At 37.4% G+C, this 144,179-nt stretch overlaps 2 protein-coding genes across 2 annotated transcripts; both read left to right on the forward strand.

The window, feature by feature from the left end:
- The first annotated feature begins 6 nt into the window (after positions 1-6).
- LOC145676574 (E3 ubiquitin-protein ligase HERC2-like) lies at positions 7-62,272 on the forward strand. Its single transcript, XM_081747411.1, has 20 exons — positions 7-143; positions 276-431; positions 7,019-7,134; positions 11,241-11,452; positions 16,085-16,179; positions 16,580-16,686; positions 18,669-18,846; positions 18,964-19,113; positions 24,452-24,555; positions 26,876-26,982; positions 29,089-29,216; positions 33,794-34,102; positions 36,256-36,463; positions 39,247-39,441; positions 40,458-40,592; positions 40,921-41,089; positions 46,454-46,617; positions 50,425-50,579; positions 54,322-54,411; positions 61,181-62,272. The coding sequence occupies exons 1-20, from the start codon at positions 123-125 to the stop codon at positions 61,370-61,372; spliced, it is 2,991 nt and encodes a 996-aa protein (XP_081603537.1). The 5' UTR covers positions 7-122; the 3' UTR covers positions 61,373-62,272.
- A 14,019-nt stretch (positions 62,273-76,291) lies between these two features.
- LOC145676573 (uncharacterized) lies at positions 76,292-77,386 on the forward strand. Its single transcript, XM_081747410.1, has one exon. It carries the CDS (start codon positions 76,292-76,294, stop codon positions 77,384-77,386), a length of 1,095 nt encoding a protein of 364 aa, XP_081603536.1.
- The last annotated feature ends 66,793 nt before the right edge of the window (positions 77,387-144,179 follow it).

Raw genomic sequence — 144,179 nt, forward strand, 5'->3', positions numbered from 1 at the left:
CTCCAGAAATACCTCGTCCATATACAGATTCAGCCTTATCGGCACTTGTAAAAGGGTTACCAGAAGCTCTACTTAGACAATATGAATATGAAGACCCGATAGTAAGAGGTGGCAAGCATCTCATGCATAGTTCCTTTTTCAAGGTAAGATATTAAATCTCTAAACCTAAATGTGTAATTCAAACTGAACTGTTATTTGAAGAAATGATGCTATAGAAAATCGTAATTGTTGCGTATAAAGTTTTTTTTACAAATTATTTTATTTTGATATCCTAGGTACTCGTCGCTTTAGCCTGTGATTTGGGCTTAGACTCTTTACCATGCTGCGCAGAAAATCACAAATGGTCTTGGTTTAGACGTTATTGCATGGCTGCACGCGTCGCTGCTGCTTTGGTAAATCGAACTTCACTCCCGCATAATTTCATAGTTGAGGTACGTATTTGTAGTATTTCTATTGCATTTATTATTAATGAATAACATCTTAAGATATTTGAAAAAAATGAAATGAAATCTTTAAGTTTTACGTCCCACGCTTATGCCGGTTAGGCTAAAGGAGACGGTGATGATGAGAGATGAGTGAAATGGTGGAATGAAGAAAGTGGGAGGAAACGGGAGAGCCCCGAGAAAACCCACGAGCACGGTTAAGATATTTGAAAAACAAGAATAATAATATTATATCCGTCTGGAGCAGAATTTTTGCTTTGTTACGTAACAATTTATTTTATTTAATCGATTTTATCAAGATTACAAGAAAATTCAGGGTATCAGGTAAATAAGAAATAAATGTGCAGACCACTGTGTACAAAAACAAATTATGACTGCTATTTTAGATCTAGATAAACCACAACTAATTTGATTTACATATATCGAAAGATCAGTGGCGTATTTAAGAGGGAGCTTATCGGGTATCAAGCCTCCCCCCTCCCCGAAATAAATTTGTTAGTTCTTCACATTCCATATACAACAATAATCTTTCTTACCATTTCTAAGAATTTCATTGACTTTCCATTTTCTTACGCTCTTTGTTCAGAAACAATACTGTATTTGTCGAATTTTATTCCATGTAAGACAGGGCGTTCTTTTTTTTTTATCTTTGTTTCGTCCATTCTACTCTTCTGTTTCTTTTTTCTTAGTTACTTTCTTTCGTTTCTCCTCCTATCCTACTTTCGACCGTCGTTTGTTGTGATTCAAGTCGACAGTCGTCAGTAACATCAAAACAAAGAGGAGCTGATTATCGAAACTTGTGTTCCACACCAACTTGCACGGATATCAACATAACGGGACTTATAGCAAAGGAATATTTACATCGTTTTGTTGTAAAGAAAGGTAAATGTTTGAGTCAAAAGGAGAGAATAAGTAGCCCGGGAAATTCCTTTTTCTTGTATGAATAGAATAAAAGGTTATATTCACTGCTAAATTTTTGTGTGTATCATATCACATAAGATTCACCAGTCTGCAATTCTTGCCATTAAAACTTCAATTTATGCATAAATTAAAATATATTTAATTCTCAAACTCAGGTAGGCGATTGCCCCCTCCCTTCTTTCCCGTGTTGTGCATAGCCCCCCGAAACAGAATTCTAAATACGCCATTGGGAATGATAAATATACCTATTTCTTATCTTAGAAAAACTACAGCTCGATTTCGATATAATAAACATCAGACAAAAATGGAATAATTGCTTTTCTAGTCTACCACGTAATCTTATGTAAATGTTAGTTCTATTGCGGATAGTATATTTCTTAAAAACAAAAATATGTTATTATTGCGGCATCGACCCAGCATCGTTGGGGAGTGACAGTTTAGGAGCTGCTTGAAAAGAAGTAAAGAACTCCAGTGTAGAAGCCAACATTAATGCCCAGAGGAGCCAATATGGTGACCACACGTTACTCCAAAGGCATGAGTGTCATAAGCCGGCTGGTAGGCCATAACCCGTAAGTTTGTTGCGCCAGGAGTTGAAATAGGTATATTCCTACATAACGAACACTTTTTCGTATTAGCAAGTAAAAATAATAATTTCCATGTACAAGAAAGAATAATTTCTTGAATGAATTTGTAATGCAAAAGCATCAGATATAACATATAAACCAAATTAATATCGAAAACAACAACAATCTCAATTTCCGGTAGTAATACAAACTTACATTTTCCAAAACATTAACTTTCAATTTATTGTCCTATGAATTTATTGATTATGAATTGTTATTGTTAATTCTTATAAATTGTTAGTACTTATTACCTGCTATTAACAATCAATACGGACATTATTCTCATTTCATAATGAGAAATTAATATTGTAATACGTATATTCACTTTTTTTCTCACTTAGTTTGATATAGAAATAAGAGTTCTTTTAATAAAAAATGTTTTGCAGTTATTAAAACACACAGCGACCATAACATTCCCGAAAGAACGAAAATATCAATAAACTCCTACTATTTAGAAGAAAACTTTTTGTAATTTTCCGTTACGTACGTTAGATTAGAATTACATAGTTTTAGTATACAATTTAAAATTCACTAATCCCCCCTTACAGCAAACCCCCTTCTAACAATTAATATAGCAGAACTTGTCTGAACTTGTTCTCAGCAGAAATTGTGACAGTCTACAAACATCTTTTTCACAGCGTTCATAAACCTGGAACATCCAAGAAAAACTGTACATTTCTTAAAATCATTAATCACATCATACTTTTAAAGTACAACCCGGTAGAATATTGAAATCTAAGAAACAAATGAGCTTATTTAAATTATATTTGCTGCAAAATGAAATTCTCTTTGTCTTGTCCGTCTTCTCATGGAATGACTCATATTAAGGAAAGAATCCGAACGCAGTATAGAAAGTTTTCTTGTAACAATAACTTGGTTGAACTCCCTCGTAGCTGGGTTAGCGTACGCGCCTTCGGTATGCGAGAGTCGGGTTCGATTCCCAGTGGGAACTCGTGTGATTCGGATCTATAACGACTCACCAAGGGTAGTCGTCAACCTGGTTCGGCTTAGTAAGATATATAAATCTTAAGTGGTAGTATTTGTTTGCATGTAAAAATTATCTTTAATAATTATATACCATTATTCTCACCTTTTCTATTAGAATGATAACGTCGATGAACGTTGCTAAAATGGTTTATTAGCTGATATACTTTATAATATATTTTCCTTCAAACTGTCAAGCACACAAACTTGCTGACTAGGTATCCATAAACATTTACATAGCAATAACTATCCCATAATAATAATTTTACATATCTTAAAAACATTCTTCTTCTGTTATTATTAAATTAACATTCTATGAAGTATAGTGCATATGTATGAGCACTTTCTGCCCAAGGTACAGGTAATTATTAACCTATCCAAAGTGTTTTGTTATATAAAATGTCGCCCGACAAATGGACTGAATATAAAAGTCATAAGCGAGTTTGGCTTTTATGTTCAAGAACCACTGGTCCGTTTACAATACGGTTCTTACATTGCATATGTCCATCACATTTTGATCGCACCTCATATATATCTTCATTACATTTCATATATATATATATTTATAACAAATATTACACTTCATCAATACTTATTTTTAATTACATTCATTATATTATTATTATATTTTCTTATTAAAAATATCGTCGCTCATTTATTTAATCGTTGAAGGGTGCGAATTCAAAAATCGTAAGGGACAAACATGAGTTACAAATAGTCAGGGCGCATTATATGATAATCATTTTAGGTGATATTTTAAAATAAACATTAGATTAATAAGGCATCACAACATAGAAGAATCTCATTCAAGATAGTTGTCGAATATTTAGTTTTATAGAATAGATCTTCTTCTTAACATAATCTTTGACAGTTAAGTTTTTTTTTACACAAATCAATCTAATATAAATAACCTTTGCTTTTAATCATTTATGAATCGAATTATAATTCTTACATATATTAAAAACATTTGAGAATTATCATTGATTAATGAGAATTAAAGAGAATTAAATTGAATAAAAATAAAATAAATGTTCATGAAAATCTATAACGGATATGAATTTAACTTAATTTCATTAACGGTAATCAGGTTACATTCATACTTGCATATGAATTTAATAAAGTACATTGTACTGCACAATCATTATTATGTCCCGTATTATTGTTCTGTACAGGAATTACTTCAATACCTGGATCCGGATGTGAAGTGACATCTCTTGTCCTCCCATTACGTCTATCCACGTAGTTCGCTGTATTCCTGGAATTTCGCCATACATTCGGTCTATTTTTAAACCTATTTTGATTATATGGTCTAACATATGAATTGCTACGATTAATTAGGTTAGGCGGATTCCCTACATAACTTTGTCTATTTTGCTCATTTTGATTGCTAGAGTATACTCGGCTTGGGTTATGTTCCGTATTATTTACACTTCGGATATTTAAATTCCGAACAGGCACCAAATGATCTGAATTATTCTTATTTTTACCCATTCCTGCTTGTTGATTCATAGCATGGTATTGAGTTTCATAGCATTGGACAAGCATTAATAAATGGTTGAAACTCATACACTGTGTGGAAAATAAGATCTGTTGTAATTTAAATGGAAGCAAATTTCGAATTGATGCTATTATTCTCGATTCCGATTGCAATGGATTAACGACCTTTAATTCGTTGTATGTATTTACAACAAACTCTACAACAGATTTATGCAATCGAGGATTGAAGTGTTGATTTCTAATGGTAGCATCTCTATTCGCAAGCAAAAAGTCATTTTCATAATTGGCGATCAGTGCCGCTTTGAATTCTTCATATGTACTGATGTGATCACGTACTGCTTTAAACCATAATGAACAAGGTGGGAGTAATACATGAGGGATTAATTTCATATATTGTGATCTATCTATACACATTATACTGCATTCGTCCTGGAATTTCTCTAAGAAAGAAGTAGCATTCTCGTTACACTTACCACTGAATTTGCTCATAGCTCGAATTTCACTCATCTTAACACTTAGTTTTACCTTCCTTTTATCATTCCGTGTACTTATTGGGTGATAGTTCCTATCCATGACGTGATGTGTCGTTACACCATCTATGTTTCGCCCATCTGTACCCTTCGGATGTATTTCTTCCAATATAATATCCTCATCAGACACCGGCGAAGGCGAGTTCATCTCTGGTGAGTGGGGAAACTCCATGCGATCACTACACATGTTATTACGGTATGTGTTGTCCTTAACCTGTAGCATTCTAATTTCTTCCTGTAACGTAGCTATCGACTGCGTATTTGCTCGTATGTTGTTAGCATTATTGATGACCTGGATCTTTTGTTGTTGAACAGAAGATTCTGTTACTTCTAAATCCTTTTTTACATCACTGATTTCTTGTCTCAGGTGATTGTGATTACCCTGGCATTCCTCCGATATTCCTTTTAACTTTTCCTCGAACTGCGAGGTGATATCGCTCATCGTCTGGATAATTAATTGTTTCGTTTCATCCGACTTCTGTTCCATTTTCTGTTCTATCGTCTGCTTCAATTCTTCGTATTGCTTGTTAGATTCATCAGACTTCTGTTCTATTCGTCTACTTAATTCTTCATATTGCTTGTTAGATTCATCAGACTTCTGTTCTATTCGTCTACTTAATTCTTCAGAGTTATGCTTCATCGTCTGCTTTAACTCGGTAGACATTTGCATCAATTGCCGCTGTAAGACTAGCAAGATTCGGTCTTCTGATGTCAATCCTGATGTTACACTAGGTTCACCGTTGTCACTATTGGTGGATTCATTCTCCATTATTTCAGTGTCCATTTTCCTTATAATTATTCTACCACTTCTCAATATGGTGAAATTTGTACTCATTAACTTTATGACAAAAGTAAATTCAACCTTACTCTGCTTCGGGATATGAATTTACAACAAATCCCGGGTGAGGTAAACCAAAATTTTTAACTAATCCCGGTGTGAAGGCACCAAAATTTTTATAACGACTCACCAAGGGTAGTCGTCAACCTGGTTCGGCTTAGTAAGATATATAAATCTTAAGTGGTAGTATTTGTTTGCATGTAAAAATTATCTTTAATAATTATATACCATTATTCTCACCTTTTCTATTAGAATGATAACGTCGATGAACGTTGCTAAAATGGTTTATTAGCTGATATACTTTATAATATATTTTCCTTCAAACTGTCAAGCACACAAACTTGCTGACTAGGTATCCATAAACATTTACATAGCAATAACTATCCCATAATAATAATTTTACATATCTTAAAAACATTCTTCTTCTGTTATTATTAAATTAACATTCTATGAAGTATAGTGCATATGTATGAGCACTTTCTGCCCAAGGTACAGGTAATTATTAACCTATCCAAAGTGTTTTGTTATAGATCCCAAGTTAAGCTTTGGTGGGTTCACGTCTTATATGGTCTCGGTGCTGAACAGAAGAATAGTGAACTCCAAATCAACCAATAACTTAGTTGCAATACAAGCTTTTGCAGACCATATCGCACCTTGTCTTTAAAAAATAAAATAAAATAAATTTTACTTTAACGTCTCACGATCATACTCTTTAGGCTGAAGAAGATGAATGATTAGTAGAAGGGAATAATTGTGAAATTACAGTTTGTGCTCTCCCACCGGAAATCGAACCAGCGACTACGTGCAGATGTCTGACCGAATTTACCAAATTCTCAGTCATTCTTTTATTTTCTATGTTAAGCTAGAAACATTCCTCAGCGCAGAAAATATGGAATTAAATAAATATTTTTCGTTGCATTTAATAAATGTACCTTCTGTCGTTCAGATAGTAGTCTTAAATATTCGATGCGGTATTTTTGAAGATAAACATCGGAATAATAAGACATTTTCTTCATGTATGTAATAAACTGTGCTTTTCTATGGGAGTAGATTGTGGTATTTTAAAAAGTGAATTCTTCCTAACACAGAGTAAATATTGAACCGAATTGTATAAATTCCTTTAGTTTAATACCTGCCGGAAACAATGAATATGATATATTATATGAAGGAACTTACTTTCAGGTGAGAAAGAAGATAGCAGAGATGATTCCAGAAGATGAAGTTGTTACCTATGATCATGAAAGTCACGATCTCTTCAAACAGGAATTTGATGAGCAGTTATTGTTGTGGTTAAATAGGTAGGCGAAATCAAACTGTGAAGTAGATGTTGAATCTTACGATTTGTACCTTTGGCATGATTTTTACTTAGTTTTTAGTGAATAGATTAAGCTTCACTCTATGAAGCTACGTATTGATAATTTGTTGACTTGGTCCCGTAGTAGTCGTCGTCGAGAGGAAATGCTTCTAACACGTATGTTTACTCATTGCATCAATAATTGGTGTTTGATCGTATATGTATATATATAAAGTTTTAGTTTTATTTATTACTGATTAAGTTGTGATTTAACTTTAGATGTTTGACTTGTTCATTATTACAATGTAAATTACATACAGGTTATGTCTGGATATTTGCTAATAAATAACTACATCTGCCTCAGGCGTGCAATTGTCTGTGTATTTTCCCCAAATCATTACATCATATGCAATATAAAATTTTTCTGTCATTGTTCCTCTCTTAGTCTTCTAACTACGTTTTCCATAACAACGTTGAGTAGTGTAGTGTAGTAGACACACAATGTTTTTCAGACAATATTCACTTCGAAGCATTCGCTTTTTACATGGTTTGTTCTCACTCTGCACTACAATCTTCATAGAGTTATTTATACCATGCTAGAGCGAAACTAAACAAGAAAATAAAACGTTTATTATTATAGAGGAAACCTGTAGAATCTGGAAAAGACAGGAAATTCAGGTTACTCGTAAAAAGTTTTGGAAAAGTAAGGGAATTTTATTTTTTTAAAAAAACATTCGAATTTCACGCTATAATTGTAGTTAAGTTATCATTTAACAGGAGAACATAATTCGAATTATAACATTGATATATAATGAAATACCCTCTCTTTCTTTCTTTTGGGGGACGGTGGCTTAATCTCAGTCTGGTGCATGGGGTCCTGGTTCGATCACCGACTAAATGTGTTTATGGTGGACAACATCGTGTTCGTGGAATTTCTCGGATTACTCACATTCTCGTTTCACCAAGTATTCCATCATCATTCATTAACCTAAATCATCCGTCTCCATTAGCCTAAAGGGCATAATCGTGGGAGTTTAAACTGGATTTCATTTGTCTTTCTCCTAGTGCCTCCATCAGAAGTCTGGGGTGGCAACGGTCAGGGCTGTTGGTGGTAGTATATTAAGGCAAAGGCCGTACTACGTAAGGAGGACTAGCTCGTCAGTGTGCTGTGAGCTGACGGTGATAGTGTAAAATGGGCGACCTCTCTAATTTCCAAGTCCATGTGGTAAACTTAAAAATTTATTTACATTTGAGATGGGTTCCATGTGCTGACCATACGGATCACTCAATTAAAAGCAGTCTGGAAGGCCTAGAAAGTCTAGTAACGAACGCGTTGAGATCAATGTGCTGACTATACATTACTTAACTATTCTCGTGGACGTAAAAATTCAGAACACCCGCGTTGAGGGTTGGTGTGGTAGCCATACATAAATCAAGCTGTCTGTTATAGCTATAAATCCCTGTAGCAGTCGCGTTCGGGTCCATGTGCTGACCACATTATAAGCGTCTAAGTAAGACCAGATATCCAGTAACAATGTGCTGGCAACATCATTCAACTAAAAGCAGTCTGTTAGGCCTACAACCCCAGTAATGTTAACTACACATTACTCAACTGAACGCCGTTTTGTAGGCTTCGCAGTCTACTAACAACCACAATGGAGTCAATTTGCTGATCATACATCACTCAGCTGAAAATCGTTTGGTAAGACTAGTTCGGAGCTGCATTGTCAGGGAACTTCTTCTTCTTCTTCTTCTTCTTCTTCTTCTTATTATTATTATTATTATTATTATTATTATTATTATTATTATTATTATTATTATTATTATTATTATTATTATTATTATTATTATTATTATTACGATGGAAGTTCAAAGATTTCAAAGATGTGAGTTTGTCTTGTATATCTACAGCTGTTATCTTTAAACGATAGGCGTTATATTTTCTATATGATTTTTTTTTCATAATATTCTTTATGAAAGTTTCTTTATTGATGGCTTATTTTACGTAAGTACTCAGTGCCGTAACATTAGAAATTTTGTTCTTTTCGTTTCGAATGTTTCTACATTGAAATGTTCTGTTTATGAAACTGTAAATACTGCAAACAAATATTACTCTGTTCTAGATATTTTCCAGATTAACTTTGTTAAGTTCGTTCAGAACTTATTAAATTTCTAAAGGAGCCATAATGTTTACTTATTTAATTTAGTGAGGTGCCAATTGAAAGGTTTTAAAACGTTTTCCTTAAGTGTTGTTAGTTTGTATTTTAGTTATCTTTTTTTTTTTTTTTTTTTTTTTTTAATTTTTCTGTCATCTTTTCTTTTCTTCTAGGTTTAAGGTTTTATTTTTTTCGGATACGGATACTTTTTTTGTCGTAGTTACGAGTCTTTATTTACATGTCATATGTAATTTTTTAAATTTTTGTATGTTCATTTTATTATTGCTATTATTATTATTATTTTATTTATGATATCGATTGAATTAGCTTGTATTGCTGGTGTATTTTGCCTCCTCTTAAATATACAGTAGAGCGTCGATTATCCGAAGTAATTGGGGGACATGGGTGTTCGGAAAACTGGTTTGTTCGGATAATCGAACTGTACTGTACTGTACTGTACTGCACTGTACTGGACTGTACTTCTACAGCCAGTGCCAAACCGACAGAAGTGTGCTGATTGTTGAAACACAGCGACTGGCGGCTTGGCCGGTCAGCAGCGCCTTATGAAGGCCCCATTAGAAGCAATGTTCCGCCAGCGGTGGCTCAGTGCGGCGACTACTGTGGGAAATTTGGTTTGGGAGTGAGGGGGATGAACGGTAGGGTGGGAGAGTAACAGGTGCGAGCGAGTACACAGTTTGGTTAAGCGGTTGTTCGGTTGACCGACGTTCGGATAATCGACGCTCTACTGTAATTTAAGACTGCTGTATATGTAGGGTTGCATGTATCATGTGCCTGCTGTTCGGGCACTAGTGCCTATGTATGCTGTTAGCTGCCTAATAAACATTTAAACATTATATTATTATTATTATTATTATTATTATTATTATTATTATTATTATTAGTAGTAGTAGTAGTAGTAGTAGTAGTAGTAGTAGTAGTAGTAGTAGTAGTCGTAGTAGTAGTAGTAGTAGTAGTAGTAGTAAGAAGAAGAAGAAGAAGAACAAATAAAGTACAGAGTGATGGTTTTGATAAAGGAACAAAATCATTAGTCATAAAACTAAAATAGGCATTCTGTGATTTGTAAGCATGTACTTTGTACATGGTTCGGTCCTGAGGTATCAGGTCTACCTTATATAGCCTTGATGTTTATGAGAAACCAATATATTCATTCACCATTTTTTTAAATTTCTTAAATAATGTATCTGGTGTGTACATTTTCTTATAATGACTTCGTCCGACTGTGAACATTGGATTTTAAGTAATTCCTATTCTTGTAAAATTGTGGGCCGCGGTGGCTCAGTGGTAGAGCGTTCACCTCTGGTGCTTGGGGTCCCGGGTTCGATCCCAGCCCCCGCCAAGTGAACTTTGTGGTGGACAAACACCGTGTGCGTGGGTTTTCTCGGGGTTCTCCCGTTTCCTCCCACTTTCTTCATTCCACCATTCCATTAATTACTCATCATCACCGTTTCCTTTAACCTAACCGGCATAAGCGTGGGACGTAAAACTCAAAGATTTCATTTCATTTTTTTTTCTTTTGTAAAATTGTTGATACTTCTTGAGGGTAAATTTTTACATTTCCGAGTAAATTTGCTGAATTAACATTAGACATGGCTGTAACAGATAAAAATTGGTCATCTATATCCTTACTGTCATATCGGAGAAAACCAGTAGTACGCCTTCACAGCAAACATGTATAGGTTTAGATTACTAATTGGAAGAAGATAATCTGGAGGTAATTATAACAAGAAAAAAGTTCTTACTTATTTCTATCTATCCCTGTTGCTCTTTAATTCTTCACATTTTTTTTAATGTCCCTACAATGCTTTTGTAATTAAGGTAGACAAATCGGCGTGAAAATATACTTTTACACTTAAGGAGCGTCATCAAATTTCTAAATGAGTATTGGCCATCTCGCATGAAACCATAATTGTCTGGATTTCCATTTTACCTTTAGACGTCCTGAAGATTGGACCTTGTCCTGGGGTGGCAGTGGCACCATCTATGGCTGGGGACATAATCATCGAGGTCAGCTGGGTGGAGTTGAAGGAGCGAAAGTAAAATTACCGACTCCTTGCGAAGCACTATCAGCTTTGAGGCCTGTGCAATTGGTCGGTGGTGAACAAACGTTGATGGCAGTGACTGCAGATGGGAAAGTTTATGCAACAGGTAAGTCTTTGCATAAAAAATTCTGAAATTACATACTTGTATTATGTCCTTGGAATATTAAATATATATAGCCCCAGCCTGGAAAGAACGTTAAACTCACAAATTAACCAATCAGTTATTTGACTATAGGTATGATAAAATATGAAATTCAATTACAAATAAATTTATTTAAACCCGGAAAGACAAAATTGCAATTTCAAGGAACTTTTCAGACTCTAATCTGAGCCGCTTGAGAAGCAATATCTTATCAATAAACTCAAAAAGAACTCGCCTCATTAAAATCTTTTCTTACATATGTTGTGACAACACTGACAGCTGTCAGCAATAATTCGACGTTATTATCATGTTCATTTGAACTTAACTGTAATAGGATACAAAAAAGCAAGGTTGGTCTTCAAATTTATTGATTACGCTATGGAAGATACATATACTCAACAAGTTTCAGGTACGTACTACAGGTGTTAAATGTGTGCGCCATTGGTCATACGACACATCTCGAAGTGGTAATCCACTTGGTTCCGTATGTTAAATAGCATGTTCCTGTCAATGGTCGTCGCAGCAATATGATTTTGTTTTCATTTTTTGCGTTGTTTTTGGCATTGTAGTAGATAAACTGCTCTTTACATACCCCCGCAGGAAGAGTAGTAGTGAGATATAGAGACTTTGGACCATATGACCAGAAGCACATTATAGGTGGTCGCCCATTGCTTTTCCGCTTACCAAGGTAACCTGTATCGCAAAGTGACGATGCCAACACGAAATGTCTAGTGATCAGGTGCATCTTTCTTGTACTGGTGTACGGATTTACGGTGGACTATTGTAATCGATGAACACTTCAGATATTCTAACACACACACACACACACACACACACAAAAAAAAAAAAAAACTCTTCTCCCGTATTGTTGTCATTTTATAAACTGCCGTCATAAACCTGTCATTTAGCATGTCAACGCGCACCATTTAAACTTGATGAATGTAGGTATTTTTTCATACATCACCCATCTTTGCAGGTCTTTAATTTCTGTTTTATAATCCGATAAATTATTTATGCTAACCTAGTATTTATTAACTTACTGAATCTTAAATTATTTTATGTACAGAGTGAGTAAAAACTGAAGTGATCGACAAACTATGCGCATGAATCTTTCAGGTTAACATCCGATGATTATGCTTTGTAGGCAAAGAAAGACGGCTGATTGAGGCAAATAAATGACGATGCAAGAATCGGTAGAATGAAAATGGGGAGGAAACGGGAATACTCCGAGAAAACCCACGAATACAATGTGTCCACCACAAACTTCGCCGGGAATCGAATCAAGGACCCCTTGCACAAGAGGTAAGTGCTCTACTACAGAAACGCTGTACCAGCATGAGGGTGAGATGAATAGTGACTCCCGTTGGCGTTGAAGTCTAAGTTAAGTTCCTTCAGTATGGGGTGAAGGGTCGGAAGGGGGTGATATAAAAATAATCGAAAACAACCGATAATAGTGTCCAATCCATAGTTTTCGTTGCCTAGATGAATAGTGGCACTCGATGTCGTTCAAATTCAAGTTGAGTGGCATTGATATAGGGAGTGAAAATGAAAGGGGTTGTCATTTAAAAAGAATCGAAAACGACCGATATTAATATCCAATTCATAATTTTCGGGATCACTGAGATGAATAGTGACATCTTCGATGCCGTTCGATAAAATCCTTATTCATCTTCTTTCGTTGAGTTAAGTTGATTTCGAGTTTAACGTCCCGTTCAGCAGCGAGGCTATATGAGACGTGGACCTACTGATTAACGTGGAATCCGAACCACATGAGCTCCCGCCGGGAATCAAACCTGGGTCTCCCACGCCAAAGGCGCGTACGCTAACCGCTTAGCTACGAAGGAGCTCTCATCTCTCATCATCTTCATTTGTGTCCTAAGAAGGAGGGGTTCAAATACTTTCTATATACTTATTCTTCTATGTGAAAAATGGACATTTCAGGTAATGGAAAGCATAGATTTAGCGGGAACTACGCTTCATAGCCATTTTCGATCTGTCGAGCAGTTAAGAGCGTAGTAAATTTCATCAACTGGAACATTCCGCAGGTAGAGAACTCTTCGGCCCGTGAATATCTCTTTGATAACAGATCAGTGATTAACATATTTAAAGTGTACTACTGAATATCATTCTTTGCGAAAATTTACTGAAAAGTTTATAAATTTGTTAATTTCTGTCTTTATCCTCTTCGCCTCTCTTGATGCCTTACTTAGAAAAAAGGAAGTAAAGAAAGAAATCCTCATTGTTTCGCAGATTTCACATTTTATTAGTGTAATATATTTAAGAAATTTTATAGAAGAAAAATAATGATATATAGTTTTTTGTTTTGGAACTTGATAGTTGTAATAATTTAAAAATGTGAGCAAATTACTATAATAGGAGTAGTAACGATATGCCCGGAGCAAAAGCTATGTTATTTTAGCGCATTTGATTATAAGTTTTTGTAGTGATGTTTCATTACGAAGTTTTCAAATCAAATGATTTTTATTATGGATCAAGGTAAAAGTGAAGATAAAATATTACCTTATATGTAAGGAAATTCAATAAAAATTGTAAGAAAGTATACCTTTATAGGTAGTAGACAGTTGATATTCTCAAAATATACGATGTGGTGAAAATCATTACAGAACTTACGAGGGGCGTCCAATAAGTTATCTACCTAGGCAGGAAGGAATACAGATTAGGGATGGCCAGAACCGGTTCGTGGCGGAACCGGTTTTCGGCTCTGAACGGATCCAGTTCCGGAACAGTTTTTTCGGATCCAGGTCTAGAACCGGGCTTTCGGATCCAGGTCTTTAACCTGTTCCTAAGATCCGGTTCTGGAACCGGTTCCGGAACCGGTTCTAAAAATCGGATGTCCAAGAACCGGTTCTTGGAACCGGTTCCGCCGGAACTGAAATTTTTGGGCCATCCCTAATACAGATAGCCTCACCTGGTCACCACTGTTTTTCAATGTAGTTCCCATTGAGGTCTATGCACCGTCGCCACTTTGTGGGTAGCGAAGAAATCCCAGAGAAAAAATAGTGTTTGTCAAGGCCTGCAAACCACTAGGAAACAGCGTATTAGACCTCGTTGTCCAACGAAAAACGTTGTCCCTGGAGGTGTTTCTTCAGGTCTCGGAAGAGGAAATAGCCATTAGTGAGAAGCTTGATGATCGAGCGGTGCTCCAACTTCTGCAGATCCATTGTTCGCGGCGATCCAAAAACTGCTCACGGTCACTGCGTTGCTCCGACTGACCTTAAATTGCGCAGCGAGGTTCCCCACAATGGCCTTGGCGTGCGTGTCAGATGTCATTATGCTCCGCCTCTCCCTTTCTGTCCAGGTAGATAATTTATTGGACGTCCCTCGTATAAGCAAGCAGACAAGAAAACGCAATAAATTGAAACTTTTTTCTTCATGTGTCTGTCATGAATTCGGTTTTGTTCAAAATGTAACTTTCTTCCTTTCTTGCGCGAGATTAAAGTGTAGATTAGGATAAGGATTTATGTAACAAATTCGTAGTTACAGGGGAGGCTTTTACAAATTCTGTTCTGTTATTTGGTTTATGTGGATACAGGCTTACCCTTTTTGTGGAGAAAAAATTAAATATTTAATTTAATGTTTCACGGTTATGGCTTCCAGGCTAAAGAAGACGGATGATTAATGAAAGTGAATGATTGTTAAAATAGATGTTTAGTGCTCTCACACCGGGAGTTGAACTCGGAAGCACTTCACCACGCGCTAACCACTAGACCACCAGAGAATGATTATCCCTATTGAGTCACATACTTTAATAAACTTTGTGTGAATATATGTTGATATCCAAACGTAAATAATTTATGCAAGAAAAGTTAGTTTTGTGGTGGACAAACACCATATGCTTGGGTTTTCTCGGGGTTCTTCCGTTTCCTCTCTTTTTCTTCATTCCACCATTTCATTAATTTTTCATCATCACCGTCTCCTTTAGCCTAGCCGGCATAACCGTGGGGACTTAAACCTTAAAGATTTCATTTCATTTTCATTTATGCAAGAAAATGCATTTTGAAGAAAATGCTTCTTAAGACTATATCCAAATCAACCATTCAGTTGTCGCATAGAGGTAGATTGAAAGAACAAGACGTACAATTTAACTCCTACAAATCATAGAGCTCCTTCATGGCTAAGCAGTTAGCGTACGCGCCTTTGACGTGGGAGACCCGGGTTCGATTCCTGGCGGGAGTCATTGTGGTTCGGATACCACGTTAATCAGTAGGTCCCGCCTTATATAGCATCGCTGCTGAAAGGGACGTTAAACTCAAAATCAACACTCAACTCCTACAAATCATAGAATATTTTTTATTCATTTGTGCTTGTTTAACCAAAGTAAAAATAATTTTGTCATTTGCACTGAAATCTAATTTTGGTTGGTAACTAAACCCTTCCATTTCTTGAAATTTTCAGTGACTATTTTAAATTCAAATGTCAAATATTTGAAATGAATAAAACTAATAATCCTTCATATCTTCATACGAGGAAAGTAAGTTTTTTTTTTTTCTTTTCTGATAAAATAATTTGTAGTTTGTGATACAGAAAGAAAATTATATTCAAAGTGTGTTAAGTGTTTCAATATTATTTTAAAAGGCTATGGAGCTGGAGGAAGATTGGGAATAGGAGGAACAGAATCTGTATCAACTCCGACATTGCTGGAATCAATACAGCATGTTTTCATTAAAAAGGTAAGTTTAAGGAATTAGTATCAGTATTTTAAGAATTGGTATGGATAAAAATGATGGAATTTTAGTGAAAGTTAGAACTAGAATATCTCACTGTTTAATCAACAAAGTTCCTTTCAAAATGTAATTGTGTTCATTTTAATATAAAATATAATTAGTGTCATTAGTATTAATTATGATTTCTGCCGATTCTCACATTCAAGGCAATGCGCTCTTACTTTATTTGTAATACATGTTTTATTAGTATCTTAATCACATTTATTAACTTTTAGAATTTAGACAAATATTATAAGAAAACATGAAGTTAAGATTATGTAAAACGCTAAAGGTAAACTATTAAGTTCGGTACTGAATGCTTTAAATCGTGTGATAATACCAAGTGAGCATTGTGTTTTAATTTTAGGTGGCAGTTAATTCTGGGGGTAAGCATTGCCTTGCTCTGTCTGCTGAAGGGGAGGTATATTCGTGGGGCGAAGGAGACGACGGCAAACTAGGACATGGTAGCAGAAGGTTAGTATTGTTTAGTTTTTAATAATATCTAGATAAGATTAATTAAATTAATATATGGTAACAGATGATAAGGTAAATACTTGTATGTATTAGTTCTCACTAGATTTTTTAGGTAGCCTTCACACTAGGATCCTGTGAGCCGTTCACGTGAGCTGCAGCTGCTAGCTTTACATTGTTTTAAATATACGTCTTCACAGTGCGCTTCGGTGCAAGTGAGCCGCGGCTCTGAGCTGCTATGAAGATCACCCTGCCAGTAGATGGCTCGAGTGAGTTGTTGGCGGGGAAGAAAATTACACGCAGTCTTATCAGAGCCCTTCACACGTGAGCGTGAACTCAGTTTGGAATGGAGAAAAGTGTACATATATTTAATGTTGAAAATTGTCTCATTTTGGTGTTACTCTGATGAAATGCACACTTTATACTACTATACAGTTCGTCAAACGAAGATATAGACATTCTGAAGTAATTGCATTTTTTTTTCCATCTTCTCTCAGTTTAAGAAACAGACTAAAATGAATATTCTTCCAATCTTGATCGATTTATAGAATCAATCCACATTGTTCTATATCTTCTTTTTTCTTCTTGCAATTTATCGCCAAGATTAAAGCTACGGCTTCTTCTGGCTGTAGCATGGCTGCCATTTTGGTATCACGATCTTTTGAGCGGCTCAGAAGTATTCAGCGCCTTCACACTACAGGTTTACATGAGCGGCTCACAAGATCATAGTGTAAAGGCAGCCTTAGCCCGTCTGTTATCACAAATAATAGAGGTATAGTGGAAAAAGAGTGGACAATTTAAAAATAGTTCAAACTTAAGAATGCTGCATAATGACACACTGAGAGAAGAAATATTACTTGTTGGCAATAGAATTCTGAAATCGTACAAATCTATAAATTAAGTGTGTTTTGTTTTTTGAGTAGAAGTTAACAAAGTACTTTTATGTCTTTAATGTTTTCTCTTTACACAAAATGAATTACTATTCTTTTCAGCCTTATCCTTCAAGGTACGAAAGTCAAAGATTCCAAAATATATTATGATTACTGCGGATGGCAAAAGAAACCAACGTGATCGAGAATCGAACTTGGAATACATTCAGCACCCGTGCATTGACAGCTTTGCTAATGTCAACCTGAATGTATACAAAGCTATCTGTACACAAATGCTGTTTTCCCGCAAATTGTGATGCGATTTGAAGCAAACGAAGCTTTGTTCCAACCTCACCACAAACAACCGCAATAAACCAATATATTAGAAGTTATAGATTAAGCAATTACAGATAAAACATACTACGACGAACTATTACGCACATAACATGCACAGAGGAAAAATCCTGAATTTAATACACATATGACCCAATTTACTATACTTGTATTGTGTAGATTCTTAGCTTTCTACATAGTTACACAAAGGTTTAAAAAAATAAATAAAAAATAATAAAAATTGAACACAACAAACATGCACGTCTGTATATTATGCCACCATCTTTCAGAATAGAGTATCACTCTTTCCACTTTTCTAACGAAGCCCCGCCCATAAGTCTAGAACCCAGGCGTAAAATGAAGTACCAAGCCCCTCACAACATACGAATTTTTATTCATTTCGTCTGCAGATATACTTTCACTGGCTGGAGCATTATCATGACGTATAAGAAAGGTATGTGAGAAAACGTTATCAGAATAGTTCTCACGGGTGAAGTTCAAACATGAACAAAGAATGCATTATAATGTAAAAAGAAAATGCAGAAGTGAAACGAAATGCACTTCTTTAAGTCCAACGCATAAAATTAAATTAATATCGTCAAAATTAGTTCATAATAAAGATCACTATAAATATTTTAAATTATAACAGCTTGCTGATTGTGAAATTTGTTTCAATAAAATTACCAATATACTCTATGGCTAAACAATAAAATGTTCATTAATATTTTTACACAATTGTCTTCCAGTTGTTGAAATATTGCATTTTGAAATTGTTGTTTGCAGTTCGTGTGATCGTCCACGTGTGATTGAGGCATTGAGAGGAAAAGAAATTGTTGATATTGCGTGCGGAGGTGCACACAGCGCTGCCATCACATCAAATGGAGAAGTGTATACTTGGGGAAAAGGTCGTTACGGGAGACTAGGACATGGGGACAGTGAAGACCAAATGAAACCAAAATTGGTAAGTTTCGTCTTACTAGGTACCAAATAAAAATTATAGCGTGAATTATACTGCTGTAAGCGATTTATAAAAAAACGTTGATGTTACCAATATGTCTCGTCTACTTTTATTTTGCAGGTAGAAGCTCTATTAGGATATAGAGTATGTGATATTGCCTGTGGCAGCGGTGATGCTCAGACACTGTGTATTACTGATGACGACAATGTTTGGTCCTGGGGTGATGGTGATTATGGAAAATTGGGTAGAGGTGGTTCTGATGGCTGTAAGGTAATTATTCTTTTCTTTTGCATCGTTATCTTCATTAGACAAGTCTGATTTTATTTTATACCACTGTTCTGTTTCGAAAATCAAAATTGGAAAGAAATTATCGTAAAAAAGTTTAAAATAAGGTATTCTTAATATGTCGTAGTAGTAGTATTAGTAATGATATGAAATGTAGGAGGAGGAAGAAAATACTGTTTTGTGGGACCTTAAATAAAGAGTTGAGAAAAAGACTCGCTAAATGCTTCGTAAGGAGTATGGTGCTATATAGGTCAGAAACATAGACGTTACGCAAAAATGATGAAAAACGACTGGAAGCTTTTGAAATGTGGGTGTGGAGAGGAATGGAGAGAATTAGCTGGGTCGAGCGGAAAACGAATGAGAGGGTGTTAGAAATGGTGGGGGAGAAAAGAACAATTTTAGACATTATTAAGAAGAGAAAGAGTTGGGATATTGGCAAAGAAGAACTGTATCATGAGGGACGTTCTAGAGGATACGGTGGCAGGAAAGACAGGGAGGAGGCGAAGGAGATTACAATTAATGGACGATGTCGAAACAGAAAAGTCGTACATGAACACAAAGAGGTTAGCCGAAGATCGTGGAGCATGGAAGCTTCTCAGTTGCAGCAAGTGATCTGCCAATAATGGCAGAATACTTATGATGATGATGAATATATCATATTTAGTTTCTTGTTGAAACACCACGAAAGTTTTACAAGGAAGATGTCCCTACGTAAAACTAAAATCCGGGAATCAAACAGATCGAATGAATTCCCAGCGGGAGCTAATGTGGTTCAGATCCTACCTTAAGATGTAGGCACACATCTCATACAGCCATGGTGCTGAAAGGCACGTTAAGATCCAATCCAATCAAATCCTAATAGAAGAGCATTATGCGAAACGTAAATGTGTCAAAGTTGAATCGATTGACTAGTTGGTTGATATGAAGGTTAGGGTCCCTTTCAACTTCGAAGCTCTTTGAAACGTGAATATACAGCTTATTGTGGGGCCCTAACCACATGAGCTTCCACTGGGAATCTAACCTTGGTCTCGGGGGCACACACTAATCCTATAACCATGAGGGGGCTCAAAACTGAGTCGAAGGGGCACGTTGGCTCAGTAGTAGAGCGCTTATCTCTGATGCATGGGGTCCCTGGTTTGATCCCCGCCAAGTAAGTTTATGGTGGACAACGTCGTGCCCGTTTTTTTTTTTCGGGTACTTCCATTTCCCCCCACATTCTTATTCCATCGACTCTTCTATCATCATTCACTTGCCTTAATTATCGTCTGCCTTGGCCTAAAGGGCATAATCATGGGATGTTCAACTGAAAGATTTAATTTCATTTCATTTCAAAACTGAGTCAAATTCTAGGCTGTTTTTATAGATAGGGGTCAAAAGTATTAACAATTAAAGTCGTTTAATTCCAAATACTGCAATCTAGTTACAAGAGACGGTACAAGTGCATCATGGAACTGTATGAATGAATGTTCGTGAAAAAAAAAGATCGTTTGCGATGGACACAAATAATAAACGCACAAATGACGGAAGGACCTTACAAGAATCCCAGATAAAAACGTAGTTATTTCTCTGTAGAAATAATATTGGCCGGTTCTACCGTTATAGTTGGTGTTTCAGTGATTATACGTGACTAAAATGATGTATTATCGCTTACACATGACGATTAGAATAAACTGGAGTGGGTGTGCCAGTCGACTATATGGAAACAACTCATCAGGGTGGATGGAAACAAAGATGTGATAAACGAAAAAAAAAAAAATCCATTGTGTTTGGACAGACAAGAAACGAAATTGTCGGATTTGTTGATGTATCAAAACGGACCGTACAACATGTATAAACCGTGTGTGAACACAGAACGACTCAGAACTATGGTAGCAAAAATCTATTTATGCGGGGGGGGGGGGGGGGGACCGCCGACAAGTTAATTCTCAACAGAAATTGCTGCAGTCTATAAATGCAGGTCGATCCCAGTTTATTTCGGAAAGAAAGAAAGAAAATATTGCGGAAGAAACTTAAAGCAATGTAATTTAGAATCGAGTACCAAGAAAGGGGTCAATTTTACTACGGCGCATAAAGCTACGTCATCAATGGGCTCAAGAATTGAGACACTGGAGTGTAGCGGACAGGAAATGTGTAATGTGGTCTGGAAGCAACGATTTGTTAGATCAGACTGCACTGAAAGCCCAATAAAGCATTTTACTTGAAGTACAAGCAGGTGGTGGTTCTGTGAGATGTCATTGTCTTTTTTTTTTTTTTTTTTTTTTTTCGTACAGAGACTTGCGTACACTCATAAGAGGCAGGAGTGCCCAAGGCATGTTTAATGGTGCAGGTTATGTTCATGTAAAGTTCTATTTTTTCTTTTTTGGGAGGGGGGAGTTTTCATTGAAAATAATATAATCAAACTAGAGATTGTTAAATTTGGAGGGAGAAAGATATATTTGGGGTGCAGAATGATAAATTTGGGAGTGTTGCTCAGTCTTGAGGGGTGCGGGGTGAAGATAAGCACCACTGCGTACAGGTAAATGTGAATATGAACTGACTTGGGTACACTCACAGAGATGAATGTGAACATGGATCAGCGAGTTTATTTGGACATTCTCAGCGACCAGGTGTAGCATTTCCCCAACGTTTTCGTGATGAATATGCAGTATACATTCTCATCTAAGAATTTCCTTGTGACTATTTGGTTACCATATGCGCCTTCGGCGTGACGAATCCAGTTTTGATTCCCGATGGGAACTCACGTGGTTTGGATTCTACGTTAAGCCGTAGGTCTACGTCATATGAAACTTAGGTACTGGAAGGAATTTACTACAACCAACCAAATCTTTCATGACAACTGTCGTATTGTTAGTGCTTAAAGCGTTTGTACATGGTTTGAGGAACATTTAGCCACCTGGTTGTATCTGGTCTGACCTTCAAAATTCTCAGATTTAAATTAATTAGAAATCGTTGAGACTTTGGAGTAGCAAGTGAAACGCAGAAATAATCATCCCTTAATTTGCTGAAACTTCGGATCTATTGATAGATGAGAGATGTGAGGGATAATGCTTCTTCCAAACATAATTCATTGGACTATCAAGACCAGAAGCGATGTTGCGTGGTATTAGGTAAGTTCTATGGGAATCACTACCTTTTTGTATCAAATACGTGATAAACTGGAACAGAAAGAAGCAGATTCAGTGTAATCTTGTAGAACGCATAAAAAATAAACGCCTCGAAACCTTAAGGATAAAGTTACCGTAAAACCTTAAAATGTCAATGAATTAATTATTTTTAAGTAATTATGTATCAGTTTAATATATTATGTGAAATTAGAGAAAGTGAAATTTTTACAAGTTCGTTGGTTTTCTGTATGTTTCAGCTACTTATGCGTAGAGTTGTGAGCATGAAAAATTTCAATTTGAAATATTTCAAAATAAAATATTTCAAGGACTTCATTCTCCAAGATGCCTTCTGGGACAAAATAAGCAACTTTCATAGTTTAATTGTTCCAATAGCAAATTGGATCACTAAAATCGACCTCAGATAAGCAAAGCGTATGAAATATTTTCCGACCTGAGGAAGAAAATCCAAAACACAGTTTCAGGCGCTCCTGTTCTTAAAAGGGAAGAACAAAACATAATGTGGAGTTCTTCGAGGATCGTAAGCAGATGTGTCTGCGTCCTGTACGTTTGTTAGCGAATATTCTAGATCCAAATTACAGAAGCACCACCAAAGAACAATCGGACACTCTAGAATATTTGAGCAGATTTCAAGGCTTTATTCAGATACTGATGACACAGAAGTTCTGGCCCAATTTGCACAATACAGAGTGAAAGAAAACATCTGGTCCAAAGAATATCTGTGGTCTGCTGCGTCAAAAGTGTCTCTTCTAACTTGGTGGAATGAAATACACCCTTCCTGTGAGCTCACAAAATTTACAAGCAAAGTTCTTGGCCTTCCTGCCATATCTGCTCCTTGTGAAAGGATCTTCAGCACATATGGAAGCATCCATATGAAGAAACGCAACCGTTTAACAAATGAACGTGCTGCTAAAGTGACTTGTAAAGCATAACCTGAAGTACATATCACTATTTGAAAAAAGATCTGTTGGAGATGAAAAGTTATCTTCCCTTTCTAAGAGCAAATTAAATGAAATGAAATAAAATCTTTGAGTTTTACGTCCCTCGGTTATGCCGGTTGGGCTAAAGGAGACGGTGATGATGAGTAATGAATGAAAATGGTGGAATGAATAAAGTGGGAGGAAACGGGAGAACCCCGAGGAAACCCACGCACACGGTGTTTGTCCACCACAAAGTTCACTTGGCGGAGGCTGGGATCGAACCCGGGACCCCAAGCACCAGAGATGAACGCTCTACCACTGAGCCATCGTGGCCCCATCTTTTCTAAGAGGAGTTGATTAAGTCCGAATCGTAACCAAAATGAGCCTACAGCAGGTACAAGTAGATATTCAGTGAAGAAAAGGAAGAAGCAGATTCAAGGACGAATGGACACAATGTATGAAGAGGAAACAAACACTTCTACACCTACAGAATCTGATAGTGACATTGATGTCGATGTGTCATATGCAGAGACTGGTGGCTCTGATATCTCTGAGAAAAGTGGCAGTGCTTATTCTGATGTTTCTGATACAGAAACATATTAAAGTCAGTTAAACATGGGATTTGTCAAGACTCGTATACTCGTACAACAAAAGTCTTTCTTCATACTTCTTGCTTGGTAACTTAGCCTACTTTAATAAATAAAAGAGTGTATTCACTCTAATAGCTGCGATTTTTATTTCCACAATACCAGTGTCTTATATGTATTAAACAATCATAAAAGCGAAAAAAATATTTTTTTCTGAAATTTCAATGAAATATTTCAATTTTAAAAATGTTATGAAATTATCCATCATGCGTCAGTCACTTCCAAAAGCACGAAGGGAAACCATAGTGAAAACCATTAAAATTTAAAGATATTAGACATTTATACCAATATAAAAATGGAAATAATTTAAACGTAACCCATAGAAAGTAAAGTTAAAATACAAGTAGCTTTTCTGCATATGTTGCGTAGTTTCTCTTCTGTATTGATCTGATTGTATATACATTTTTCATACACCGTAAAACCCACATTTTTTTAAAAAACCTTTTCTTAAAACGAAAAGAACTACGACATAAATAATAAAAATATATTTAAAATAGAGTTTCCTCATTCCACGCAATTGCTAAGCATTTGATTTTTCTACTTTGATAATATATTTCTTTTACTCTTTCTCATGTAAATAAAATTTGAAAAATCGAAGTGTTATAACCTTATTTTGGTTTTGTTGCTTTTTCAGATTCCTATGAAAATAGAATCATTGGCTGGACTTGGAGTGGTCAAAGTGGAATGCGGATCCCAGTTTTCTGTAGCTCTTACCCGATCAGGGAGTGTTTACACTTGGTAAGCTTGTAGTTTGTATATTGTCTTATTCAGCATGCATTCAGTTATGTAAGATATATAATACATTACTTACCAGAAAATAGTGAAAACAGTCACACGCTCTAAAAAAGTACACTAAAATGGTTTATCAGCTAAGAGTCCTCACCTATGGTACGAAGGATCCCTGTTTCGACCCTAGGTGATATAAGTTTGTGGTGAACAATATCGTGTTTGACTGTGCATGGTATCGTACATAGAAGATTACGTCTCAGAGCCTACAAGTTGTAGCTTGTTCAAGAACTTTAGTTTAGTGACAAGCCTTGCAGATATGAATTCGTTGTTAAAATGCTATAGCACGTTGATGAGGACAATGATTTTCTTAAAAGAGTAGCTTTTTCTGACGAAGCCACCTTCCACAGTCAGCTAAGGTGCATAAGCATAACTGCAGGGTATGGGATGAGGAAAATCCACATCAGTTTGTGGAACGAATGAAACAGCCCGAAATTAAACGTGTGGTGTGCGTTGACTGAAAGTTCTGTAATACGCCCATTCTTCTTTGAAGAGGCTGGAGTTACAGAAGCAATGTAGCAGGTAATATTGGAAAATTATGTTGTACCTCACATGTCATAGAGATACATGTTCCAACAAGAAGGGGCTTCTTCCCGTTATGTTGTTGTGTGAGAGAATTATTGAATGACCATTTCCGGAATAATTGAATTGGGAGGGGAGGTCCCATTCAGTGGCCTCCGAGATCGTCCGACTTGACCTCCTAGACATTTTCTTTGGGATACATGAAGACTTTTGAGTATCAGACCCAACGAGTGTTATGCAACACTTGGAGGGAGGTTGAGTACCGCCATGATGTTTGCTAAGCAACAAAAGAGGCACACGTGAAGGTGTACTTAGTTGAGTTGAGTGATTTTGTGTGTGTGTGTATATATATACTGGATATAAAATTTTATTCTTTTTTCTTCCCGAAAAACGAAACCTGATGATTCTATTACTATTGGTCCTCGAGTTATTCAAATTTTTTATTGGTATATTTTCATCCAGACACACTGTATATTCCATCTCCAGACTAATCTCTCTCTAGTAAAACCAACAAACCAAACTCCTCTACGTGATGCACATGAGACACTGCTACTTCTTAAATTTTCATTAACTTCATAAGATAGGGAGGGAAAGAAATAGGGAGAACCGGCAAGAATAATGAAAGAGTAACCCTGACCGGAATGCTTTATAGCTCTCTTTATTTTGTTCCCTCGTTACCTTTTCCCTCCTTATCTAAAAAAAAAAGCGTTTTAGCGGTATCGTTTATAATATTTATGTTAAGGAACTCATTTTCTATTTTTGCGTCGGAACTCCCCCCCTCTCTCTCTCTTTCTCTTTGCTCATTATTCAGTAAAAAGCTTCTTCATGTAAGTGTGTTTCGTATTTTTCAATTTTTTATGTTTGTTATAAAGCGAATCTCTCGAACATTACTTAAACACTTCCATTACTTCTGTGTGCTCATAAATATTGTGTAGCCACTATTTATATTAAATTAATTACAAAATAGTGTGGTTTTATTCTGGAGCACAAGATAAAAAATACGAAGTTGTTTTCGAGTGATTTTTCAAAACATTTTTGCCAAATTGTATTTGTCAGTTCAACGGTCGTAAATTTGAAGATTCACATTTAACTCTTGTCTTGATTTTCTCATGATGTTATCATAATGTACCATAATTTCATTCAATAAGTTATTTAATTATAAAATGTATTGAATGTCTGGTTACCTTGTTATTATATATTCATCTATTTGACCGATTCCAATTGAGTAAACTTTGAAATACTAGTCTGTTTTGTATTAAATGCCTCGTACCTTATTGATAACGCGTTGTTCGCTATTACATTCCTTGTGGTTGTACATTTATTTATTTATTTTTTTTTAAATTTTATTTTGACACCCAATCGTGAGGCACTGTGTTCCATTTTGATTAATTGGAGTTTAATCTGACTGCTTAAATTGGAATCCAAGCGTTAGTCATTTTGCATAAAGATGGTATGTGAGACATTTAAGAAACTACTTAAATTCTGACATCTAATATAAGATATAATAGCCTTGAAAAGCAATGCTCTCACCACGCATCAGTCAATTAAACATGCGTCATTCAGCTGTTTTGAGCTAGTCGTGGGCATGTAGCACCAGGAATTAATTTTAATTTTTAAACTAGTATTAACGGGAATTCATTTGAGCTCGCATAAGATCTGTTCATATCGTAGATTGGATAAAAATATTTCGTAACGTTCTGTAATTAAAACGTGGAATATTTTTCAATACTTTGTGTGTTATTTTTTGAAGGGGGAAAGGCGACTATCATCGTTTGGGACATGGAACAGATGATCATGTAAGACGTCCTAGAAAAGTTGCAGCACTGCAAGGAAAGAAGGTTATTTGTATTGCTACAGGTTTGTATTAAATGTGTTTCTATTTTGAAATTATAATGAAATGAAGTAAAGGTTTTACTCTTTCATTCTTTCTTTCTCTCTCTCTCTTTCTTTTTTTTTATATTTTGAATTATTTATGATTTTTTTTTTATACGGACACGTAGGACCTAGGCTATAACTAATGCTGTATATAAGACGTTTTTTATTGCTGTAGTTGGTTTTGTCGGAATGCATTTTACCAATTGTTTGTAGAGGTGACGCTGAATGTGAAGACAAAATAGTGGATAATAATAATAATAATAATAATAATAATAATAATAATAATAATAATAATAATAATAATAATAATAATAATAATAATAGCACAGCGCCGGCTTAGGATCCATATGTTTCATGCAGGAAACTAATATTTGGCAAACAGTTGATATTACCTTGTTTTGTATGTAAGCAGAGATTTCATGTTAAAAGTTGACTCAAATTTAGATGTGTTGAATATGAAATTTATCTGATGAAAGGTGGGTCTACATATGAATGTCAGGATTGTATCAGGAATCATGATGATAATACAATGGCGACTCCAACTACTGAAGGGGCCACGGTGGCTCAGTGGTAGAGCGTTCACCTCTGGTGCTAGGGGTCCCGGGTTCGATCCCAGCCCCCGCCAAGTGAACTTTGTGGTGGACAAACACTGTGTGCGTGGGTTTTCTCGGGGTTCTCCCGTTTCCTCCCACTTTCTTCATTCCACCATTTCATTCATTACTCATCATCACCGTCTCCTTTAGCCTAACCGACATAAACGTGGGACGTAAAACTCAAAGATTTCATTTCATTTTTCCAACTACTGAATGGAATATTAAGGTATCAGATGTAGTAAACGATAGTTCTTTAATTGAATCGTGTAGTGAGGATTAATTGGAATATAGCTTAATTCATAAACCCAAAGCAGAAAATAAAAGTGAAAATTGCAGTAAGTGTTAAAGGGTCGCAGTGGCTCAGTGGTAGAGCGTTCACCTGTGGTGCGTGTTCGATCCCAACTCGCTCCAAGTGAACTGTAATGGACAAACACCGTGTACGTGGGTTTTCTTGGGTTCTACCGTTTCCTCCCACTTTCTTCATTTCATTCATCTCTCATCATCATCGTCTTCTTTAGCCTACCCGGCATAACCGTGGGACGTAAAACCTGAAGATTTCATTTTTGCAGTAAGCTTTTAGTATTATGTCGCGATACATGAAAGATGTGCTTTTACTGCTTTATAAACCGTCACTGAAAATTGTGAGTTACTAAAGGCTGAAATGATTTCTCTTAAACAAGAAAACTTAAAGTTAGTTCAGTTGTGAGAGGAAACCTCCCACGTAACATATTCAACATGTGCTGAAATAGTAAACAAGACTCCGCTGAACCTAACGCAGGTACAAGGGCTACAACAGGACAGCAACAGCAATAGTGTGCAGGTCAATGAAGTCAAGGTCAGTTCCGCGAGGCAAGACACAGACAGTGAATGGCAAATTGTTCAAAAATCGAAGGTTCATAATAGGAAGTATTTATTAACAAGAGACAACACAATATTACATGAAGCTAACAAAAGTAGGTTAACTTTGGTGCAAGGGAAAAAGGTGAGTCATAAATTAAAAAAACAAGAAAGTCCAAACAAAAGCAGTTTTTGTTACAAGACTTGATCCTACTGTTACATGTGAAGAATTAACAAGTTTTATTAAACTTTTACTTCCTCGAAAATAACGTGTAATTACTCTTAATACCACATTATAGAAGAAATCTTTATTTTGTATACGTATATCTTCATGTGTATTTCGGTACAAAATTTTCCCAATAATGAAAGGTGAATACCGATGTATTACAATTAAATTTTCCTAATAATGAAAAGCGAATACAGCTTTGCAATTAAACTAATGGTTTCAGGAATGTTAGTGCTTTTATTCCGAGAATAAGCTGATTTATAAATTAAGCGTTACGTATCTTACACAGTAGTAGTCATTCTTTAGTGTAATTTCAGGATACATTCTTTGAATAAAAGTATTTTTTGCATCAATAATATAAAATGTGTAGTTGAAGAGAGGCATACTTTTATTTTTTGGCATAGCTTACTCTTATGTTTTTATTTGTAACAGGTTCTTTGCATTGCGTAGCGTGTACCGACCAAGGGGAAGTGTACACGTGGGGAGACAATGACGAGGGGCAATTGGGAGACGGTTCAACTAACGCAATTCAGAGACCACGACTTGTAATGGCTTTACAGGTAAGTGTATATACTCGTCTGTTAATATTGCTTCCTTTCGGTGCACGTGTTTGCAGGTTCAAGTCCTGTTGTGAATAGATCTCAGATCGTCCTCTCTTTATATCTTGTATGTTGCGTAAGAAGCAAGAAAATCAGAGACTGCTGTAAATCCTTATTTAATTATATTTGTCCTTAATTATAAAATGTTTTTAACCCCTTTATTTGTAACCTTTTCTTAAGAAAATCTGAAAAGTCCATAGATGACATTTTCTCTGATTTTATAGGGTTCTTTAGAGTGTAGGGCCACCAGTTCGTTCCCAGGTCTCGCGATGTTGGCTTTGTGGCAGATAAACCTCATCTGCATGGATTTTCTCAGGGTACTACCGTTTGCACCACTTTCTTATTCTACTAGCTACCATAATTTGTTTGCATTTATAAGTTTTCTGTAGTGCAAACATTTCTAGCAGTTGCTTTTAATTTGGTCATTAGATCGGATATATCTACTGGTAGAGGCTATAAGACAAATATTCATTAAAAAAGTGACTTAATCTTGTGCCTCATTAAAGTGACAAACACAGAGGCACATGGTAAGAGGTCGTCCACATATTACGTAACGCGGCAAAGGGGCGGAATTGATTCAGCACTGCATTACGAAATGTGACAAGGGGGAAGAAGAGGGTTTACGTCTTCGTTACTAACACATGTTTTTGCTGTAATTTTTATTTTTATTCTCAAGTTTATATGCAATCTTGTAAACAAGTAATTTTATTCAGTCCTTTTCATTTATATAAATAGATAAATATCTCTATTGTTTTGAGAAATTGCGAACATATAGCCTATATAAATTGAATCATGCAGAAGGGATTCGAAGATGCTATTAGACACCAGCATGACAGGTGACGAACTCCGTGTGTATTACAATATAATAAAACTCCGTTTTGTGGCTATCGCAGCATTGCATTTACGACACACCCTTTTTTGGAGATACAGTAGTTGTTAGTGATTGCAACCATCGGTTGAAAATGCCCTCGCGTTCCGGCTTCTATCGCAATTTATGAGAATTTTGTTGAAAACTATTGATTTCAATCATTATCCACTCTATTCTTCTAAGGGGGTTTCACATGTGAAACTGAAGAAACTGTTTTTTGTGAAATAATATTTTCCGCGACGGAACAACCCTCGATTTGCAAAGCAAATTAAGATATTGAAAACCTAATTCGTCGGATATTCATCTCGTACTAAATTTTTTGAATTTTGGATTTGAATATTTCTGGAAAAATCGAATTTATTCCATTCTGATACTGATTTAGGACACGAAGAATTTGAAAAGCGGTAAAATGCAGTCTAAAGTCTAAAGAAGTTACTCGAGAGCTTGTCGACAAACGAGATGGCCCCTGCTCTTTCACGTGTGGAGCCACTACGAATCTGTGGTCGACGAGGAAGAGAACTACTTTGCATCGCGGACACTGGTGAACTTCAAATACACGAAGCATCACGGATCCTGGAAAAAAGGGTCGATGTCAGTTCTTTAGATCCTGTTTCACCTGCATCTTTCGACAGTATTCCCTCCTAGCCAGTCATCAGTGACCTAGAATGATGGGCGCGATCTCCTCGAGAAAACGACAATATGCAGTTTCGAAGAATTAAGACTGGTTAATTAAACCACCTTATGGAGTTAAAAATATTATTACGGTACTACAATTTTCTAATGCTTTAATTTGTTGGCGAGAAAAGACTACAAATATATTCAGAATATATATAAAGTTATCCATTAAATATAGTTTTTATTGTATTTATATTTTGTAATATAAAGTTCTACCATTAAATATATATATATATATATTTTTTTTTTATTGTAATAACCCCCAAAACAAGCAAAATTGGCGAAAAAACAAAAATCAACAAGTGTTACGTAACAAATGGGTGAGGGTGAGGGTTCGGCCTTGTGTTAGGAAGTGTGACAAGGGGGAGGGAAGGGGGAAATATTGGTTAAAAAAAAAACGTTACGTAATATGTGAACAGGCCCCTAAGCCACTTTTCTTAGAACTGACATAATTTGTGAAAAATATGACATCTGACAACTTATGAAAGTCCTTTCGAGTACAAAGGTTTTATATTAACGAGCTGAAACCACATCATTTTTTATCTAGGCTCACGGAAATAGTGTAAAATGGCATTACGCGAAATGAAAATACTTTTATGTGAGTTTTCTAGAGTTGCTAGTGAAGACGACAGAGATCGCGGAAACATTTTATTATAATTATAGGATACTAAAATAGATGCGATAATTCGTTATATTTTTTACAAATTATATAAATGTAGTCTCGCTAATCCGGCTGTTTCTTGCACAGAAGAGTGCCAAAGCTCAGACTGACGGATTATTGAGAGTGCTTAATTTTTTGTATTTGCAGTACATGTCGTTATTTAATTAAATTTAACACACATTGACACTGCACAGATGTCACGTATTAGTCACAAATGTCATCTATTATAACACAAGTACCTGTACAATGTTGAATTCTTTACCTAGTATAGGCGTTTTGAAACATATCACTCACAATGTTTTCTTTGTTTTAGTGAAGATACTCGCTCAAGCATGCTTTGTCATGCAATACGTATTTACATTCTGTAGCTTAGTGGTAACCACAGTGTAAAAGAGAGAAAAAAAAAAGTCTTGACGGTCACATAAGCAAGAATGTAGTGTATGCATCAAATCATATAATTAAATAAATAGAACTGATTAGATATTAACTATATGAAATCCTGATAATATCTTCAGTTCATGCATGAGTAGTAAATATAATAAACATGTATGAGTGGTAAAAATGTAATTTGCTTTGACGTAAAACGTTACACGACATTGAACTTTATGTAAGCTGTTTGAATTCTAATACTTGTCATGGGGCCGCGGTGGCTCTCAGTGGTAGAGCGTTCACCTCTGGTGCATGGGGTTGTTAATTCGATCCCAGCTCGCGCCAAGTAAGCTTTGTAGTGGACAAACACTGTGTGCGTGGGTTTTCTCGGGGTTCTCCCGTTTGCTCCCACTTTCTTCATTTTACCATTTCATTCATTTCTCATCATCACTGTCTTCTTTAGTCTAGCCGGTATAAGCATGGAGCGTAAAACTTAAAGATCTCATTTTCATTTCTAATACTACTCGTGTTCTAATCTGAATATGCTGAAAGCTAAGCAAGTGTCCTCAGTCACGTAACCTTCTCTTACAAAGTTTAACTGAAGTTCTAATTATAAAGGTAACCAAAAAAGTTCTATCGCTTTTTCACCCATCACATTCGAACATCGATATGTCTCCTAAAACGTACCTCGAAGATCAAAAATAGTCCCCATCAGCATCGACGACTTTTTGCCAACATTCTGGAAGGCTATGGATTCCATCGCGGTAGAACTTGGTGGATCGTGAAGCGAAGAAGGTATCAAGTACATTTTGCACCTCTACTAGGGATTTAAACTGGCGTCTTCTAAGGTTATTATCCAAGGAATGGAACAGGTGATAATCGGACGATGCAATGTCCGGGGAGTATGGCGGATGCAATAGTGTTTTCCATAAAAGGCGTAGAATAGTGTCCCGGGTCATCCTAGCCACGTGAGGTTTAGCGTTCTCTTATAACAGAAGGAGCCCTTTGCGATTTAGAAGTGCTGGCTCCAGAGATTTGAGTTTTTCTCTAACACGGCTCAACTACTGACAGCACACAGTTGCATTGATGCTCTGCCCAGCTGGTAGCAGTTCCCGATGCACGATACCGAGAGCAATTCACCAAACACACTGGAGAACCTTCTTCTGGTGCAGTGCTGGTTTCGGCTCGTTTCGAACCGGTTCATGGGATGCTAACCAATGATGATGACGCCGTGGAGCTTCGTACAGAACTCACTTTCAGTGCTGCTTCTTGTAACTTCAGACTGTTTGTAAAACAAAATTTTCGTTATCAGAACCGATAGAACTTCTCTACTTTAGTTTACTGACCTATATCCTCTTCTTGTAACATGTTCGAGAAAGATCCAGATAATACGCAGACAGCGTAGAACTAGATACCCAGTTGTATAAAATACAATTCTGAAGCTGGTAATTATCAGGAATCAACTTCCAGTATGACTGACGAAACTTGGCTTTCGTAACTTTCATCAGTGAATTTGACTTCGATTTCTCCCATATTTTCAGTTGAACAGGTTTCTTGCTACAAATCTTTAGATACATCACAAATGTTAATGTCTCAATCTGTCTACGAGCTTCGAACGGAAAGTTTTGAAACCTGTCTGTAGTCAAATGAGTATTTATTTGAAGTTCTACGTCCTTCCGTTCTGCCCTTAAAGAAGGCAATGAGAAATGAATGGTGAAAGGAAAATACTTAACCATATGCCCCGATTAGGATTCGAACCTGCGACAACCAGATTTCGTGAAACTACTGGACAACAAGTTATATTTTAAAACGCTACATGGGGTGTGTAAGACTTCCATTTTTATCTTGTTTTATGCTGACTATTAGACTTCAAACTCTGATAATGATAAGTAGATTAAGTTGTCAACGTACTTGACAAGTTTAAATCAAAGTAATTGTAATTGTTTTAAACTGTTTTTCTTTTAGGGTAAGAAAATCACCCGTGTCGCATGTGGCTCAGCACACACACTTGCCTGGAGTACTAATAAACCAGTTTCTGCTGGAAGACTTCCAAGTGTTGTTCCTCTGGAATATGATCTCCTGCGAGACATTCCATTGACTACCCTACGAAATAGACTGGTATTGTTACATCATTTTTCAGACCTATTTTGCCCAAGTGTATCTATGTTTCCTGTTGGAATGCATGCAGAGGAAGGCGAGGGACCATTAAAGGAAAATATTGACAAGTTGAGGGGAATATTGGTATCTTCTGCCAAAGAAACAACGTTTAGAAAGGTAATTTAAGTTCTCTTTAAAATTGTTTTTTGAAGCTTAACATAAACTTAGGAACAGGTTTTTACTGCGATTGACATAAGGTTGGGATTTGTTCCATAATTTATGATTTTGAGTTTACAATTACTTTTGTCAGTTTCATTAATTATCCATGTCTCCTCGAGATACTTTTCTTATAACTATGTAGTCAATCGCTAACAGATAATTATATTATGCATGAAAGCCATAACGTAATGAACGATTCTCCTTGTTGTTTAGGTAAATACTCAAAGCATGCCGAATATAATTCTTAACATAGTATTCCTTACAATATTGTCTAAATATTGCAAAACCATGCTCAGGAATTCTAACGATCATTCTATCTACAGATTTTTATAATTCCTGAATTTTTCGAGTTCCAAGCTTTCGACTGTCCCCTGGAGTCATGGTCGCGGAGATTAAAAACAGGAAGGAAAAGAATAGAAACATCAAGGAATAAAGAGGAAGGGACTTACTAAAGGAAGAGCTTTGTTGTACAAAAAACTTGTTGTGAAGTGCGTCAACGATCTCCAGAGGAGATGGATGCGAACTAAAATATGGCAGAGTCAATTTGTGCGCCTTTTCTATTTCTTGTTGAAAGATTGCCAACTCATGTTATTTAATTGATATAATCAGCTTAAAAGATATTCAAGTTCTGATAAACCTGAAGCCGACATAAAGGATAAAAAATGGATTAGATTGCTTATTTTTCTCAGATTAACAACTGCATTAAATAGAATCTATACACAATATGGTTTTCGTACAACCGTAAAACCCCCTCAAAACTTTAGAAAAACATCACCCAATTTAAGAGTTATTACATGAATCCCAATGAAAACTCGGGTATTTATGAAATAAGAGATTTCTGTAGACAAAACGAAAAGAAATTTAGAAGTCCGAGTAAAGGAACACATTAGAGATTCAAAAGCGGAAAATCCGATAGCAGGTTTATCGAAACATTTAAAAGAAACATAACAGGGTAGAAGGTTCGAAAATTTCATATGGAGTTAGAAATGAAGTAGAGAGACTGGTTTTAAAAAATGTATTTATTCATTAAAAGAAGAAAACACGAAATTAAATCTAGACAAGGGGTGGTTGAGTCACGAATGAGAGGTGCTGATTACAAAATTGTCACGACATTAGCATGACAATAACAATAAAACATGAGTTGGCCACCTTCCAACAAGGGATAGGAAAGGCGCGCAAATCGACTCTGCCATATTTTAGTTCGCTTCGCCTGATTTGGAGATCGCTGACGAACTGGACAACGTGTTTTTTGCACAACACGGCTCTTCCCTTGGTATATCCATTCCTTTTTATTCGTTGATGTTTCTGTTCTTCTTGTTTTTAACCTCCGTGACCAAGACTCCAGGGAAGAGGCGAAAGCTTAGAACTCTAAAAATTCAGGAATTTACAGGAAACTATTTTTTTTTTTTTTTTTAAAGAATAAAAGTTCCACCAAGTGATAAAATTTGCATTAGAGAGCACGAACGTTATGTAAAAACGAAATTCATAATATTAAAGAACGTTTTAGTTGCATCCTGACACTATTTTTGTACTTAGTGTCTTAAAAAATAATGTAATAGAATTACCATTGGTCTAAAGTAGTATTAGTGTTAATGTACTTGCTAGTGGTAGTTTTTTGTAAAATAATAATAAAAAAAAGTGTAATCAGGAATGTAGGAATGTGCTTTAAGACTGAAGGAGAAAGAATCAGGAATTTCCCATATCTAAAGGGGAAAAATGCTCACTGTCTAAATCAAAATACTAGCTAATTTTTATGGTGTAAGAATAATGAACAGGGTGCTATCAACCTGAGAAAATAATGGAAAATAAAATAGATTAAAGTACCTAAATTGACTGTTACAGACCAGAAGTTATAAATTTAGAGCAATATTGTATATTTATATTCAAAATTGCAAAATATTAACTATAACAATTAGATAGTTCAAACTAGTTATCGAGGCTGCTCCCTTTAACAACGAATCTACTTTGAATACATGAAACACAATAGTGTAATATACATAATTATCATATCGTATGTTTTTTCGTATGCATGTTTTGAACGAATTGAATGTTGACATTTTCATAGTGATTATTTGAATGCTGTGTAGAGTAATCGTACTGGATATTTGTAGGTGGTGCAAGCTACTATGATCCGAGACAGACAGCATGGCCCTGTCATTGAACTGAATCGCATTCAGGTGAAAAGATCTCGCAGTAAAGGAGGACTCGCTGGTCCTGATGGCATTAAATCTGTGTTTGGTCAGATGGTAACAAAAATGTCACTTCTGACACAGGAGTCCTTGTTCTTACCACATCGCATCTGGAAAGTGAAATTTGTTGGTGAGTCTCGGTTTTTTAAACAATTCCTTACTTATTGAATGAGAGGATACTCCTTTTATTCAGTCTACATTTGTAGACTAGGCTTAAAGGTAGTAGCTTGAGAAATGACTGTTCTCAACTGATGACATCGCTATTATCATTTATTAATTGTGGATTTCAAGTAAGAATTGATTTCCTGGTTGTTATGTATGAAGTTATAATAAGAGATTTAAGTTGTGATTTAATTAACGATTTTGCTCGAATATTTATTAATTTTCGCTAGATTTCTCACGTGATAAAACGTGTATAAATTATATTGTATATTTTGTTTGCCTGTGCTTATTCGTTACAGACTTAAAATTATACCAAGATGGCATTCTGACTTCTAAAGTTCTTCTTATCTCTTATCTTCTGCTCAGTTGTAAGGTACAATTGAAGGCTGAGTAAGTCAAGGCAAGAACTGATTGGTGTTTGAAGTGAGTCAGAAAAATTGGAATAACACTGCATGGCAATTGCTGTTTCCTTAAGGAAACAGTGTCTTGGAATTAATGTTTTCCTTATGGACCTACTTAAAAAAAAAAGTGAGGAATGCAAATTACAGTTATTTAAAAGTAGGGGACGCGTTCCTTCATGTTCCTGTCCCACGCTGATCACTGGGATTGGATATTTGTATTACATTAATAATTGTATTACAGAATACCAATTCTAGAAAAGTAGACAGTTAGTGGAAACTGCTCAGATTTCTGACATGTAATCCAGATTTCTTTGTATCTATTTGCGCTTGTTCACGATAACACGGAATGCTATACGTAACCAGTAGCTAACATACGTAATTTCTGTGTGCGTATTCCAGGGCACAACTCCCGAAAGATTGCTTGCCTCCAGGGCCGGCCCTAGGCAGTTTGCCGCCACGTGCAATGGCATCATTTTCCACTCCATCCCCTTTTCCAGAAAGAACAAATCTTTAAAGCCAGGGGAAGGAAAGTGCACTCGCACTCAGAAAGGCCTAAACACTACAAATACAATCTCGTTGTATCAGTTTTTTCTGTAAATAATAATCTATTATGTTAGTGAAAGATAAACACACCTGCAGAGGAAAGATGGTAATCCTTTTTATAGAATTTAGTATCGAGCCATTCCAGTGCAACTAACTCTTTTATCTTTATTTCTTAATTTTCTTTCTACATCTGTTATTTAAAAAAAAAAAAAAAGTTTCATCTTCAATGATAAGGAACTGTTTGTGACAAAGACAAGACTAGTTTTCGTACCAAACTGTAATAACTAACTAAATAGAACAGGTGTTCGCTACTGTTTGGGACGTGAGTTCTTGTCTTTGACAATAATCAAGCAATTCATGCTGGAATTTGTTTGACCATTTTCTTTAGCACTGCCCATGTGACCTAAACATGATTTATGAATATAGTATTCAAATAGGTAAATTTAACTATTATCATCATGAAGTCTGTTTCCAACAAAAAATATTTATTTTAAATAATTTAGTTGACAGATTTTGCCACCCCGAGCAAATGCACGTGTTGCGCATATGGTAGAGCCGGCTCTGCTTGCTTCGGATAAAGACTAGAGTAGTGGTTTGAAACCTGTTTTAAGCAGCAGATATCGTCACACACAGTTTCGATATTGAAAAAGAACGTTAAAATCCAATAAAAAATAAAATAACTAACGCTTCGCAAGTGAACTCGAAATATGAGATGTCATTAAATATTGGGAACTCCAGTGGACATTGTATTTGCCGTAATAGATTATAAAATTTTAAGACGCTATAATAAATACTTCATTGCTTAATGAAGTATTTTAAGCGGGATTTACCTATATGGTGACTTCCTTAGTTACTTTTAACGGGACCATTTGTAGATTGAGAATAATATTCAGAAAGATTATTTGGTAGTCCAACCTCAAGAATGAAGTTCGAAGTAACAAAGGACTGAAAGTTAAATACAATGCGTTTAGGACTCTTTAGAGCAGCGTTTCCCCACACCTTTTTCAACTTGCGGCACACTATAGGTGTAACTTGAATTCTCGCGGCACACTCATAGATATTATTTGTAAATATATATATAATGCCGTGGTATTTTTTTCTCTGATTACTGATCTTCTCACAGAGAAAAAAGCTCAATCACTGGTTCTTCCCCGTGGTAAATCATTATGCTTATTTTTCAATCATTCTAATTTAAATATAGAAAACAATTGCAATGAAATATTGGACTCAGGTTTTTAAAACTAAGCTTTCTTTTTCGAAAATTGTATCCAACCTTTCACTAAGAAGAAAGATCACTAAATAACGAACGAACAAACAAATCTCTTTTAATTTTAAAACACAAATGTAGGTAATTTGTATGCATGTTTGCTTTGTCGAAAGGATTGAATGATATTTTAAAATTTCAAGTTACGAACTAGTCTGCAGCAATAAAGAAGCAATAATAGTCGTAACAATGATAACAAATACTTTTTTCAACATTAAAAATGTACAGAAAAGTAACACGGTATGAAACTTAAAGTTGTAGATTCATAGCAGAGGTTAATAATAATGTGAAATACAAATATACATTTTTCCTTTGTCTTGCGATTTGGTTGCTATAGAATTAATAATTTGTTTCGATTTCCTCGCGGCACACCAGCGGCCCATTCACGGCACACCGGTTGGGAAACGCTGCTTTAGAGTTTACTTAGATATAATCTTAAGAGAGAGAGAGAGTTGAAGATTGAATGTATTTATTAATTCTTGTCAAAAAGACAAACAAATAAGTGGACTGCCAAGAACGGACTAAGCTTTTCCTTCCTTTCAGGTGAAAGTGTTGATGACTGTGGCGGTGGCTACAGTGAAAGTATAGCTGAGATGTGTGATGAATTACAAAATGGCTCCGTTCCGTTGCTGATAGTCACACCAAATGGAAGAGATGAAGCTGGCACCAACAGAGATTGCTTCCTTTTGAATCCCATGGCACGATCACCTCTTCACATGAATATGTTCAGGTTCCTAGGTACGTAGCGAAATATATTTTGTATGTATTCAGAATGAACTCATAGATTAGTGATCAATCATATGCTGTAGGTTCCGTTCTTACATAGTGTCAGTGCTGAAACCAAATGTTAAATTCCAAATCAACCAATCAAAAATAGTGACTAATTATTGTGAAATAATAAATATTGTGGATGTTCTTTTAACCTCCGATCAATACTTTTATATTAATTATGTAACATACGAGAGCTTCAGAACATACGAGGATCGTCGAATAAGTTATCTACCTAGACAGGAAAGAATGCAGATAGGATCACTTGGTCATCACTGTTTTTCGATGTAGTCCCCATGCATAGCCACTTTGAGGGCAGCGAAGAAATCCCAGAGAAAAAATAATCTTTGTCATGGCCTGCAAACCACTGGGAAACAGCCTGTTGGACCTCGTTGAGCCAGGAATTTGATTTGGTCCTCTGAGAAGTCCAGTAAGTCTGGGAAGAGCTGCATCCGAGAGGTGCTCCAACTTCTGCAAATCCATTGTTTGCGGCGTCACACAAACATGCGCTACACGGCGTAACACCAAAACTCTGTTTACGGCCAGTGCGTTGCTCCGACTAACCCCAAATTGCGCAGCGGGGATTCCCCACAGTGGCCTTGGGATGCGTATCAGGCGTAATTATGCCCCGCCCCTCCCTTTCTGTCTAGGTAGATAACTTATTGGACACCCCTCGTAGTTACAAATATAGGGTACAAGTTTAATGATACATTTTTCTTATCCATTACACGATTTGTCATTGATAACCTTTATTACTTGAATCATTTTTGTGGTATTTTTTTCATTATCTCAGTTTTGTTGCAGAAAATAATAAAATTAAGTACATTATACTTCGTTATTGAAGGAAACGACCGATTTTATATCTCACTAATTCTTCTATAAGCGTGAATTCAATGATATATAAAGAGAGAACTTATTTTGTATATCAAAAAGAGTTATACGGACTTATTTTGAGATTAATTTTATGCATTCCTTTTCTGTTGTAGGAATTTTGATGGGCATTGCTATTCGAACTGGAAGTCCTCTAAGCTTGAATCTTGCCGAACCAGTGTGGAAGCAGTTAGCGGGTATGCCATTGACTCCAGCAGATCTCACAGAAGTAGATAGAGATTACGTTCCAGGTATGTTCCTCGTGCAAACACAGGCAAAATTTCAATTAAGATTAATACATTAGGTGATATACAGGGTGGGTGGAATGAAGTAGTTACAAATAAATAAATAAATAAATAGAATGTTAATGAAATCATTGCCTGCAAAATAAAACTCATTTATTTAATTATAAACATATATATATCTGTTTTTAGGTATTGCATTCACATATAAATGTTCTTCCTGTAATATTTCCTTTTACAACAGAACATTTTATATATTACTGTTATTAGCAGTAGTAGTAGTATTTCCGTAACATTTGATAATTGTAATTAATTTTACGTTCGGTTTGTTTGATAGGATTGATGTGCATTCGAGATATGGAACCAGATGAGAAAGCATTCCAAACCTTAGAGATGCCATTTTCAACGCCCTCTGCTTTTGGTACTGAAGTTCCCCTCTCATCTCGTTATCGTCGTATTACTTTGGAAAATAGACACGAATATGTTCGGCTAGCCTTGAATTACAGGTACGTTAAATATCTGAATAAGACATTCCATCTCATGATTAGCTCTTACTTTTATACATGTGAGTGGGGCATCAAGAATTTTAAATGTTACTATGATAGTCACTATTTGGAATACAAAACTTTATCAACGACCATTTATTTCCATAGATTAAATAAGAAAAAACTGATTAGGCAAATCGAGTGTATATCTTGGTTTTTATTGTTTTTCTATTGTTGTGATGGTGTACGAAGCACGTACTGTGTTTATCAGTTGAAAGTTAGGAATGGATAGCATTATTTTACAGAACAATAAAATAGGAGAATATATATAAATTTTTACTTGATTGTCTGCTACGTAAACCGTTGTAAAATTACGTCGTTGCGCCTCGAAGAACCGCTATGTGACATTTTTGTCGAAAATGGGTTATATGGTGCAAATAAACCTGAAAGCTGTCAGGTAGCGTCCCTTATAATGTGATAAGTGAATATTCAATTGTTTCGCCACAACAATGAAAAAATAATAGATTGAAGTTAAAGGCTTTAGGTCCTCATCATGTACGTTTTGATTAATGTATACAAATCCTCTGTGTTTATAACAGGGTTGGCAAAAACTGTTTTTTATTGAAAAAAACAAAAAAACATTTTTTTGTTTAAACCCGTTTTTTTTGTGTGTGTGGGGTTTAAACGTTTTTTTTTTTTTTTTTTGGTTTAAATAATTTACTCTAGGGCCGCGGTGGCTCAGTGGTAGAGGGATCCCGGGTTGGATCCCAGCCCCCGCCAAGTGAACTTTGTAGTGGACAAACACCGTGTGCTTGGGTTTCCTCGGGGTTCTCCCGTTTCCTCCCACTTTCTTCATTCCATCATTTCATTTATTATTCATCATCACCGTCTCCTTTAGCCTCACCGGCATAATCGTGGGACGTAAAACTTAAAGATTTCATTTTTTAATTTACTCTATGTATTTATATTAGATATGGACAGAAATTAGTTTGTTTTACCTTGGTGTTGTGCAACTACAAAGTTATGCTGGAAAGGGTCACATAAGCTTAAAGCGGAATCCAAACCACTTCTCGACGTACTTTACATCCAAGAGAAATTGTTCATTTGGACACGAAACCGGGTCTAATTGGTCACAAATGCGATTGCTGACTCTTTCACGAAGGACTCCTGATAAAAATACTTTGTACTGATCTTTACATAGGCCTACTTGTTAATATAATTTACAACGGTTTATCGCTGTATTGTCATTATCATTGTCATATTGTCATTATCATTGTCAATCTATATTTGTTATTGTCAATCTGTACCTGTTTTTATGTAAAGGATCAGAGGCGTAATAGCGGAGCAGCTATGCGAAAAGGAAGATAAAAAAGAAATGTCTTGAGGTTGCTAGGTAGAAATAATAAATTGATATGTGTGAAGAAAGTAAGAAGTAGGTATCGATTATTGAATGTAATGTGGTGAGACTCCTTTTGGAAATAAAAAGGTAAAATCTAGTTACCCTCGAAAAGGATTGTGTTAATCTGCTAGTATAATAATTCTTCTGATTACTAGTTATCCATACGTATTGACTTGTCGTATTATGTTTATAAGCATATGTCCTTATAAATTGTCGAGAGTCATTTCAGAAGGACAAAAAGATAAACAGTTGCACAAGTAGAATTATATATAAATCGGGAAACTCCCACGTTAGCCATTGGGAAAATCCTGTTATTACTTCAAATGTATTTGTATGTAAAATTTTAAGTTCAACGTATCATAATCACTACGCTAAAACTGAGGTATTAAATTACAAATTTGGTGTGTAGATATCATTCAATAAAATTAAAACAAAGTCAAATCCAAGTTGATGTTGGAAGCTACGTAGGCAGTTGATAAATTTTGCCAATTTCTATCGATATATTTAAGCACGCTTGGCTTCTTTATAAAACAACAGGCATTCATTCAAGTAGAAATATATAATTTGGTTTCATTTCGTCTGTTTAGGCTTAACATCCTTATGAAATACCAAGGTTATCATGGAGAAGACTTTCGCTTAAAGGGACACTCGAAATGCTACTTGGTTTACACTTGAAAGATGGGTTGTGGTTCGACCGAGAATTGAACACGGGACCCCTTGATTAAAAGGTGAAAAGTAAATAAACGTAATGCGGATGGTTTGATATGTGGAAACGTCACCATAAAGTTCACACGATTTAAAGCATTTTTCGTTGTTTTTTTTTTTTTTTGTTTAAACCAGTTGCTTTAAAAAAAAAAAAAAAAAACAGCTGGCTTAAACCAAGGTTTAAACCACCTTAGTTTAAACCAGCCAACCCTGATTTATAAAGGCGCAATAGACACGAAAATAGTAATATAATATTGTTGAAGCAAGGTACAACAATGTCCAGTGCATAATATACACAGAACCAATTTTATTATATTTTTCAAGTATTACCGTGTATCTGGCAAAATTTTAAGAGTTTAGAGTGTTATTTGCTTCTCCTGAAAAGTTGTGGTTTTAACACATAGCGATTCTTCGAGGCGCAGCGATGATTAAATATTACACTTGCCAGTAAATTGTTAATAGATAAATCAATTTTCTTAGTTGAAACTGATCAGGATCTGAAACTGAACTCGTTATATTCAAAAAAAAAGGTAAGTGGTCAGAAGTTATTTGGTAAAAATGGTTGGATATATAAACGTGGCACAAAGTGCTTTCAAATGTGGCACATACTGTTACGGTAGTTTGAGATCGTTTATAGCATGTGAAACAAACGGATAGATTTATCAGACAAGATTACAAGAAAGATTGCAAATGTTTGTAGTAAGATTTAAGGTTGTAATGAAAGTTTATGTTAGTTACTTTATGGTGTACGATTGATTTGATGAACTGTGATTTTAGTGAAGGTGCAGATTAAGAATAAAAGATCAAACATCGTAATTGTGTTTTGGCTTCAAAAGGTTATCGAACGGAGCAAGTAATAACCTCAAATTGTGTTTTAATTTAGATTCTAATAGTGGCACAGTCGGTAGGATAATATTAAAATCTAAATTAAAACACAATTTGAGGTTATTTACTTGTTTCATCCGATAACCTCTTAAAGCCAAAAAAAGTTGACTTTTCAAAATATCAAGGTAATCTTACCTTTGTTTCCAATTGTGCATGTCATTTTAAATGTTCTTTTGAACGGACTTTGGCTGTATCTATTGGCGTGTAGTAAAACTTAACGAGACTTAAGAATGTCAGTTGCTTTCAATTCCCTATCATATAATAGGATTAGTACAGAAGTTAGTTAAAAATTCAAGAAATAGCAAAAACCAGGAAAAGTCCATAAAATATGTGGAAAGCCAGAGTAGGTATTTACTGCCATATTTCTGTTAGTTTGGTGCAAATGAGGTGTCCCTTTTACGTCTGGTGGGGAACTCACCTCAGCAGCACAACACAGGGATAGATTAGGGTCACGCGTCTAACGTCACAAACTCAGTACACATCCTGCAAATAGGCTGAGGTACCCAGACAGTCAGGAGGCAGTGCGTTGTCGAACAGGGTCGTGTGAAAGTACACCATGGAGAATACACATTTCTTTACGAATTCAAACTGGGACATTCTGTCCAGCAAACCTCAGAAAATACCAACAGTGGATTAGGAATAATGGTGAATGAACGCACCAAATGCTTGCCGGTGGTTTGTCAGATTGTTCTGGTGATACAGCATTGCAAAATGAGTCCTGTGGACATCCATCAACATGTTCGGATGAGGTCTTCAGGAACATCATGGAAGTATATTTCGGAAAAGTGTTCGTTCGTGAAGACAAGCTAAGCATATACCATACCACTGTCATTCCGTGCCATTGCTAAAGTTAAAAGAAATATATACATGAGTGTGCCACATTGTTTAGTTTATAAACGTTTATTGAAAGAAACACCTAGAAAGAAAGAGTTGTGTTAAAAGTAGGGAGAATAAGGAATGTCCAACAATTATTAAAACAATCCTTCGTTATTAAAAGCATGACTTCAGCCCGCCAGTCACGCTAGGCTAATATTTGTCGCTAGCTGCCTCCTTCTACCTGACGCCAAGAGATGTCGCTAACCTACAGGGAATTTGGAGACAAGTCGAAGTGTTAAAGAATGTTGGTTGGATTGGAAATTAGCGTCCCTTTCGGCAGCGAGAATATGTGAGACGAGGACCTACAACTTAACGTGGGATCCGAACCATATGAGCTCCCACCGAAAAACAAACCGAAGGTTTGGAGGAAATAACTAGTTATGTTAATCTTTCATTACCGATTATTTATCAACGGTCAAGGGATAAAAATGGAAAATACTCGAAGAAATAGAAGAAATCAAAAATATTGATTTCGTTTGTCCTGTGGGAAATTCTACAGTAAGAATTTTGAAGAAAAGTGTGATTCTGTCAAGAAAATTAACACGTTTTTTTTATTATACTTATTCCTGAGTTTGTAATTCTGTAAGTTGTTTGTACTCAAGTTTTCGAATATCCCGTGGCTATTCATTAAATATATATATATATAAAGCATGTCTGAGACGATAGTCGTTGAATTGCAATATTTATTAGTGAGTTCAAGATCTACTAAATCTAACGATTTTGAATGATCTTTTTACATATTTTGTTGACTATAAGTATACAGGATAATGCTGCAATAACAACCGGTTATGAAATGATACAGTTTTACGTCCCATGTTATGCCCTTTAGGCTAAAGTAAACGGATCATTAATCAAAGTGAACGATAATGAAAGAATTGGCGGAATGAGAATGTAGGAGAAAATAGGAAAACTCTGAGAAAAACCAACGACACGATTGTGTCAATCACAAAGTAATTTGGCCTGGGATCGGAGGTGAGCACACTACCACTGAACTACAGTGCTTCTCGGCAACTTTTTATGTTGTCCCTCAGGTTTTTTCTTCCTTTAAGTTTTAAGGTTATGATCGCGAAGTTGTCACTCAGTATAGAGCAGCCAATGATGATAATTCACTAAAACTAAATGGATAAATATATCGTTGGTTTTGATGCGTATACGTTTGTTTGATTTCTGCTGGAAAACCCCTTAATATATATATATATATATATATATATATATATATATATATATATATATATATATATATATATATATATATATATATGTAATTATTAACATACTTGTCTTTCATACTTGTCTAAACTTCATGCTCGGTAGAATCCAGCGTTCAATATTAAGAGGACACATTCGTAAACCATTAAACCATGATAAAGAAAAAGGGGCACGGCACCGTGGCTCAGTAGTAGAGCGTTCACTAGACACAATAGACACTCTTGGTTATTTACGTAAAAGATTACAAGCAAGTATCGGGTGACCAGAAGCAAAACAGCTCTAACTGGTTTGAACTCCTTTTATTTTCATAGATTACATGAATTTGACGAACAAGTAGCTGCTGTCAGAGAAGGCATGGCAAAAGTTATCCCCGTTCCACTTCTGTCTCTCTTCACTGGTTATGAACTGGAAACAATGGTGTGTGGATCTCCTGACATTCCTCTTCATCTACTAAAATCCGTGTCTACATATAAAGGTAAGTAATTTAGGATTTTTTTTACTTGTTTTTATTATCTATTATAATAATTATACTATTTTTGAAGAATATTAACATTTTCATTAAGAAGAGATTCCAACAATTTGTACTTCTTCATCAAGTGTAGCTTGTACTATTGAGAGAAAAGAGCTGTTTGATCACTTGGAAGTGATATTCTGATTTATTAAGATCGTCAAATATGTTTCTGGCCAAACGAATAAACTATCTTAATCAAATGATAAAAAAATGAATAGTTTCGAATTTTGCAGTTACAACTGTAATAAATTAAAGAATTCGTTAAAAACTTCCAATAGATTCTTACTATATTTTGTTTGATGATTCTTTATAGTGCTTGTGTTGAGGTGATGCAAGTAAGCATTGCATTTTTTGTCAACAATGAAGGAATCCAAATATTAATAGTTGTATCCTAAATACCCAATTTGGGTATATATATCTGGGTGTTTACCTGCTGAAATAAATACCCAGGTATTTTACATCACTAGATGCAACGAGAGCGTGTATACGCTATGGCATCAAATAATTGTTGGCTGTGTTCCTGAGGAATCATCTCTGATGCTATTTGTGTGTGAGTCCACAAGACATCAATAGCCTGCCGGAGGACTTTGACGAACAAGGTGCCGACCAACCATAACCTACACTTGTTCAATGGGTGTCATGTGAGGCGAGAGACTAGCCCAGGGAAGCAATGATACTAGTCGTGCTTCTTCTACATTCCGGTCGTGCATTATCCTGCTAAAATATGACACCCAGAATTGTCTGGAGGAAGAGTATTAGTCAATCCTAGAACTTCCGTAATGAGACTACCCTCAATGCGTAGCAGCCGAGATTGCGTGTTGTACGCAATTGAACTCTACCTCTGTCATTGAGTCGCTATCACACTCGAGAGATTGCTCTCAGCACGATAGCGTCTTAAGCATGCACCCGCCACTTTGCGATAGGTTGGAGAGATACTTGTCAAAAACCACGACCGTCTGTCAGCCAGTATAGCAACGGCGATGCTCGCCAGTTTGTTATAGCCTGATGAGGTGTTTGTAGTCCTGAGTCAATGTAGCTGGCAAAAAGACATGCATGCCGCAACACAGAAACCGAGCTCCGGCATCGAGCTAACAGTTTGGGCGACGCTGTACTGTCCACCACAGAAAAATGTACGTCATCCCACGATATAGTCACGTTGTGCTTTCCATTGTTCAGTGATTTCCTCCGTATAGTTGTCTTCTATCCATTTCTTTCACACGTGCATCACTATTGTGGCAGCAAGCTTTGTACGCAGAGATGCAAGGGCTCGGAGAAAGCTTAAAAAGAACGAGTTTTCCACGGCTGTTTTGACTGGGAAATCTTGAGCTTTTTAAAATCAATTTTAATGAAGAAATAACGATATGTTTCACAGTCTTTTTACATTATAACACACACAAAGAGAAAAAGAAAATGGTGTATTTAGAAGAGGAAGAAAAAAAACATGAAAAAATTCACGAAGTGAAGAAAATCAGTCATTCGATAGCAAAGAAAATAGCAGTTTAGTAAACATAGTGTTTTTTTCTAATGCCCACGAATTATTCATAGAGCTATTAAAGTAATGTTCAACGCCAAAAAGGAATTAATAAAAAGTCCATTTTCAGAACAGTGCTTGCAAAAACTATTCTAAAGATGTAATACGTTTCATGGAACAAAATTAACATTTACAATTTATGCAAAACTAAAACTTCAGTTAGTAACATATTTTAGGAGTTAGAAACATATTATACACAAGCATATAAAGATCTTTTACTACCGAGTTAAACTGATATCATGCAAAGAATAGCCGATTATAACAGTTTTGTAAGCTGATTTCAAATTAGATTCTAGTAAAATGTATGAAATTCATAATATAACGTTTCCCAAACATACGACAAATGGGAGCGAGACTCGTCCGAAAACACGACCGTCTGTCTCTCAGCATGGAAGCGATGGTTTTATATTTGTTTCTTGGATTATGATACTTTTTTTGTTTCTTTTCTCCCAGTTTGAATTTAGACGTAAAACATTTTTAGATACGTAATATTCAGGCGCTTCATAAGGCTGTTAGACAACCAAAACGACAGCCGTGACATGTTGAGTTGTATAACTTATACGTTTTGATAACCTATGCAATGCCAGTTTAAAAGCTTATCAAGTTTACCAGCTCCTGACGTTGCATAGAATTCAGAAGTATTGAATCTTGTAAAGGCTTTTTTTAAGTTGTAGAATCCACTACAGAAAAACAAATGTAGTGCTTGAATAAGGAAATCATAAAAAGAAAAGAATGAAAATTTCCGATTTTTCCCCCAAAGAAGTAGCTTTTTGTTAAGAAAATAAAACTCAGTCCCATTTTTTTATTTGTTCTTTCATCCACTTGTACGTGCACCAATTTCGCGGAAACCAGCTTTCTATAAACCGACCGTGTTCTTGCATTCGAATGCAGTCATTGCTGTCTCGTGTTCCTATTGCCTCTCTGGATGTTAACGAGGCATAGTGCTGCTTGCCCACAAAGTGCTGCTATATAAAATTACAAATAAAGAAATAAAAACAATAGAAATAAATTAAAAATATTATTGTTGGAAAACCCATTCCGTCTTTATCTGTTTAATCATTCTATCTGATGCACAGTTATTTACTGCGTGGTTTGAATCGTCCGTATTGCGAGGAATGTATAGTCTCGCTGAGTATTCGGCACATCCCTGTGGAATGTCCTGAATACTCATTTCTCAGAGAACGTCACGGATGCCGCTTATACTTGACCGTGCATTTTGGAATTCTCCAGATTTTGTTAAACGTGTACTTGCGTTTGTGCACGCTACCGACTTTGCTCACGTCCTTTGAGCTCTTTTTAGTCCTTTTGCTATTTTATTTCTGTTGCTGCACTTTTATCTTTTATTCTGCCCTTTTTCTGATTTTTTTTCTATTGTATTCTTTATTTCTATTTATTCTTTTAACTCTTGATTCTGACGTTTGCTCTTAATTTTAGCACTTGTTTTATTTCTTATATTTTACAGTGATTCTTTCCAAAGTTTATTTGCGGTAGTCTGAGCTTGACCAGTCTTGTTTGTCGTAGCGGGGGACACATAGCCTAGCTGCTGATGTCCCCATTACTTCCTTAACTCATCGATCCATCATTAACCATGCTGTGTACTGTCATCTTGCTAGCATTATATTGAAAACGTTGATAGGAGTAATCAGAATCAGTTACATCTAGGGATGGCCAAAATTTTGTGGAATGCGGATTTCGTAAAAAATTTGGAATTCGAAAAAAATCCGAAATTTGGAAAAAATCCCGAATTCAGAAAAAATTCCGAAATTTGGAAAAAATCGGAAGTTTTCCGAATTCCAGAATTTTACGAAATAGCATTTTTTTTAAATTCCGGAAATTTTCCGACAGATTTTTTCCGAAATCCGAAATTTTTACGAAATCGGAATTTTTCCGATTTTACTTTCCAGATTCCGAAAAGTAAAAATTCCGGAATTGGCCATTCCTAGTTTCATCGTAATAGGTGGCGCTGTTCTTGTATTGCATCAATTTTTACGTTTAAAAAAAAATCTCGATTTTCTCGAAAACTACACATAGGCTTTTATACTACCGTGTATAATTTTGTTCAGCTCAAGAATACCTACCGATTGGTATGTCTTGTCTTCGATTTTTTTCTTTTTGATCGTTACACGTTAATAATAATGAAGAATCAAGTTCTTCACTGCTCGCTTCATATTTAATTCATTGTATCAATTTAATTAACAATATTTCACCATTCTAATTATTATACTTTGATTTTATTACAGGTGTAGATTCTAAGTCATCTCTTGTTCAGTGGTTCTGGGAGGTAATGGAAGAATTTACCAATCAAGAGCGTTCGCTTTTCCTGCGTTTTGTGTGGGGTAGGACAAGACTTCCAAGAACAATCGCTGATTTTAGAGGAAGGGATTTTGTGTTGCAGGTATGCCTTAATCATTAGGAGAAAATGAAACAAAGGATTTTTATTGTTCATATGTGACATATTTGGTCTAGGAATTAATTCGTGCGGTTGGTACGCACACATTGAAGCTGTAGTACAAACACAAAATACATAAATACCTTAAGAAAAATATTGTCCATCGCTAGCCACCACTTTCGCCCATCTGTCAGGCAATGTACGGATTCCGTGGCGAAAGAAGTCCTCATCCTTGGAAGCGATCCAGTCAGAGACCCATGTTTCGATATCTTCTGAAGAAGTAAACCGCTGTCCATTCAAATCGTTGTTCATGCAATCGAACAAGTAGTAGTCCGAAGGAGCAATGTCTGGTGAATACGGCGGGTGGGGTAAAACTTCCCATCCGACATTTTCTAAATAGGTTTTGACCGGTTTTGCGACACGTGGGCGAGCGTTATCATGTTGAACAATAAGTTTATCATGTCTGTTCTCCCATTCTGGTCGTGTTCTGGCCAGAGCTTGCTTCAAACGCATTAATTGTCGTCGATAACGTTCTCCATTCATAGTTTCACCCGGTTGCAGCAGCTCATAGTACACCACACCTTTCATATCCCACCATATGCACAGCATAACCTTTGCACAGTGAATATCTCGTTTTGGTTGTGATGGACCTGGTTCACCTGGTTTCACCCAGGCCTTTTTTCGTTTAGGGTTCTCGTAATGGATCCACTTCTCATCACCCGTAATAATTCGATGCAGAAACCCCTTTCTGCTTTGTCGTTGAAGCAGCAATTCGCAAATGGTTTTTCGTCTTTCAACGTCTCTGTCTTTCAATTCATGTGGAACCCAATGTGACATCTTTTGAATCATTCCCATGGCTTTCAAGCGTTTGGAGACTGTTGTTTGATCAACGCCTAATGCTGCTGCAAGTTGTTCCTGCGTTTGACACGAATCCTGCTCGAGCAATGCTGTCAATTCTTCGTCTTGAAATTTTTTTGGCTGTCCAGCTCGCTCTTGGTCTGCCAAGCCGAAATCACCACTTCTAAACCGTGCAAACCAATTCTGACACGTTCGCTCAGCTAGAGCATGGTCACCATACACTTCCACCAAAATACGATGACTTTCAGTCGCACTTTTCTGCATGTTAAAGTAATGCAGCAGGACACCCCGCAAAAACACTTTATCAGGCACAAATTGCGCCATGTTCACTTAACTACAAACTGGTGTTGTTGACGCTTTAATCCACTGCCCTATACTACGAACGATACGCGATGACAGGGGTTTGCAACACATGTGTGGATACACGGAACTGTGGGACGCTCCGTTCGTTGCGCCATCTCTTGTCCACCCGCACGAATTATTTCCTAGACCAAATATATAAATATTATTTTGCCCATAAAAGAGAACTCACAAAATTAAATATGTGAGTTAATTGTCGTAATTTGGTAACGTGATAACACATATTTTATCCACGGAGTAGATGACACAAATACATGTTGACAGAGATATTCTATCAAATAGACAATAATGTACCTCTTTATTTTATATAATATTTTCTTATTAACCTGTGTTTCATGTTTGAGTGTTATCGGCGATCGATAATTTGTTAGTACTGATAAAAATTGGAAACTTGTAGAGGCTAAGCTGTACACAATTTGATTTTGTTTACTGTTTGGTGCCTTAGTAATTCCAAAATCATAGATCGTATTTAAGATCATAACGATGAAATTTTAGCAAGAAATTCTGGTTGGAACGGGACTGAATTCTTTCTTCATTTTAAAATCTCAGTAGTTAAATTATGAACTGTTCCTTAGTAATACTTGAGTTATATAGTAACTTGTCCGGTCTTGTAAGAGGGCTGCTACACTTTCCTTATCATATTGATAAAGCGCTACTTATGTGTAAATACATATTTAAGCTTTAATAGCAATATTTTCAACTTGTTAAAATATCTTCTTATAGAATGTAAGAAACATATTTTTAATATTAAAATAAATAAATAAATAAAATTAATTAAATAAATAAATAAAAATAAATAAATTCCCTAGTACTACTGTGTGAACAATATCTTTTCAACATAACTATTTCAGTTATTTAGATTATGTATCCTCCTTCAGGATCAAATACAGGCTTTTAACTATATTTTGCAACAAATTCTTCACGTGCTTGTTTTCAGCAACACAATGAAAGGTTATTGAAATTATATAACAAATTGTGCCAATACGAAGTAGTAATTACATACCTCTCAGTTAAAATGGAATTACATGACAACTTGATATTTATATAATTTCAATTATTTCTGCTATATAACGCAACTTGTTATACGAGATTTGTTGAAGAGTTTCTGCAATTAATATGAAACGAGACATATGAAATTCTAGAAATGGCTGCATTGTTTTCCGAAGTATTCACCTTCAACATCGATACACTTTTTCATATGCTTAAATCAATTTTAAAATCATTTTTCCCCACTTTTTTGCTACCTCAAAATTCTGCTGTTCGGAATGCGTCAACAGTTGCTTCAGGCAACACAAATCACGCATCTTAATTTTCATGTATGGTAACAAAAAGAAGCCATTAGGTGATAAATCAGATGAGGACGGACAATGAGTCATTAATTCGACATTTTTACTGGACAAAAGAGCAACTGTTTGGCGTGCTGAGTAGTAACCGGCGTTGTCGTGGTGAAGAATAATGGGACGATTTGGGTTTGTTTTATATAGTTCATTGATTATCTCTGACAAACAAATTGTTGTCTATTACTTAGCATTAACTGTCCTTCGATCTTCTAAAGCTATGGTTGCCACATGTCCAGTATAACCGAACAAACAAGCAATCATTTGCTTGGCAGTACTCCTTGAACAAACAACTATTGATGGTTTCAGATCAATTTGAAACACCCAGACAGTGAATTGCTGTGTAGTTTCGGGTTTGTATGAATAGATCCAAGTTTCCTCCCCTGTAACAAGGTAGTACACCAAATTTTACTTACCTTGTTGAATTTTTTAAACATTATTTTACACTAGTTGATGTGAACTTATCTTTGAGTTTTGGTTAGGTTGTGAGAGATTCAACGGCCTGAGAGCTTCCATACGTTCAGGTGACCATGCAAAATCGTGTGTATTGCTTCTATGTCAGTGTTTTCAGAGGAGTTCTGCTAGTTTAGTTGTTATTTCGAACACGAGCTTTCATGAGCCACCCTGCTCACTTCATCTCAAGATATGAAAAGGGAGAATTTCAAGGATTGTGTACAGAGGATGATGAAAAAATTACGAGTTTTGAAATGTAGAATATTGATCGCTTTCCTTCCCTGTTGCAGCAACAGTACTTTTGTGAAAATTTCTTTAGCAGCAGTACCTTCGTGAAAATTTCTTTTGTATATCACGATATAAAGTGTGCAGAGTAGTACTGTAAAAATTTCCAAACAAGAACGTGTTCTTGCAATACTTACAATGTGTTTTGTCATGGATTACCAGGTACTGTGGAAAAAGTATATTGTGGAAAGTATATGTACAGCAATTAAGAACTTCGTAAATGACATACAGAGAAGTTCGACGTCTTTTCGATTTTCTTACAGCAATGTCAAAGCGAATAACGAAACCAGTTTCGTTTTTATATAAAAATTTAGAAGATATGTAAATGCCACATTAGATTTCTGTTAAATATAGCATTCCTGTGTAGATAGATAAGTATTTGTTAAGTTTTTAAAATTATAATTTTTTTAGAAGTCTTCTATAAGTGATTAATGTTATAAATGTTATTCCTGTAGGTGCTTGACAAATACAACCCTCCAGACCATTTCTTACCAGAAAGTTACACATGCTTCTTTCTTCTTAAGATGCCAAATTATTCATGCAAGGTAAGTTGCTTAAAGTAATAAAATAAAATCAAATTCTATTTCTTTGTATTTAGTATTATCTCAAATAAAATGACTTATCACGTTCTTTGAAGTTTTACATCTTTGTATGTAACGATGAAATTTTAACACGTAACAAAAACGCGTACAAACATAAGAAAGCCTTAAACAAAGCGTGAACTAATAAATGGAAACAAGTGTGTACAGTAAAATCTGTTAACTTGGCCATCCTTTAAATTGGCTTTATTGTTGCGGAACTTGTGTTTTACCATAAGATATGCATTAGCTATTACTCTGTACGTTGGCGGCCGTTTATCTTGGAACGGGGCAGCATTACAGCAATGTTATTCTTATGCTGGTAATGTTAAATTTACCTCCGTATGTTGGACACGTGAACATTTGGCTATCGTCTCCATTGCTTACAAACTCTTGGAAATATCTTCTACTTTTACAAACCCTTGCAAACATGTTACGAAAATCTTTAAGTTTTACGTTTCACGATTATGTCGGCTAGGCTAAAGGAAACAGTGATGGTGAGAAATGAATGAAATTGTAAAATGAAGAAAGTGTGATGAAACGGGAGAACCCTGAGAAAAACCCCACACACGGTGTTTGTCCACCACAAAGCTCACTTGGCGTGAACTGGGATCGAAACAAGAACCCGATGCACCAGAGGTGAACACTCTACCACTGAGCCACCGCTGCCCTTCTTTACTGTTATGTTTGGGAAGGTCTATGAACCCAAGAGAGAAAGGGATTCCATCAAAAGTAACTTTTCCATAAATACAGGAGATGATGGTACTATTTACTGTTTCTAATGTCGGCGCGTGTATGATCGGAAAGGTCTCATTCATATTTCAGATTACTCCCGTCCACACGAAATTACTGAGCTATGGTGTACTGATAGATGCTATGGGGCGCAGCTTAAATTGATAAAATGACAAACCTGTGCATTCGTGATCCTTTTCTGTTAGTTTCTGGTGATATTTCGACTTGCTCTGGAGTCATGTTCGCAACCATTTGTTAACCTTTTGTAGACTGGAGCTCCTAGAATATCATTGTTACCTGCTTACGTAAATCCTGTGAAGAAAATGAACTCCGAATTTGGACTTCACTAGATTTTTTAAAATCTTATTCACTTTAACACTTCGTTTGCAATTATTTTCAGCTCACTGACATATAAAAATTGCTATTTTCAGTAACGATTTTGATATCAAATGTTATTTCTTGATGTTCATTTTAACTAGTCACAATGCACGTTCATTTTAGTGCATCCAATAAATCGAATACTCCTACTGGAAACTGTAAATGAAATCATAGTGATATCAGACTTAATACCTCAGGTAAAGTCGTATCACTATATAATTACATGGACGCATGGGGGGATATTCAAAATTAACAAAAAATTGGCTACTTACCAATGAATCCTCCCTAGAAAAATTTAAAGATTTTGACGTTTCGGAACTCTCAGCTGGTTCCTTCCTCAGTGGCAAGGTAAAAAGGATTAAAACGAAAAGGAGATAAAAGGAGTAAAACCAGGAATTCATACTACTATATAAAAGTAACGTACGAAAAAAGAGATCCTGAGATGAAAAGAGGAGAGTGAAAAAAGAATGAACTGAATAAAAAAGAACATGATATCTATGTTAGGCCACTATTGCGAGATCCAAAGTATGCATCAAAGGTAGGTACCCAAGCTCGATCAATGTTGCCAATATCAAGGTTCAATGCAGGTTTGTATTTATGAATAAAAAACGATTCTTTAATTTCCCGTTTTTTTTTTTGTTTTTTTTATTTATTTATTTATTTTGCTGAACCTATTACCCTAACCTGTTTTATATTATGTGAATGTTGTTTTAGATGAAGCGCCAAACCCGACATGCCTTCTTCTTGTGACTTTTTTGATTGTCTAACATGTTTCTTCACGCGCGTGTTAATATTACGTTTAGTTCGGCCAATGTATGAGGAATCACCGCAATGGACGCGGTAAATACCTGCCTTATTTAATGGATCGACAAAATAGTTTTTAAATTCAGTGAAATGTTTTTGTAAACTTTTGGGGGTAATACTTGAAGCAGATATGTTACGCTTTGCAAGAATATGTTGAATTTTTGTTGAAAGTTGTGGAAAATAAGGAATTCCAATCCAAGTTTTTGCTTCTTTGGAAGTTACAGTTTTGGGTACTTGCAGCGGTCTATGGTTTGATTAAACCATTTTTGTAAAATACACAGCTTATAACCGTTTTCTTGTCCTATTTTATATAAAAACTGTATTTCTTCATTGAGATCTTTTTGACGGTCATAAATTAATAATGCTCTACGAAAGAAGTTCTTCCAAATATTGGCCTTGTACATTGGCGGATGAGATCGAGCTTGGATACCTACCTTTGATGCATACTTTGGATCTGGAAACAGTGGCCTAACATAGACACCACGTTCTTTTCTATTCAGTTCATTCTTTTTTCACTCTGCTCTTTTCATCTCAGGATCTCTTTTTTTGTACGTTATTTTTATATAGTGGTATGTATTCCTTGTTTTACTCCTTTTATCTCCTTTCCGTTTTAATCCTTTTTACCTTGCCAGTGAGGAAGGAACCAGCTGAGGGTTCCGAAACGTCAAAAATTTTTAAATTTTTCAAGGGAGGATTCATTGGTAAGTAGCCAATATTTTGTTAATTTCGTATCATTATAATTTGTTTACATTTCGACCAGGTTAGAAGATCGAAACTAGAAGACATAAATTATCAAGCAGGTGGCTAGAAGACATCAGGGTTAATCGTCCGCTTTATTTAGTCTTACAGGCCATAACCATGGGACGTAAACCAAAAATTTCGTTTAATTTTTAATCTTAACACTATCCATCAACATTGTTCTGGTGCAGTTCCGAGCTTCCTTCTACAATTTACTGCAATTGATTATTTATTATTTGGTTTTGTTTTCTTTATCTGCGCGATTTCTCGATAGCTTCAACTGAGATTTACGTTCTTCTCATTAGACAGGCTTCCGATTTTCTACAGGAAAAACAGTGTGTATACTTTTATTTCTAACATATTGCCTTGTTAATACATGCATGTATCTGAGTGGCACTCGTCTCTCCTTCATAGATTCAGTCCGCTATCTGACTCTGGTCTTTGACCTTAGCTTATTGTGGCAAGTCACATTTGTAATCTGGATTCCATGACTTTTCGCTCTGAAATTTTCCTAATATTCTTTCCCTTCGGTCGGGGGCTGCGGTGGCTCAGTAGTACAGCGTTCATTTTTGTAACATGGGGTCTTTGGTTCGATCCCCGCTCATGCCAAGTGAACTTTGTGGTGAACAAACACCGTATGCGTGGATGTTCTCGTTGTTTTCCCGTTTCCTCCCACTTTCCTCATTCCACATTTTAATTCATTTTTTATCATCACCGTCTCCTTTAGCCTAGCCGGCATAAGTGTGGGACGTAAAACTTATCCCTTCCTTCGTCGTATTCCGTAATGTTTATATCGTAGTCTAGTACGTCCGAATTAGACTGTGATTGTTGTACTGCTCATTATTCTGCGCGCTCATCTTTATTAAAGCAATATAGCCTATTCATCACTGTAGCATCCTGCTAGCTATTGAAAGTTACTGCATGAATCTCGTTGCTAGAGTATCCCTTAAGCAGGGTGTGAAATCTTAAGGGCATGGAGAGAGCTTTTCCTCCTTAATATTTTTGGAATAAAGTTCTCCCTACTAATAAGGTACTGGAGGGTGAATAAAGTGACACTATTGCCGTAAGTTTGCAGATTAATGACAGTAATTCATATGTAATTAACTCGTATTTCAAATGTATTTAATGGGTAAACTAGTGGTTGCATCATCTCTAATTCCACATAGTTCAATAATTGTAGATGTTCAAATATGTGAACTCTCTGTATCGAAGCATTTCAGAGCGAAGAGTTTCTATTTTTAAACATTCATGTCCCCTCTTCCCCGCTACTTTGACTGTGATAATTTCTCACCCTGCCTGTAAAGTTTAATTTAAATTGTTTATTTAGTATAGGTCATACAGTGGCTTTTTTTTTTTTTTTTTTTTTTCACAGATGCAACCTTGAAAATAAATAGTAAATTCGTTGTTCCTTGAGTTTAGAGCTGAGTATTTTTGTGAATGTTGAGTACAATGCTATACTACATTAGCTGGATTTTTTACCTGCAGAGTGAATCACAAAATGGAAAATTTGAGTATATACTATCTATATGTATAAAAATGAAAGTGAATATGTTTGTAACTTAATAATTCTTGAATCACCCGACCAATCTCGATCAAATTTTCAACATAAATGAGATTTGGGACTAAGATGGTTTCTATCATTTCATTTTGAGGGTGCAGTTTAGGGGAGGGAGAAATATTTTAAAATAATAAAAATTGCCGACATTAGTGTCGAATCCATATTTTTGGGTTCACTGAGACATTTCCCGATGCCGTTTAAATCCAAATTCAGTCCCTAACTTGGGGGAGGTATATAAAAATAATCAAGAATGGCCGATATTAGTGTCGAATCTATAGTTTTCGGGTTCACGGAGATAAACAGTGACACTTTCAATGTCATTTAAATTCAAATTCAGCCCTTTATGTACAAAATGAAACGTATTCTCCCCGTGCGAAGAACGGATATTCTGCTAGTAGTAAATATGCATTATTGAATTTAGGCTTGATCCAACGTTGAAGATGATCCATGTTCTGGATGAACCCAGGAAACTGCATTGAAAAAGAAAATGAAATCAAATATTTCAGTTTAACGTCCCATGATTATGCCCTTTAGATAGGCTAAGAGAGACATGATTAAGGCAAGTGAATAATTATGCCCTTTAGATAGGCTAAGAGAGACATGATTAAGACAAGTGAATGTTTATGCCCTTTAGATAGGCTAAGAGAGACATTATTAAGGCAAGCCCTTTAGATAGGCTAAGAGAGACATGATTAAGGCAAGTGAATGATTATGCCCTTTAGATAGGCTAAGATAGACATGATTAAGGCAAGCCCTTTAGATAGGTTAAGAGAGACATGATTAAGGCAAGTGAATTATTATGCCCTTTAGATAGGCTAAGAGAGACATGATTAAGGCAAGTGAATGATTATGCCTTTTAGATAGGCTGAGAGAGACATGATTAAGGCAAGTGAATGATTATGTCCTTTAGGTAGGCTGAGAGAGACATGATTAAGGCAAGTGAATGATGATGGAAGAAGTGGTGGAATGAGCAAGTGGAAGGAAACGGGAGTACCCAGAGAAAGCTCACGGACACGATGTTGTTCACCACAAACTTACTTGGTCGGGGATCGATTTCAGTATGCAGTTTTTCACGAGTTTCTATTCTGTTTTAAATGATTCTTTATTTGTTTCATATTCTTGCTGCATTTTACAATAAGTATGGAAGTAAAAATACGTCTATAAAAAGAAATTCAAAAATATTCTTTAGAAATATATTTTTCCATTACTAGATTCTATTTATCTTCTCACCTACCTTCGTGACCCCCATGTTGAGAAACCTCATGATAAGGAGAAGAGCGTGAAATAAAAAGGATTAGTATGTCATATCTTAACTAAAATCTTACTTTTGATAAATATATGCAAGATGGATACTGTATTTGCTAACGAGTAATAAAAAGTTCACTCTAATCTATATTTATAAAAATGATAGTCACTATGTTTGTGACTTAAGTCTTGAACCACGAGCCCAATCTCTATCAAATTTGCCACATAGATGAGGTTCGGGAAGGGGATAGTTTTTATCATTTCACTTTGAGTACAACTTAGGGAAGGAGGAGGGAGAGATATTTAGAAATGATCGAAGATGACCGATTTAGTGTTGAATCCATAGTTTTTAGGTTCGCTTAGATGAACAGTGACACTTCTGATGCCGTTTAACTCCATTTCAGCGACGCAGCTTGGGGGAGGGGAGAGAGACATAAAAATGATCGAAAATGAGCGATATTAGTGTCGAATCCATAATTTTCGGGGTCACTGAGACGAACAGTGACGCTTCTGATGCAGTTTAAATCCCAAAACAGCCCCCATTAGTACTTATATCCAAAATGAAACGTATCCTCCCCGTGTGAAGAACTGATATTCTGCTAGTGAAAACATATAACACAATTTAATTTGTTGTAAGTTATACGTGCGGGCAGATATAATCACATTTTGTGCAGTGATTTGTAATTATATTTGAAACTGGACAAAGACTATTATGCAACAAAGAATGCAACGGCTGTTCCAGTAGCAGAAAATATAATTCATAATTTTGGGGGGTGAAGGTGATAAATGTATTGTATCATACTGACTTTTTATCTTCAAAAAGCTAAAATAATAATCGAAGAGCGTTTGATAATCCATAAATTGAAAGAATGTTGTTTTACCAATTGAGTGGACCCATACACAAGTTCGTTAAGCGATAAGTAAAATCAAAATTTGGAATACAAATCTGGAACTCATCCAGATGATTAACCAAATTTTGCAGACATTCTAGAAAGTCTACATAAGTTCAGGATAATAACTGAAATATTGCTCAAATAATTGTATTAATTCTAAGAAAAATTGTGTTTAAATATAAAATGATTTTAAATTGAAAAGACGTGCTCTTTCGTTGCCTGGGAGATAGATTCTTGGGCTCTCCACGTTAGTAAGGTTATCAAGAACTAGAAAGAAAGGAAAATTTTTAAATAATGTTAGTATTATAGAACTACGATAGTTGATTTACCCTAACATATATATGAAAAGCAACGCAAGACATGTTGATTTCTTTTTTTAATTTTGCAGGCTGTTTTGCGTGAGAAATTGAAGTACGCAATCCACTTTTGCAAATCCATTGATACCGATGAATATGCTCGTGTTGCCATGACAGGAAGCGCCGTGGACCCTGACTCTTCAAGTAACAGTGACAGCGACGATTTGGAGAGCATTGACAGTGATGAGCCTGTGATGGATTGTGTGTCAGTTTGTTCAGGATGACAATTAACGTATTATTTTTAGTTTGTAAAGGTTTTGGATACGTTTCACTCCTTTCTTATTATACTTATGTCATGTTACGAACTTTTTTTTCGTTTCCCTTCAGAAGAAAGTTCTCAGTTATTGTTACTGTTATTTTCAGAATCTATTCGTGTAATTGGAAGTTCTCTATTTAATTTAAATATAAGGTACAGTAACGGTATTGTATGACTGTATGTTCTGAGTTTCAATTTGTATTATAAGACTGTAAAAAAAAAGAAATGCACAGAGTATTGTATACATATATTGAGGGGGAAAAAATATGGGAGTAACAGAATATTTTACTGGAAAGAGAAGAAACGAAAGGGAGAGAGCGCGAGAAATCTATTAACAGTGTTTATAATTTTTTAATTAGTGTAAATATTTGCAAAGTGATAGGTCAATCAAGCGAGAATGATAAGAAAGAAGAATGTATTTGTATATTTCATTATTTATTTCTATATTTAAATCTTGCTTTCCGTTAAGAATTGCTTATAGAAATATTTAAAACGAGCCTGCAAATAAGTAAATAATTTATTACTGTTATATTGTAGAGTTGCACATCCATAAGGATGAGAAAGATCTTTATTATTATGTTCCGTAATGATAAGTTTCCTATGCAGTGAACGAACCACCGTACTGATAACTTAATATGCACATATTTGAAAAACATTTCTTTCTGATGGAATTATTTATAGTCTTTTGAAAACATAATAGTCAACATGTACTGTGCTATTCCATATATGCTATTGCAATTTGTATTGCTTGCCAAAGTTTCTTTTTCACTGCCAACATAAATATTGCTTTCATATGAATCTCATAAATAGGGAAAATAACTTTAAACAGCACGAAAGTATTTATATATGAATAAATATTGATGCTTTATTTTTGTCTTTTATTTCATAATAAATAATGAGTATGAGAGTTACAAGTAACTCCTTTTTATTGTATAATGTCTAATCTTTTAACACCTCTACAAGTTATTGCATTCATTTGAAAGTGAATATGTAACACTAGGACATTGTGTTTAGTTTATAATCACGAACCCAAAATTTGTTACGATGATTTATTACGCAAATAATCCTTATCATCAACACAAAGTGTCGTCAATCTGCACCATAATAAGTATTACTTCTCCTTTGGAGTGAAGTTTGCTGCATTATTAGAGCATTACCCCGATTTTAATGTGTTTTATACGGACGTATCTAAGAATGGGAATTCTGTTGGCTGTGCCTTTGTTAAGGATGAGGGCAGCTCAAAATTCAGTTTGTACCGTCTGTGTTTAATATATACTGCAGAATTAACTGCAATAAGCTTGCCCTCGACCATGCGCTTACACTTTCGTTACGCACCGATTTTCAGAGCGTAGTTATAAGCCTACAGAATGTCTTCAGTAAGCACGCTCTCGTTCAAAACATCCTTGTGAGATGCCATCAGGTACATCAACAAGGTTTTGTTGTTGTTGTTTGCTGAGTGCCGAGTCATGTCGGCATTCGGGGAAACGAACGTGCTGACACAGCTGCCAAGCACACCACCTTGGCCGAAGTTGCGTTGGAGTAGTCTTCCTCGCACCGGTCTCTATAGCTATTTCCATACCTTGATGCGCTCTCATTGGCAAGTAAACTGGGACCAGGCAAATGAAAACTTCACGCAGTTAAGCAAAACCTTGGGGAATGGCACACATCCGTTTGCTCTCGTCGGCGAGATGAAGTACTCCTAATGCGTTTACGTATCGGACACACTCATCTGACGCATAGTTATTTGTTGCGTGTTTTGAATCGCATATACTGTTAGGAATGTATTGTCCCACTGAGTATTCAACAATTCTTGTCGAATGTCCTGAATACTCAGAACTCAGAGAACGTAATGTCATTTACACTTGATTGTGCATTGTTCAGTGATATTGCTATTGTTGAGCGTGTCCTCTATTTTGCGCACGCTTCTAACATTGCTCACGTTCTCTGAGCTTTTTAAAAGCCTTTTCCTGGTATATTTAATGTTGCTGTACTTTAATTTTTATTCTTTTTTTCTTTTTTCGCTATTTATTGTTATATATTTTCTCTATTGTTACTATTATTAGTATTTATTGTTATTGCTGTATTTTAGTATTTTTATTGTTATATACATTTAGTATTTTTTGTTATATTTGTTATTTTGATATATTTGTTATTTTTTTCTCTTTTAGTTTTTTTACTTTTCTTTTTCAGCAGTATTAAAGTTTATTTACGTCAGTCGTTTTCATCGTGACGGTAACAAATGAAGGGTAAGGGGAAAAAACAAGGAATGTCCATATATGTGCTTTCTCGGGTGCTTTGTCCTATCTGTTGGTGCCTCTTGGTACTATTTGACTTTATATACCATGCATGCGTAGATGTAGAAATGTCCATGTATAAAGGGGCAAAAGTTTTCATTAACCAAAGTCTTTTTACGCGGTTTTCAATATTAAGACGCCGTTTTCTCGAAAATGCAGTTTTGCGACAATCCTTTTTTTCCCTTACCCTTCAAATGGCCTCGACGCTGACGTTCCTAAATCTGTCAATCCTTTGAGTATGTAGCTCAGGTTGGCGCAAGTTTTTCGCACGGATATATATATATATATATATATATATATATATATATATATATATATTTCATAAAATGCTGTATTTATAGCTATAACGGTTATGCTCTACTAATGGTAATCTGCATTGAGAAAAGCAAGGTAACCTATATGATTGAAAGTATTAAATTGTCAATTATGTTAAAATGCCCGGTATATGTAGTAAATTTCTATTGAGACCGCTATTATAAATCTACACCATCGGTATAAATCTGCATACAATGCCTTTTTGATATAATCAACTCAGTACCTTCAAAATGGTATTTTATAGCTGACGCTATGTTCCGGGTGGAAGTTAACTTTGGGAGAGCAGTAATCTTATGGCCGTACATTCAGCGTTATATAATATTCTTTCGAAAAACTCACAGCATTCTGTACTAGGTGATCATTGCACGTAAGATTTCTGTATATTCCTGTTGGTCCCCTCTTGATTTATTTTAAAACATTTTATTAAAATAATAATAATAATAATAATAATAATAATAATAATAATAATAATAATAATAATAATAATAATAATAATAATCGCTTGCTTCTGCAATGCACAGGATTACAAGTTATGTGCTTTGTTAATACAAAAGTACAATTTAGATATTTCTCTTAAGTTCACTTTAGTTTCTTTAAGAAAATACGAGATATAATGTAAAAAAAACAGCTAAGAGCGAGTAACAGACAGGAAGAATACAAATTTTTTAGCGAAATTTTTGCACAAATTTCTTGGTAATTTCTCGATATCATAGACAAAATGTAACAACTGACATTAAATAACAGCGGAAGCGTAGTACGCGAAATGCCGTAAAACACATCGTCGTTGATATGCAATATGTCGTATGTTAAAGAAAAAAGAAAGTCGTGCTCAGTTTTCGCCATTTTGTAATCAAAATTGCCGCCAACGGCTTCCTGAAAGATGTACCAATAACAAGAGAGCTATTTCTATACTGGCGATGCAGCCAATGTTAATGGACATCGGATTTGATTACAGCAACTTTTCCCCCTTTAAAACTTGACATATGATAAATATTACAGTATCAACGAAGACGACATATGAATTTAGAAAAGGCGAAGTCTGGAAGGATACAGAACAAGTGCCAAAATCCACGAATTCCAATTGAAGTTGTAAAGTTTAGGCAGACGTCTAAAAGCTAGCAAGTAACAATGAGATTGGCAACTCAGTGAGAAGTTACGAGGAAAATATGAGGCGTTCAGAGTACGAAAGAATCAAATCCTTTTACATAAATAGTGAGGAAAAGAGACATGAAGTTTGTACGGTACGCTTAAGTACATGGAAGAGTTACTTTTTTTCATTATAAGAGTTAATTACAATATCTGAAAATGAATCTTTTGGGGCACGGACATAAGCTCACCTATAGTAATATAAAAGTTGGCAAAAGCTAACCAGACATAACTTCACCATAAATAATAAAATTGTGTTATAAAATAATAACTAAGATAATAAAAAATGAAATAAATACGTAATGATTATTGCTAATTGCACTAAATAACCAGTGACAGCACTACAGAGGGGCTGAAGAACCTCCAAAAAATCCTCGTAGGTAAAATATCTCTGTATAAGCTGAATGAATCTCCCCCCGACGACTTTTGTAGATAACTCTGTAACACTTGAACATTTGGGGAACATGCCGTATATTTATACACACAACAGCATATTAAACAAATACACATTTTTTTCTGCACAATAATAGAAAGTACACAGTTTACACTATACTATTTACAATAATCATAATTACAGCATAGCTTTGCCGAAGTAGTACATAATACGGAATTTGAAATACATGAAATTGCAATACAATACATCATTTGAATTATACAATTTGCAATTTCAGTTCACAATATACTGTTTACATTAAACATTGAGATCCAAACAAACATTAGCTGTTTGCAACCAACAAACATCCAATTAGGAGAAAGAAACGGAAACATTAATTTAATAACAACAAAAAGTAGAACTGAGCAAATATGTAATTATATATAAAAATAATTATAAATAAAGTTATATATTTTATTTTTAAGTGATCTTATGTGCACAACCGGGGAACTTTTGTCCGTTCTTGTAACGTAAGACTGGCAATGAGTTTATGTCCGGTTGACTTTTTGCAGGTGAACTTATATCCTACACTCAAATCTTTTGTGCTCTGGAAAGAGCTTCAGATAGAGATTTTAAAGATAAAATATGTCCCAAATAAAAAAAAAAAAAAAAAAAAAAAAAGTGGATTTGATTCCCTTGTACATTGAACGCGCCATGTATTTTTTTAAGACGGCTTTGGTATGTGTATGAATGTCAATTGCAAGAGGATACGACAGTGAGTATTAATGAGTTTTTAGAATTGTCAAACAAGAGCCCACAAATTTTCAAAATTTTGGAAGAAATTCATTACTTGACTAAAAAATAATGGCATTTCATTGTAGTTTTGCAGGTTGATATTACTTAACGGTGCATGAGTTCTGGAAGGTTACACGAGAAGTGATCAGAAAATAAGGTTACAAAACCTGCAGTGAAACGTGTATATAATATTTCATCCAAGCAATACAGCAATACAGCCAATAGTACATACATTTGGTTATTTTTCGACATAATCTCCATATCGGTCGAGGCACTTGTCGCATCGTGGGATGAGTTTGAAGACTCCTGGTAACTGTTCTGTCCTTACGTGCTCTCACCTCCTCGTCTGAAGCCAGCGACGGCCTCCTAGGTTCTCCTTCAAGTGCGGGAACAGGTGAAAGTCGCTTGGAGTGAGCTCCGGACTGTAGGGAGTGTGGTCGATGATGTTGCAGCGAAACTACTGATTCCGTGCTGGGTCGGCCGCTGTGCTCCTCGTCGGTGACGTTTTCTCTACCAGCTGTAAACTTTCAACGCCATCTGCGACATGCTGATGAGACATTACAGTCTCTTCGTAAACCTCTACCAGCTACCGGTGAATTTCAGCCGCGGTTACATGTTTCGCCCACAGAAATCGAATAACTGAGTGGATTTCTTCGCGAGACCAGTTTTCCAAACGAGTCGCCAGTTGTGTTTACTTACAACTAGGTGGTTGAAACTACACAGTTGCTAACTTCATGTATTAAAATTACCGCACACTTCTCATTCCTCTAAAGCAGACGAAACTCCAGAAATGTCGGCCTTGTAAACTTAGTTTCTGATCCCCCCTCGTGCAATATTGTCTTCCCTTACTTTTTCATTAAATAATAGTAATAACAGTTTTTACATAGGCTTACCATTTGTACGTCTGAAGTTCTTTTTATATGTTATTATACTTCTGTGAATTTTTACTTTCGAGCAACAACAGGAGAGAAGAAAGTATGGTGATCGTAAAATTATCGAATTTGAGATTTCAACAGATTTATGTTTCATGACTACTAAGTGTCGAAAAAGTGATTTTTGAATATACATATGAATGTCTGTTTATCTGTTTGTTCGTTCGTCGCAAGGTATATACAGTCATCTAGAGGACATACCATTCAACGTAATTAGACTGACCTCCTCCATGTAGCGGACCGTCATCGTCTGGGAGGGGTGAAGCTGAGAGGGCGGCTTCATTCTTCATTTATCACCCCTCATCTTCGCATCATTGTACGCTCTCTCAACCGCGAATACCGCTACGGGACTCGCGGGTGGTTGGTGGGAGTCGGGAAGAGGCAGGTCTAGTGGACGTCTTTGGAGAGGACGTGCACCCACCCGGCCTACTGTTGTGTGCGTCCAGTGTTTGTGTTGTCCGGAGTGTTGAGTCTTTGAAAATATAAAAAAACAAAAAAATCTCAAAACTAAAAATAATTACAAAAAACGACAAAATTAAGAATCCAAAAAAATCCGCACCTTTTTGTTTAGTTTTATTATTTCTGGGCTGGTGGTGGTCTATCTTTTTGTTGGCCAGGTTTCTTTCCTTTTGTTTCCCTTCTTCCTTTTCCGGGGCCACGCGTTTTTGTTGACGGGAATGGTTTTCTTGCACTCCCATTTTCCTTGACCGTGTCGGCCCCACGCTGATCCTACGGTGCGGGCGTGCCAAGAGGATTGCCAGAGGTTAGCGTAAGTTACTCCTCGCTAACGCCCCGGTGTGACGTTCACACCCTTTTTCCCTTTCTAAATGTTTATCTAAAATCTTTATTCTATGGGTACTAAAACACTAAAAATTGATCCGGGCTTCCCCTCGCGCAAGAAGCCCAAACCAAGTGACAATGAGATAGTGGAAAAGACAAGTATTGCGATCCCTATTATCCGATATCTTGTAAATAAAGTTAAAAACGATAGTGCCAATTCTGATGCAAACCATCTGAGTGCTATTAAGGGCTTATCCCCTTTTGTTAGTTATAAAGTTATCACTTATAATGTCGGACAGGTTTAAGACATCAAGAAATTGCGTAATGGCACCTTATTGGTGGAAACGACAGACGAGAGGCAAACGGCGAACCTACTTAAGTTAACTGCTATTGGACCCGTGGGATCTCCACAATGCCACCGAGGAGGACAGTAAGTCTGATTTAGCGGACCAACACGTTATAGACGTAGCTTGCATAAAAAGTAACAAGTCAGGTGAACTCGTCGGTACCCAGTCACTGATTCTTACTTTTAGTTTGCCCACGCTTCTGGAGTACGTCAAGGCTGGATACTATAGTTTGAAAGTTCGGTCCTATATACCTAGTCCCTTGCGCTGCTTTAAATGTCAACATTTTGGCACACCAGCACGTCGTGTAATGCGAGTGTTGCTCTTTGTGCAGATTGTGGCCAAGATAGTCATGGTGCGGAACCCTGTAAAGGACCAAGCCCTTCTGTGTCAACTGTAACTGTGAGCATTCTGCTTGGTCTCGGGAATGTCCAGCCTTTCAGCGCGAGAAGCGTATCCGAGAACTCATGGTTGTTGAGAAGATTTCTGCTGCTGATGCTAAGCGTCGTTTGAAAGAAAGCCTTCCTTCCTCGTTTTCTGTCCCATTCGCTACTGTTGCAGCTAGTTCTCGGAAATCTATAGCAACCCAGATGTTTGACATTTCCACCCAAACAGACTTAGTCCCAGAGGATAGTAGTGACTCTAAGACCCCAGTTGCAACGACGAGCGAACTTCCCAAAAAAACCGTGTTTGTGTTAGTGGTGGCCTTCGGCGTACTCCAGCCCATCTCCGATCACCTTACATGGCTGGCCTAAAACTTAGCATATCCCCAGGCTGAACGACATGGTTCTCTCTCCGAAGAGAACGAAATCTACCCCTGTTAGTAAGCCCCCTGCCGTTTCTCCCAAGTCTGATATGATGGAGGACCTGTAATTGGACCTCGTGGGAAAGTTCGCCTTAAACGTTGATTTCAGCCAGTATGGCGCTTCTTCAGTGGAATCTCAATGGCTTCTGTAGTCAGCGTGGGAATTGACACAACTGGTCTCCGACCACTCGCCAGTTGTCTGCTTGCAAAAAAAAAAAAAAAAAAAAAAAAAAAATTAATCCTATCCAGTCCTTCCTACTTACTGGGTATACTATGTACAGATGTGATAAGTCAGATTCTGGTCACGCTGCTGGCGGCGTGACGAAATGTGTTTCCGATTCTGTTTATTCTTGGCAGACTGACCTTGTATCTCGACTGCAAGCAGTTGCGGTGCGAGTCTGCTTCCCTCGTCCGCTTACTATTTGTTCGTTATACATTCATCACTCGGAAGCCTTTTCAGCCGCAGACCTGCTTCAGCTTGAGCCGCCAGTTTTGCTGGTCGGAGACCTTAATGCATACCACCGCCTGTGGGGCTCTGCGTACAAATGATCGCGGTCGTCAGGTAACGGAATTTCTTGAGGAGAGCCGATTCCTCTTTCTTAACGATGGAAGCCCTACACATTTCTCCACTGCTCATGGTACCTATTCCTGTCTCGACCTCTCCATGTGCATTGCTGGTCTGTTGCCCTCATTGACATAGAGTACATCCTGATCTGTGGCAGTGATCATTCTCCTCTATTCCTCGACGTCTCCCTGTAGCACCACCTCTACCTCTCCGCCGCTTCAATCTGAAGCGTGTTGACTGGCGTAAATTTCGTGAGCTCAGTGAGTTCCACTGTCGTGATCTTCCTGCAAATGCTGTAGCAAAGGCTTTGGAGCAGACTGTTCTTGATGCTGCTCATGGTTCCATTCCAGAATGTGGCGGCGTCGTCTCCCGCCGGCGTATTCCATGGTGGTCTGCGGAGGCTATCCTGGCTCGTCGGCGCGCTCTTGCCACTTTTAATCGTCATCCCACTGACAAATCTCCAGCGCTTTCGCCTTCTACGTGCTCGAGCTAGACGTTTTATCAAACTCTCGAGGCGCCAAAGCTGGAAGAATTGCTTCGTCCATTAATAGTCGCATAGCGATGTCTACTGTGTGGCGTCGGGTCCTCTCTCTTACTGGAACTAATTCTTCTGTTGATGTCCCTGCTTTATCTGTCAATTGTGTACTAAAGGCATATCTGACATTTTGGGCCAGTATTTTGCATCTATCTCTGAGTCTGGACACTACCCTACTGAGTTCGCTCGTATTAGGACCCGGTTAGAGCGGAACCCGTTAAACTTCCGTAGCGCCAACAGCGAAGATTACAATGCCCCTCTCACGCTTGTTGAGTTCGATTCTGCTCTTCGTGAATCCTCCAATACTGCCCCAGACTTCTCCCTATTTCGTACGATAAGTTTCAAAGTGGATTTCGTCGTTTCCGTTCGACTACTGACAATCTCGCTTATCTCGAGAGTCATATTCAGGACGTCTTTCTCAACGGAGAACATCTTATATTTTTTTTACTCAGAAAAGGCATACGGCACCACTTTGCGTTACGGTATCTTAAAACAATTAAGTGACTGGGGTCTTCGTGGACGTATGGCACAATTTATTACGAATTTCCTTAACGAGTGACATTTTCGAGTGCGTGTGGGATCTAGTCTCTCAGAGCGCTTTGTGCAAGAGAATGGTGTTCCCCAAGGCAGTGTCCTTAGTGACACGTTGTTTGCTGTCGCCGTCAACAGTGTTCTTTCTCAGATCCAGGATCCTGTGTCTGGTCTGCTTTATGTTGACGATCTTGTCATTATCTGTCGCTCCCGCCACCTTCGCGGCGTTACTCGACAGCTTCAACTGACTCTCAATCGTCTTGTTCACTGGCCGAATGAGGCGGGATTTCACTTTTCTACCTAGAAATCCCAGTGTCTTCTATTCTGCCGACAGCGTATTTGCACTGTTGACCGGACTTGTATCTTGATGACACCCGTTTGTCATTTGTTGATACTGTCCGTTTCTTGGGTCTGGTGTTTGACCGTCGCTTGTCGTGGGCACCACATATTCGAAATCTTAAGTACTCTTGTCTTTGAGCTCTGAATCTCCTTCGTGTGTTGTCCCACCGCTGATCGGGTGCTGATCGTTCTGTTCTGCTTCATTTGTACCGTAATCTAATTCGGTCCAAGTTAGACTTGGCTGTATTGCCTATGGATCTGCTCGTGATTCTCTGTTGCGACAACTTGATACAGTGCATCACCTGGGTATTCGTATTGCTACTGCCGCTTACCGTCCTAGTCCCGTTGCCAGCCTGTGTGTTGACGCCAATGGACCCTGCTTAGCGTATCGTTGCAGGAGACTTCTTAATTATCCTGAGACCACCCTTTTAGACCATGTCTCCGTGGTGGTCGGATTTACGAGCGCTTTGCTGCACGTCCTCGGTCGACACGTCCATGGTACATTCGGGCGTGTGAGTTTCCTCGCTGACGATTCCGTGTGGCCCCCTCTTTCGTTGGTTCACTTTTGTGCTGTTTCACCATGGCTGCTTTGTCTACCTCGCCATGATTTAAGTTTGTTTGTACATTCTAAACTGGCTACTAGTTCCCAGGTGTACCAGCAGGAATTTGCCGCACTGTTAGATCACTACCCCGTTTTAATGTGTTCTTTGTCACCGATGAGGACAGCTCAGAATTCAATTTGCATCGCCTGTGTTCCGTATTTACTGCTGAATTAATTGCACTTAAACTTGCCTTGGACCATGCTCTCACGCTTTCTTTACGTCATGTGCTTGTTTGCACCGACTCCCAGAGCGTGGTTCTGAGTCTACAGAATGTGTTCAGTACCCACTCTATCGTGCAGGACGTTCTTGTTAGATGCCATCAATTGCAGCAACAGGGTTGTGTCGTCGTTGTCTGCTGAGTACCGGGTCATGTCGGCGTCCGGGGAAACGAACGTGCTGACGCAGCTGCCAAGAACGCCGCCTTGGCCGAGATTGCACCGGAGCATAGCCTTCCTTACTCCAATCTTCAAAACCATTTCTATACCTTGATTCGCTCTCATTGGCAAGCGAATTGGGACCAGGCACTTGAGAATAAACTGCACTTAGTTAACCCGCTCCTAGGAGAGTACGTCTTCTTGTTCCCGTCGTCGAGATTAAGTGCTCCTGGTGCGTCTGCATATCGGATATTCATCTGACGCATGACTACTTGTTGCGTGGCTTAGACTGTCCGTATTGTGAGGAGTGTATAGTCCCCCTGAGTATTCAGCACATTCTTTTTGAATATCCTGAATACTCAGATCTCAGAGAACGTTACGGACTGCCTTATCTCCTTACCCGTGCTTTGGGGGAGTATCGTGATGTTGTTAGCCAAGTACTTCTGTTCGTTTCGGATTCTGGAGTTCTTCACGTTTTATGAGCTGTTTTAGTCTGTTGTGATTGTTTTATTGTTGCTAATTTTATATATTTTCCCTGATCTTTTAAAGTTTTTCTGTATATTATTGTTATTATATATTTTACCTTATTTATTCTTTTATCTTCCACTTTTTCTTTTCATTTAGCAGCGCTTTCGTGTTCGTTTGAACTGTATTCGTTAGCCTGAAATTCTTTTAATCTTGCAGTCCTGAGCAACGTTGTTAGTCGTGACGGGGACATATAGCCTCGTTGCTGACGTCCCTATTAATTCCCCCTATTCATTCATTCCGATTTCGTACGATATGATGTGCAACCTCTCCCGCGATACTCAGTTTGCTTTATTGCAACTATATAATCGATCTGAGTAGAGGAGTCTTCTACCTGCTTGGCGTAAGGCTCTGGTTCTTCACATCTTAAAGCCTGGAAAAGCCGCAACTAGCCTCACTAGCTACAGACCCTTTGTTCTTATGAACTGATTCTGTAAGCTGTTTGAGCGCATGGTCACCAAGCGCATAGTCTCGTATTTGGAATCGAATTCACTTTTAGACAGGTTTCAAAGTGGAATTTGCTGTTTCCGATTCACTACCGAGAATTTCGCTTATCTTGAGGGTCAAATTGAAGACGCCTTTCTCAGCGGAGACCATCTTGTCGCTATATTTTTTCACTTAGAGATGGCGTATGATACACCATGGCGTTACGGCATCTTAAAACAATCATATGACTGGGTTCTTCGTGGGCATATGGCTCACTTCATTGTAAACTTTCTTCATGATCGCCATTTTAGAGTGCATGTGGGATCTACTCTTTCAGAGCGTTTTGTCCAAGAAAATGGTGTTCCACAAGGAAGTGTCCTTAGCGTTACGCTGTTTGCTGTTGCCGTCAACAACGTTCTTTCTCAGATCCAGGGTCCTGTGTCTGATCTGCTTTATGTTGTCGTTCATATCATTTTCTGTCGCTCCTGCCACCTCCACAGCATTACTCCCCAGTTTCAACTAACTCTCAATCGTCTTGTTCGCTGGTCGAGTGAGACAGAATTTCGATTTTCCACAGAGAAGTCTCAATATGTCCACTTCTGCTGCCAACGCTCTTGCATTGTTGACCCGGGTTTGTATCTTGATGGCACTCGTTTGTCATTCGTTGATTTTGTTCGTTTCTTGGGTCTACTGTTTGACCGTCGATTGTCAAATAGGGAAGGATAATACGGCTAGAGAGAGGGAGAGATCTCGAAAATAGGAGAGAGATTATTTAGAATGGGCACCCCGATTGTCGTGGGCACCATACATTCGCTCTCGTAAGTATTACTGTCTACACGCTCTAAATCTCCTTCGTGTCCTATCACATCGCACATGGGATGCTGATCGAACTGTTCTGCTTCGCTTATACCGTAGTCTAATCCGGTCCAAGTTAAGCTATGGCTGTATTGCGTATTCGTCTGCTCGCTCTTTGCTGCGGCAACTATACTGTTTTGGTGTTCCGGATCATAGTGGATCGGCTGTTCTCGGAAAACAACAACGAAATGAGCCGAGGAAGCATGCTTCTTTCAGCCAGTGTATCCAAATACTCTTATATGTACGGAAATGGTAGTGTAGTCGAATTGCTGAGGGAGTTTCACACTTTCATCTTTGCTTTTTCATCGGCCACCATGAATCTTCGAATTTTCAATAAAACATTTGTCGGTGTAGGCAACGGCTGACAAGCTAGTACGCGTCGATTCGCCGTCTGTGAAATTTAATTATTATGTATTGACAATGCCCAAATGTACCGAATTGAACGGCAGTATATTTTTTAAAAAAATGTAATCTTGCAATAAGGAAGTACAATTGTACGAATATCTATGAAATGTTGTTCTAATCCAAATGCACTTATCAACATACCCTCGTAATAGGATTGATTTATTGGGAAATTACACTTATACATTCACTGACATAATAATAATAATAATAATAATAATAATAATAATAATAATAATAAATAAATAAATAAATAAATAAAACATTGGTGGTTCAGCAGCCCTTGGGGCATTTGTCTACAATTGAACTGATATATCACGTGGTGACCTGCGGTGTCACGACTCCCTTCACTTTCTTGTACCCCTTATTCGACACATTAATTGCTTCCCTGTAGCCTCATCGCTAGAGCGCTCGCCTTGCGCGCGCGTGGTCGCGGATTCGTTTCCCGCAGTCACCTCAATAGTTGGGATTCAAAAACAGAAGTAGTTCGGATCCCAATTTAAACTCTGGGTCCCGTTTTTTCATAACTCCTAGCCCCTGAAAATGAAACTAAAAGATGAAGATTGACAGTCGGTCACTCTACCGACTGAGCTATATGGCAACCCATTATTATTATTATTATTATTATTATTATTATTATTATTATTATTATTATTATTATTATGTGACTTGAGAGCTTCTGGTTTTTAGGTAGCTTCTGATGGTCTCACAATTAACTCGCTTCACTCTCTAAATCTGGTTTATGCAGTGTGCGAACTAAGGGGCATTGTACTGGGGGAGATACACTGTACTTCAAAGAAGATAACATGGGGACATCCAAAACTTATCATCCAGCACAACAAGGGGAGAAATCCTCCTGATCCACCCGTTAATTCGCACACTGGGTTTATGTGAGCAAACTTCGCTACTATTTCCTTCACGTAGGCTTCGTATCTTTGGTGAAAAAGGTACCGAAACACTTCGCTTTGGTGCAAAAAATTAAATTGGTGTGCGTGTAACGTCCCTTTTTAGCAGCTCAGGCCATATCAGAGACAGGAGCACAGTGTTGCCCACCACAAACTCACATGGCGAGGCCGGGAAGTGAACCCGGGACCCTTGAACCAGAGTGAGTACCACTGAGCTACTGTGCCCCCTCGCTTTGGTGCAGAAATCGGGCCTAATTAAAATATCAAGTTCGGATAAATAAAGAGTATGTTTGTTATTTAAGCACAAGCTCAGTAATTAACTTTCTATTAAACCTATACAATTGTAATCTTTCATCAGTTCTGAAATTTTTTCTTAACTTCCCCTATGATATTTTCTCAACACATCCATTATACCATAAGGCCATGATACCTTCTTCAATGATCAAGCTACCTTCATGTTTGACACTTATTTCACAATGTTCTCTTAGATCTTGTCGGAAAAATGACATTTTTGCGTATTTCTTGTGGAATGCGATTTGGCTTTCCTTTTTGGGTAGCCACCCCACCCCCACACACACTCATTAACAAACAGAAGGAGGTTATTCACCTGACAGCACACTGTTTTGTTTTTAGGAGGTAGCAACACTTGCAGTGAAACTCGTGAGGGGTGTTGTGTTGCCAATTTTATACAAACAAACCCTTGGCTTTCTATTTTTCTTTTTGTTGTTATTTTGAAGTGTGGTGACATTTTGTTTGAGGTGCTGCTCTCGTCTCAACCATATTCCTCCTTTTTTTCTTGTGTTCTTTAAAAGATAATTCGTATGTAATTCACGTCATATACCTACGTAGATGAAAATCTGTGCGTTATGTATTCTTTTTAGTGATGCGTGTGCGTGTGCGTGTGAGTGTTGTGTAAATAGGTAAATAGAATTTTAGTTATAGAATTAATAGTACTATTTTCTAAGTGGTATATTTACAAGGTTATTACAACATTTATATTTAAACGCTGCTTTTAGTTCTGGGCTAACTTGATATAATATCAAAATGGAAAATCACAACAGACTTGTTTCTCCCCAGTGTTATAAGAAACAGTCTAAACATATTTTGACAAGTGGCGAAAGACAACTTGTTCTTAACGTATATTCTTATTTTCGGGATGGACCCAACAACCGCATTTCAGTTTCCGAGGCAGTAAGACGTACACACGATGCGACTGGTATTGCAATGTCGACTATTTATGACATAAGACAGGAATTTATTAAAGGGGGTGGTAAACTACAAACGCCGAGGAAAAAGCGTCCAAATGACACACGAAGAACCCGGCTACAAATTTATGACGACTTTACCAGAAGAGCTATCAGAAGACACGTTCATAGTTTTTTCAGAGAAAACGAACTACCCACTATTGCAAAAATTTGTGAACGATTAAATCAAGTTGGTGGACTTCCCAAAATCGAACCATGGACTTTGCGCAAGCTTCTGAAGGAGATGGGGTTTAAATTCATGAGACAAAAGAAGAACTCCTTGTTGATTGATAACAGAGACGATATTGTATCTTGGAGACACCGATATTTGAGGGCAATCAAGAAAGCCAGAGAAGACGGAAGGCCCATAATTTATACTGACGAGACATGGGCGAATTTGGGTCACACAAAATCCAAAAGATGGGTTGACACGACAATCAAATCAGCTTCTCAAGCGCAGCGCGAAGCACTTACTACAGGTCTAAAAGAACCACGGGGGAAGGGGGAAAGAATTATTCTGGTCCATGCAGGATCTGAAGATGGATTTGTGCCTGGAGCGCAGCTGTTGTTTCGGGGGAAGAAAAAGAGTGGGGATTACCATAAGGAAATGAACGCTGAAGTTTATGAAAAATATTTTAGAGAGCAGCTTTTACCGAACGTGCCCCCAAATTCAGTTTTGGTATTTGATAATGCAAGTTATCATTCACGCAAAGCTGAAAAAGTTCCTAGTAAAAGAAGCACCAAAAAGGAAATCCAGATTTGGTTAACAAACAAATCCATCTCTTGGGACCCTTCAATGACCAAAGTAGAGCTTCAACAAATTTTAGAAAAACACAAAGCAAAATATTGTGAAGACATGAAGTTGTACGTTTACCACCTTTTCACTGTGAGCTGAATCCCATAGAAATGGTTTAGGGTGCAGTGAAAGAACACATTGCCAGTGGAAACAAGAATTTTGGAGCGAATGAGGTGCTGCATCTCATGGAAGAAGGCATTCATAAAATAGGGAGGGAGCAATGAAAAACTGTGTTGAACACGTGGAAAGGTTAGAAAATTGCATGTGGGAGATTGAAGGATTAATTGATCATGATCATGATCCCGTTATCATTAACTTGGAAAGCGATAGTGACACCGATGAAAGTGGCGATTTAGGTGTGGGTGTGTTGGAAGATTCTCACAGTGACAGTGACACTGAAATGTTAGATGGAAATGACGATGTAGTATATTATTCTGCTAATTCGAAAAGTAGTAGTGAAACGGACACTGCAGATGAAACTGGTGAATTAGAAATAGGTACTTTGCAAAATCCCAGGGCCAATCAGGAAAGTAACAGCGACACGGACACTGCAGATGAAACGATTGAATTTGAAATGGGTGTTTTGCGAGATGCCTGAACTGGTGAGTACACTAATTTTACTTGCTTGCGTTATACTTAATTTTGAAGTTAGGTCTACTAAATTGCTCTCTGTCACCAATAACACCAATATTAAAAATAAAAGTAGACTGAGATCGGACCCTGTGGAACCCTGAGAGCATTATTATTATTATTATTATTATTATTATTATTATTATTATTATTATTATTATTATTATTATTATTATTATTATTATTTCATCAGTAGTTAGTTGTGGTTACACTACGAGAAAAAATAGGGAGGGAGACTGCAATGAATGACCATGTGGCAACGTTGCACTCTATCGCTGGATGAGCGGGAAACACGATTCAGAAGGGTCGTACAGTGCAGCCGGGTATAGACACAGTTCATTACCTGGGTATTCGACTAAGCTACTGGCGCTTTTCGTACTAGTCCTGTTGGCAGCCTTTTTGCTAAGGCCAACGAACTTTCGTTAACGTTCCGTCGTGAGATTTCTCCAAAGACCAAAATTATTCTCCACATGTGCGCTGTATCCCTGGCCATCCCTGTAGACCCTATCTCCGTAGTGGTCGGATTTACGAGCGCTATGCTTCACGTCCTCGTGCTACACGCTTATGGTACGTCCGGACGTGTGAGAGTCCTCTCACTGCCGATTTCATGTGGCCTTCTCTCTCGCTAGTCCAGGTTTGTGCTGTCGCGCCATGGATGCTTCGGCCCCTACGAATTGATTTACGCTTGTGTTCTTATTCGAAGCAAGATACCAGCTCCCAGGTCTACCAGCAGGAGTTCGCAGCATTACTCGAACAGTACCCCGATTTTAATGCGTTTCATACGGACGGTTCTAAAGATGGGAATTCTGTTGGCTGTGCCTTTGTTTCCGACGAAGGCAGCTCAGAGTTCAGTTTGCATCGCCTGTGTTCAGTGTATGCCGCTGAACTAACTGCCATCAAGCTTGCCCTTGACCATGTTTTCACCCTTTCGCTACGTCGCTTGCTGGTTTGCACCGACTCAGAGTGTTATCGTTAGTATATAGAATGTCTTTAGCCGAAATGCTTTTGTTCAAGACATTCTTTTGAGATGGCATCAGCTACAGGAAGAGGACTGTGTCGTCGTTGTCTGCTGGGTGTCGGGTCATGTCGACATTCGGGGAAACGAACGCGCAGACACAGCTGCCAAGAACGCCGCCTTGGCCGAGGTTGCCTTGGAGCACTGTCTCCCTAGCTCCGATCTCTGTAGCCATTTTAACACCTTGATGCGCTCTCACTGGCAAGCGGATTAGGACCAGGCCACTGAAATAAAACTTCACGTTATCAAGCCAGTTCTTGGAGATTGGCAGACGTCATCGCAGCCTAGGCGTCGAGATGAATTGCTCCTGACGCGTTTGCATATAGGCCATTCCCATCTGACGCATTGCTACTTGCTGCGGAGATTGAACCGTCCGCATTGTGAAGAGTGTATTGTCTCTCTGAGTATTCAGCACATTCTTGTTGAATGTCCTGAATACTCAGATCTCAGAGAACGTCTTGGACTGCCTTGTCTACTTACCCGTGCCTTGGGGGATCGTAGTGATGTTTGGCGGGTACTTAAGTTCATTTATGATTCTGGGTTTGTTCACGTTCTCCGAGCTGTTTTAGTTTGTAGTTATTGTTTTATTGCTGCTAAATTTTTATATATTCTCTCAGCTTTTACTGTTTTTACATATATTGTTATATACCGTATTTTATCCTATTTATTCTTTTATCTTCTACTTCAGCTTTTATTTTTTCTCCTTTTTCTTTAGCAGCGCCTTTGTTCATTCGAACACTATTCGTTTTAGCCTTTTCCTCTTTTACTCTTGCAGTTATGAGCAACCGCGTCAGTCGTGACGGTGTCTTATAGCCACGATGTTGACGTCCCCATTGCCCCCAAAATCAATCATTCATTCATTCAGTAATTAGAGCGAATTTTAAACTTAAGGTTTTTACAAGATTCCCTAGAGATGTTTTTCAAATTTTCTTCCTACTCCTAAATATAAGGGTATATTACTGAAGGGCAAAAATAGAAATTTGTGAGTTTTTGAAAACTGCTATAACCCATCCTCATACCCGCAGAGAAGGTTCTGGACATCCTCGTAGCACGGACGTGTGCTAAGATTAACGTATTGTTAGGGCAGCATTGGGAGACTGCATATCTACCACTTCCAACATTCGAGCAAATGTGGTCTTTAGAGAATCCACACGCACTATTGGGAACCGATTACTAACGGCAGAACTTCGAGTATACATACCAATTGCCTATCTGCTACTGATACCACAACATCGTCGTACACGGCTGGCCTGGTGCCAACAAAGAAGCATCTGGAGGAGGGAATGGCGTTCCGTTGTGTTCAGCGATGAAGGCCGATTCTGTCTGTATGCAAGTGATGGTAGACTGCGAGTGCGATGTCGACCAGGATCGTCTGCTCCCACAGTACGTACATGAAAGACATATTGGTCTCGCCCCATGTTTTATGATGTGGGTGTAACCAGCTACAACTTCGTTCGCCTTTGGTGTTCGTGATGGGGCATTGACAAGCACCTCTTACGTGCATTTTGTGATGGAACCTGTTGTACTGCCTTTCTTGCGACAGGAGGGTTATGTACTGTTCCAACAAGAGAATACCATGCCTTATACTCCCCGTGCAACATAACGTGCCTCAAGGTGTGTCACGAATTCCCTGGCCAGCATGCTCTTCAGACTTGCCTCGTATCGAACATGTATGGAACATCATGGTCGACAACTGCTCAACGTTAATCTACAACTGTTGTTCATATGCGCAACCAGGTCGAGCAGGCAAGGCATAATGTACCGCAAGACCGTATCTGTCATTTCGATGATCAAATGCATGCAGTCCATAGAGGCTATACACGGTACTAATGTGGGGGTGGCAGTGTAATGGTATACGTGTCGTTACCAAACTACTGTAGATATGGAGCTCATGTTGGAATCATTTTATGTCCTTACTATGTACTGTCTATGGAATAAGTGTGGTTCAGATTGGAGTACAATTTCATGCTGTTGCAATTTTATTTTCTAAGTATTTCTTTTAATTGGATATTTTTAATACACCATCTTGTGAGGAAGAACTCAACATTACATGTGTTTTATTATGCTGCATTGTGAGGAAGGCAAAGAGAAAACTAAATTGCACACAGAATTTTTGTCGCTTTACTGAAACGTTAACTTTGCATAAAAATTAAAACCAGCACAACTTGATTCGTGATGTATTAAATCTCGTCCACTTCTTGTTTCATGCACAAAATAATAAATAGTGGTTTTGGACATAACTATCCTCTCTCATTGCAAGATTATTTTTTTCTTTCATTTATTGACAAGATTTCAGATATAGCAACTGAAAAGGCATTTTACACTGAAACACTATCAACAAATAGGAAAGGGAATCTTGAAAGAATGTGCCATCCGAACGTAAACTTGGTGAGACTAAGGGAAAACCCCGGTAAGGATGACCGGCCTCAGGATTTGAACCTGAGATCCCTGATTGCGAAGCGCCCACTTTTACCACTAACCTTCACCTGCTTGCTGGGTGATATCTGAAATGTTTAAAAGGGATCTTCATGACTATCGTTGTTACTATTTTGGTCTTTAAAACTAGAGACTTATTTCCGACGAGCTTTTTCGTGTGGTTCGGGTCCTTATTAAGTCCATGTCTCTAGTGTTTCCCACGAGACAAGCTAAGACCGAATCTTCGTGACGAAATGTGAAATGAATAGACCTCTTTCAATAGAAACAGATACCTTTTCGAAACCAAACAGCTCTTTCACTACATTTTCTAGATGAGATAACCACAAATCTCGTCTCAACGGTAACATCACATATCCCTGTCTTGAAGACAATGTTCAACTCCAATTAAGCAACATGTAACACACACAAATTGAATGGCTTTATATGTACTATGAAAGTCATATACTAAAAAAAGTTTCTTAGAAGTATCGTTTTTTATTTGGTCTAGGAATTAATTCGTGCGGTTGGTACGCACACATTGAAGCTGTAGTACAAACACAAAATACATAAATACCTTAAGAAAAATATTGTCCATCGCTAGCCACCACTTTCGCCCATCTGTCAGGCAATGCACGGATTCCGTGGCGAAAGAAGTCCTCATCCTTGGAAGCGATCCAGTCAGAGACCCATGTTTCGATATCTTCTGAAGAAGTAAACCGCTGTCCAATCAAATCGTTGTTCATGCAATCATAGGCGCAAATCTGTCTTCAACATTGGGGGGGACGGGTAAGACGTTCCCATATATATAAAAGCGATGTTCAAAATATTTATGAAGTTGAAAAACAATGCTGTGAAGGATCAGGGGAGCAGAATTGTCTTCAGTGACGTATTTAGGAGGCTATCGGGCTCATTCTCCCCTCGAAATAATTTGTTAGTTTTACGCATTCCACGTACAACAATAATCCTTCTTACCATTTCTAAGAATGTCTTTGACTTTCCATTTTCTTATGCTTTTTGTTCAGAAATAATACTGCATTTGTCAAATTTCATTCCATGTAAGAACTGCGTCCTTAATTGTTCTTTCTGTCATCCTTTCTATTTTTCTGTTTCTTTTTCTTGACGTTACTACTTTCATTTCGCCTATCATATTTTATCGACCGTTGTCAGTTGTGATTCAAGTTGGCCGTCATCAGTAACACCTAAACTAAGGAGTTGATAAGCGTTCCACACCAACATGCGCGGATATCAACATGACAGGACTTTAGTTATTATAACAAAGGAACAATTATATCGTTTAGTTATTTTTAAAAGAAGGAAATGTTTGAATTAAAGAAAATCAAAACGGGGGGATAATTAGCCCGGGAAATTAGGACGGCCAAGAGGATGCTTTCTTTTTCTTGTATGAATAGAATAAAGGGTTAGATTCACTTCTAAATTTTTGTATCATATCATATAGGATTTATCGATCTGTAATTCTTGCCATTTAACTTCAATTTATGCATAAATTAAAATATATTTAATTCTCAAACTCAGGTGGGCAATTGCCCACTTCCTTCCTTGTGTTGGGCATAGCCCTCGAAAGAAAATCCTAAATACGCCATTAGTTGTCTTCAACATTGGAAGGTGGGCAGATTTGAGGCTTATTCTAGATAAGGGAGATGAAACTCATATTACGGTAGATGAATCTGATCAACTGTTGGAGAGTATATTATATATTAGGTGATGTAGATGAAGTAGTAGTACTTATCAGTATTACAAATCACTACCGTGAAAACATTCTGAAATCTGAATACATGCATATTTATAATTGGTATGTTTCTAATTAGGCATCCACAAAGATCCACGTTAAAATTGTTTTATAGTAATATAATAATATAAATGACGACTTCCCCAAAACTATGAAGAAAGAATATCAATTATGTATGACGCAACAATACTCTTTGAGCAAAATGATTATAATCTCAATAACATTACAGGAATCGTTTCAGAAATCTGACGCATGTCATACTCTTTACTTAACAGATGTAACCTTAAGATTATAGAGAAAAATATTCCAGCAATTGAATTCTTTTCTTTTCTTACGGAACATCCTCTCTCAAAAGCAAAATTGGGACACGCGGAAATACGTAGGAACAAACCATGGTTCGAACTAGCAGAGAACAGAAAACAGGCAAAATTACGTTGGCTACAAAATCCGAATGAAATAACTACACAAAATTTCGTAGACATCAGGCGAGTAACTTCCAAAACTTTCAGAACAAAGAAACGCGATATTTTGAAAGCTAAAATTTAGGAACTTGAAGATAATAGTAAAAATAAAAACATTCGGGACATGTATGAAGGGGTCAACGAATTTAAGAAAGGCTATCAACCTCGTTCTTATACATGAAAGATAGCTGATGGAACAGTTCTCACTGATACAGATAGCATTTTAAATACATGGAAAGATTTCTTTGACAATTTGCTTAACACGCAGCCAAAAACTAATGTGCGTGGAGAAAGGAAGATATACACCGCAGAACCATATATTCCAGAACCCAATGGAATAGAAGTAAAAATCGCTATAAAGAAATTAAAGAAACACAAATTTCGGATGTAAACGAAATTCCGGCTGAGTTAATTTTAGCTGGAGGCAAAAAATTGTGGAACAAGATACACAAACTCATTCTCCTTATCTACAACAAGGAAGAATTGCCACAAGAGTGGGAAGAATCAATCATTGTTCCAATCCACAAGAAAGGCGACAAAACTGATTGTAATAATTATCGAGGCATCTCTCTTCTGTTGTCATCCTATAAAATCCTTTCAAACATTCTATTAGCAAGATTGACCCCATACGCAGATGAAATTTTTGGAGATTATTAGTGTGGATTTAGACGAAATCGATCAACTATCGACCAAATATTTACCATTCGCCAAATACTCGAAAACAAGCGGGAATACAGTAGTCCGGTACATCAACTATTTATTGATTTTAGAAAGGCTTATAACTCGGTTAGGAGAGAAATGTTCTTACAGAATTTGGAATACCGAAAAAGCTAATTAGATCAATTAAGGCATGTTTAAATGAGTTGAGTTGATTTTAGTTTAGCGTCCCTTTCAGCAGCGAGGCTATATGAGACGTGGACCTACTGATTAACGTGGAATCCGAACCACATGAGCTCCCGCCGGGAATCGAACCCGGGTCTCCCACGCCAAAGGCGCGTACGCTAACCATGTTTAAATGAATCCCAAAGTAAAGTCCGGGTAGGAAAATTTTTGGCCACGAGCTTTCACGTTAAGAATGGCCTGAAACAAGAAGATGCGTTATCGCCATTATTATTCAGCTTTGTCCTGGAATGCGCTATAAGGAAAATCAAAGATAGCAACCAGGGCCTAGAGCTGAACGGTGTTCACCAGGTTATGCGTACGCTGATTATGTAAATTTAGTAGGGGATGATAGGAGAAAAATAGAAAGAAATGCAGAGGTCTTATTAGACGCGCTTGCATGGACATGGGTTTAGAAGTAACTGCAGAGAAAACTAAATACATGGAAGTGCGTCGGGATCGTAATACGGCAAATTATGTACCGTATGTGTTAAAATATTAAATAATACTGTTGATAAAGTGGATACTTTCAAACATCTAGAATCAATATTAACAGACGAAAATCATATTCACGAAGAAATTAAATGTCGACTAAAAACAGGGAATTCGTGTTATTATTCAGTTCAAAATCTCTTGTCGTCGCGAATTCTGTCGAGGGATTTGAAGCTTAAAATGTATAAAACGATAATCATAACTGTTGTTCTATATGGTTTCGAAACATGGTCACTTACTGAGTGCAGAGCATAGACTGAAGTATTTGAGAACAAGATCCCGAGAGAAATATTCGGACCAAGAGGAACGGGAATTGGGAATGGGGGAAACTTCATAATGACGAACTACGTAAATTATACGGCTTACCAAACATTGTTAAGGTCATCAAGTCTAGGAGCTTAGGTGGGCAGGACATGTAGCCAGGATGGAAGAAAGTAGGAACGCTTTCAAAGTGTTAGCGGTAAGACCAATCGGAAAACCACTATTAAGAAGACCTAGGCGCAGATGGGAAGACAATATTAAGATGGATCTCGCAGAGATAGGAATACAAAGTAGAAACTGAATCCAGTTGGCTAAGAATAGAAGTCAGTATAGAGCTTTTGTGAACGCGGCATTGAACCTCCGTGTTCCTTAGGCTATAGAGTTAGTTAGCTTACGAAGCATGAGTAGATGCCTAGGCTGATACTATAGTATACAAATACTATAGTATTTGTATACAAATAGATTAAATGCGCATTTACTGAAAAGATGGGTTCTACTGACATTGGATAGTCTATATACTTTTCGTGCGCTAGGGCCTAGGGGAGAGGAGGAGATAAGATTTCATATCAGGTTACGTCACGCACAGTCGCACGCCTTCATTTTCATTAAAAATGGAAAAGCCAAGAGAAACAAATTTCATCTCACTTTCCTTTGTGGCAGTCGGACACAACTCATCACAGTTATCTGCAAAAAGCACTTTTCAAATCGGATTATTGGGAGAGCCTCCAGTTCCAATGTTGGGGGGACATGTCTCCCCATTTCTCCGGAATTTGTGCCCGTACCTACAGCTGAGACAACTTTCCAGCATGAGGAGAGGGGTATATTCTCCTCTGGCATTTATTGCAATTTGTGCCCAAATAGCGGAAGTGGAATTAATACATATTGATGAGACTACTAAACTCACTACAGCACGAAGTTCAGTTTGAAATACTACAGAATACGATTCTTTTTTTAAAAAAAATGGAAAAGCCAAGAGAAATCAATTTCATCTTACATTCCTTTGGGGCAGTCGGACACAAATCATGACCTTATCCGAAAAAGCACTTTTTAAATCAGATTATTGGGGGGACAGTCCCCCCCAGGTCCAAGATTGGGGGGGACATGTCCCCCTCGTCCCCCCGGGATTTGCGCCAGTGCATGCAATCGAACAAGTAGTAGTCCGAAGGAGCAACGTCTGGTGAATACGGCCGGTGGGGTAAAACTTCCCATCCGACATTTTCTAAATAGGTCTTGACCGGTTTTGCGACATGTGGGCGAGCTTTATCATGTTGAACAATAAGTTTATCATGTCTGTTCTCCCATTCTGGTCGTGTTCTGGCCAGAGCTTGCTTCAAACGCATTAATTGTCGTCGATAACGTTCTCCATTCATAGTTTCACCCGGTTGCAGCAGCTCATAGTACACCACACCTTTCATATCCCACCATATGCACAGCATAACCTTTGCACAGTGAATATCTCGTTTTGGTTCTGATGGACCTGGTTCACCTGGTTTCACCCAGGCCTTTTTTCGTTTAGGGTTCTCGTAATGGATCCACTTCTCATCACCCGTAATAATTCGATGCAGAAACCCCTTTCTGCTCTGTCGTTGAAGCAGCAATTCGCAAATGGTTTTTCGTCTTTCAACGTCCCTGTCTTTCAATTCATGTGGAACCCAATGTGACATCTTTTGAATCATTCCCATGGCTTTCAAGCGTTTGGAGACTGTTGTTTGATCAACGCCTAATGCTGCTGCAAGTTGTTCCTGCGTTTGACACGAATCCTGCTCGAGCAATGCTGTCAATTCTTCGTCTTGAAATTTTTTTGGCTGTCCAGCTCGCTCTTGGTCTGCCAAGCCGAAATCACCACTTCTAAACCGTGCAAACCACTTCTGACACGTTCGCTCAGCTAGAGCATGGTCACCATACACTTCCACCAAAATACGATGACTTTCAGTCGCACTTTTCTGCATGTTAAAGTAATGCAGCAGGACACCCCGCAAAAACACTTTATCAGGCACAAATTGCGCCATGTTTACTTAACTACAAACTGGTGTTGTTGACGCTTTAATCCATTGCCCTATACTACGAACGATACGCGATGACAGGGGTTTGCAACACATGTGTGGATACACGGAACTGTGGGACGCTCCGTTCGTTGCGCCATCTCTTGTCCACCCGCACGAATTAATTCCTAGACCAAATATTATTGTACCTATTTATATATGACGTGTCCACTTCATTTGTACTTTAAACAGTTTATAATACATGAAAAATGTCATTATTAAAAATGAAATGAAATCTTTAAGTTTTACGTCCACGGTAATGCCTGCTAGTCTAAAGGAGACGCTAATGATGAGAAATGAATGAAGAAAGTAGGAGGAAACGGGAGAACCCCGAGAAAACCCACGCATACGATGTTTGCCCACCATAAAGTTCGCTTGGCGCGAGCTGGTATCGAACCAAGGAGCCCATGCACCGGAGGCGAACGGTCTATCACTGAGCCACTGCGGCCGTGTGACTTAAAAATATTAGAATACTATATTCCTTTATATCGTTCTTCCCCTTCTCAATTTCTGTTTTGAGCTCCCTCGTGGCTAAGAGGGTTAGCGTAGTACCCTTGGATCGGGAGACCCGGGTTCGATTCCCGGCGGCCCTTACGTGGTTTGGATTCAACGTTAAGCTGTGTTCCACGTCTCATATAGCCTCGCTATGAAAGGGACGCGAAACTGAAAATCAAACCAATTTCTGTTGCGGCGCAAAAGTGAGTAAGTAATAAATAAAATATCTGGGAAAAACAGTCCTCCGAAAAAAAAAAAGTGCAGCTACTTGTTTCTAAAGTGCAACAAAGCTATCCTTTGGCAAACTGGGAAATGAAAACCATTCAAGGTGTTTATGGTTGTAATATGCCATTACAGTCTAATGAGATTATGTTTTTAATAGGAGGGTGCCCGAAATTTTTTACACCGACTGTATCTGACGTTTAACAAAAAATTTCTGGCTGTTCATATAATTCGTAATATTGTTCGTTATTTTGTTTCAAATTAACATGGAAAAACTGTAAAAAATTCATTGGGAATTATAGTTTTGGGAATCAATATCTTTATTTATATTTTAAATTAGTTATAAGTCTTGTATATGGATGTGTAAATGGATTATTACAATTCTTACGGTGTCAGTGCTATCCGAAAATATAGATCCACTATTGGACGGAACTTTCCAGATCAAATAACCAATCTAAAATTCGACAGAATTTTCAGGACCACCCTTCACCTCTCTTTTAGATACCCAGATCCTTCTAAAAACTAGTTTAATCCAGATTTTACCAAATTTTATTCGTTTCAAAGCCCCACCGCCAAAAATGCTTCGTTTTGATTGGATGATAAACCCACGCTATGATATTAGGGCGCAATTATTCCATTCCATGCCTGAAAATTTTACTGACAACAGCCAAACTCAGATCTTCCAGCGCAGAAAGGTAAAAAGGAGCTAGAAAAGCTGCAGTAAAAGGTAAAATTAATATAATAGTTGAATAACTACCAAGCAGGAAGCTAAGGAGCCATAAATTTGCTAGATTTTCATAGTAAAAACCTAGACTGAAGAACTAAAATAGGAAGCATAACTCGGTAACGCCATGTTGTGCAGATATAGATAGTGATGGACAGGTTCTGCAAAGTGCATCAGTTTGCAAGTTGTTCTTAGAGATCCACAAACAGTTTCGGAAGAGTAGTGTTTCTCCCTTAAAATACTTTTATCCTTAAAATTATTCCTTTTCTAGTTACGTAAGACCTGTCCCACTGCCGTTTGTTTTCGTGTATGTAGTGGATGTGATTTCTTTTTGTATTTATTCATCAGTAACATGGCGGTATTTAATTTCGTTGTAGTTAAGATAGGTAGAATAATGCACGTGTAAATTTACAGTAAGGGCTCCTATCTGACTCCCAAATTGGGAGTACGGCTTCCAGCGGGATGAGTTGAACATGTAGTTTGTTCCGGGTTCCTGCCCCTTCAGGGCAGGGGTCCTATTGTTAGTCAACACTTTGATATGTCCCCTCGGGGGCATTGATTAAACAGTTAAGAATATGATTTAGTGAATATAAGGGCCAATTGGCCCTGTTCCTTTCTTTCCCTTTCCTTTCGAGCCGATTTAAAATGGTAAAATCTGAATGTTGTCTGTGTATATTTATTAGTATAACATGTATTAATGTAGTGTGTAGTATGGATGTGGCATGTATGTGTTCGTAATGTACCGTAGTAAACATTTCTTTAGTAGTAGTAATGGTGGTAGTTAAGTGATGAAAGAGTGTGTGAGATAATTAAATATGGACAGTGTAGTATTTACTATGCGATAATTCTTATTATTATTCCGTCATTAAATGAACTAACAAACAATATTTGAAAGTGAACGTAATATAGTACAATAATTCCGTGTAAAAGGTCACATTCAGTGGTTCAAGGGTTGATCATATCGTCGCTAGCCTCTAGTGTCGGAAGTCAGTACTAACCGTCATTCTCATGTCGATGTTCTTAGTGATTTAGTTTCCATGGAATTGACCTTTCTTTTCGAAATAAAACCTAGAAGGTATAATTCCCAGCCCATATGGATGTACAGTTAGGTTAAGTGACCCAAAATTAATATATTCTGAAAATTACAACATTCTGCTTAGTCTAGAAATCGAAATATTTAAGTAAATAAACAATACGTAATTTCTTAACAGAAGTCGGGCGATATGATGCTAGTTCTTCGCTTTGAAATTATATTAAATGTTCATTTTCTTCGTGGCTGCAGAATTTCATTGTTGCTGCAGAATTTTATAAACATTAAATATTATCGCAGATAATTCTGTTTTTCAGTGAACATACGTAGGATTTTTTTTTCTTAATAAAGCTACCAGGTATTACGAAGTATTGTGTGTGTGGTGAAAGAGTCTTGAGTTCGAGTGAGATTGTCGTGCAGTGATCGGAATGGGAAATGTTTGTAGTGATTATAGATTTTAAAGTGTTATGATGAAATGTGTATATGGGCTGGGCGTAGATAGAGGAGACAGAGTGTTTGTAAAATATAGCGTCGTAGTGAATGAAAAGAATGATGATATGAATATTATATGAATATTAATGTGAATATGAATATAAAGTATATGAATATTGTAGTAAATGAATATAGAAGATAGAACACCCATATAGTTAAATATATAGTAGCCCAGTGCATACTTCGCCACGTGTTGATATATATATATTGAATAGATACGTATAGCTACAAGCATCTCAGGTTCTGACCCCTGCACCGGAATATCACGCGGACAGGAGGGCGATATATAGTCGGACTATGGTAATACTTTGTAGTTTGATGTGTTATAGTAATGATCAACCATAGTAATACCATCTGATAGCATGGGTAGCATCATATAATCGCTGACTGGACATATTTAATAATCAATTATGCAAAAGACAATAGTATCTATAGAACGGGGCCGTAGCGAATTATATTTTCTGGTCGGTTTTAAAATAGAATATCCTGCTCCGTGAGATTTTTTTTCTTCACGTTACCTATTCGGGCTAGCTCACAATGTTCATGGAGGCGACAGCTCTGACAGGCTTACAGAATCAAAATAATTAGTTATTGAAATTTAATATTCCGTACCCGGGCATCGACCTCTCCCCCCTTGAATATTTTCGTTTTCTTTTCTTAGTTTCCAAACTAGATAGTGATGGAAATTAATCGATGCCTCAGAATTTAGCGCATTCTGCGAAGGGGAGCTATCGGTGAAGTTTGGCAATAGAAATCACCGATCCAAAATTCAGTTTATTTAATTTTTTTTTATTTTGGCGAATCATTAGTTAGGGATATCTTAGCTAATACTTTTACTCTAGTTTCATTACTGTCCTTGAACCTTCTTAGTTCTTCTAAGGGGTCGAATGTTTTTTTTTCTTACTTAGAGATTTCAAAATTGGGGACGCAGTTACCTGGTCCCTTCCCCCTCTCCCTTTATCCTGCTGGTCTGGGCCGGATACGGGGATCGGATTTCAATCTTACAAGCAAATTCTTGTGGGATTGGGATCTGATGGACACAGAACTTGCATCCTTGGCAGCAGGACCTCCCTCCTAGTTTACGTATTTAAGTAAACCACCCTCTTTCGGCATATGTGAATATTTTGGCTATGAGTTGTTATATATTTAAATTCGATCACTCTTCTGTGTAGTGAGTAGTACTTTAATCTTTCTCCTTTCGTTGGCTCCGCTTTCTCTCCCTTGTCTCTTCCTTCTTACTTCGAGATTTTTTTTAAATTTTCAACCTCCCCCCCCCGATTTTGAACTTGTCACTTACGATTTATTTAACGTACAACTCTGATCTGAAATTACCAGCTGAGATGTTGCAATACACAATTCATGGATAGAGTAGATAATGATTGGGTCCTCCATCACATTTTGACCTATCGCCGAAATGAACAAAGACTTCGTAGTTGACGACACTTCAATTATGTTCTTTCACCGTCGTCCCTCCTAAGTTTTTTTTAATCCGTTGGTCACTTTCCTTTCTGTTTTGGTTTTCGATTACCTTGTAGTTAATCTGGGCCCAGAAATTGTATTTTGATTTATCTAGTTATATCTTTAGAAATGCTCTGTGTCACGTGCCTGCCTCACAAAGTTTTTTTTTTCATTATTTAAGCACGAATTGATTATATAAAAGTTAAAAATTTATAGAGGCGCGGTATCAGATAAAAATTCAATTCTTTTCCAAATGTAATGTTGGAAGTCATTTGTTTTCTTGGACAATGTTGCAACCTTTTCAAAAATTATTGTTGGGGTGATTAATTCAAATGTGTGCGCATTTATTATAAATATATATATATATATATATATATATATATAGAGAGAGAGAGAGAGAAATGAATACGTCGATATGTGTATGTATTTAGTATGTGAATATGAATTTAAAGTAAAAGTATGATATTAAATGTATTATATAAATATATGTAAGAGCGCTCGTGTCTGTCCCCCTAAACGTGTATTGGTTGCTATAGTTTACCAGTAAGCTTTCCAACGTATATAAGAATGTAGATTTTGTCAAGAATACCGCCGTGCTATCAAGTAATTTTCCTTTTCTTTTGAATAAATGTAAACGATAACCTCTGTAATTATGTAATGGCATGTATTGAAAAGTAACGGCAGGTCTAAACGTAACCCACATCATAACGAATATTATCCCTGAACTACTAACCTAAAACCATTGTGGAAAGTGCACCTTGTATCCTTCTCACCTGCATATGTATCCTGTGACTTGACCAGTTTTTTTCTATCCTCCATTTGAACCATCATACTCCGTACACCTGTGGAAGATCGTTTTTTTTTTTTTAAATCCGAACCATGTATACATATATACCAAAGTGATCTAAAGGAAAGGCCTCATGACGTGTCCCAGTGTTGAATAAATAACTTAAAACTATCCAATTAATTAGTTTGGAAATGGACCGTCTAAGAGGAGAAACATCCTCTGGCGAAAGTGATTTTTTCGAAATCCCCAGATGGGTATAGACGTAGCAGTGTGCGATTGCAGATATAAACTGTTACCAGTTACAAACCAAATATAGTCGATGAATGGTTTTTGTAAACCACTAGATATATATATATATATATAGAGAGATATATATATACATAAACATAAACTAAGTTAAATGGAGCGAAATGTTTTGGACACTACGACTAGTGCGTGATTTGTGATTGGAACGCTCAAAATTATTAATATTTTATTGCCCAATGTGAGGTATAGACTCATATAAGTTCTAATACACCAAAAAGTTTTTTTTCTTTCCTCTTTGTCCAATTTTTTTTTTTTAAGTGAAATAAGTGTCTTATTTGCGTATGTCGCAAATCATAATTTGGCTTTAGCATGCCTAAGATATGATACATGTAATTATTTTTTTTTCTTTCCATTTGTCAATATGATTGAATATATAAAATTTACTAAAATATAACACTATGTACTCTATTAATATATAACCAAGAACTTGTGCTTTTAATATTTTCTTCATAATTATTTGTTTTGTCTTTTCTTTTCACTATGAATGTAATAAACTATTTGTACCCTTGTAGCTAGTTGATTTTCCTTTAAACATATATACACTGTCCTGAGTGAGTGAGCGTGTGAATGCATGATAGATTTAATTTAAGTAATTTTAGTGATATCATTTGTCATATTAACATCTGTAATATATGTGTCATGTTTTAATATATGTGTTAAGGTAAATAACCTAGGTCATGAAGGACCGCTACTAATGGTTTAAATCGGCTCTAGGAGTGAAACAAAAATAGCAGGATGAGCCTAAATCCGACATCTTTCTTCCAGGAAGTTGAAATTCTTATTGACACGATACATAAATTTATATTGAGTTTATAAGTTTGATTTTTTTTCTCTTGGCTAATTCATATGTGTGGTCGATCCTAGAGAACAGAGTTCAGATGCTGGATGGTTATCAATCACCGGTTGGAATAACAGTACAAAGAATGATTTCACTTTTCTCGTTTCCAGGTCTAGGTCTGGGCAACCCCACGATCGTGGTGCCTGGAGCTAGGTCTGGGTGGTATGAGGGAACATGTGTCTATTCCGAAGCGTTCCAAAATTGATTAGTCGTTAATAACATTTAGAATGATTCATCTTTCTACGACTTTCCCGACCTTTTACTATATTTCCGGAATTATCCAGTAATCTGTTTCTTATTAAAATACCCTATTTCTTTTCTTTCTCCTTTTCCCTACCTCCTTCTTTTACCCTTCTACTTTCTTCTCTTTCTTTTCTATTTCTGAATGAAAGAAAACGGAGTCATGACTGAGAGTAGTCGCTATTGGCACGGTCAGTAAGTTGTTTAGATGAGTTTTCTTCGGGAGTCCGATATGGAATAATTAACAATAACAAAATGTTTATTGGTATTTACTTTATTGGAAAATAATCTGGATTTCAATCAGTAGGTGATGTTTTGTAATCGTCCTGGTTAAAGAGAATTAATTTTAGCGACTCCTCTCCAGTACATTGCACTTTTGCACTATTTTTCTTCGTTTACATTTTTTTTCGTTTTCTTTCAATTGGCTAACCGTGACAGGATCTGTTGCCCTGGAAACGGCGGTTTCTATGGCAACGGACAGAAGTTTTCTTTCATGGTAGTGTGCTTGGGAAGCTGGAGACAAAGAAACGAAAACACAATGAAATATTTCAGTGTATCATCCCACAGTTACGCGCTTCAAGTTAAAGAATCTGATGATTAAGACAAATGAATGACGATGGAATGAAAACGTGGGAGGAAACAGGAGTACCCGAAAAATCCACAGACACGATATTGTCCACCATAAACTTATTTGGCCGGGAATCGAACAAGGGGCCCCACACACCGGAGGCAAACTCTCTACCACTGAGCCTCCGTGGCCCTTGAGACAAAGAACATGAAGGAAGTCAAATCAGTATTATATTTATAGCTGTATATTATATGTGTAAAAGAAAGCTACAAATATATATTCCATATCGGTCCAATTTTCCAATATTTAAGCGAAGGAATAAAGACAGTTGCATGCTCTAGCTTATGGTACCGTAAGGGGTTACTTTGCATACGATTTAAGGAATTTTTAAACAAAATCACATGTAACTTACAAACGTAATGATTTAGAACACTGTATTTTAAACATATAATAGCTAGATGTATGTGGAAAACATTCATGCAAGTTCGACGGTAAACATTCAGTATGACTTTATTGAAATATAAACTTTGGTGCAAAGTAACGCCAAAGTTGGGGATACTTTGCACAACATACAAAAAAGTAGGTTCAACATACGAACATAACGTTTCTGTGCAATATTTTCTCTTTGGTATTTATACATTTCACTTTCTACACATAACTGCATACAGTCTGCAAATATCGATGTTAGAAAGATGGTACTGGTATCGATACTTAATATGAATTACCAATATTTGTAAAGAAAATTATGTATTTTCTGGTACCGGCAGAGGAACCGCATTCTAATAGTTTAGCATATGTCCCACAGTAATACCAACTTATGAACAGAAAAAAATCCACGTGAACTGATTTGCCTTGGTTATTCCTTATGTCCAAGAATATCATCCCAACCGTAATTAGTGGAAGATTTACGGGGCTTGGGACTTTCAGGCTGAAGTCTTCCCAAATTCCATGATTTCTTTTTAAAAAATCTAATGTTAGTAATTCCTATGCGTATAAGCTTCAAGCCCCCAAAAGTCTAGTGATTTCTTAAAAAAAAAAAAGCCTTTGTGAGTAAAGCCCCTCTCAAACAATTGTTTTGGATCCGCCACTGTTCATAATTTATTGTCCAAGAAGAAATTCATTCCGTCATACACCTAACCCAGATAGCAAAAATGACTTGCAACAAACCTGCAGCAGATTTGCAATTGAAGTCTGGCAAACTTGCAGCAGACTTGTGATGCAACTCTGCAAGTTTGATGCAAGTTTAATGCAAACTTCCTAGTTGACACTCTTCGAACTTGCAGCACGCCTGCAGTGCAAGTGTATGGTAAGTTTGCAAAACAAGTTTCTGCAATGGGTTTACTTGCACAGCAAGCCTACTGCAAGTTTCCACTTGCACTGCCAGTACACAGCAAGTCGGCAGCAAGTTAGTGCAGGTTTAACGCAAGTCTCTGTCAGGATACCACTTGTACTGCAAGTCTACAGCAAGTTTGCAGTAAGTCTTCTGCAAGTATATGCTTGCATTGCAATTTTACAGCAGGTCTTCAGCAAGTGGGCGTAGTAAGTCTTCTGCAGGTATATACTTGCATTGCATTGTATGCCTTTTACAAACCGAACATTTACTGTATACGAACAATCACACAGTATATTTTTCTCAACAACTTTGTCAAACAATACACATTTAAAATATAAATTATCTCTACATACTGGATACTTACGTAATTATCTTAATTATCCACTTGTTTCAATGCTTCACACACTTCGCACCTACTACAAATGGCGGCCTGACGGGGAGATTTCTAAGATTAGACTTTTGCGCCACCTGTTGGTACAAACTAGAATTGACACACTTGCTACAATGTAGCAGCAAGCCTCCGAGGCAAGTAAAATCTAGCAAGTAAAATCAAATTACGACATTGGTGGGTAACTCTTTCAAAATACCTGCAGCAGGTGTATAGTGCACGAAAAGTCTAGCAAGTTAAAATCAAATATAGTGAAAGACTTGCTGGAAACCAACATGCTATTAGGGAAATAGGAAATTTACCTAAATTTAGAATTCTGGAGGTTCCAGCAATAATAATTTCCTATCTAAGAGACATTTCGGACCTGGTCAAAGTAACCCTGATTAGAGGTTGAAACCGCATTCGTTTTACTTTTTATATGGCTTTAAAACGTTTCACATTTCAATTTCAACTATTGCATCGAAGTCCCATTATACACAGTAGTATTCTACAAGAGGCCTCATCACTGCGAAATTAAAATACCGCTAAGTTTACAATAATTATGTGATATCTTCAAATAGATAAAAGATAATCGAAAAGTGGAATAAGACCTCCTAGACAATTTTATTTTGCGTGAGATACCGTTATCGTGACTCATTTATCTGCTTTCGATTTCCAGCCATTTAGAAAATGGGCATTTATTTTCGCGCTTCTAAATAACTGCAAACGGAAAGCTACTAGGTGACTCGTGATAACGGTACCTAATGCAAAATAACATCGTCTAGGGAGGTCTTGATCCACTTTTCGATTATCTTTTATCTATTTGAAGATAACACATAATTACTGTAAAATTAGCAGTATTTTAATTTCGCAGTGATAGGGACTCAACTTTGACGGAAATTCTTGTAGATGATATCTTTCAAATTTTTGCGGTCTTTACAGTGACTGCTTTCCATACCTCTACAACAACAAACCGTCCGGATAATTAGAAGTGATGTTAACCCCAACATTATAGCCAAAATAGAGTTAGATTTTCTATCTTACGGTGGCAGTTGAAACTTCCTCTTTACAGTTCATAGTTTTACCGACAGAGGACTGTGAAACTCTCTTTAGTCCAGTCCCTGTCCATAAGACCCGTAGGAATTTTGAGGTGGACTAAGTTTCTCTTCAGATCCAAGTAAGACACGTCTCAGTGATGGAAAAAATATTGGGTGATCATCTGGCAGCCCGGGCATAAGTTGGCAAATTGGAAATTCAATATGGCGGCCATGCGAAAATGCCATATTTACCTAAAACACGAATATCTCATCATTAAATGAAGCTAGAAACTTCATTCTTGTACCGAATTCAAGATAATGAACACTGTAATCAAGAAACATTCGTAACGTCGAAAAATAGTGCCGCCATTTTTAAATATGGCGGCAGGTTTTTCGAAATTTCGATTTGTTCGTACACTATTATCATTTATTCGAAGATAACAACGAAACTATAAGAGATACCATAAACATACCTGAAATAAACGGGATAGAGCATAATGAGGGCTTTCCAAGGGTACCAATATCTTTTCTCTATCTTTAAATTTGACGGAGTTATTGAAATTTTAGTAGCTTAAGGTGTTTGGCTTCAGATTAAGTTAAGAAAGGTTAAGCGCTAAAGCAAAACTATCCATGATTTTTCTGCACAAGTTTTAATGCTGATAAATTATAAAGTTAGTACACTAATACAAATAATAATAAAAGCACCATATTTATAATATAACAAAGCTTTATGAAATTACTTGATTTTGGTTTTCTTACAATCCTGTGATGAAATATTTTGATCGGTCTTGTTGAGGGCAACTAATTAAATGTTATTAATAAGTTCGTTGCATATTTTGTCTACATGGATTGAGTTACAGTTCGTAACGTTACCGATTATTACAAATCATTTTGCACTTACAGAAGGTCGTACAACTAACAATTTTTTTAGACATTTGCATCGTCTTGTAGAACAGCTCTTGCAAGTATGTTCGCACAACATCTTTTGGTAGCTCATTAATGCTAGTGTCCGGTGTGAGCGATGAATCACCTGCATTGTATGTCTATCCAAAATCCGTTGGATCTAATGGTTCTTCTGCGCCTAACACTGTAGAATACGAATATATCATGTAAAAGGATCTTTTCAGGTGACCCTGTAATGACGAACTGGTGGAAGGTAATTCCTGTAAGCTATGAAGACTACTTTGATTCATAATTTCAAATCGGAAAGTGTCAAATGTCTTAGATCTTGAGCCTGATTTTACAACCCTGACCAAATATTCTTCAGCAAGTTCCAAGCACTCAGCACTTGGAGGAAGACTTCGTCCAAATTTGCACAGATACTTTTCCGGTTCTGCCTTAAGAGCGGATATTTTGTTACCTATCTTACAGCAGACCCTGTAAGTAAGTGTGTTGCAAGAAGGGCATCTCTTGCTGCACCTATTTCGTTGACAAGTGTGTGAATTGGTATAATATCGGATCTCGATTTTCGCATCCATAATTCTGAAAGTCCATTTTCATGTAGGATCTTGTAAAAATGAATCAGTAAAGCAAACACATCTGTGTCATTTGAGAGCACTACAACGCGTTGCCTCCCATGCTTAACCGCATGGAAAACGTGAGGGATAATGCGTATGTCAGCCTCCTCAACAGCTACTTTGAGAGTTCCTGATATTTTCGTGAATCTCTTATCTTTGATTGATATAGCTGGAGTAGGACCACCGTCAAGCAAGACGCCACTGAGAATAGTTTCCCAAACTCGATTTATTGTAACTGTCTTCAAAAATTCAGCCAGAGCAGCCTGAATCAAAACTTTGTTCTCAGATGATGCTCAAAATCTGTCCATCTGTACAGGAAGTGTTGTGGTAGTGCTTATTGATGTCAATGGTAGTGGCTGTACAAAAGATCTTCTTTCCCTCTCAGCACTTTTGATTGATGTTGGAGCTATCAAACACATAGTCGACATGGCTGAATTTGCAGGCATTATTTACAATGGTGTCAAGTGATGTGAACAAGTCTTTAAATGTGACATTTCCTTTAACTTTCAGTCTTCGAAACTGGTTCTTTACATCAACTACAACACAGGTTTCGAGAGAATCATTTTTCTGGAAATTTATGGCCGTGGTATCTAATCTTTTTATCAAAATATTCGTAAGCTGAGACTTTGAGGGTTTCGTAGTGGCGCCGTTCTCATCTAGTAAGGGTGAAGGTGAAATATCATAACTAAGAATTTCTGCCATCGACAATCCTCTCTCCTTGGCAATTTCTACTTTTCTTTGAACCAGTAATTGATCCTTAATAACGCTTCTCACAGTTTTCTTTTTCATCTGCATGCTAGGTTGTGTTATACTTCGAAATGTGGGAAGATTTTGCCTGTGAATGGGTGCCATCAGTGATTTCGAGCGAGATATAAACCTTTCCTGTCGGAATGTGGCAAAAGCTTCTTCGGCAGTCATCAAAAATTGTAAAAGTTTCTTAGCACTCGATTCCGGGACACACTCATTGGTTGTGAAGCTTCACTTTGCCATTCACAATATATGGATTTTTTCTGCTCTCAATGTACTGGAACATGTTTTGGATGCTTTCTTCCATTTTATTTCTGAGCCTTCCCGTTAATTCATGATGCATTTTTAACTCATAATCACACGGTATAACGTTAAGTCCCCTCCCCTTAATCTTTTATATCTTGATGTTGACGAATCTTCCATGACGTCTTCCTTTGGTTCTACTTGCAGATTGGCTTCGTTCTCTCGCTTCTTCTTCAGCAAACGATTTTTATGAGTATAGTTTTTGTAACACTCATTTGAACAATGATATTTGAACTCAAAATCTCGTCCAAGGACACTGATTCGCTGGAAGGTCTCATCTTGCCATATTTCAGCTGCATCCAAGACTTTTTGTCTTCCTTCTATTGTAGTTGTGGTTTTCTCTTTATTCTTATGCTTTTGGCATATGATGCATTTGGAACCATCCACTTCTGTTCGGCTTCCGCTTCTACGGCCTAATTGTAGGCCAACAGGATGTTCATCATCATTCATTTCAATAAATGGATCAGCTGAGTACTGAGAAAAAAGAAACAAAATGTCAATGCCTACATTTAACGTGTAGGTGGGTTAAAAACACTTGAACACTACACCAAAATCACGCGTTTAAAAATTACTTGGTAGGTGAAAATTCAAGGAATATTTTAATTAAGATGCGGATTTAATTACAATAATGTCCCTATTGAATAGTGATAAAATTATTGAAGAAGTTCCTTAGTTAGTAATATAAACCAAGATTTTGCAACACTGCTTGTTGCAAACATTGGGACAAAGTCTTTGGAGTAAGAACAACAACAATCATCCATGTAATCAAAACGAAACTTGATTACTTTCATTTGAAAAACTTATTTCTTTTACAACACGCAGAAAATATATCAAAAAAACCATTCCACTGATTTAAATAAACTACCTGTTCCACTCGAAATTTATAGATTTAAAGTATTTACCCACTTTGTACACACATTTAGCAGATAAACACTCTTTGCACTATCATCCTCGTGTAAACATTACTCACCAATGTTTGCAACCCTCAGGACAAAATGTTACTAACTTTTACAGAGCATCATTTTGTGAGAGTTCATAATATTACCCCCCACACACACACACACAGATTCGAAACCACAGGAGGGTTGAAATGGATTTTTCCCCCACTTGAGGTCAAGAAAAAGTGAAATTTACTTAAATTCCCTTTATTTCCATTTGAAAAGTAAGTTTTTCTCCTCATTTCTCCGCACATTTCGCACCCTGCGCACACACACACACACACACCTCCTTAAAATGTTATATAATAACGTAAACCCCATTCACTACTACCAAACCAGTGTTACTTCCAACGAAACCATAAATTTTAAAAGGGAGTGTCAAAAAATAACGAAGAATGTTCTTACCTTTTTGAGGTGATGTGAGGTGATTTTAGTTTAGCATCCCTTTTCAGCAGCGAGGCTATATGAGACGTGGACTTACTGATTAACGTGGAATCCGAACCACATCAGCTCCCGCCGGGAATCGAACCCGGATCTCCCACGAAAAAGGCGCGTACGCTAACCGCTTAGACACGAGAGAGCTCTCTTACATTTTTGAATCTGAACTACAAAAATGGTGTCTCGCAATGCATATGAAGGTTACAGTAGATCTTAGTCGTACTTTTCTGGCACAGTCTACATAAAAATAAGGCGATGATTATTTTTAGTTATTACTTTGGATGAAAATCATGAGGAGATTGGCTTCACCTTACTAAATTTAATCTGAAGCCAAACACCTTGAGCTACTAAAATTTCAATAACTCCGTCAAATTTAAAGATAGAGAAAAGATATTGGTACCTTGGAAAGCTCTCATTATGCTCTATCCCGTTTATTTGAGGTATGTTTATGATATCTCTTATAGTTTCGTAGTTATCTTCGAATAAATGATAATAGTGTACGAAAAAAAATCGAAATTTCGAAAAACCTGCCGCCATATTTAAAAATGGCGGCACTATGTTTTGACGTTACGGATGTTTCTTGATTACAGTGTTCATTATCTTGAATTCGGTACAAGAATGAAGTTTCTAGCTTCATTTAATGATGAGATATTCATGTTTTAGATAAATATGGCATTTTCGCATGGCCGCCGTATACAATTTCCAATTTGCCAACTTATGCCCGGGTTGCCAGATGATCACCCAATATTTTTTCCATCACTGAGATGTGTCTTACTTGGATCTGAAGAGAAACTTAGTCCACCTCAAAATTCCTACGGGTCTTATGGACAGGGACTGTATTACTTCATATTTTGTGCAACAAAGTATCCCCGTTTTACGGTACTTGAACTTTTGCTTACCATAATGAAAATACTGCGATACATGACTGGAAATTATCGCATAAATATCGTAACTACTGTATTCCAACTGCTTTCCTACATCATTACTTTTAAAGTGTAGGCTATATAATTGAAGCAGCGATACAGCCATGGAGGAAGTCACCCCTATGAACAAGATTCTGCTTCTCCAGAAAATAAAATAATCACAACGCGAGGTATGTGTAACGTAACATACAGAAACAGAAAAGTTAAAAATAAGGACGCCCCTCGGGAAAGCCCGCGCCCTGACAGAGAGTAAGGCATCAACCATCTATCTACATGCCTCTCCTCACATGCAATTAGTATCCTAAAGCTGGTGTCGGTGGGTGTGTCTCGCGGCTTCTATCTTTAACGAAAGACATTTACACGCGTATCTGTTGTTAAAGTGTAAATAGAAAGAAAGAAGGGTAAAATAGAAGACAGGAAAGCGCGAAAGAAGATTTTATTGTGTTGATAGAGGGATAAAAAACCTGGAAACCAGGAAAAAACCCCCTTTATCGGTCATGCTGCATGCAATAGTATTTACATGGCAAAACCACTTGAGAAGGGTGGTGAAAATCCATGTAAAAGTGTCTGTATTATTAAATTAATAAGTTATATTTTAAATTTAAATTACTAAAACCTATCTGTATGTGTTAAGCTATCTGTGTTGTCTGTATTTGGGAGGTGTTTTGTTAGTAGGGAAGACTGTTATTTTTTAACATGCAATTTGGCCGTCTTCTTGATCCTTTGGTCGGTGCTTGTGTCGTCATCTGTCTGCAGAATTTTTTTTTTTGTTATTCTGCGTTGGCTCCATTGATGCGTTGCAGGGAAGGAACGTATAGCTGTCCATCTGTTGTTAGAATGAGGTTGAAGGATTGCTGGTAGATCTTCTTTGTTGCTTCTTTTATTGCTCTGGTGAGTCGATGGTGGTTTGCCGGTTCTATTGTGAAAGTTAAGACTGAGGTAATCCATTTGATGATTCTGTTGGTGACTGTATGCATGGCGTCATCAATAAGTGTTTGCAGGATTTTAGCAATTTCTTCTTGTTCCTTGGTAGCTCTGGGTGGTTCTTCTTGTTTCTCCCTTTCTTCTTCTTTTTGGGTGGTCTGGTCCTTATTAGGGCCATCGTCTATATCTTGTTGTTTTGCAGTTTCTTCTTTTTGTGCAAGCTGGTCTTCTGTTAAGATTTTCATAGCTATGGTGTGAGTTAGACGTGGTCTTCTTGGGCAATTGCTATTTCCTGTTCTGTGGCCTGTTGTTCGACAGGTTGCACAGAAGTTGTTGTTAATTGGGTTATTACAGGTGTCTTCGTGTTCCTTTCCGCAACGATGGCACACTCTTCTGTTTTTGCACAAAGCTCTCTGGTGCCCATATTGATAGCATTTGTAACATGGCATCGGCCGTGGCGGCGCTCTAGATGTTTCTACTTTGTGATGTGCCGTCCCTATGGAGATTCCATGTGTTATCAATTTATTTATTTGAACGGGATCTTCTGAGAACAATCTGAGTAAGGGTGCTGGTCCTTTCTGGGTTTGTATCCTCACTGCGTTGGTGAAATTGACTCTCAGTTTCCTTAACTCAGATTTGAAGGTTTCAACATCTGTGGTGACTGGTACGTTTTTGATAACACACGTAAATATTGGTCGCTTTTGGTGGGATCTCTTGTCGCCTTCATTCTTCTTGGTTCGTGGGTCTTCTTGCTGTGTTGGCGAGTCTTCTTTCTTCTTCTTGGTGCGTTTGCCTTTCACTACTGTGAACTCTTCTTCGACAGCTGGTTCATTGACTTCATTGTCTACTCTAGGGTGTGGTGACTTCTGGTCCTTGAAAGGGCCGGATGCCTCAGATGTCCCATCTTCTGGTGTGGCGGTTTCGGTTGTTTCTTGTCCTCTGGCTTGGATCAATATTGCTCTGTCACCGAAGTGTTTGGCTTTGAAGATGCGCAGAAAAACATCTCGTACTACTGGTGTGGCGAAGTCAATCCTGAACCTCTTGTATCCTCTATATGTGACGCGTACTTCTGAGGTGTCCATCTTTTCAGCTATGATGTTAATGACTTCCTCGGTTGTGTAAGTGACCTCATAGAGTTTCACTTGCGGAACTGCCTCTTGTTGTGCCGATGGTGTGTCTGGCTGTTGCTGGTCGTCTCTTCTTTCTTCATTTGCTTCTCTCCTGCTGGGAGTTTCTCGTCCCTTTTCTTCTTCCTGGGTGGGTTCTCTTGTCGTGTTCTTAATTTGGTTTGTGGTCGTCTTCTTCTTTCTTGAGTCTTCGCTGCAGTCTCTGCGGGCCTGGGATGGCTCCCTTCCCGGTCTTCTGGTGGGTGACTTCTTCTTCTGGCGTGGCATGGCGTATGTGGGCCTGATAAGGGCCGGTCACTAATTGAGGGAAAGTCTCTCTAGTTTTGTGTAGGTGCTTCACTAATGCTATCCCAGAGAGATAACAAAGCGTTCCCGTCAGCCGACTGTCGGCAAAGCCTGTTCAGCCTATATGGCCAGCGCGAAGCTTGACGCACAATAGGGGGTCAAGCCGACGGAAAGCAATGATTATTTCCCCAGGAAGCGGTGTGTGTAAGTGTGTGTTAAAGCAATGTTCTTTATTTACACAACAGTCTCTTCTCTTTTAAAGCAGGATTATCTCAAAAGACTATCCTGATAACACTTGTAATGAGTCTCTTCTTCTTGCGGCGTCTAACTGCTTCAATCTTCAATCTTCTTTCTACTTAGCGCTGCAGCATTGCGAGCTTCTCGATGAGTAGCGACTGCTTAGTTGTCACCGTTAGGTATCCACAGTCTTTAGAAGGTACCTGACGTCAGCTCCAACATCTCTCCAGATATGTCGCCAGATCAATTCGCCTGTGTAACGTAACATAAACTTTGTTTCTAGCCAATATCTACGACTGTATTTTACTACTTGCGAGTAGTTTAAGTTTCTGTCTTGATATGTAAAAGTACAGTGAAATGTGTAAACTTTAAACATCAAGTTGAAATAGAACATATTGTGAGCTGAAATCTTAGCTTTTCTTTTTTCAAATTCCTAAAAAACAGTTATGTGTTCGTTAATGAGATACGTAGTTTCGAATCTGCTGCCATCTATTTTTACATTTGTGTATCATCAAATTTCCAAACACAATGAAAGTAACTATTCTTCGCAAGTAGTATTAATATCAGCGTTAGTAAAAGACAAACAATAATCTCTATCTGCTCAAGAAACATTTGAAGGAGACCATGTTGTCAGGCCGTAAGTATTTCACTAACGAGGAAGGTCCATAAACCGTGAGAGTTGAATATTGATGAAAATTTGTAATAAGATTCAGTTCGAGTTGCTAAGTAACGTAGTAATAGTCACTCGATGCGCAAATGTTTCGTTGAGCTGCTACACCGACGCTATCTTGAAATCCAGTAGGCAATGTCCAAGAATACCCTTTTAGCACAAAAATGAAAAGCTTTTGATAGATCTGACTTCAGTATTGTAAACCAATGTAGAGCATCTATATGTGGGAGTACTTTCAGTGCATGGTCGCCATTTTGAAAGGCGCCATATTGAATCGCCGTTAAATATGACAAAAAGGCAAGGGGGTCATGTGGGGTATCAAATAGTACTGGAATTTACTCCTAAATCCATTTCCGTAACCAAAGTTTACATATCTGTTTTCACTTCAGAGTTAAGAGCTCTCTTACCCACAGGAACATATAAAAACTGTGTGAATGAGACTTGTGTTATGAAACACGATCGTGCGAGCACTTGCAGGGTTTTAACTAATGCAGTAGTAGTCACTTGATCTGTAATAGCCACGATACCAAACAAATCTTGAGACTATAAGATAAATCGTTAATTAAATTGAAATGCCTGTAGTGAAAATGGAATAGCAGCATGCTACAAGTTATACCTAGTGCGATGGAATAGACTGCTCGTCGATGAAATACATGCCTAATAGTACTGACGAGCAGAGAATACCAAAGGGAAGTTCGGATATATATATATATATATATATATATATATATATATATATATATATATATATAAGAAAAATTATATAAACTGCTGAATATTCGTTGAACGACCAAAATGGCTTGGATTCCGCTATAATCAGTAGGTCCACGTCTCCTTTAGCGTAGCAGTCATAAATGTGGGGCGTTGGGCTGAATCAAACCAAAAATCTATTTTAGGCAATTTTATGTGGTCCGTTATAATGTGTTAAGTTTTCTTCTCCAATCTTGAAACCTTAGGCAAAGACCATCATTGTTGCAGAATATTGCGTTCTTTTCCAATACTCATACTTGACAACCTATAATTTACCGGGCATATTACGAAGTTAAAATACTGTAATGTATTTATTGCCAGTTTGTCTAAATACAATCGATTTATCGCTGACTCATTGAACAATCAAGGTTATTCAAAATATAAGTTCACAACATATTCTTACAAGAAGATACACCTGGAAACTTAGAATTCACTTTTCTTGTGTCTGTTCTGCTATTAGTGATAAGAGAATGCATACACACTTGCTAAGAATAGATGGCAATAAAGATTATTATAAGATTCAATACCAAGTTACAATCCATAAAACAAACCTCTTTCTTGCTTTTTCCTTCAATATTAAATAATTAAATATCTGCAACTTTCCACCTTTACGATAAAACACTTGCTTATAATAAGGGCAAGACTAGTTTTCATATCAAAACTGTGATAAATAAGTAATTGCAGCAGGTGTTCACTTGTTCGGTGTACAAGTTGTATGGCCCGAGTAACATTCAACGGTAACACAACAGAACCAAGGACTGCAAGGGCAGGAGTACCTCAAGGATCCTGCATATCTCCTCTCCTGTACGCAGTATACACAGCCGATATCCCCACATCACCAAACACAACGATCGCCACATTTGCCGACGACACTGCAGTATTCGCCAGTCACTCCAATCTCAGGTATGCAACGGTGTATCTCCAGCGACACATCGACTACCTGGAAACCTGGACACGTAACTGGCGAATCAGGACCAACGCGAGGAAAACAGCTGTGGTGGACTTCACCCGTAACAGGAAGCGAAGAGAAGTAAATCTCACGATGGGAGGGACGGCACTCACAGTGACAGATACGGCGAAATATCTGGGAATCCACTTGGATAGACGCCTAACATTTGCCACTCACCTGCAGAACACCACCAAGAAGGCACTACAGCGCTTCATGGCTCTACTTCCAATGCTACTCGCAGCGTCCCTGTCTCAAAACATCAAGCGGCACATCTACAAGATGTCCATTAGACCGATACTACTATACGGGCACAATGCCTGGCAGCATACGTATAGAACACATCTACGTCCACTGCAGGTGTTGCAAAACAAGGTGATTAGGACCATAACCGGCCACTCCAGGGACACGCGAGTAGCACAACTGCACGAAGACCTGGACCTCCCGTTGCTTGAGGAAGTTAGACGACATCAATCCACCAAATTCTGGAGAAAGAAAGAACTCTCAACCAACCCCACAATAAGAGCAATAAGAAATGCAAACCCACGAAGAAGACTTCACAGAATGCCACAACCCCCGTGAGAGAATCGTAAACCAACAAACCAGCCACAGGGAAAAACACAGGAGGGCGCGACAGTAGCGACTCCACCACCACATATACGTCAGAAAACAAAGCCAAGGAAGACACAGGGGCAATAGCCCGACACTTCAACAAATCAAAACCCGCGAAGACAAGACTGAGACTGAGACTGAGACTCATAATGAAAATGCATTCTGTTGTGTATAATCGATTTTGTGCGCCAGTCCTAAAGGACATGCTTGCATATGCATTTCAGAAATGTGGGTACGCCACAGGAGCAATAGTTGGTTCATTTACAAATGTTCTGGAGCAGTGCCGGATTTACGTATAAGCTAAACAAGCTATAGCTTAGGGCCCAAAAAATTCAAGAAAAAAATTGAATGTACATTTTCAAAATATAAGGAAAACAATAAGTAAAGTAACATCTACATATAGCAACAGTGCTTCGTTTGTGTAGGCCCCTATGATGTAAATAATGGGGACCCTTCTGCTAGTCTGCTTCGTAAAATACGACTGGTTTCTTCATTTCTGTATGTAGGGTCCTACGTTCATCTGGACACATAAGGGCCCCATTATCTTCAGTAGCTTAGGGCCCCGCCAAATCTAAATCCAGCTCTGTTCTGGAGACTAGTAGAAAATAGTGTCTGTGGTCATGAAGATTGTGACGTGTTTGTACTGCTCCACGATACTGTGTGGTAATTACTTCGTTTTGGATCTCTATCATCACAACTGAAAAGCAAAAGGTTAGTAGGTTAATATTTGCTTATGTGCATCAGTTTATATTATTTTTCTAATAATTTTTCCATTAATTTTCTAATAACTTCAAGACATATTCTTGTAAGGGAAAGGGAAGGAAGAAAGCGGCCTGGGACCTATAAGTTAGGTACCACCCCGGCATTTGCCTGGTGTGAATGAGGAAAACCTCATTCAGGATGGCTGGCTTGAAAAAGCTCTTGCACTTTTTCGACCGAGTGCCCCTACCGAGAATCGAAACCGGGACAGCTCACACCGAATACAAGAGCTTTACCGACTACGCTACGCGAGACCACTGCTGAGTGAAGTATTGTGAGGTCACACGGATAACAAGAAGTTACATTGATCAATTGTCCAGTTTCCATTGACTCCAATGGAACCATGTTTTTTTTTTTTTTTTTTTCAATATTTGGTGAATGAGTTACGTATTATTATTACTTTCGAAAGAAATGTTCCATTTTAATTCAAAGTTCAGTACATTGGACAAACTTGCTGTTATTAATCTACGTAGTTGACATGTAGCCTTACTAGTAATTATATCAAATATTTCCTTCATTCTTGATTAGGAAGAAGAAAAAAAGAGAAAAGGTTAAAAGAGTGTGAGATAAACAGTTTGCGCTGTTGTTTGTAATCTTGAGATCTTGGATTCAAATCCCATGCCCATACACTCTGATTAGACCACCTAATTTTCTCAATGTTATCAGATTAAGGAAAGATGGTACTTTCAATGTATATTTTCAAGGTTGTACTTTCCTAGTCGGCTTTCTTCCAAATTTTATTTTACTTGTTAATCTTTCAGAGCGAAATGACTTTCTGGTTGTACCTGGAACTGAAAGTAAATAAGTTTGCTTAAGTACTTTAGACATTGTACTTGAAAGAAAAACATTATTCCTGCTGTAATAATTGCTTCTCTCCTCAGTAATTTCAAGCACACTTGAAACTGTGACTGTGGGGAACTTAACAGTTGTCTCATACCCCAAAACAAGTTCTATAATACTTATAATTATTTATTTAAAATTATTCTTAATATTAGAAAACATGAGAAATTTTAATGAGATTAACAGTTTCCTTTTAAGAGTCATTGAAATAAATAATTTCCTTCTAGAAATCAACGTGATAAACAATTTCCTTTTTAAAGCCATTCGGCGTAGAATTATGTCATTCTTCAATTTTCTAAATAAATGTAAAATACATAAAAGGCATTGTTAAGCTTTATGTTGTAGAACATAATAATCTAAAACATGAGAAGCAATAAGAAATAGAATAGTAGGAGTTTTGATACGTTATTTTTAGGTGCTAAGAATGACATGATAAGTTTATGACATCATAACATTACTATCCAATATTTCTCAAATAAAAATACCATGTCCTAAATCACATCACTAGTGCCGAATTCCTAATTTCTGCAACTCTTGGTTTAGTTAAAATATTGCGTCCCTGGGTTGGAATAGAAAGACCTAAGACCAAGGGCGCCCATCAGGGGGGGGGCAAGGTGGGGCGGTCGCCCCACCCTTAGACGAAATTGTACTTGGGAATATCGAAAATAGAATAGAATTTTTACATTAGTTACAGCAAAATTTGAAATTATATTGGAAACGTCGCTTATACTTGGCCCCCCTTGGAAACCACAACATGGGCGCCCTTGCCTAAGACTAATAAGTAGGGATGCACACGAGACGAGTCGAGGCAGAATTTTTCTGACAAAATTCGAGTCGAGACAAAGCTCTTCCAATAGAGAAATATACAATTTTCGAGTCGAGACATCGCTTTTACAGCACATTTTCGAGACGAGACAGCCTCAAATCTTGTCTCGTGCGCATCCCTACTAATAAGAAATTTTATATGAACCAACAAGTAAGTGTTAGAATAGGGGAGGAAGTGGCAGAGGAATGTACAATTGGAAGGGGAGCTCGACAAGGATGCTGTCTCTCGCCAACAATATTTAATATCTATCTAGAAGAGATAGTGAAAAAAGAGTTTATATAATGAAGACGGCATTTTAGTAGGAGGTAGAATAATGAGATATATACGGTTTGCAGATGATATGGTGCTTGTTGCGGAATCTGAAGAGAGAAATCAATAAGATGTTACAAAACTTGAGGAAGGGCTGCGAACAATATTTGATGAAAATAAGTGTTAGAAAGTCAAAAGCCATGGACATTGGAACGAAGCGGTCGGTGTCGAATATAGAAATAGGAGGGAAGAAATTAAAGCAAGTGACTAGTTTTCGATACCTGGGTAGTATTATCAGTGATGATATGAAATGTGAACGCGAAATAAAAGCAAGGATAGGAATGGAGAAAGAAGACTTTAGGAGAAAGAAAATACTATTTTGTGAGACCTTGAATAAATAGTTGAGAAAAAGACTCATAAAATGCTTCGTCTGGAGTATTATATTGTATGAGTCAAAACCATGGACATTACGCAAAAATGATGAAAACCGACTGGAAGCTTTCGAAATGTGAGTGTGGAGAAGAATTGAGAATTAGGTGAGTCGAGCGAAAAACGAATGAGAGGGTGTTAGAAATGGTGGGGGAGAAAAGAACAATTTTAGATGTTATTAAGAAGAGAAAAAACTGGTTGGTACATTGGCTAAGAAGGAACTGTATCTTGAGAGATGTAGTAAGGGGTATGGTGGCAGGAAAAACAGGGAGGGGGCGAAGGAGATTACAATTATAATGTACGATATCAAAACAAAAAAAATCGTAAGTAAAAATGAAGAGATTAGCGATAAACTGTGGAGCATGGAAGCTTCATAGTTGCGACAAGTGACCTGCCAATAATGGCAGAATACCTATGATGATGAATGATGACCTTTCGAAATTCAATAAAGCATTATACATAGAATACATTTGTATTATGTACTCTAATTAAGAATTAGCTATCATTAAAAGCAAATCATTTTAAATATATAATGATGAATAATTTATGATTCACATTTTGTTGACCAGAGTTTGAGAAGCCATCTAATAAGCTAAATTGTGATTTGGAGTAATAAGTCCCATACATTTGATGCAATTATTGATGAACTCATGCAAAGCTAAATGCATGGCTTTGCTAAGTTTTGAGTTGAGCGTGTTTTTGACCATCAAAATAAATAATAGTATGCCGCTCTAGGTGAGGGTGCATAAGGCTTAAGGTTGGTTTAAAGTAGGGTGACCAACCGTCCCGTAAAAACGGGAATGTCCCGTTTTTTTACTGCCATTCCCGGTGTCCCAAAAACTTCTCCCGGAACATCAAAATGTCCCGTATTTACGTACACTGGGTACAAAAAACCTTTCGAATCGCTAAAATTTCCTAATTTATATTATTTTTTTCTAAGCTATGTCATTATATTGGAATACGTCTAATTACTGAGCATCGTCATTACGACGTTTGCAATATTGGAGGTGGTGGCTGCACTGTTTTCTCTCCTAGGCCTCCCCACTCCGCAGTCGACAGTGCAAGGGGCTGAAAGTGTTATGGAGAACAAATGTAACCTGTTTCTACTCTCTGTCTCGGGAGGTGGAAGATTGAGGAGCTGTCATCAGTACAGTACAGTGTTTCCGTGATTTTGACTAAGATGTAACATACTTCCATTTACGAAAGGTGACCAGAAGTATAGAACTATAAAAGTGAAAGTGAAAAGAAAAACTAGCTGTAAATGAAATAATGTTTTAAAGTAAGAAAATGCAAATAAAAGGAGTTGGAATCCGATGGTGAGAGTAATTATAAATCCTGTCGGGGATAGATTTGAGCGCTCATATATTTTTAGTAATATTTTCAAATATTTCATTTTTTGTTAACTGCTGATACAGGGTGCGGCACGTAAAACCGGCCCGTCGTAATATTCTGGTATATTGTGTTTTTGGCAACACTTAAATAATCTACCTTCCTACCAAGAGATGGCGTGTCGAGGTCGGGTCGACTTACGTGACCTGCAGCAGTCACGTGCAGCCGCAGCCAGTGAAACTTGTCGAAACCAGTTGAGAAAAAGGCCTCGTAGTGTTAAGCCGGGTGAGTGTCAGTGTGTGATAATGCCGTATTCGATACCCGAGCGTGTTGCCATTGTTGAAGGGTTCATTCTCACTGGATCTTTTGTGAAAACAAAGAATTTGTTTCGGGAGAAATTTCCAGGACGTTCTGTGCCAGCAAAAAGCACCATTCAGGAAATGATTGAAAAATGGCAGCGTACAGGAACGGTTCAAAATGCTCCCAGGAACAGACGACCATCTGTCTGCACACCTGAATTAAACATGCAGGTGGAGGAGATAATGACAAGAAGTCCTCGAAAGTCAACCAGGAGATTGAGTCAACAGATTCATGCGAGTGAGAGAAGTTGCAGACGTGTTTTAAGGGGACTGAAGTTAAAACCGTACCGGATACGTGTTGTGCAAGAACTGAAGGAGCCTGACCTGCAGAAGAGGGTGCATTTCTGTTCATGGCTGTTGAGCAATGTTGCCAGTGGTTTCTTGGATCCACTAATGCTCATCATGAGTGACGAGGCGTGTTTTCACCTGTCTGGGTACGTAAATTCCCAAAACAACCGGTATTGGTCGACAGAAAATCCACACGCAATCCACCAGGTACCCTTGCATGATGAGAAGATTGGTGTTTGGTGTGCCATTTCCGCCACACACGTTATTGGGCCCATATTCTTTGAGACGACAGTGAACAGTGAGGTGTATATGGGAATCCTGGAGAAAGTTTATACACACTTGACCGAAGAGGAGCGTCAGTTAGGTTAATTTTAGCAGGACGGTGCAACATGCCACACATCAGCTGCATCATTGTCCCTTGTGCATGAGATGTTTACACCAGAGAGGACAATCAGCAAAGGCTTGTGGCCTCCTCGGTCACCAGACTTGTCCACGTGTGACTTTTACTTATGGGGACTGTTAAAGGGAAGAGTATACGAAACAAATCCACACACAATTGAAGAACTCAAGACCAGGATCCAGGATGTCACCAATAGCATTACAACACAAGAACTGACAAGGGTATATATGAATCTCCTCAATTGTGCTCCCATGTGTGTTGAAGTGGGCGGAGGACACTTTCAGCACCTGCTGTGAAGGCTGCTGTGAAGGTGAGTAGTCATATTCAATACATTACATTTCATTTATGTGTTGTAGTTAATCATATTCAATGCATAACATTTCATTTTATGTGTTCTTTTTCGGGCCGGTTTTACGTGCCGCACCCTGTAGTTACTTATTATCTAATTAATTCCACAACCTATTTAAAAGGTTTTAAAACGAAAAAAGTGTAAATTTGCTCTTTTTTGTGAGACATTCTAAAAGAGAGAGAGAGAACGGAGAAGCTAAAAAATATATTTAGGGGAGCAACCTATCCAGAAATAACAGGTGTCCCGTTTTTTATAGTTGACGATTTGGTCACCCTAGTTTAAAGGGACAAGGGTTGCCGTTAGATGTTACTGCCAGTCTTCGTATCTCTCTTATGTACTTTTTACATTTTACAAAAATTCACGATTGCTCTTACAAATTTCAACCTAGAAACTTCAAATGTTTAGCGAAGGAACCTCATAACCTATCGAAGGCAACAATCTGTGCCGATTTTTTTATTTAGAATTTCCTTCATTGTTGAAATGGCTTGATTGTTGAAATGGATATCCAAACCTTTAACAATATACGAGGGCAAGTCAAAAAAGACTTGGACTGATTTTTTTCCCGGCAGTTCTGTTAACGCTGGAGCTTCATAGTTTGGCATACAAGTAGGGTGGGTCTTGCTGTGCATATATATAAAATGTTGTTAAGGAATCATTGCATGTTTGGTAACCACGACTTTTTATTGCAGGTGATGTTCTGCGCCGCCTCTAGAAGTCGCCTGTAGAAGAAATGGAGTCATTACGAGATGAACAATTTGCAGCTATACGGTTCTGCTATCGCCTGGGGAAAAGTGCAACAGAAATTCTAGGAATGTTGAGAGCAGCCTACAAAGATGACGCTCTGCCACGAAGTACTGTGTTCTGGTGGTTCAAAGAGTTTAAAGAGGGCCGAATGACAATCACGAAAGCTGGTGGACCAGGTGTATCAGCGTCAGCTGTTACTGAGGTGAACATTAACACGGCAGCAGTCATTGTTAGAGAAGATCGCCGCATCAGTATCGACGATCTGGCAGCCGCACTACGCATATCTCATGGCAGTGTCTTCAAAATTTTGCATGACCACCTCCGAGTGTGTGCGCGATGGATTCCGCGACTCCTGACATTAGAGCAGAAGGCCGTTCAAGTGGAGACTTGCAGGGAGCTGTTGCAAAGCTTTGAGGATGGTTTAGACGCCTACCGCACCATGCGACTTTTTTCTATTCCCTGCCCTAAAATCCAGACTGCGTGGACGCCGCTTCTCCGATAATTCCGAGGTTCTGAAGGCATCGGAGGCGGTTTTGAAGGACCTCTCAAAGAATGGCCTGCGACACGTGTTTGAGGACTGGAAGACTCGAATGAAAAAGTGCATTCAAATGGGCGGGGACTACTTTGAAAAGGATCATGTGCCTGTTGCTGAGTAATAATAAATTGCCTAGAAAAAAAATCAGTCCAAGTCTTTCTTGACTAGCCCTCGTAACTATTTCAACAATGAAGGAAATTCTAAATAAAAAATCGGCACAGATTGTTGCCTTCGATAAGGTTATGAAATTCCTTCTCTAAAAATTTGAAGTCTCTAGGTTGAAATTTGTTAGATAAATCGTGAATTTTCGTAAAATGTAAACAATACATAAGAGAGATACGAAGACTGTAGTGACATCTATCGGCAAAGCTTGTCCGTTTACATCAATCTTAAGTCTAAATTACGGTTTTGAAACTAATCTCTTTCGTAATACTTGAAGGCACGATGGCTCAGTGGTAGAGCGTTTACTTCTGTTGCGTGGGGTCTCCTGGTCTGATCTCCATTCAAGTAAGTTTATGGTGGACAACATCATGTTTGTGGGTTGTTGGGGTACTTCCATTTTCTCCCACTTTCTCATTCCACCAATTCTTCTATTATCACTCACTTGCCTTAATCATCGACTCTCTTAGCCTAAAGGGCACAAGTGTGGGACGTTAAACTGAAAGATTATTTCGCAATACTTGCACTCTAAACCAGTATTTCCCAATCTGTGGTCCGCGAACCCTCGGGAAGCCGCAAAACAGTGAAAGGGGGTGTCTACATAATATTGTGTTTTGATTAGAAATAAACTTTATCTTTTAATGTTCTTACACTTGAAGTATTTGTAATATACAGGCAGAAACAAATTTAAGTATAGGTTGAAGCTATCATTTCTTATACCTTCCACCTATACTTAATATTGTTTTTGACTGTACAATAAGTACTTTTAGGTAAAACTTTCGATTTGATTTTGCTTCGTACTTCCTTCAATTGTGTTGCCAATCTCTTGCAGATGACCCCCCCCCCTCAAAAAGAAATGTTAAGTTCTCTCCCCAATTATAGTCTTGAATACTAATTTGAAAAAAAAAATGAAATGAAATCTTTGAGTTTTACGTCCCACGCTTATGCCGGGTAGGCTAAAGGAGACGGTGATGATGAGTAATGAATGAAATGGTGGAATGAAGAAAGTGGGAGGAAACGGGAGAACCCGAGAAAACCCACGCTCACGGTGTTTGTCCACCACAAAGTTCACTTGGCGGGGGCTGGGATCGAACCCGGGACCCCAAGCACCAGAGGTGAATACTAATTTGAGTCATCTGTCATTGTGTTTTCTGTGTAAGACAATATAGGAGCATCCCGGTTTCGATTCCCGGCGGGAGCTCATGTGGTTCGGATTCCAGTTAATCAGTAGGTCCACGTCTCATATAGCCTCGCTGCTGAAAGGGACGCTAAACTAAAATCAACTCAACTCAACTCAATATAGGAGCAATATACTTCTCTTTGATCCGGGTTTGATTCCCGTCGGGAGCCATGTGGTTGGTATCACACGTTACGCTGTTGGTCCACGTCTGATATAGCCTGGCTGTTCAAAGGTACGCTAAACTCTAATCTAAGATGAGGGAAATAGTCAAGAAATTAAATTTGAGATACAACTGTTTGGAGAAAGAAAAATACAATTTCTCTTACATACTGAGAGATTTCATTGATTTCACTGTACAATCCCTTTGTAGGGATGTCATTGAATATGTGATTCAAAATAAAATAGTTGGTATATTTTCTCATTTGTCCTGAAAAAAAAATCATTGGATGGAAACTCCGTTTTTAGACTCGGAACATGAACTTCCTATTCCCGAAAAAGAACATATCGATAGGTCTTTCTGATTCAACATTCAAAATGTTGTTTCCTTCTTCAACGTTACCGGATTTTACTTTTCAGTCTAAAGTTGCTTATCCTGAAATTTCCAAGTACTGTAAGATATTTATTGTCATTTACCCAGTGGTCGAAGTGAGACGGTATGCGGTGGTATGCCATACCGCCTCTAGTTTTTCAGTGATGAAGACATACCACCTCTGATTTTTCAGTGATCAAGACATACCGTCACTGAAGAGCAGATGCTAAATACCTTTAATAAATGCATTTTTATACGCAGTAATTGACGAATAGATTTGTACGTAAAAAGGATTTTATTTCTTATGTAGATATGATTTCTAAGTTGACGTCATCGAATTTTTTAAATATTTTTCCTCCTTTTTGTTTTTAAAATGAAATGTCTTCAAAGAAGTTAATCTAGTTTATATTTTCATGTGCCATATTGAATTATTTCTTTCTTATGTATGCCGTAATGCAATTTTTATAGAGGTAGTCAGTGAGTACTTGCAGATTATATGCCCGTAACTAAACTGCCTCTAAAAATTGTTGTGGGAGTACCTTAGGATTCTGAAACATGTATTTTTGGATAAAGCACATATTAGTTCCTAAGTAGTCTTGACCCGACTGCGGTAGGTCCCATAGTTTTGGAGCTATGGACATTTAAAGTTCATTTTTTCCATGTCTTCGGCAGCCTATAACTCCGAAAGGAAGCATTTGTGCACCCAGGTTGGTCTATACTTTTCGTCTTATTTTGGTGTCAGAAATCACTTCCCAAACGTTGTCGGTGTTGTTTTGAAACACCCTGTATATGCATAACACTTATTTCACACCATTTGAGATATAGCTAAACATAGTTAAATAGTCCTAATATTGAGTATTGCTTACATCACTCACACTGTTTATTCTTATTTTACTGTTTCAAGTAAAAAGTGGGTTCTAATATTGCAGTTTAATAGTGGTGAACTTAAGAATGTTCATCTTTAATTTGATATTACTATTGCTAATAAGGATTAAGTGCTGCATCTCCGAACCAATTTTAGGGAATTTACCGAGTCAGTTGCAGAATTTATTTTGGTTTGTGAGGGAGAGTGAGTGAAAGTCAGGTGAGGGGAACAGTTGAAGTTAAGAAAATGGTTGTTATTGCTAGTTATTTTTGATGTGCAAGCGGCACTGTATGTGGAGGTGGAAAGGTCTATTTGGTGGAGAGGTACACTTGTTATGATTTAGTCACGGACAAGGCAGTGTGGAAATTCCACTTATATTTCTGCACGATTATACACTATTTTCTACTCGAAATTGGAAAAGTTTACACGCTTCTCTTTTGAAGAACTAACCTAATATAACCTAATTTAGTACATTTTGGCACTTTTTAAAGAAAGGTGTTTAGTATCTCCCCAAAATCCACACATAAGGACTTTTATACCATATATGATACTATGTTTTGCGTTATCCTCGTTTATTTATATACCAACCGCCTACGGACGCATACCGTCACTACCGCTCGGCCCCCTGCTGCGTTCCTGCCCTGACTCGGTTAGATAGCATTCGTGCTTTTTAATGACACCTAGCACAAAGTTGGTTAGTGTATTTTGCACAATAGTTCTTATCGCGTACGTACACTGATGTCTCTCTAAAATTAATGTGCACAGAGGAACGGAAGTCCATACCCCATCGACGCCTCCGAAGCCAGTACTTGAGCCAGAGCCACAACCAAGTGATTTGGGGGATAAACTAATTAATACTTTTTTTTCGATTTCTTGGAAATGTTTGCATGTCTCTTATTTTGAAGGTCTAATCCAGTGCTATTCAACCTTTTTTTCTCGCGTGCCTCTAGACACAGTTTTCCATCCAGTTATGTACCCCTGAAGCCGTTTAAAAGAAATTAAATCGGAAGGAACTTTTTAAACTTAATACACATGTTCCGTTGATTAAAAAGGGGGACAAATAGAGACCCAACAAATGAACAATCAATGTGCCAATCAAAAGACTGCTTACAGGGGGATAAAATGAACAATCGAAAATATTAACGGGAAATTTCAAAATTTTCTTCAACTATGATCATTAGGATTACGATCCCCAAAAATATCTTCGCTTACCCCCAGGGATACGCTTACCCCCGGTTGAATAGCACTGGTCTAACCTAATATAACCTAATTCAGTGCATTTCTTACCTAATTTAGTACATTTTGGAACCTTTTTTCGAATTTTCGGGAGGTCCGGCGATACCGCACTAATGTCGATATTAATAAAGAATTAATGTATTAATGTATTATGCTGGGGAAATAGACACTGCCTCCAACTTCTTACCCTGAGGGAAACTGAACCTCCTACGCCCTGTATCTTCGCCTATATATATATATATATATATATATATATATATATATATATATATATATATATATATATATATATATATATATATATATATATATGTGTGTGTGTGTGTGTGTGTGTATGTGGTGTGTGTGTGAAACAATATATCACCTACTGATCGATTTCAATATTTAGTATGACTTAGGAGAGTGACTATTTCAGAAAATTTCAGGAGTACTGTGAAAAATAGTAGGAATCTACGTTGAGGACTACAGAATATATGTTCCAGGGGGGATTTTCATCACTGGTTAGAGCTCCCTCGTAGCTAAGCGGTTAGCGTACGCGTCTTTGGAGTGAGAGACCCGGGTTCGATTCCCGGCGGAAGCTCATGTGGTTCGTACTCCACATTAATCAGTAGGTCCACGTCTTATATAGCCTCGCTGCTGAAAGAGACGCTAAACTAAAATCAACTCAATTCATCACTGGTTAGTAACAAGGAAGTAATTTGCTGAATAATCATTGAACATACAAAGAACCAACAATCAGCATAGACTAAACCGCAACTTCCTTCCTCCTCAGCTCAGATAAGAAAACAATGAAAAAGCAACCAGAAGCTATATTTTCTGATGGGGCAGTAAAGAAGGTTGCTCAGTGTGTGTGCTGCAATATTCTTATTTTCGTGGTTTTGTATTCGTCAAAGGATCACAAAGCATTTTAATAAACTAACGTCTTCGTTTCACGCATGCATCATAAGGTGGGTGACCTCTAGTACCTTTTATTTCTTGTAATAATATCATGCATTTTATTTGTTTATTTATGTATGTAAAGACAACAAAGTTGCTGGAAATGATAAAGTTTGAATTAAAAGTGTTCGAATTTTTTAAATCGGACCAGCAGATTTGGCTCTACATTGGTAGTGGCCCCAATGGTAATTGAAAAAGCGACATTGCCAGTCATAGTTCACCTTATGCAGAGTCGTTTGGATATATGATTAGCGTCATACTAAAAGCATGGCTACTACAGGAAAGATATGTTAGTAGAACACTTTAGTATGATACTAATCGATCGTCAGAACGACTCTGCATAAGGCCCAGTGTTACTGTAGAAACAGTTCATCCAATAATTAAACGGAAAGCAAGCAAAATTATGTAGTAGGAAAGAAACAAGAATGCTGCGGATCTCGGTTGCAATCATTAGTAGCGTGGGGTGCAGGGCCGGGCGGGGATAGAGAAATAAACTTCGTAACAAGCTGAAAATTTGTTCGAAAAAAAAGTATCCATGATGTCGGGAAAGGAAACGCAACCATTGCTATATATTACTACAACTACTACCTCGTCTTGCTACGTACTATTACTAGTGGTATTGTTTTAACTAATACTAACATTAAAAGTGTCGTACCCAGGGGTGCACCTACGGGGGTCCACCAGATCTGGACCCCTCCCCCATAAACTCCCTAACTCGATATACATTTGTACACTTTCTCAATAAAACTATACTGGCCGTATGCAGAGTCGTTATGACAAGTGATTAGTGCAATACTAAAGAGTTCGACTAACATAATGTTTCCTGCAGTAGTCAAGCCTTTAGTATGACGCTAATCATAATTCAAAGCGACTCTGCATAAGGCGGCACTTGTTTAACAGGGAAGGATAGATGTAAGATGAAAATTTGATTTTACATTTCATCTGTACTCTTTCTCTTATAGAAACAAGCAAGTACTATCATTTATTCTGAAAATGTAGGTGGAAGTATTTTACAATTACTTATCGCCTTTTCGGATGCAGAATAATAACCATTCAATACTGCAAAGACGTAGTGGCTTGAGGTATTGGGCTTCCCCACAAAAGCTTGGACTCCTCCTAACAAAAATTTCTGGGTACGCGCCTGCTCTATACTCGTACACAGTCACTTTAACAAGAGAAAGCTTCCTCTGATCATTCATATTTTTAATAACAATTACGGAACATTTTGTATTTGCTCAAAAACGGGACTTTTAGGAATCCCGTTTTGTATGAGAGTGAAAACGAGATAACGGATGGAAAAAGGGACTCACAACGTGCTTTTATTGCTCATGCGTACGCTTGGAATATGCTACTCATGCATTTAAATGTAGATGGCTAATCACAATGCACTGCGAACGCAAAAGCAATAAATACGCGCAGAAGACGTCGGCTCGAGCGTATTTGGTGCGTTTCGGAACAATAGAACCACCTGCTGTTTAAAAGATGTCTAAAGGAAGGAAAAAAAGGAAAGACGTGTTGCCAGGTAAGGGGATTTTAGCAAGAAACAGCTGCTTGGAAGATGCTTTGTGCAGAGTATTGGAATTCTGCTATTATAGACCTGGACCTGGAAACCCTGACTGGCTCAAAGTATGATTTATAACTCGACCGAAAGTAAAATTACCGAATAGCCGCCTAGGTCGCGTTCACTGCGGGGGGTAACGCATCCGAAACGCATCTTCGAATAGCCACGCACTAATGGGAGTAAGTATCGGATTGTATCTATTGTTGTCTGCTCCTAAAAGTAACTCGTGTTTTGCTTATAGGGGTAGGCTCATAGACTGTCGTAAACTGTGTCAAGATGGTCTTATTCAACAACACTGTGCCATATTCAGCAATGTATGGTGGCGAGCTAGGATGTTTCCCAAACTCTTACAGATGATTCACGTACATTTTATGTAAGAAAGATTCATTTCAACGTATCAGAACTGCCTACCATTCAGTATTGAGCGAAGCAAACCTCTTTTAATCGATCAAATAACGCTCACAGTACAACAAATATATTTTCTTATTGCATTAATAGCGTGTTAGACTTTATTATTACTAGGATTGTGGTGGTATTCACATGTAACGGATGTGTGAACTGTTTCATTGTCTTCATGAAATAACACTTTCTCCTTCACAAAATGCGGCCGTTTTTCTCGTTTTCATCACTCAAAACGCTGTAATAAGTTTGCATAATATTCACTGTTGATTGTTTTTCCTTTTTGAAGATTATCAATGAAAATTATTCCTCCACCCCCCAAAAAAACCTGACATGACTTTGCCAGGAGATGAAGTCTTCGGCTTATTTGGCGCCGATTCTCTCCTTTAAGTCCATTGTTTTTATTGTTCCTTCGTCTCAGCGTGAGGTGATGGACCCGGCACTCCATTGTGTGCAAACGCGGCACTCATCTCGCGCACAGCTTTCTTATGTCCAAATTTTCATTCAATATGCCATGTACAGCACTTTTTGAAATACTTACGTACCTCGGCTGCTAGCTCATAGGATGTAGGTAGAAAACAAGAAATATCATAAAATGAGCTTATTGAGAAAATCGAGCTTTTAATTCCTTAATAGCCTACTGTTTAGCCAACAAATATGTAGGCCTAATATTATTTACTGTGGTCATTTATTAGTTTTAATTAGAGATGCAAGGCCTCGGAAAATAAGCGGCTTTTTTGGAAAAAACTCGTTTTTTTCTGCTTCGCTTTTTTGCTTGGGAAATGTTGGGCTTTTTTCAAAATTCTGCTTTAAATTGATAAACGAGATTTTGTTTCGCTTCTCTATAACACAAAAAGTCATTTAATTAGTGGTTGATGTCGATAATAATATAAAACCTCGAAAATAAACCATGAATTTCGAAAAGATATTTCAAACAGTTTTACTTCTCAACATATTTACATTATGAATTCCAAAGGATTAACCAATGTATATAATAAGATTTTTTTTAACCTCCTACATACAAAAGTAAGCTGGGTTGGCAAGAACCGTGCTTGTTTTTGAAAATGGCAAAACCCATTTTTTTTGGGGGGGGGGGTTAAACTAGGTTTTTTTTTGGTTTAAACCAGGCTTTTTTGGGTTTAGATATTTTACTTTATGTATTTATTATGCAACAATGGGGTTGTGCTGGAAGAGGTCACATAAGCTTAAATAAGTCCGGTCAGTAAATTTCTTAAATTGAGAAACTCCCGCCCTAGGCATCGGGAAAATCTCGTCATTACTCTAAATGTAAAACAATAACGGAAAAATCCTGTTATTGCTTTGCATGTAAAATTTAAAGGTCAACATATCATAATCAGTATGCTAAAACTGAGGTATTAAATTACAAATTTAGTACGTACATATCATTGAAAGTCCAATCTAAGCTAATGTTGGAAGCTACGTAGGCAATCGATAAATTTTGCCAATTTCTATCAATATATTTAAGTAACCTTGGCTTCTTTATAAAACAACAGGCATTCAGGCATGCAGAAATATACAATTTGGTTTCGTTTCGTATGTTCAGGCTTAACATCCTTACGTAATACCGAGGTTATCAAGAAGAAGACTTTCGCTTAAAGTGACATCCAAACCGCTACTTTATTTACGCATGAAAGAAGGGTTGTGGTTCGACCGAGAATTGAACATGGGACACCTTGATTAACCCTTTATTTACGACATTATGAACCAATGAAGCTAGACATGATCTCCTTAGTGCTTTTTGCTTGAATTGGAGTAAAATAAAATATTTTTGCGCAACAATTGAAAAAAAATATTTCCTGAATTTTTGGCGGTCCCTTTGACTCAAAAGTACCGTCAGGTCAGAAATGTCATTTTTCACATAATGCACAGTATACAAGAAAATGTTTTAACTCTTTGTTTTGTGATTTTTTAAATAAAATATGACATTGTAAGTGAACAACTGACCTTTATTACCACTCAGAAATAAATGTAGACATTTACTATAGATATACCACATTGAGTTGACACCTAGTCTTCTGTTCTGAGCGCTGCTGTCGACTGAAGAAATTCCACTCCCTTTCGCTAATTCTCTCCCGTTTAGCAACATCTGAACACTTATTGGCTCAACGCGTGGGTGTGTTGAGGGTGAGCTTTAGTTCGCATTTTTGCCACGGCTCAAGACATTTTGGCAACACTATAACCACAGTTGAATACAAGGTAGCCTAAGTACCAACAGAAATAACGTCGAAATTAGTATACACATTAATACTAATTTCGATCTATTTCTATTGAGCCTAGACTATTTTGGCATGATTGGAACGCATAAATCTATATCACTGCACCAATAGTCTTTGATTTTCGGAAGTCTGTGATACCCAAAGAGAAACTGTAAACCAAGAAACCCATAAATCTCTTCCACACTTATTGGCTGTATCTTCCTTTGTTTTTGCACGGAATACAAATTGGATTGGCAGACGATGTTATTAATGATATTATTTTCAAAAAATGTCAGGAAATAATCAGTAGCGGTTTCCAATGAATAGAATATTTCTGTAATGGGACCTTTCTTTAGTGTGAAAAACGGGATTAGTTGTGCTTGCATACTTCTTCCGCCATTTTCTTGCGATTGGAATATTCGATGGAAGCGAACTTTCTTCATCTTGAACAGCAACTTTTGGTTCCATATCTTCGGGTAATGGCGATTCTCTGGAACAAGAACTTGCCTGTTGACCAGAACTCGGATTTTCATTGTTTTCGTCGCTCGAAACCTCAGGCGTTACAACATTGTGGTCCATCTCTTCCAAGCAAAAACGGATTTCGTCTGAGGGGAGCAGGCGTCTATGTTCAGCCATCTAAAAATGTTAGTATCGTAGGAGAATTACATAAATATCGTACAAATAAGTTAATTTTAGAGCCCTATTTACTCAAATGTGCCTAGCCTGTAGCTCAGTCGGTAGGGTGGCCGACTGCCAATCCATCGACTACGGTTCAATTTCCGGTGGGTGTAGTAGAAGAACCGTTCACCTCAGGCCTTAAGTCCCAGAGTAGTGCTCTCAAACGGGTCGGATCAGGTCAGAGCAGCTCGAGTCACTTGTCTTGTCAAGTTAGAGCTAGTCGGGTCCCAGGTTGGGTTGGGTTGTACTTGACCCGTCCCGTTGAGAGCACTATCCCAGAGGTTCACCCCATCCTCTGAAAATGAGTGCCGACGAAACCGGAATCAAACCAGTGGAGAAGTTTACTCAAAGCGGCTGGGAATAGCGGCACACTGACTACGTGCACCCCGCAGACAAGCCGCTTAGCTGGCCCTGGTCCTAACAGGCTGTTGCGCCTTATGTTCATTTTATTTACACTAATGTTACTGCGGAATCTAGTAGAAACTTACAAATTTACTAGCACAACCGGAAGTGTGATTGCTCATCAAATTGAATCCCAAACTCTCCCCATGGGTACTTTGCTGGTCGCACCAATGAAACATCTGAATGTATTAGTGGGTGCATTATTGGCGCGACCAGCATGGGAAGATTGATCATCAGATGCTTTCCCGAACATTCCCTATTTACTTTGACTTGATTACGGTATCCATTTTTCAGATTATTTCCAAATATACATTATGTTATATAAAAAAATTCATGGTGACGAATGCCCCCTAAACCCCTGTCCACATACGCCACTGCTTGCATCTAAGTCAGATAAATCTATGCTTCATTCATTCAAAGAAGTTGCAAACACATTTCACATTACATGGAGAAGTTTACTCAATTCTCCCATAAAAATAACAAAAACAAGTAAAATGAGCCAATGATCTATCTTTCCAGCCCGGACGGTACTTCAAAGGCAAAAAACAACAATTGGCTTTCTCGCACACAACAATCAAAAGATTCCGAAACTAAACAATGAATACATGAATACCGAGTACGTTGATAAAAATAAAAAATATGTGAGCACCTATCTGTTTTAGTTAACTCTCCAGGACCTTTCAAATCCTTAGTAGTGAAAACTTCGTGGCACCCTTTCTGAATTGCTGAAACAAAATGGCTTTGGTGGGAAAAATATTTCTTCTATATCGTGCAGCCAGCTGTTGGTCGTTTTGCAAAACAGAGTGAAGCGTTACCAAGAAGTACCGTTCGAACACAACGTACGAATGATTTTCTATAACGTTTTCTTTCTGCATGTACTTAAAAGTACCGTCAGTAAATAAAGGGTTAAAAGGTGAAAAGGAAATAAAACTAATGCAAATGGTTTGATGTGGGGAAACGTCACCATGAAGTTCACACGATTCGCATTTTTCGTTCTTTTTATTTTTTTGGTTTAAACCAGTTGTTTATTTAAAAAAAGAAAAAACAGCTGGTGTAAACCAGCCAACCCTAAAAGTAAATACTTATTTTTTTAAAAATACACAAATAACTAGCAAAATTCTATGTAGTATTTTTACTTCAAAATATTCCATACTCTCTTTATGGAACAAAATAAAATTAAAATAAAACATAAGAAAAATACTTAGATTTATATGATACACTTAAAGGCTGCACATCTAGAGCTTTTGGTTTTGTATATTCTTGAAATTCTACACTTTTATATAACCACCATCACGGTTTACTCAGTCCTTAAGTTTTCTGAATTTTTAACAAGAGGGATTCAACATATGAAGGGTATGAGGCAAGAATATGGTAACCCACAATTTTACTATTTTAAGAAATTAGAAATTTTCTGCTGCACAATCCATTTTGAAAGTCGGAAAGCTAATTTTTCACATAAGACTATACATGAAGGATTAAACGAAGCGGTATGCGTTGCTGTCTATCTGGTGCTGCATATCTCAGCAATTGAAAATTTGTTAGTTATCATGTTCTTGGCTCATACCCTTCATATCATTATGGAACTCTCCTCACCCCCCCCCCAAAAAAAAGGACTACGGAATATATTTAACTTAAGATAAATATAACTGCACAACAAACATGACTCAGTGGAGCTTTTGCGCTTCTATCGGGAAGTCCGGGATTCAACTCAGCATTCGATCATTCTGACAAAGCTTTTCTTCATTCCATCTGTGAAGTAGAAATAGTGCGTGTACTGTGAGTTGGCCGACTTCCTTTCTTATTGTTTTTAAATCGTCATTATTACTAATTACCAGCAGTGACGGTTTTGCGAAGGTTAGGGAGGCGGTCTTTCGGACTGAAGTCTGTTTCCCAAAGTTACGGAATGTCTAAAACAAACGAAATATCCATTAGTTATGCCTTTACTCATAAACTGCTGCCGTCAAATAAAAATTACGAATGTTTAGAAAAACTAAACATTAGTCAGAAAAAAGACTCCCAAAATACTTTTCTAAATCCGCCACTTATTCTCAGTATAAAATGATCTTCAGCGAGGTTGTATCCGGAAGATTATCGCTAAATATATAAACGAAACGAAATATTAGTTATGCCTGTACTCATAAACTTCAAGCTGCTCCCAAATAAAATTAGGGCATTTTAGAAAACGAAACAATCAGAGAAATTCCCCCGAAAGTACTTTTCTAAATTCGCTACTGATTATTTGTATAAATTAGTATTCAAGATTGTATCCGGAAAATTATTGCTAAATCGTTGCACAGCTACAGTATAACAGAAATGTGGAAGTACGGTTTGACGGATATATTGAAAAACGTACGCTTTGACGGATATATAGAAAAACGAAGTTTAACTTTTGCGCTAGAAGCTAGAGTACTAAGGTCTTAGAAATGAAACACGAATGATAAACTGAAATGATCCCGAGAAGAAAAAAATGTCGATAACTCAAAAGTTAAAATAAAGTTAAATAGCCTCTAAAATTGCCCTCAAATACTACATTCTTCACGTTAGCTTTAATTCGTAAAACATGTGCTCTATCCATCGTGCTGGTGAATTTTAGAGCGAAATATGGCATTTAGGTCATGGAATTCTTATCTAACTATAGAATATACTATAAGAAAGCTATTTAGATAGAAAAATCATGAAAATGAAAAAAGCCAAAATTTCCAAAATTCTCGTTTTTTCCCCCAAAAGCCGGTTTTTTATGTGAAAAAAACCATCGATTCAAAAAAAGCCGGCTTTTTTGCATCTCTAGTTTTAATCCTTCGTTTTTTTTTTTTGACACTTTTGTACTTCCTATTTTCCCCAATAGAATTAACTATAAGTTAAGCACAAAATCTATAGAAATGGATCTGTTTCCTTCCGACATACTTAACAGTGAAATTTTCATACATTGCCAAATTTTCATGAGATTATTTTTTCTCCCCCAAATGCAATTATGAGAAAAGAAGAAAAGGAGAAAAGTACCATAATCTGTTTCACGTAACCTGTTAGGAAAAAGAAGTTTTTTTTTCTTCCAGCACACTCAAGTACAGGTGAATGTTGGTGTTCCGTCTTCCACCATCAGCCCCCGCACATGGATCTATAGAGTGTATCTAAATATGTCTAAATAATAAATTATTTTTTTCATAATAACACTACGTATTTTAAAACGCTTAATTATATTTGTCTGTATTAGTGAGGTAAGTAACACGTGTTATTATGATTAAAAATTTTATGGAACAGATGTATTATTTATTTTCTTTCTTCTTCGCAATCGGGCTTGTGACATAATGTTGGAAAGGCAAGGGATGGCAGGGTTGGTAATTGAATGGGTATTTACTTATTGATACAATAATTTCATAATATAAAATCGAAAACCGAAAATGAAATCTTTATAAGTTTTACGTCCCACGATTACGTCGGCTACGCAAAAGGAGACGGTGATGATGAGAAATGAATGAAATGATGAAACGAAGAAAGTGGGAGGAAACGGGAGAACCCCGAGGAAACCCATGCTCGCGGTGTTTGTCCACTACAAAGTTTACTTGGCGCGAGCTGGGATCGAACCAGGAACCCTATGCATCACAGGTGAAAGTTCCACCGCGATCCCAGGCGTGCAGCATAGTCTAATGTTGTAACAAGAGTTGATTATTCTATAAGAAAGAAATAACGATAAGTACAAGTTCGTTCAATTATACAAAAATAACGAAAGCTTTCGCTTAACGAGCTCAAAGGCTCATCGTAGCAGAAGCAAGCTATTCCATTAGATTTTAACTTAGGTAAAGTCAATGTACAGTACCATGTTTGTTATCAACCATGCTTCAAAGATCCTGCTTCAGATTGTCCGGAAGCCTTCTCTTTCGTCCAGCAAATAGTCTCCTTCTCCTATGCTTTTGGAATAGGACTTGGTGACTTGGTGCCTATTTCCCATACAAGCGACGTGTCATGCTTATCTCATAGGTATTAACTTTCCTATTTCTATAATACTCAGTGACCTGTAGTTTTTGTTAAATAAAAGCTTGTATAGTGTTTCAATTCACCTGAATGTATGCCTCTTTTGCTCCAAATATTTTTATCAATATTTTATTTTCGAAACTCGCAGTTCCTGTTCTTGTATTCGTCTTAGGGATCAACTTCCACATTCATACAAAATTGGGCAAATTGAGCTCTTATTGATTTTAATGTTTTTGATATTTGTTAAGACAATAAAATGTTTGACAGTAGGTTAAACTTTAGTAAAATAAATAATATGCATTACCTTTCTACGAGACAAAAATTAAAAACAGTAATTGTTTGTTACTCGGAGTTAATAGCTAAAAGGAACAGCAGTGATTTCTCAACATCAGATGCGAGCGAATTGACGTACGAATTTAGAGCTTACATGATTCTGTTTATTAGAAAAGCCTTCTTCCCTGTAAAGGTCAACGAGTCAATTTCCCCTTCTGCAGTGGTAAATGGTGGGAGGTAGGGGAGTTTCCTATCAACTTGCCTGGAACAGATTTTAGATTTGTTGGTCAATGTACTAGAACACTAAAATATTATAAAAGGTACTAGATCTAGTACGAAAGTGCTAGTGGTGGTCACACTGGGTGTACAGACGATGTAAGAAAGATGTGGAAGGAAGTACCACAACAATATACGTATCAGCTGGTGTTCAAATAACTGGGTTTGCCTGATTACAGCCTATATTTGCGTTGTTAAAAATATCCAAGTGATAGGAACTAGTGGTGTTAAAACTGTTCAAATACTTTTTCTACGGTCATTCGAATATTCGTTTTCGAAATTCGAATTATTATTATTATAATTATCCGAATAATTGTTCTAATAAGTATTCATTATCCGAATTACTGTTCGAATAACAAAAGATTATTCTTTAAAGAAGTTCAAAATAATGAAGAATACTCCATAGAACTATTTAGCTGGAATCTTATGTAGGAATAAATATAGAGCTTCTTCCATCAAATATGCTTTTGAACATTACTACAATACTTATTTTGTTATGTATATTAGATTCTTAATAAATAAATAAATAAAAAGACCCTCCTAACATTGGCATCGCAAACGGTACATGTAAGGAGAATGCATTTTGAGTTGAGTTTGAGGTTAATGTCCCGTTCAGCAGCGAGCATATATGAGACGTGGCCCTACTTATTAACGTGGAATCCGAACCACATGAGCTCCTACCGGGAATCGAACCCGGGTTTCCCACACCAAAGGCACGTACGCTAACCGCTTAGCCACAAAGGAGCTCTGAGACAGCATTTTGGATAAAAACTATCTAAGGTGGGGGGGGAGGTTGCCTTAGGACGGAAATGAAATCTTGAAGTTTTACGTTCCACGATTATGCCGGCTAGGCTAAAGGAGAAGGCGATGATGAAAAAATGAATGAAATGGTGGAATGAAGAAAGTGGAAGGAAACGGGAGAACCCCTAGGAAACCCACAGACACGATGTTTGTCAACCACAAAGACCTTAGGATGGGTCAAACCCTATGGTTATTCCACTGGGGTCAAGAGGTCAATTTCAGAAAAAAATATTATATTCTTGACTTTCAAAATAATAACAAATAGGCTGAAATCATTCACTTACCAGAGAAATCTCACTACGTGCTAATAGTTTCCGATTTAGTCTCGAAGCTCCTCAATAATTCCAGTTTGTTTCACTGATTTACGTTTTTTTTATGTGTGTAAACTAGAAACGTCCCACCTTCCTCTACTTGATTGGTTACAATTTGGAAACTAAGATTCATTTCTCATTGCAGGTAACAGGAACCAGAGGACTATGGAAACCAAAGCAAAATGACTACTAGCAGGGGATCACAGCGAATCTCCAATATAATATGTACCGCAAAAATGTTGTACTTACTTTATATTCTATATTGTGGAACTGCATTATGTGCTAGAGTAACGTTGGCGAATTTACATGCATGTGAAGACTTAAAAAGAAGTATTTTTGAAACAGTGGAACTTCAAGGTTGTAATATTGTCAACAAAACTGAAGTACAATGTTTAGTTTACTCATTTGCAAAGAAATCCGAGCTGGATGTTAGTATATCGCAAGGCGTTAAGTTTAATCTTACGTTCGATTTTATTAAACAATATAGTGTTGACAACTGGAGTGACACCATCCAGTGGTGCATGGGGATAAAAAGTGCTGTTATTACTAAAGTCCTAGGGGTACCTGACAAACGATTTCGGACCAATGTTATCGAAACTTCTTTGACACGACTGATAGCTCTAATCACCCGTGATTCAATTTTGGATATCAGGTTTAGTGGAGATATTCCATTAGCAACGTTGACTTTAAGTAAAACGTGTTGGGGAAACAAAAGGAGGTAAGTTGTATTTAAAGATAACATCATTTCTAGATTATATTTCGGACTATTTATTTATTTTACCTTCAATACATAACAATATTGTACAATCTTGTTCAGAAAAAAAAAAACTGTTAGTACACAAAAGTCATACCCTTCCCTTGGTTTAATAGTAAGCGGTTATTTATTACCGCTTTTGATACCTTCGCTGTATAACTAGAAGCTTCAACTTACATTAAATCGTCTAGTTCTCAGTTCGAATGAGACAGAATTTCGATTTTCTATCCACAAATCTCAGCGTGTACAGTGGGCCACAGAAATTCTTCATGTACAAAGTCCGCGAGATAGGCAACCCAACTAACGCCTGCTCCAAGATTAATCACGCCTGGTAGTAGCTAGCACAGCAGCATGAAGTTTCCCCAACTGTTAAAAGCACAAATCGTAAAGAATGCTTTTGTGCAGAAGCGGAGCGAAACGCTGGCTGACGAAATGATAAGGGAGTCTTTGGATACTTGTACTCACAGTACTTCTTGTTTCTATGATACACACGTAAAACTATATACAACCACTTGAAAAAATATACGGATAACAGAGGCGCTAATGAGAAGATAACAGTGGGGGGGGGACTTAGTTAATCTTATAATTAACTCAAATGAGGATTATATAAACAAGTTTACTTAGTTCAAATAAGTATACATATCCGTGTATCAAATAATATACGGATAGATTATACAGTACATATGGTAGTTTTTTTTTTTTTTTTTTTTTTTTTAGCTAACTCAAAGCTTTGCGCTGAGTTTTAAAACTATTAACAATAGTCCTACTTGCAAATCAATTAAAAGTATGGATGGATCATTTGGGGGGAAGAACCCAACCCCCAATGAAAATTTTGGGGATCTAACAGGGCGTGAACTCCTAGGTTCCGGCGCTACTGATTCATACGTAATACTACTTCGAAAAAAGAAATTGTTGATTGCATTATTCGTTAAATAATTTTTGAAAATACTAACTATTGGTAATTTATTTGTAATAGAGAACTTATCCGTATTAAAGTAGGCCTATTTCCCGTTAACTTGCAAATATAACTTAGGGTTCATGATTTGTATAATATTTGTAAAATTTTACACATTGAGGCACAAAGAGAAAAGGGGAGAATATAGTGTCAATAAACAACTTAAAAATGCACGAAATTAACGGATAATATCAAATATAGATCTAGTGATAAAATTAACTCTGCAACCCGTTTCCTCCATTCATTTTTCATGCTTTATTGTTTCATGCGAAACGAACTGAGAAAAGGAAGTTGAGGTATAGGGATACTCCTTAAGTATTAATAACGCGTTCGTTTCGCCGATAACGGACCATGGTAGAACATAGATATTTACATAGATCGCATACTAGTTCCTTTGTAATTCCTTAAATCGCTTGGGATCGGTCCTGTAGTTTCTAAGGCAAAGCGTTACGAAACGTGAATGTTCGAATTTTCGACGGATCATAACTCTGAAAGGAGACGTTTTTTGACCTATGTTTATAAGAACTTTTTCTTTCATTTCATATAAGGAATCCCCCTCCCAAAAGTTTGTCGGTGGAGTTACCTACCACCCTGTATATATATATATATATATATATCGGGTGTTGCAAAATAAGTGTTACAACTCTTGGGAGGTGACTCCTGCCACTGAGACAAGAAAAAAAGTTCTCTTCAACTTTCTGCTATCGGACATAGTTTCAGATCTACAAGGTGCCGAAAGCGTGGGAAAATGACTTTCGGACGCCAATAGTTCCGAAACTATCCAACATAAAGAGAGCGGGTAAAAAATTCACTGAAGAAGTCATACCTGCTCTATTGAATTTTGCATGTTTCACAATCCTACCGTGCACGCGCAAGGGATTCCCCAAAGGAACGTAGGGAGTCCCGGATAATCTACCAAATGAAACTTGGTTAAATGCATATGAATTAATAGGCTTTCTACCAGGTAACAATAATTCGTTTGTCTTAAGTCGATATCTGGAACAAATACAAAATGGCGGACACCTTTATGCCCGTTGTGTGTGGTTGCATAACCGCCAGATACGGATGCTGGCCAACAGTGATGTTCTGAGTATTAATTGTAGCGAATTTGTACTCAAATGATCTAGAAAGACATCTGGAGTATCGGTAGAGCATAACAGATGAAGTAGGGTGATTCACATGTGTGGAAACACTTAACGAAAAATGCCCAGAGATGCACTCATACTCAATAAACGTGAGTTCAAAGCGTCGGAAATGTAAGGATTAGCGTCAAGAACATGAAAGCCATTGCCAATTCACCAATAATATTCCTTCAAACCGATGCAATATGATGTGCACGGTTGCATACCAATAAGGATGCAACAACTGAGGCCAAGTTGAAATTGTGCAATGGACTCAGTAAGAAACTGGGTAAACTAAATGAATGTCACTAGTGGGATCGCATGATCGATATTGAAATGTGGCCAACAACATGTAGCTAATGAGCAAATGTCAACATGTCCCACTACTGCCGGGACATCGTCCCACGTGCGAAAAATAGGAAAATAACTACTCGGGTCTTGAATTTGAGGCCGTGGGCTCCCAAGTAGGATTGGAAACTGCGACCACGCGAGCAAAAGCGAGCGCTCTAGCCCTGAGGTTCGAAGGAGCCTCACTTTCTCTGTATTCATTTCTTTGAGGAGTACCCACTTTGTTTGGCAAGCCCTCTTGTACAGCCTCCCGACATACTTGTGTGTTTCATTTTGTTACTCCTACTGCACAGTTGTAAACAATCAGAGCTTTACGACGTTTCTTCCTATTTCTCATGTCGTTTTATTTTCCATATGTATGGTGTTCCAGCTGTAGTGTTAAATGTGCCAAATCGGCTCATTTTCGTCTTTGTCTTGGCATGTGCACTGTGTGTAAGATACGAATTTCTAGAGTTATTTTCCTATATTTTGAGTACGTCATATGTCTCAGAAGACGTGGGAAATGATACGAGTTTATTATTTTCATACTCTATCAGAATTTGAACCATGTATTAAAAGATTTCTTTTCATATGTGTCGACTGTGGGACAATGTCCCAAACAAAGAGGGACATTGATACAATCGTGTTCTAGTTACGTTCTACCAAATGGTGCACCAGATGTAATAGCAGAATGTACAACGTTATTTTCCTAGTTTTCGCACGTGAGATGGTGTCCCAGCAGTAGTGCGACATGTTGACATTTGTCCATTAGCTACATGTTGATATCAACACACACATTGGCCACATTTCAATATCGATCATGCGATACTACTAGTGACATTCCTTTAGTTTACCCAGTTTCTTTGTGAGTCCATTGTACAATTTCAACTTGGCCTCAGTTGTTGCATCCTTATTGGTATGCAACCGTGCACATCATATTGCATCGGTTTGAAGAATTATTATTGGTGAATTGGCAATGGCTTTCATGTTCCGACGCTTTGAACTCACGTTTATTGAGTATGAGTGCATTTCTGGGCATTTTTCGTTAAGTGTTTCCACACATGTGAATCATCCTGCTTCATCTGTTGTGCTCTACCGGTACTCCAGATGTCTTTCTAGAACATTTGAGTACAAATTCGCTATAATTAATACTCAGAACGTCACTGTTGGCCAGCTTCCGTATCTGGCGATTATGCAACCACACACAACGGGCATAAAGGTGTCCGCCGTTTTGTATTTGTTCCAGATATCGACTTAAGACAAACGAATTATTGTTACCTGGTAGAAAGCCTATTAATTCATATGAATTTAACCAAGTTTCATTTGGCAGATTATCCGGGAGTCCCTACGTTCCTTTGGGGAATCCCTTGCGCGTGCACGGTAGGATTGTGAAACATGCAAAATTCAATAGAGCAGGTATGACTTCTTCAGTGAATTTTTTACCCGCTCTCTTTATGTTGGATAGTTTCGGAACTATTGGCGTCCGAAAGTCATTTTCCCACGCTTTCGGCACCTTGTAGATCTGAAACTATGTCCGATAGCAGAAAGTTGAAGAGAGCTTTTTTTCTTGCCTCAGTGGCAGGAGTCACCTCCCAAGAGTTGTAACACTTATTTTGCAACACCCGATATATATATATATATATATATATATGTGTGTGTGTGTGTGTGTAGTATGGCGCTAAATTCGTTGTACAAAAGCAGAGGGATGAATCCTGAGAGGAAAACAAACAAAAAAAGTTCCAATAAACATAGGGCAAAAAACGCGTCGTTAACGTGTTATAGGCTGCCGAAAGCGTGGGAAAGCAAAATTTAAAGTTAAATATTACACAAACTACTGATCGTAGACGTGATGCGGCGTGATATCGTCAAAGTATCCTAACCTGCTCTATCCAAATTTGCAGTTTTCAGATTTGTGCAATGGCGGCGCAAGGGATTCTCCAAAGGACGTTAGGGATTCCCGGTCATTTTATGACGAAAATTGAGTGGACAAGAGCATGTAAAGAACGTCTCTCTGCCTGGAAATAATACTACGAGGCAGGTCAGAACTCATACACACAGATTAAAAGATGACGAATGAGGTAATAATCATTGTGCGTAGTTGCATACCTCCTCAAAAAGTACTAGTAAAAAAACGTTGTGCAGTACAAGAATTAACTGGAAACGTCACGTCGCGTGTAAAAATAAGCACAACACAAGCAGATAAATAACAGAACAAAAAATTCAATTGCTGATCTGCTCATATTAATGACATCACAACGCTTTTATGAAGATCTGTTACTGCTACTTCTATCGTTTAATTTATTTGTGAAAAAAATGAAATGAAATCTTTGAGTTTTACGTCCCACGGTTATGCCGGTTAGGCTAAAGGAGACGGTGATGATGAGAGATGAGTGAATTGGTGGAATGAAGAAAGTGGGAGGAAACGGGAGAACCCCTAGAAAACCCACGAGCACGGTGTTTGTCCACCACAAAGTTCACTTGGCGGGAGCTGGGATCGAACCCGGGACCCCAAGTACCAGAGGTGAACGCTCTACCACTGAGCCACCGCGCCCCCAATTTATTTGTGTTTCGTGTCCAGAATGTACGTGTACATACTCGTCTATCTGCGAAATCATTGATAATTATCTCATTGGACTGTACCTATAACTACAATGCCTGACCGGATGGGAGTATCGCATATTTTTGGAAGAGTTTCTGCCTGAACTATAACGGTAACCAACAAAGTTTTGTCGCTTTTTCACCCACTACCTTCGAACATCGATCTCTCACCTAAGACATACCCGCAAGATAAATAAAGTCCCCAACAGCATCGACGATCTGCTCTCGAAGGCCATGGATTCCATCGCGGTAAAACTTGGTGGGCCGTGAAACAAAGAAGGTATCAAGGGATTTGAACTGGCGTCCTCTAAGGTATTCTTTGTAATATGTTGTTTCATAATTCCTATTACAGCGCTTGGCGATTGAAACTAGACACGAAAACAAGAAAAAAAAGTTGATTACATCAAAGTCGAAAGCAGCGCCCTTTTCGAGATTCCTCTGAAATTCACCACAACGCTTCCTCTAACATTTATTTGTCTTTGTGCTATTAAGGTTCGAACAAGCAGGATAAGTATATGAAGTAACAAAAATTAAAATCCAGATGGAAAGCTACATTTTGGAGAATAGATTTCCAACCATTTAACCCATCAACCAGAGACTAAGAAAAATTACTTACAGTACCATAGATTAATTTAAGATCTTACTTAACACCTTGCGTTCAGTAGGTCTGATTGTAGAAATGGTTGTACTTTCAATTCGAGGCCAATTTAAGGCTGAATTAAGACCTGATGCCAGCTCCGAAGTTAGAGTTGGGTAGTATCGATATACCCATCTAAAAATTTTAGTCCAACAATTTCGTTCGGGTCGAGGCTCAAGTTTCTCGCAGGAGCAATTCAAAAAGAAAAAAAAAAAAATCACAAACGACAATTTTACCGAGCGAAGTAGCTCTATTGCTAGAGCGTTCGCCTCGCATACTGGAGGTTGTGGGTTCGATTTCACTGCCGACCATTCGAACTGGGGTTTTCCTCAGTCCTACCAGGCAAATGCCGGGATAGTACCTACTAAATAGGCCATGGCTGATACTTTTCCAAATCCTTTTCATTATTACTATTGTCGTTATGCATCCAGTATACCGATAAATGAACTCTTAGCTGTATCTGGTGATTGTTAAATAAATTAAATAAAATAAAACAAATATACATCCTGAAAAAAACACAAAAATAGATAAAGACAAAAAATGCCATCCTCCTAAAAGTCTTTCCTAAAAGAAATAAAATTGTAAACTAAAAAATGTGAGCTTTTTCCACTTTTTAAATTCTAATTTAAATTTTTAAGACTTTTTAGAAATTAAAACCGAGGAAACAAATGCAAAAACCCACAAGTCTAACTCTTCTAGGTAGATTACAGTTTCCGTGATCAGACATTTTCTCAGATATCAAAAGAGGTTCCATCACTGTTTACTAAATTATTAAACCTTATACACACTGCCAGACAAAAGGATTTGAAAAGGACGCTTTCCGAATTATAAGCTGATGTACTATTCCAGCATTCAGTTAATCTGTCAAAGAAAAGCTTGGAAAGAACAGTGAGGATGGCCATCTTCATTTTTTTTTTAAATAGAATTACTCGCACAGCTATTTCCAGCTTAATTTAAACCTGAGCCATTCATGCAAGTGTAAATTCCTATAATAATAATAATAATAATAATAATAATAATAATAATAATAATAATAATAATAATAATAATAATAATAATAATAATATAAAACTATGAAGAAGGTGTGGAAACCTCTTTGCAGATCAGCTATCTTGACAAGTTTTTCTTCACTCGCACCACACAAATATCGGAATAGTGCCTAACTTATAGGCCCCAATTAGTCTCGTTTGCAATGTCTTTAACGAAGGATCTTATCCGTCTGACGTCTTTGTCATCAAGCCGGAGATGCCATAACCCCAACCTTTATATGTGAAATCAATAAATTAATAAATAAATGTACTCATCTCTTTTTCTGAAGTAGTAGCTGTCAAATTAACTTGTTCTTTGGATTTTTCTTCCTTATTTTTCGATATCTTTGCTTTTATATTTTCATCAACGGAATTTACACAGCTGTAGCCTCTTTTCCTTTTTAACCAATTTCCTAACACCTTCTTGGACATCTTACAAATTGCGAAGCAACTCTTAATTCGTCAACCCAAAAATAAAGTTTAAACACTACTTAGCAAATGAAGTTCGGCCAGTACAAGTGACGGCTCTACTGAAATATTCAAAGATTGCTGTGGCACGATCATACTCTAAACATTGTTCGGCGTAAGCTCTAAACTGCGATAAACAAAGCCATGTGAAACTAAATCTCGCTGATTTGCTGTTGGCCTAACGACGCTTGTAGTCCTCCGCAAAATAGTTCATATGATTTGATTATCATTTTTACTATGAAGCTCTATACAAAACTGCTACATTATTATAAATGACAAAAAATATAATACGGATTATCTAATAATTCTGCAATCGAGTGTGGTTAATGAAACAATAGAAATAAACACTAAGCATGCGCAGTAATTATGGCGCCAACTCAACTGTGGGCGGGTGTTCTGCTTTTAAAATCTGAAAGATGGCTGGCATGAATCCCAGTTCCTCGAATATTGTGGTGAAACACCAAGGCAAACCTTTACTCACTAAGCAACAATTGTTTACGAGCGAAATTCAAATATATATTTTTTAATCTTTCGAGTTTTTTTTTCTGCTGCTGCTGTAAGTATCTGGACAACACGAGACAGTATTGTCAAAACGCAGGTGTATAATTTGCTCCTCCCCGTGGGGAGTGGGAGTGATACATCCCTAGCCAATCGTATTTGTGACAAGCGGAAGGATACAAATATTTTGTTTATCGGAGTTTAGAGCTTACGCTAAACAGGGAATAGGTCTTTCCTGACTTTGTTTTTCACCTCCTCTTGTTAACAAATTTGTTCAAATATTTTTTTATCTGAACGAAAACGAAACAACAAAGAAAAATGTTTATTTTTACTTCATCCTTTTTTGTTGTTGTTTTTGCCCAGTAGGTTGCGAAAAAACTACTAATTACTAGTACTAAAGTGTATTTAATGTAAGAAACACACCTGGGATAAACAAATGACGTACTACAATGAAATGTAATTGGCTGGAGTTACAAATATAGTTCCGTGATTGACGTAATTGCTGATTTGTAATTGGTTAAAGAGAGGAACTATTTTTTCACATTGTTTCGTATAATTAACTTCACACATTTGTTAGACGAGACGAAAAAAAAATTAATTCACGGAGCAAAATATACTACTACAAATTACTGACAAAATATATGCCATATTCTGTGATTTTTACCTTCTGTTATCGAGAAAAAACAATCGTCACAGTGTTGCTAACATGCAAACCGATAAGTATCTATAACAACAAATGTTAAACACTTGAGAGAGAAAGGTAGATAGTAAATGTAGTAGAGAATAAACATTTATATAATATGTTTCGGTACAAATTTAATATATTTTGTATTGCTGTTAACAACCATAATAAAGAAAAACCGTTTTTTAAAAAAGTGTAATGGCTGTCCTTAAGAAACGCAGAGATTGCAACAGTCATTTTAAGTCCCGCCCCCAACAGTCACCTTACAATTTGAAAACATGGCGGCTACATGTAGTGCTTCTGTTCAGTGTCAAGTTATGAAACATCCAAAAGGAAAACCATTGAAGAGCGGGGGAAAAACGAATTGTTTTAAACGTGTTCAATAAACTGCTGGAAAACAATCCTACTGTGTTAGTGAATGACATAGTGAAATTAACGGCAGAATATACTGGTGTCTCTGAGTCGAGTGTTGTGAACGTACGTAAAGAGTTCAAAGAAACGGTGTTGTTGAAAACACCGGGTAAAAAGAGAAACAGACTGAAAACAGAATTAGTGAAGGCGGATGACTTTGTGAAATGTGCTATTCGGAGCAAAGTGCATGATTTCTTTCTAAGAAATGAACCACCTACACTAAACAAAATTTTGAGTTCTGTAAATAGTGATCCTATGTTGCCTAGTTTCAAACGAAGTACGTTCTACACATTGTTGTTGGATATTGGTTTTCAGTTTCTCAAGAGAAATAAAGTGAATGTTATTTTAGATAGGGAAGATATTGCATTATGGCGGCGACGATATTTGAGAAATATTCGTAAACACAGAGCGGAAAATAGAACCATATATTACTTAGACGAAACCTGGGTGAACGAAGGTCACACTACAACCAATGTATGGGTAGAAACAACTGTATGTTCTAAAAAACGGCGTTTTGGTCTGGAAAATCAACCGGCCTAAAAAATCCTACGGGCAAAGGAAAAAGACTAATAGTTGTTCATATAGGCAGTAATAGTGGATTTGTAGATGGTGGTGCTCATATCTTTGAATCTAAGCGCGGTGGTGATTACCATGATGACATGAATGCTGACGTTTTTCGTGAATGGTTTGAAACAATATTGCCTAAACTTGATCCCGGGTGTGTTATTGTAATGGATAATGCTTCATACCATAGCGTAAGGCTTGAACAACGTCCAAACTCCTCATGGCGAAAATAAGAAATAATTGAGTGGTTAACAGCAAAGAAACTGCCTTTCTCAGAGTCCGATGTTAAAGTGGAACTACTGAATAAAGCGCAAAGTATTGCTCTCAACAACGAAAACCAGTGTTGGGAAGTAACGTAACGCAAGTAACGCGTTACTTGTAACGCGTTACTTTTTAAGTAATGTTTCCTAGTAACGCGTTACATTTCTTCCAAAGTAACTGTAACGGTAACGCGTTATAAATTTTTAAGTAACGTGCCTAGTTTGCGTTACTTTTTTCGCGTTACATTTCGGATGAGTAACTACAATATATGTATATTTTTTTTCGGAAACAAATGTTTCTGTCCTGTAAGTGAATTTCTCGGAATGAAACAATCGAGCATGAATTACATATGTCAGTGACCGACAGTCACTGACACACAGAGAAACAGATAAATTTGTAGTGCCACTTGCTGTTTTTTGAAGATGAAGACAGCCTTAGGGAAATCACGTGTACTGATTGCAAGCACCTGGAAGATTTTGTTGTAGATTTTGACAGCTCCAAATCAATGCATTCAGTGAGTGAACTAGGAGTGCAATGATACCGGTAGTCTATTTTACTTTAATTGGTGTTGTTTTTATAAAGATGGAGAATGAAAATATTTTGCTGTTCGAACATTTGAAAGAATACTTTTTTTTAAGAGCTGAGAATGATGGTGGACAGAATTTAAAAGTGTCTGAAGTGCCCCGGCGGAAAATATTTATCAACAACTAGGGTGCCATAATTAACGATTTACAGTAAGGGGTTAATATGAATAAACTGTTTTGATGAGCAGACCTACTTTATTACTAGACAATAGTTTACTGATGATATGTAATATTGGAGTTCTTTCAGATCAGTTTGCTTATCCTAGAGTTCCGTTGATTATAGAGTAGTGTAATGTTTCTCTATATTCTTTATTTTTAATTTTACATAACAACATTGTTATTATTATATAATTAGTTTAGCAGAATAATTATAAGCAACCATTTTTACTAACACATAGGGATGAGCACGAGTCAAGCTAAAATTCGACTCGACTCGAATTCAAGTCGAGTTTCGAGTCAAGTCAAGGGTTATATCCTCGACGTCGTATTCCGAGCCGATTCAATTTTTTGCGTCGAGTTTCGAGTCCATTCGAGTTTGATAAATGGCTCGTTCGTTTTACGTCGTCTTGAAATCATGGCCTGATTACACTAGAAAACGAAAGCCATGAGAAATGTAAGCTAAACATTAATATGGAATACTTTTAGTGTTGCTCACGAGATGGGACACTACTTGCATCTCGTCTCGTCTCGATAACGAGACCAGAAGAGATTTTTTTATAACAAGCTCAGCTCGGCTCGATTCAACGGAGAAGATGGCTCGAGCTGGCTCGGCTTGGTAGGGATGAGCCATTTGCTCGGTTCGGCTCAATGAGCCGAGTCGGTTGGGTGAGCTGTTGGCTCGGCTTACTTCTCGGTTCTGGTCGATAGTGAATGAACTGTGAGCCAAGCTGCTCGAGTCGTTGACAATTCTAAACCCGGGCCGAGTAGTTTTGAAGATATTTGGCCAGTGCCCTATAACTTTTAACAATGTTCGGCTCGAGCCCGAATACTCAGCCTAGACCCTCAACCCAAATTCAGAAGCTCGTGAACAATGTCCTTGACTCCTAGACTTCACGACTACTGAAGTTGGAAATCAACTATCTTTTTAGTATTCAAATACAAACCACCTACCTTGCTTTTTATATACAGTATTATAATTAATAATAATAATAATAATAATAATAATAATAATAATAATAATAATAATAATAATAATAATAATAATAATAGCGGTAGTAATAGTAGTACGGAAAATTGAAGTCATAATTTTTTTCACATTTTTAAAGTTTCGGACCTAAAAGTAACGCGTTAGTAACGCGTTACTATCGAAGTAAAGTAACAGTTACTTTTTGGGGTCAAGTAACGCGTTACTAACGCGTTACATTTTAAGAGAAAGTAAAGTAACTTGTAACGCGTTACATTTTTACAAGTAATACCCAACACTGACGAAAACCTATATGTAGTAGACAGCATTGCAAAACAGACTGGGAGAATGATTGAGAGACTGCCCCCCTACCACAGCAATTTGAACCTGATAGAAACTGTGTGGGTATTTGTTAAGGGTTTTGTAGCCAGAAACAATACCACATTTAAGTTACGTGACGTTCGGCTGCTGCTTGAAACTGCCTTGACTCAAGTGACACCAGATATGTGAAAACACAATATTCGTCATGTGCTGAAGGAAGAAGAGAAAATGTGGAATCTGGACGGACTTTCTGACACCTTGGTGGATCGCCTTGTAATTAACATAAACAACGAATCTGATGAATCTTCTGATGAAGACCTGCAAGATACTGCGTTGAGCGATTCAGAAGAAACCTCAGATTAACGTGAGTAATTCGTAATTATTTTATCGTTTATTTCTTTAAGTTGATAACATTTACTTAGCGCTATTACTTAATTCCATTCAGTAGCGTAGCCAGGAGGTGGTTCCGCCCCTCTCCCCCGAAATTTGGAAAAGTTGTTAAAATTAAGCCTAAAATCGCGTTTTTCGCCCAAACATTTTCCGGGGGAGGAACCTCGGACACCCTTCCCCCGAAATTACCTTCTAGCTATGCTTGCTTTATAACCGAGATATATCTTGCTTTTGAGATCGAGGAACGCACGGGAAAAGAACAGCTGACCGAAGCAGAAATCTCGCCGTGAAGTACGTGCTTGACGCGGAGTGATACAAACTGTTTTGTTTATCTCAGGCGTGGTTCTTACGTTGAATACACTTTAGCTGCTGAGTATTTATGAAAATCAATCGCCACTTTCTTTGATGTCAATTGCGACTACAGATGAGCAGTACTAATCCAAAGTTCGCTGTTGTGTTTAATTGTATTGAGAACGACGGTGAAGGCTTCACCTAGACCAATGATAGGTCACGTTCTTTTGTTATTTTTGTGTGCAACGATTTCTTGGCGTAAATATAGTTATTTAATTTCCTTTTAACCCTTGAAATAAAGTAAAGACTCATTTTTTCGGAACCTCCTTACACGATTGGAAAGGAACTGGTTCCATCCTGTATTTCCTTGTTCAAATTGTATGCAATAGGTAGACTTTGAATTTGGATCAAAGAGGGAGTGAAAACTGTGGTCATTGGTTTGTCAAAACAGTACAACTTCAATGGCACCACCTGGATATACGCCTTACTCATTACCCCCTCACCACTCAACTCTATCTCCCACTGATCTTTAGAGACAACAAAGAGTTTCTAAGAGTTTCCAAGAAAAATATTTAGAAACAGTTTGGCTTTATTTTATTATAGTACCAGAGGTCAACTTTCAGAAGGTAAGGACAGCGCATGTGACATCTTGAGGAAAAAACACTCAGCTTCAGAGTGATATTTTCCATTATGAAGGGATTCTCACACCCCGAAAACGCAAACAT

Source organism: Thermobia domestica, unplaced genomic scaffold, assembly GCF_964235325.1.
Source record: "Thermobia domestica unplaced genomic scaffold, izTheDome1.hap1.1 HAP1_SCAFFOLD_226, whole genome shotgun sequence".
In the NCBI taxonomy this organism is placed as follows: Eukaryota; Metazoa; Arthropoda; class Insecta; order Zygentoma; family Lepismatidae; genus Thermobia; species Thermobia domestica.

Bases quoted from the DNA above. Each gene is read 5' to 3' on its own strand.
- LOC145676573 (XM_081747410.1), top strand. From the start codon at position 76,292: ATGGAAAATCACAACAGACTTGTTTCTCCCCAGTGTTATAAGAAACAG.
- LOC145676574 (XM_081747411.1), top strand. From the start codon at position 123: ATGCATAGTTCCTTTTTCAAG. The intron at 40,593-40,920 runs GTATGTTCCTCG...TTTGTTTGATAG, and splicing joins AGATAGAGATTACGTTCCAG to GATTGATGTGCATTCGAGAT. The intron at 46,618-50,424 runs GTAAGTAATTTA...ATTTTATTACAG, and splicing joins ATCCGTGTCTACATATAAAG to GTGTAGATTCTAAGTCATCT.